A 121,494-nucleotide genomic window follows, 5' to 3' on the forward strand; every position below is an offset into this window, starting at 1 on the left:
AGGTCGATTATCTCGTCAATAGTTTTACATCCTCACCACGTATGACTTTGGATACTGTGGCTCCTCTGAAAAGGAAAGCTTCCAATCAGAAGTGCCTGACTCCGTGGTATAATTCACAAAGGCACAGCTTAAAGCAGATAACCCGAAAGCTGGAGAGGGAATGGCGTCTCACTAAATTAGAAGATGCTCATTTAGCCTGGAAAAAGAGTTTGTTGCTCTATAAAAAAAACCCTCCGTAAAGCTAGGACATCTTACTACTCATCATTAATTGAAGAAAATAAGAACAACTCCAGGTTTCTTTTCAGCACTGTAGCCAGGCTGACAAAGAGTCAGAGCTCTGTAGAGCCGAGTATTCCTTTCACTTTAACTAGTAGTGACTTCATGGATTTCTTTACAAATAAAATTTTAGACATTAGAGAAAAAATTATTCATAACCATCTCAAAGATTTACAGGGCTTCAAGGTGACTGTAATTTAACCGCTACTTAAAAAGCCATCACTTGACCCAGCTTTCTTAGCTAATTATAGGCCAATCTCCAACTTTCCTTTTCTCTCCAAAATTCTTGTTGTAAAACAGCTAACTGATCATCTACAGAGGAATGGTTTAGTTGAAGAGTTTCAGTGAAGAAACCTATTACCAGCTTATTTCCCCCAGGTTTCGGCATGTTCGTTTATCGAACAGGAATAACACTCAACAACGGAATAAGGAGTCCAATTATTAAATTTAATTAAGCCATTTCAAACAGTTTTACAGATTAATCTGGGTCAGGACTGCATGCCATGCGTATAAGTGTGACATGAAGTGCTGGCACATTCTTTTTCAGCTTACAGTTTCATATAGTAACAGCTTATCAATCTTCGTTGCATCATATACAAAACAAAATGTGGAAAACAGAGAATTTTAACAGCTGCTTCCTCAGATGACCTTGAAGTCTCCATTTCTATCATTGTGTAGTCTCCATCAGTGTGGTTCGTTGCACAGTCAGAACACAAAGTTCCTGATGACACGAAACATTATAAGCTTCTGTATTTTTAATCAGTTATGTTTATCTTCCAGTCTAAGACAAATTTCTCAGGCAAGTAAATGTACGTTAGATATACACTTTATTTACTTTGTTTATACTCCACTCTGCATTTAATCATTAATTATTATTTATCCCCGGCTCTCTTCCACAGCATGTCTTTTGTCCTGTCTCTCTCCCCTCAGCCCAACCGGTTGCAGCAGATGACCGCCCCTCCCTGAGCCTGGTTCTGCTGGAGGTTTCTTCCTGTTAAAAGGGAGTTTTTCCTTCCCACTGTCGCCAAATGCTGCTCATAGGGGGTCATTTTGATTGTTGGGTTTTCTCTGTATTATTGTAGGGTATTTACCCACAATACAAAGCGCCTTGAAGTGACTGTTGTGATTTGGTCAAAATATAAATACATTTTTTTTTACATGAAGGTTTTTATACCATAAGTTTACTGATCTAGTTCATTTGTTACGCTATCTGTAGTCCATGAACAAAATTGAGTCTAACACCTTTGCCTTAGATTGTCCAAGCAGTACCATTTATCTGCTCACCCCTCCGGAGTCAGAAGTCTGATGTAGTTCTGTTGTCACTCTGAAAGAAAACAGGAGCAGATTCATTGAGTATAATTTGTGCTCTCGATCTGCCCATTTTCACTCTTGATGGGAGAATGAAAGAAAAACATCTCCAGCTGAGTCAGGGCCAAATAAAGACTACTGCAAATCAGGAGACATGCCTACATATCTCTGCTTTCACTGAGAAATATGATTAAATACTTAGTTATTGATTGGACACATAATTACTAACACATGATGTGAATGTACCTTAAATTCATAGCTTTCTTGAATGAGAGTGTGAGTGAGGCCAATTACCTCACTCTTGCCTCCTACTAGAAAATAGAACTCCAACTTCCTGAAGAGAGTTCAGTTCACTTTCTCTTGTTCATTGTGTTTTTTTGTTTTTTTTAGCACTGGAGGACTCCTGTCTCTTCTTTTCTAGTGGGAGTTGTCCCCTTTGGAATTCGTCATTGAATCATTGCTATTCATGTGTTCTTGTGCATAAGCTAAGGTGTAAAAAAAAAACGTGTGGGTCATTACCACCAGGGTAAATGGTACATTCGGAACTGATGCAAATGAAGAATCACATGTAATAATCTGGGTCTGTGCAGGTTTCATGTGATGGAAAAACTTTAACAGATTTAGATACAGTTTTGAAAGAAAAAGGGGCAATCTTGGTTTCTGTTCAAGACAGGCTGAGTGAAAACAGTGCAACCTTAATATGGTGAATTTCTAAATAAATGCGTAAGTAGGAAAGAGGTCTAAAAAGCTGCTGAGGGTAGAAGAGTTTTTGGTATCAATCTGATGAATTGTTTAAACAACCCAAATGTTGGATTTTGTTAAAACCAGCTTTCTATTATGTTGTACCCTGTGACAGATATGGTGACCTGCCCAGTGCACCCCACTGGCAGCTGGCTGGTAGCCAGTTGGCTGTGCTAAAATGAATAAATATCTACCAGAACTGGTAAAGATTTGGCAAGAAAGTTTAAACAACTGGGCCACTATACTTCTTGGCTATACATCTATTGTTATTATCCAGCAGAGAAGACATCCTTCACTGGGATTTATCTGCTGGAAGTGAGAGGGCATCTCAAATGAACAAGGGGTCACTGAAAGAAACATGATTCCACAAAAGCAGCTGTGGTGGAGGAGTTTAAGCAGGCAGATGACGTCTGACATTAAGCTGAAGGTTTGTTCAAGGCAGTGTATGGTTGTCTGACCTAAAGTCACTCTGTGCATAGCTGACTGCTGTTAGACGTTAAAGATGTGACAACATGAAAGAATCTATGAAAACTGAAAATAAAATGCGTATAATGTCAGATTGCCTTTTGTGTCATGATTTAGGCAAAAAGTCATATTTTGATGTGAAACACTTTAAGAAGCTTTAAAGCCATTATGTGTTTGAGTTTTTGTTGGCTTGCAACAGAAAAATGCTTCCTGGAATTTGTGGGAGTTTCCCATCTGATGCTGAAAGACGTTCACATGTTAATGCAGCTTGTTGTTGTTGTGTGAATATTCCCATCAGTGATGGGTCACGGCAGTCACCAGACACAAAAAATAAAGCTACGGAAGCATGTAAGTCTCATTTCTCTGGAGTCGGGGCTGCTGCTGCTCAGTGTTGCCAAGTCTGCTTATTATAAACAAGGGCGTAGGAAGGAGTTTACTATTGCGGGGGGGGCATATTGGAAACCTGACAGATCTGTAAATACTCGGAGCAAAGCATAAAAACTGCTATTTGATCTTTTACTTTCTCCTTTTTCAAATGTTTCTTGGAAAAATAGTGTTGTGCCCACCTATATTATTGCATGTATAATTTACATATATATATGTTTTATAATCATAAGACGTGGACAAACCACCAAACAAAATGGCTTGAGTCTTTTATGAAGCATAATGACCATGTCATTCCAGGCTGTAGGGCTTACTTTATCAGCTGGCTGCACTGGTACTAGTACAAAGGAGTATTAGGGCCACATTGAGAAAAAAATAAATTGTGCATTTTGAGAATAAATTAAAAATTTTGAGAAAAAAGCCAAAATGTGCAGATTAAAGTCGCTTCAAATCAAACAACTAACACAATACGTCTGTTATTCCCTCCAGAATGTCTTGTATTATGAGTTAGTGAAACTATACTTTAGAATCAGTTTTAGTAACAAGGAAATGATTTCTCTTTTAGTACATAAACACGATGTAGTGACAAGTATGAGGACGTTAAAGAGAGAGTGCAGAAAGCTGCATCTGCTCAGAAGGAAAAACCACACAAACTGGCACTGGTTAGATCCAAGGATGGCTGCACCTTCATACAGTACAGAGGGGACATGCAGAACCACAAGACACAATAACACAGCTGATCAAGTTGTTTCTATGCAAGGCATTTTGTAGAGAGTATAGCAGCTGTGGCCAATATTTAACTTGAGATGATGACTTCGACGATTTTGACTTTTTTCTCAAAATGATTTTTTTTTCTCAATGTGGCCCTCACACTCCTTCATATACTAGCAAGCTAAATATTTCAGTAGCACAAAAGTTATTTATTAACGCACAGAAGTGCAAAGTTTGATGTGTTTTATTGGTCGAAAACATTTAATAATGGTCAAAAATGCATTTATGTAGGTTGACTGGCAACAGAACTGTTCTTTAATTAAACAAACGTTCTGACATGAAAGAATCCTCACAGATAATGCAATGAACAAATTATCCACTTTTTAAGTTAAAAAAAAGCTATTAAAATATGCCTATTCAGTTTGAAACTCTAATCTAATAAATCAAAATATCAACAAAAAATAATAATAACCAAAATAAATAAATAAAAGTGATACCTCTCACATTTAATAGACAAGCTGTGTGCCTCTTTACAGCCCTGCATTTAGCCAAACAGAAGCTTAAAAACACTGGCCTAAACAAAATGATTTTTCCGCCTCTCATTAGAAATTCAGTGCAAATTGACTTCTTGTCCAGTAAGTAAACTTTATCCAATGTATGAAAGTAAACTGACAAACAACCATATTCATGGTAACATTCCCGGTAGACCGTTTTACCTCATTCAGAGAGTTTCTGACTCCTGTCGCTGTCTCCGGCTCCCAAACACTCGGAGCCGTTCTGAGCAGTGTTGCCAGATCTTGCGACAGAAACAAGCAACCAGCTCTATGAAAACAAGCCCAAAAGAAGCCCAACTGGCAACCCACAACGCTTTCAAACAGTATAGCTCACTTCTTTGTTTTGTCTCGTGTTTTGGATCAGTAAAACCCATGGTTCTTAGCCTCATAGAAGAGAAAGGTGCACAGTTTTTTTTTGTGTCTGTGCTTCTCTGTATTAGCATGTTGAACTAAATCAGCATGGTGAGCACATATTTCACGCTTGCAAAATCTGGGGAATGCCTTTGGTACGTCTCCCATTAGGACCGCAGCTACTTTCAGAGGTGTATGTGGACACAATTTATTTATTTATTTATTTTTTTTTGGGGGGGGGGGGGGGGGGGGGGGGGGGGTGAAGGAGCACAGGGGTGCCTAATCAGCGCCGTTCCTCTGTTACTGATCATTTCATACGCACAGCTGTTAAATACAGAAAATGCCGACTAGAGAAATAATTTCGTCGCATCGTTTTGGCGCAGCCCTCTTGTGCGGCGCCCCTATGCATTGCATATAGTGCATATCCACTTTTAGCGCCACTGTCTCCCATCGGAGCTCGGATCCATTCTGTAAGAGCGCTCTCTTTCTGCCACTCTTTATTATATTTTTTCTATATTTCCCCCACTTACTGGAGCTCATTATTACGCTGCCTCCTCACTCTGGGCTGTTATGAGTGTTTGTTTGAGTGTACGCCCGGTCAACTTGTGCAGGAGCGATAAACAGGAAACGGGGGCTTAGAAGGGACAAACTACCTGCCACTCGTCTTTTGCTTTATTATAGGGCGCCGGCGAGATACCGAGACCTAATCAATGAGTTTCACTCGGAAAGAAAGTCAAGCCCAAATAAGCATTCCACGTTCAAAAATAAGCCCAAAAAACCGCAACCCGCGACTCGCGAGATTTGCAAGCAACTTTAGAAAAAAACAAGCCCAAAGTCGCTTATAATAAGCGGACTTGGCAACACTGGTTCAGAGGGGGGCGGGGGGAGCGCAGTGGCATGACGCTACATTGCGCCTTCAAAATAAAAGCACGCGAGTTAAAGATTTTTCTCCTCCGCGGTGTAATTTTTGGGTGGGACAAATGCGCCTGTCTCCAATATTGGGGGCGCCTCACAAGAGGGGAGCGCCAAAGCGATGCGGCGAAATTATTTTTCTAGTCGGCATTTTTATGTATTTAACAGCTGTGCATATTATGTGATCAATAACAGAGGCACGGCGCTGATTAGGCACCCCTGTGTTCCTTCACCTCCTGTCACCCCCCTTATACACACACACACATTTTATTTTTTTTGTTTTGTTTGTGATTGATGGAAAATAAAAGCCTGTAATAGAAGTCTTGTATTTTATAAGTCCATGAATAAGTGAGATCTGCACGCATGAACACAAAACACAATGAGACAAAACAAAGAAATGAGCTATACTGCGATTGAACAATACTGTTCAAAAGCGGGTAAGTTTTACACAATGTTGTGGGTTGCCAGTTGGGCTTATTTTGGGCTTGCTTTCATGGAGCTGGTTGCTTGTTTCTGTCGTGAGATCTGGCAACACTGTTGCTGCTGCCGGTGTTACGTCGAGCCGCGTTTCCCCATCAGATACGGTTTCCCCAGCGTCTCTGCGCCGCCCACCAGCGTCTCTGCGCCGCCCACGCGGCAAAAAACGCGCGTGCTTGTTCAGCGCTCGTAACCAGCGCACCGTGCTTGCGCCGCAAGAAAACTACGGACACCGTGAAAGCTCAAACAACGTGTTTCGGCGAAGTTGTCCCACTTTTTGCAAATGCGCTCCCATCAGATACGTGCGCTCTCTCTCTCTCTATGTTTAGATGTTTATCGATAGATAGATAGATAGATACTCCATATAGCCCATGCGGATAGCTCTATATAACCCAAAACTGGGTAAACACATCTTGATAGCCTAATAACAGCCATCAGAAACCGTTCCCCCTGTGTTAATCTGGGGGAACGCATCCTGAAGGCTCAGTGACAGCCCTCAGAAACCGTTCCCCCTGTGTTAAACTGGGGGAACGCATCCTGAAGGCTCAGTGACAGCCCTCAGAAACCGTTCCCCCTGTGTTAATCTGGGGGAACGTTTCCTGATGGCTGTCCCTGGGCCATCAGGACGCGTTCCCCGAGTTTAACACAGGGGGAACGGTATCTGATGGCTGTCCCTGGGCCATCAGGAAACGTTCCCCCAGATTAACACAGGAGGAACGGTTTCTGATGGCTGTCCCTGGGCCATCAGAATGTGTTCCCCCAGTTTAACACAGGGGGAACGGTTTCTGATGGCTGTTATTAGGCTATCAAGATGTGTTCACCCAGTTTTGGGTTATATAGAGCTATCCGCATGGGCTATATGGAGTATCTATCTATCTATCTATCGATAAACATCTAAACATAGAGAGAGAGAGAGCGCACGTATCTGATGGGAGCGCATTTGCAAAAAGTGGGACAACTTCGCCGAAACACGTTGTTTGAGCTTTCACGGTGTCCGTAGTTCTCTTGCGGCTCAAGCACGGCGGTGTGGTTACGAGCGCTGAACAAGCACGCGCGATTTTTGCCGCGTGGGCGGCGCAGAGACGCTGGGGAAACCGTATCTGATGGGGAAACGCGGCTCGACGTAACACCTGGCCCTAATTAAAACGCTCCTGACACAGGTGTGATCCTCCGCCCTGCCACAGGCTACTTCCAGCTCGCTTATTTACATGGTGCCATGATACAGAATTAAAGAAATCAGAGAGTTATTTTTAAACAAACGGTCCCCGTTAAAATGAAGGTACCAGAGGAGGAATCAATGAGTGACATTTTGAAACTGTTGACAGGCGAGTCTGCGCTGCCGGTTTACTGCAACATTGAGAAGTTCAAACGAGGCCGGGACAATTTATACTTTGTGGCCGAGGACTTCAGAGAAACTGTGAAAAAAAGAGAGTTAGTCAACGCCAAGGAACGAATGAGAGTGAGTATTCACCGGGGTGCGGCATATAAGCTCTAATAAATGTCGGCTGGCAAATTTTCTTTTAACAGCTTACCTAAAAGTGGAGAAAGTGTCTGCAAACTTCTCAGCTAACTGAGCTAGCTGGAGATTGTTATCCTAAAATGTAGATGGCTGTGAAAAACGTGTCAGCTTTGGGGTTACAGTTCACACAGAAGCTGCAAGACACCAGTAACACATTTTCTTCAGCCCTGAAGTTTTTGTTTTTTTTTATTAACAGTTTGGGTGTTAAGCACTTATATAAAACTGACCTTTTCATAAAATTCAGCATTTATGGCTGCAGCCTGGCATTAAGATGTCTGAAACAAGCTAGATTCCTGGACAAAGTTTTCCTCCATTGAAAGATAATGGCGTGGATGTTTGCATAAGATGATCGTTATTGTTGTTACACTGTCTTGTAATTTTATTTTATATTCTATTTTCTTTTTCTTTTTTAATTCTTTTATTCCTTTCCCTTCAAAAGGCTTCCCCTTTTGCCAGGCCACAGTTGTAAATAAGAATTTGTTCTTAATCTGTTCGCCTGGTTAAATAACGGTTAAAAAAAAAAAAAAAGCAGACTTAGGATAATATTTCAGGATTTCAGATTGGATTAGTCAGCTGTGTGTAAAACTGCATGCTTATTATGATCAAATAAGTATGAATGTAGGTGCTGTGATTCTTCTTTTTGCCATGTATACTGGGATTTGTTTCCACAAATCTTCATCTATTCACAGAAATGTAACAATAACTCGTGTTTCAAAACCCTGCAGATGTCTTACATAAAAGGTTTAATCAGTAACAAGCTCCGCTTCATGTAAAGCTTCAGCTTTGTTCTTGTTGCAGATCAGGAACTTGAATACCATGTTCTCTCGCTTGAAAAGGATGGTACCTCTGATGCGACCAGACCGAAAGCCCAGCAAAGTGGACACACTTAAAGCTGCAACAGAGTACATTCGATTGCTTCTTGCGGTTTTGCAGGAAACTGACAGTGTAAGTGCTCAGCGGGACTGTGAAAAGACCAGTTTTGTTTTCCAAAGGCAGCACTGCCATTTATTGCAAAATGTTGATTGGTGTAATTTTCTGTGTCCTAGGATGAAGGTAGTGGGACCGATTTCTTAAAGAATGCAATCACTTACAGTCAGACTGAAGGCCTTGGCAGTGACCTATGGAGGGTGGATGATGTAAGTGTTGTCTGATTTTTCAGTTTGTGTAAACTTGAGTGACATTGCTGAATCAACTTAATAGCTGAGCCACATTCAGAGTGTGCCGACATCACTGAGTAGAGCCTCACATACTGCCCTGAATCTGTAGTTCAGTTTTGCATTTAATAACTTAAACACATGCCAGTTGGGCTGAAATTAGGAAGGGAGCAGGAATTGTCTTACCATGAAACTGCCAGTCAGTTCATTACCTTTGAGCGTCTGAAAATTGGGGACTGTGTATATAATTAGCTGTAATTCCTAAACGGTTAATGCAATACTTATTTTTTATTTTTTTATTTTTAAACCCTTGAATTAAAGTTGAAAGTCTGTACTTCACATCACTGCTGTGGTGTAGGGTTTAATATTTTTCCCGAAAATGACATGAATCAAATCCCGGGAAATGACGAGCCATTTCCCGGGAATCCCGGGAAAAAGTTTATTTATTTTTTTATTTTAATTAGGCCTTCTGTAGCCTGTGTCGGCCTTAACCTATTCTGATATTGTAGAGGTAGCTTTCCAGCTATGTCCTGTTATGCCCAGTAGGGGGTAACGTCGGCTTGATTAACGCAATAAAACCTACATCTCGACATTCGAGTGCTCGAGCTATGCGGTGTTGTATCGTTCCTCAACACTCCCTTAACAAATATAATTCGAATATTCCTCCATTGTACATGGAATTATACCAAGCTATTTTACAATTGCTTGTGCAAAACAATACGGTTCATCTCCACAGCATTGATAAAGGCTCAGCCACCTGCGCTGTCGTGGCGACATCTGTTGCGCTATATCTCCACCAGTGGAACGCTGTAATAGTCATTGAAAAGTTAACTACCGTACTACACTATAATATGGCATAACACAGGGCCTTGAGTAATGCACTACGACTTGGTCATTGCCATTCTGGCAACAGCAAATTTATAACACCGTGTCTGAGGGTTAAAGTAGGTTCGCTGTGAATCGTCTTTTGAAAAACTGGCCAATCCTTATAGCCTAAAAAATATACATTTTACTCAACTCCATTTTAAAAGCAAAATATGTTAAAGCAATCTATTTCATGATAATTTCTTCACACATTAGGCCCGTATCCTAATTCATGATTGTTAGTAAGCGGCTGCAAACGAGGAAAAGAAACACTCGAAGTTAAACAGATATTTCTTTATTGTTCAGGGCAGGCATATTTTATAGGCTATATAATGCAATATAACAATATATAATAATATGAAATTATATAATACAAAATACCTTAGGGTAAACACATTGCCTACGATTTCAACAAATTAAAGAGGAAAAATGTACAACTATGTAATACCTCTATTAAAACGCTTGAGATGAAGCTGAAGCCTTAAACGGAGGCTGAACGTGCCTGAAATGAAGAGTAATGCTTTTCGCATTAAACGAACCCTTCTCTCAATATTTCCTTAAATTTAACATTCTGAAGCTTTCTTTTCTTTCTGAAAGTCAAATCAACGCGCGCGACTTTTTTCCCGGTTTCCCGTCTAACGTTTCCCGGGAAACGGGAAATGGTTCTGATCGCATTTCCCGGGAATCCCGGATCCCGGGATTAAACCCTACTGTGGTGGTCTACAAAGGTGAAACTGGACCTAACTGCATATTTCTCCACTGATTATGCATTACAGTAGAATAGATTATGTAAGTTGACCTTAATTGCATTTAAGCACTCTCTTGGTCTCTTTTATAACACGCTCTCTGAAGACATGCACCAGACTAACAAAGCTCTGCTGTCCAGTCTGTACCTTTTTTTTTTAATTTATTTATTTATTTATTTTTTATAATTAGCATTAATGTGGATTCATATTGCTCCATTGAGTGCTAACATTAATTTCCTCTTGGCATCACTCTTGCTAGTGAAAGTCACCTTGTTAACAGCTATTCTGGCAGGACCCCTGACATATGTCATTGTCTGTGAAGCTAAGTGGAACACATTCTAATCAAAAGCAGCTGCTGAAAAGGCAGGTTTTATGGTTAAAAAATGTCAACACTCCTTCCTGCTCTGAAATCTGTTATTAGTTCCAACAACTCAAAGTTGAGACTAAAAGGTCAAATCTTTTAAGAAATCAGCAGTCATGAGAGGCTATTGATGTATTGCTGGTGTGTAGAATGCACTAATCCAGCTTTTTCCAGTTCTGATACCTTGTCTTTGGAATAATAAATAAAACCCCAAAAAGCATATTCACATTATTTATTTGCATGTCTGCTTTCAGCTCAGTGCTGCATACTGCTGATATTAAGTTTCTCCTTTCAGTGTGACTGCAACTCCTTATTGCTTCCACACGCACACACACACACACACACACACACACACACACACACGTACAGCTGTGTTCAAAATAATAGCAGTCCAACATGACTAACCAGATCAATCAATATTTTTGGTAGAAATCATATTAATACATGGCAAATAATTTACCAGTAGGTGTAGTAGAGTCATAGAAAACCAACAGACCCAACATTCATGAGATGCATGCTCCTGAGTCTGTGTAATTGATAATTGAAAGGGGTGTGTTAAAAAAAAATAGCAGTATAGAGTCTAATCAGTGAGGGCATTCATTCTGTGAAAATACAGGTGTCAATCAGGTGGCCCTTATTTAAGGATGAAGCCAACACATGTTGTACATGCATTTCTCACTGAAAACCTGAGAAAACTGGGCCGTTCCAGACATTGTTCAAAATAACAGCGTTCTTTGATTAAAATGTTGATTGGAGAGAGGAAAAAACATATAAAGAAGTGCAGAAAACAACAGGCTGCTCGGTTAAAATGATCTCCAATGCTCTAAAATGTAAAGCAAAGCCAGAGAGACGTGGACGAAAACAGAAGACTACCATTTAAATGGATCGAAGAATACCCAGGATGGGAAAGACTCAGCCAGTGATCAGCTCCAGGGTGATCAGAGACAGTCTGATGTTACCTGTGAGTACTGTGACAATTAGAAGACGCCTGTGTGAGGCTAATCTGTCGGCAAGAAGCTCCCATAAAATCCCACTGTTTAAAAAAAAGAAAAGAAAAAGGCATGTGCTAAGAGGTGGCAGTTTGCCAAAGAGCACATCGACTGGCCTGTAGAGAAATGTAGAAACATTTTTTGGACTGATGAAAGAAAGATTGTTCTTTTTGGGTCCAAGGGCCCCAGACAGTTTGTCAGATGACCCCTAAACACTGAATTGAAGCCACAGTACACAGTGAAGCATGGTGCTGCAAGCATCATGATATGGGGATGTTTCTCTTACTGTGGTGTCGGGCCTATTTATCACATACCAGGGATCATGGTTCAGTTTGCATATATCAAAATCCTTGAACAGGGAATGTTGCCTTATGCTGAAGAGGAAATGCCCTTGAAATGGGTGTTTCAACAAGACAAAGACCCCAAACACACCAGTAAGCGAGTAGCATCTTGGTTCCAGACCAACAAAATTAAAGTCATGTAGTGGTCAGCCCAATCCCCGGACCTTAATCCAATAGAAAACTTGTGGGGTGACATCAAAAATGCTGTTTCTGACACAAAACCAAGAAATGCAGAGGAATTGTGGAAAGTTGTCAAATCAACCTGGGCTGGAATACCTGTTCACAGGTGCCAGAAGTTGGTCGACTCCATGCAACACAGATGTGAAGGAGTTCTCAGAAACAGTTGTTATACAACTAAATATTAGTTTAGTGATTCATAGGAATGCTAATTCCTAAAGATTTTTCAGTTCATAAAGTGAATATTTGAGTTTTTAAAGAAAAATGCAGAGACTATTTTTTTTTTGAACAGCCCAACATTAATTTTTCTTAATTTCCTGTAAAGTAATTGGAAAATTTATACATTTTTCTACATGTTTTGATTTAGAATATAATGTGCAGTGTCCCCAATACCTTGTAAATAAAAACTATTATAAGGATTCTGAGCTTTATTCATGTTTCTGGAGCCTATCCCAGCTGTCAAAGGACAAGAAGCAGGGTGCACCCTGTACAGATCTCCAGCCTGTCGCAGGGCTAACACAGAGACACAGCCATTCACATTTGCTCCTATGGGAAAATATAGAATCACTAATTAACCCAACCCCACTAACTGCATGTCTTTGGATGATGGGAGGAAACCGGAGTACCCACACAAACACGGGGGAGAACATGCAAGCGCCACACAGAAACCCCATGCCCTGGCCAAGGTGGATTCGAACTCAGGACCTTCTTGCTGTGAGGCAACAGTACTGTTAAACTGTCAGTCAGTACATTACCTTCTCTGAATACTGCAGCTTTGATCTTTTTAACATCGTAATCCCTTATTTGTAGGTACCTGGGGAAAAAAAGTCTTAGTGTTCCAGTCCAAATTCCTTTTGTAATTCTGCGAACCTTTTAAAGTGTGTCTGCTGCAAGTCAGTGTACAAACCACTGCAATACTACACCCTTACTCTTACTTCATATGTGGAGTACTTGCTTGACGTTTTCATTATTACTTTTCTATATAAATGTATTCCTTATCTCCTAATGATGTTGAAACTCTAGTAGATGGGGGAGAGATTTTATACCATTGATTCAGAAGTCTGTCACTACCTGGACTTTTTTATTTATTTATTTATTTATTTTTAAAGTAATTTTCCAAAAAATTTTTGTTTTGATCTTCTCCTATAGCAGGCAAATCCAGTGAATCGAGGAATTCCCTTATTTCAAGCTCTTATGCTGGGTGCTGAGAATACGGACTTTCATCTGTTCTGGTTGAAACGAGGTTCATCGTTAAAGGATCTCTGATTTTAAATATTGTATTAGAGGCTTTAGATGTCTTACTAAACATTTGGCCACCTTAGAGACTGATTCGTAATAGGTTTGTTTAGTGGATCTATTTTTTTTTTCTGTCTCATCACTCAATGTATTCTAGCTGCTGTCTTATAATTATTTAAAAAACTGTCTCATCCCTGCTTACTGTGCTGCACTTCCATCATTTTCAAATCAGTGGTCAATTTCTTTTTGTATTTTTCTCTTTTCCTTTTTTTGAAAAGCTGCCCTTGAAATAAACTTCCCTCTTGTAACAGCTTTAACTATATCCCACAAAATAGAATCTATTGCGTTATCTTTTTTCTGCTATGCACCCCACGAACATCGCCACAACAGTGGCATGACACAAGTGTTTCCGGACCGAGGGTTTTCATATCCTCTGGCATTCTGATCTCATTAGAGGGTAGCTACACCTATCTTAGGAAGGACATTTGGTCCTGCACCAGAAGATTTAGTTGTTCTGTGTCCAGTGTAACAAACAAAACAGTTTAACAGGTGAATAGATGGAATCAGAACATTGCTAGAACATTGATTTCTGTTTTATTTCTTTGTAAATATAGACCTTAATCAAGGTATCTCATAAATTCTTGTTTTTCATGAGCTCTTATTGCTGACGTTGTTGCTTCTCCGTGATCTCTCCTTGCACTGCCACTCCATTACCTCCCAGAACCAGGTCTCTGGCCTAGTCTCATTCATTTCAACAATGGCTGCATGAAGCTGCGTCTTTCCAGTTCTTCCCTCGCCTCTTTGGTGGTGTTATAGATTTGAGTTCTTCTTTCCCAGTGGATCTTCATCCTGGTGAAAGGAGTTTGAAACCAAACGCCTTTCCCTTCAGGATTCTTTTGACAGCATTGTCTTTTCTACAGCCTTGGCGTAGACATGGTTGAAGTGCAGCATTTTGTTTCCGAGTTGTATTTTCTTCCTCCAGATCTCCCTTAAAGCCTTCTTTTAAATGGTGAATTCCAAAAAGTTTGCATAATAAAGACAAGTATGGGGTCTGGAGGTTTGAGGTAGCGACCAGTATGCCCTTTGTATTTGAAGACTGAAGTTGGCCGGCAGGTTGAATTCACAGCTGAATAAATCTTGTATGAATTTAAGAGTTGAATCGCCGGGCGTCTTCTAATTCGTCTTGAATTGTGGCTTTAGGTCGGCCAGCTTTCATTTTTCTCACTGTATTAGCTTTCCCTCTTCACAGTACCACTGTAGTAGTAGTAATACCAATAATAATAATAAATTTAGATTTATATAGCGCCTTTCAAGAAACCAAAGGACACTGAATAAAGGACCCCCCCCCCCCAAAAAAAAAAAAAAAACCCTAGGAATTGAAGGCCTTTTTGAACAGGTGATTTTTCAACAGTTTCTTGAAAGTGGGGTATTGCGAAGCTGAGAAGGGAGAGTTCCAGAGAGTAGGGGCTGCCACACTGAAGTCTCTGTCCCCAGAGGTATGGAGATTGGTGCAAAGGACAACGAGTAGACCCGTGGCTGAGGACAGTAGTGTCTCAGGCTGTTTGTATAGGTGCAAGAGGTTGGACAAATATTGAGTGGCCAAAGCACTGAGGGATTTGTAAGTGAGAAGGATTTTGTACACCATGCGAGACTTTACTGGGAGCCAGTGTAGCTTGATAAGGCTGGGGGTTGCCAGACCTTAGTGCAGGTTAGAAGCCTGGCAGCTGAATTCTGGAAATGTTGGAGCCTGTACAGAGCTTTGCCGGAGATCCCGAACAAGACCCCATTGCAGTAGTAAAGCTGGGTGGGGACAAAGGCATGGATAAGGGTCTCTGATATAGAGTCAGTAAGTAAGGGCCGGAGTCTAGAGATGTTCATAAGGTGGAAAAAGGCTGTTTTAGTGACCAATTTGATATGATACTTGAATGAAAGTGTGGAGTCTTAAGATGACACCCAAGTCTTGAACATATGTGAAGGTGAGCTGGGGGAACCATCTATGTCAGTGAGTAGGTCTCTAAATTTCTGGAGTAGGGCTTTGGGGGCCACAACCAAGAGCTCTGTTTTATTACTGTTTAGCTAAGTAGATTAAGTGACATGCAGACAAACTGACAAGAGATTGAGGGGGGAGCTGAGAGGAGGGTTTGGTACTAAGAGTTCAGTGTCATCAGCGTAGGAATGAAAATGGAGACCATGGCGACAAATGATCTGATCAAGGGGGAGCATGTAGATGGGGAAGAGAAGGGGGTCCAAGCACAGAACCTTGAGGCACACCATGCTTAACTGGAGCGGGAGTCTCCCACTCTGACACACTGTGTACGGTTGGAGAGGTAGGACTAAAACCAAGAGAGTGCAGTGCCAGTGAGTCCAAGATGGTTGGATAGATGGGTAATAAGGATGGTATGAGAAATGGTGTCAAAAGCTGCAGAGGTCAAGAAGGATGTGGATGCTGATATGGCCAGAGTCAGCAGCAACAAGATCATTAGTTATTTCAATAAGTACAGTCTCAGTGCTGTGGTGTGCTCTGAAGCCAGATTGTAAAGGTGCATAGAAGTTATAGTTAGCCATATGTTGCTGCAGTTGGATGGCCACTGCTCTTTCCACGATTTTACTGAGAAAAGGAAGGTTAGAGAGAGCCCGATAATCAAGGTCATCAGGGTCAAGAGCTGGCTTCTTGAATTGGAGTCACTGAGACAGTTTCAAAGCTAGAGGGTACTACTCCTGATTCCAGAGAAGAGTTGATGATATTGGCTATAAGGGGGCATAAGTGCACCAATGCTGTCTGCATGGGGTTGAGAGTACAGGTGGAGGATTTAGCCAGAGATATCGCTTACAGCTCGATTTAATTTTAAATTTTTTTTTTTTTTAATAAAATAACATTTTGAGCGAGTTTTACACTTAAATATCAGGAACTCTGAAGCCTAGCAGCTTACCTGTCCATGGCATAACAGGAAGTCACTTTTCCCCAAAAATTCTTTTTATTCTTTTCATTACGTTAATGAAGTTAAGATCTTCTAGTGCATGTGCCTCTTATTTATTTTTATTTTTTAAGAATTAAAATTTCTGTTTCAAAGTGGAGTTTTTGAGTTTTAGTTGTGATTGTGTTTTCCTCTGTGGCAGTGATTTCTAAAGTGTGGGCCGAAGGTACTGCGGGGGGGGGGGGGGGGGGGGGGGGTGCAGTAATAACAAATTCAGTTTGAAATTACTCACAAGTATGCATAGTTACATATAAGTGTATTTATAGATATAAGAAGTGAAATAAAATTGGTAATAGGAGGTGGTTAGTTTATGATATTGCTCATTACTCTGACCTACGTTTACTGCTCTTATATTAAAATTTGTGTTCCAGTGGGTCACACATTAGCACTCTACATATGACTGGGTAGTATTAGCAATTTATAGCCAACAGCCTGTGTTGTTTTTTTTTTTTTTGTTTTGTTTTGGTTTTTCAATCAAACTTATTTTTAAGGAAGTGCATCACTTTGTCTTGTATTTGGATGAGAGTGAAGACATGCTTCTAGCCTGGAATATTTCACAGGCTGGTTTTCTGTTTAAGTGGGCTGCAGCAGTCTTTACTTTGGGAGCCACTGCTCTATGGCATGGTGCAGTGACCTTTTTATAGAGTAACTTTTCCATCCTTTTTTTTTTTTTTTTTCCTGCGTGTGTTGGTGGTTCTCATTAAATTGGTCTTGGATTAATATAGATGACCCTGTCACATTTTAGGGTGGCTGTAGCTCAGTAGGTAGAGCAGGTCACCTACTAATTGGAAGGTCAGTGGTTCAATTCCTGGCTACTGCAGGCTGCGTGCCAATGTATCCTTGGGCAAGATACTTAACCCCAAGTTGCTCTCCGACCGTTCCGTCGGAGTATGAATGTGAGAGAATGTTAGATGATTAAAGCACTTAGCTTAATTAATTAATCATGGAAGTGCTTGTATGAATGCGTGTGCATGGGGTAAATGTGAACGTGTTGTGTAAGCGCTTTGAGTGCTCATATCTGAGTAGAAAAGCGCTATATAAGAACTAGTCCATTTACCATTTTATATTTTGTAACTAGGCAATTTGCCCCCCAGAATGAACTTTTGATCTAACTTCTAACTGTATTTATTTTTCTCCTTGACAGTTGCTGAGCATGACAGAGGAGCACATAGATGATGGATTCACTTTACCCCCTGAACCGGTGGCAGAGGATGGAGATATGACCCGACTGGTGTTGCAACACTGTGTGATGCCAACATACCAGTTCATCATCCAAGTAGCACCTGATCAGCCTCTGGTAACTCATGAACCTATCAAAAGTTAAGCCAGAATATAGAAGCAGTGTGTAAAATAAACAAAATTAAAAAAACTAAGTATACCCTTACTGCTTCCACAGAAATTAAGAGGGTAAGTAGCAGCCAGGTGCTGCTAATCAAATACAATTGATTAATTGATCAACCACAAATGTGAGCATTGTTATAAATGCTTAAGTAAAACATTGCCAATCCTTCCCGGGGAGGATGTCGCAGCAAATTCACCCCAAGGTGAAACAGTGCAATAATCAGAGAGACTGCCAAAAAAAAAAAGTGCTCCATCTCAGACTCTACAGTTAGCATGTTAAATTTTAAAGTACATGACAGTACAACTATAAAAGACTGAACAAGGATAGCTTGTTGGAAATGGTTCTTTCTAAAAATTGTAGCACAGCTTAAGTTTGCAAAGTTACATCTGAACAACCCACATGATGTCTGGAACATCAGCTTGTCGTGTTGTGTAAATTGCAATTCTTAAACTGTGAACAGCACCATTCGTACACCATCTGGTATTGTTTACATAAATGCAAAGTCCACCACCTGTTGTCTTGCCAGTGTCACATGTCCTGTCTACAGAGAACAATGTTAGTTCCACAGCAAAGTCTAGATTATTGCAGTTTAGCCACGTTTTTGTGAGAAAAAGCAGGTCTTGGTACCTCTCTGTGATGCTATCCTCAGCTATAGTTCATCCAACATGTTAGTGAGGGAGCAAACAAGGAATATGGCTGGAAGTGAATGACAAAGAAAAGAGTTAAGGTTTTGCAATGGCCCAGTCACAGTCCAGAACTCAACCTGACTGAAATGCTCTGACAGGACCTTAACTCTTTCCTTCTTAAAAGCTACATTTGATGACCTCCCATGTACCCTTATTGATGAGCTGTAACACCTCAGTGTATTTATCAACAAAGATGTGATTTGATGACTATTAAATTGGTTCTGGGTTATTCAAATGCGAATGGTAGCCCCAGCATGATTAAGCATGTGCCACAGTCACTCACTGACAGATGGTGCAACCTTTCAGGCAGAAGACAGGCAACCTTTATGTGCAACAATAGGCAATCACACATTTAATTCCAGAAATGATCTGGCAGAAGCGTGCGTCAACTGACAATCAACACAAAGCTTCTGAGTAGTGCCAACATCTGAGAGATTCAAACAGTTCTCACAAGTGCCTCAGCATCTGATTGGATCATTTGTGTCAAGAGGTTTAGATCAGAGCTGCCCCCCCCCCCCCACACACACACACACACACTCTTATACATTATGCTGTACGCTCAGTTATTGTGAGATGTTGGTCTTCAGCATTTGCACATTTAAAAAGTGGATAAAAAAAGACTTCCTCATAGGAACCTAGCCTGTGTGTTCATGAAAAATTGACTGACTGAAGAAACATTGTAAGAACGTAGACGCTAACACTTTCCTCTTTCAACAGACATCTCAACCCTGCTGAGTGGTGTTTACACCAGCTGGCACGGACCGACTTTGGACACCTGCCAGGTTTGCTTTTCAAATACAAGACTATGAAATCAGTTTTTAGAAAAGCATTTTTAGATAGAATACAAATGATGAAATGGCAAAATGGCAGGATCAATTTTTAATCATACAGAATCTAATTGATCACTTCAGAACACATTTAACAATTGAGCTGGTTTTACCTTGAATTATAATTAGACAAATATATTATTCTTGCTGCATGAATTATCATAAAACATAGATTTTACCTGATTAGTCAGAAAGTATACAAATGTTGCCCCCATGTGGTTTGAATGAGCATCTATGAATATGTATGGGTGTGAATACCAATGAGCCCAGCACACTGATGGAGATGGTCCCCCGATTGATTATTGCGTCTTAAATTGAAATTTAGCCCCAGTGATTTTTCTGCTTCTATGGAATGCTTTCATATAGATGTATTTGTCCCTTGTTTTAATGATTACCACCACCACCCCCCCCCCCCCCCCCCCCCAAAAAAAATAAATAAATAAATAAATAAATTTATACACACACACAAAACTGCTCAAAAGTTTGGGCTCACTTGAAAATTCTCTTGTTTTCTATATGGAGACACACATGAAATTGGTCTGAATAGGAAATACAGCAAATGAGCAGGACATGCTAACATTGTCAGTTAGAAATAATTTTAATGGAAATGATGAATGTGTGCTTCAAACTTTGCCTTTACCAAAAAAAAAAAAATCACCTTTTGCTTCTCCCCTAATATGGATTTGCTTGATGTACCACATGATCACGCTGCTCTCACAACAGTTCATTAGGGTTCAGATTCAGAGACGGTGCTGGACACTCCAGAATTCTCTCTGCTTATTCTTTAAATTTTGCTGACACATTTTGGAGGTGTGTTTTTAGGACAAACTGTTGCATAATTACAGTAATTTAAAGTGCATTTGATCAGGCGTCTCAGCGGCAGAGGTGGCAAAAGTACTGACCTTCTATACTTAAGTAGAAGTACAATTACTTGTGTTAAAAAATACTTTGATAAAAGTCGAAGTACTGGTTCAACTTCTTTACTTAAGTAAAAGTAAAAAAAAAAAGTCCAGGGTCTGAAATTTACTCAAAGAAAGTAAAAGTAGTTCTTTGGAGGACGTTTCTACCAGCTATCTTTATGATGTTCTTGTGCAGTGTGTCGAAACTCTGACTAAACACCAAGTTAAACCACAGTCAATGAAGACGGAGTCGAAGCAAGTTTGACCATTTACTGTCGAATTCCTTCATTAACTTTTCGGTGAAAACTGCAAACAAACAGTACAAAATATTTGGCTTGAAAATATCCAACCACAAATAGCTCTATACATAGCCTTTAGCATAAAGTATATCCATATTAGTAGCATTAAGAAGCATGCACTAGGTCTGCCCATAACAAAAATAAAAATGTCTTCTAAATTCAACAATATACAAAAATATATATTCTCAACACTTAACAGAATGTATTTCAACTTACGGCATTGCCTCTTTAACATTTTCCCAAGTAGATGGCAACGGATAACCTTCAGAGCATGTATGCATGCCTGCCATGTCCAATGTGATCAACCAGGAAGAGAAAACCCCAAGTGACCTCCCGGATGTGATGTCATCCGGCGATCAGATTTCAAAATAAAATCACAAATCCCAGAAAAGACTACAAAACACATTCAAACATATTCTTTACTGAAATTAACCACAACAGTACTAACTTTATGTGAAAATAAAATGAGAAGCTGCATAAAGGCAGCACACTCCCCGCCTGGCCTCTGTGAGGCCACCCTGTATCAAGAACTATGAGAAAATCCAATCAGTCCATTTACCCTTCACAAGGCAGAAGTAGTATGACTTCTGTAACTGGTCTTAGAAATGTCTTAGTGGTACCTTGCTCAGTTATCTTCACATTGACCTTCCGTACACATCCATCCTTTCCAGGGTGTACCGCTGTGACTATACCCATAGGCCAATAGTTGCGGGCAATCTGCTTGTCCTTGAGAAGAACCAGATCTCCAACTATGAGGTTCCTTCGTGGTACTGTCCACTTTTGTCGTCGTTGCAAGGAGGGCAAATATTCTTGCCTCCACCGTGTCCAAAACTGATTTGCAAGAGCCTGCACTTGCCTCCATTGTTTTGTGTATAGGTCCTTGTCTGAGAAAACTCCAGGAGGAGGTGGAGCGCCTGATTTCTGCGTGAGGAGCATTGATGGTGACAGAATGAAAGGTTGTTGTGGATCTGTAGACACTGGAACAAGGGGACGTGCGTTTATGATGGCTGTGACTTCTGCCATCACAGTGCAAAGCACCTCATGGGTGAGGCGGGTCTTTTGCTGCAGGAACATGGCGTCAAGAATTCGCCTGGCAATACCAATCATGCGCTCCCATGGCCCTCCCATGTGTGAGGCATGCGGGGGGTTAAATTCCCATCTGCATCCTTGCTCCCCTAGGTATTTTTGCACTGACTTTTCCATGCCTAGCTCCGTGCAAGCTCCAATAAAATTGGTCCCACAATCAGATTTGAGCAACTTAGCAGGGCCTCTGAGTGCAAAGAAGCGTCTGAGGGCATTAATGCAGCTGGATGCATCCATTGACTCAATCACTTCAATGTGCACAGCTCTCGAGCTAAGACAGCTGAACATGATGGCCCACCGTTTTGTCTCTGCCTGTCCACCTCGTGTACGTCTGGTTGCAACGAACCAAGGCCCGAAAACGTCAAGTCCCACATATGTAAAAGGCGGGCAAGCTTCTAGACGTTCAGGTGGTAAGTCAGCCATATGCTGTACTTCTAGCTTCCCACGCAACTTCCGACATATTACACATTTGTAGAGAACTGAATTAATTAGCTTCTTGCCTCCCAAAATCCATAGTCCTGCTGCCCTCACTGCTCCTTCTGTTAGGTGACGACCTTGGTGTTTTACCTGCTCATGAAAATGTCGTACAAGAAGTAGGGAGATGTGATCCTCCTTGGGCAGAATTACCGGGTTCCTTTCCGCGGGTGTAAGGCAAGAGTGCTTCAGTCGGCCTCCAACACACAGAAGACCATTGTACAAGGTAGGGTTAAGTCTCTGCAAGGGGCTATTTAGTGGCACTGTCTTGTTTGTTTGAAGGGCTGACAGTTCTTTTGCGAAGGCTGCCCTTTGCGTTGCTTTGAATATGATGTCCTTTGCTTGGGCCACTTCCTCTACAGTGCGTGTTAAATGACACCTATGCCATCCTTTGGACCTGCAGTTGTGGTTTAAATGTTTGTGGACCTCGCTATGTGGATGAGAAATGCCACTCCTCTCACTAAGGAGGTGAAAAGTGGAAAAACGCTGGAAACGTTCTGAGGTAAGTATGGGTCCCTTCAGATGTGTGGTCAGACTTTGTACCTGTGGCCGAATTTCTGTGTCATACTCAGGTTCAACAAGCTCAAACTTCTCACTAGAGTTTGTGTATCCATAGACGGTTGGTACAGGAATGAAGGTCCAGTGAACCAAGAGCTTTGTGCAAGCTGGGATGCCGGTAAGGATCTTGAGGCATGGTCTGCAGGGTTCTCCTCTGTTCGTACAAAATTCCATTGCTCTGGTTTGGAAGAATGACGAATGCGCTGGACCCTGTTGTGCACATATGTGTAGAAGCGTTTTGTCTCATTACAAATGTAACCTAGCACCACCTTGCTGTCAGTGTAGAACTTGACATCATCCAACTTAAGATCCAGCTCCCCTTGGATGAGGTCTGCCATCTCTATCCCGAGAACTGCTGCACAGAGCTCAAGCCTTGGGATGGTAGGTTCCGACCGTGGTGCTAGCTTAGCCTTGCCCATGACAAGTCCCACTTCCACTTTCCCATCTTCCTGAACTGTTTTTATGTAAGCTGCAGCACCAATTGCCTTGGTTTGAAGCATCTGAAAACACACACAGTTCTGTGTGTACGGCTTTGGACAGTGAAGTTGACATACTATATGCCCGGGGGTACGTGAAGCTGCTTCAGATCTTGAAGGGAATCTCTCCAAGTTTCCCATTTTTTCCGCTTGTCCTCTGGGAGGGGTGCATCCCAATCAGCTGGTTCATTGGTGAGTTCTCTGAGCAGGGCCCGTCCCTGAATTGTGACAGGAGCCAGCAAGCCCAGCGGATCAAATACACTGTTGACAGTAGAGAGGACTCCACGTCGCGTGAATGGTTTTACAGCAGTCGATGCAGAGAATGTGAATGTGTCTGATATAATCTCCCAGAGCAGGCCTAAGCTGCGTTGTGTAGGTGTTATTTCTTTGTCTAAGTCCAGGTCCTTGATGATTGGAACACAGTCTTCTGGTGGGAAGGCTTCTGTGACTCCTTGGCAGTTTGACACAAACTTGTGCAAACGGAGGTTTGACTCAGCAAGTGAAGCCTGTGTACGCCAGAGAAGGTCAATTGCTTCTTCCGCGGATGGCAATGACATCAGACCATCATCCATGTAAAAGTGCCTTTCTACAAACCTCACTGTATCAGTTCCATACTTTTGGCCTCCTTCCCTTATGGCTCTTCGCAGTCCATAAATGGCTACGGCAGGGGATGGTGAATTACCAAACACATGGACTTTCATTCGATAATCGATGACTGGCTTGGTGAGGTCATTGTCCTGGTGCCATAAAAACCGAAGAAGAAAGTTGCGGTGGTTTTTCTTGCACCAAGAAACAATGGAACATCTGTTGGATGTCTGCCATGATTGCCACTCTCTCCTTTCGGAAGCGCAGGAGCACACTGAGGAGAGGATTGTTAAGGTCAGGTCCGGTCAGAAGCACGTCGTTGAGGGAGACACCAGAGAACTGGGCACTCGAATCAAAAACGACACGGATCTGATCAGGCTTTTGTGGATGGTACACCCCCAAAAGATGGTAGATACCAGCATTGTTCATCTTGCTTCAGTGGTGGGGCCACTTCTGCATGACCATTATCAAAGATCTTGCCATGAATATAATGTATTGGTCCTGCATTTTGGGATTCCTTTTAAAATTTCGCTTGTAGAGATGCAAACCGCTTGACTGCCTGCTCTCTGTTATTAGGTAAGAGTCGGCGTGGCTCTTTGAATGGCAGTGGGGCGACCCCAATTGTTGCCGTCATCTCTGTATACGTTTTCATCCATTATTTTTGAGAAGAGAAGGTCCTCCACTGATGGAGCAGGTTTGTTGTCATTGTTGGTTTGGTGAAAGATTGTCTGTCCCAACATTCCATCTGATGACACAGCAGGCTGACTACAGCCAATTTGTGTTTCCTTAACCTGCATGAAGCTTGTGCAAGGTTGAAAAATTGAATGGCGCCCGCCATCCAACACGTGGGTCTTGAATACATTAATTACAGGTTTATGAGCGTTCCCCAAGCACACTTCTCCAATCACCACCCATCCTAGATCAAGGCGTTGGGCGAAGGGGGCTTCATGTGGTCCGTTCACCTGCTGCCTGACCTTGTGTGCTCTGAGCACGTCCCTTCCTAGCAGTAGCAGTATTTCTGCCTCAGGGTCCAGTTCTGGGATGTATTTAGCAATGTGACGGAGATGAGGCTGGTGTACAACTGCACTTGGTGTAGGGATCTCAGCTCGATTGTTGGAATCTCAGGGCATTCGAGGAGTGGTGGAAGAGAGAAAACTTTGCCATCGAGGGACTCAATCAGGAACCCTTCTGCTTTCCTGCCGTATGTTTTCTATGATGCCAGAGCAATGTTCTGAGATGATATGAATAAAGCCTGCTTTGTAACTTGAACTGGTCAAAGAATTCTGGTCGTGCAAGCGAACGATTGCTCTGATCATCCAGAATTACATAGACCTTAATGGCCATATCCTTTAAACCTCCAGGGTAGACTTTTGCAAGGCAGATCTTAGAGCATGAACGACTCCACTGACCTAGGCCACAAACCTCCGTGCAATTAGTGTTAACATCAGCCACGTTCAAATTTTCTTCTCCCTCCCCGCCATACTCTTGTGATGGTGAAGGAGCCTTGACAGGTTCGAATGATGGGCCAGGATGCATGGCTGCATCATGTTTGCTGCTTTCACATTCTACACACTTAACAGGAGACTTGCAGTCCTTGGCAAGGTGTGATGTCGAAGCACAGCACTTGAAACATATTCCTTTCTCCTTGAGAAAGGCCTTCCTTTCTTCAAGAGGTTTCTTCCTGAATGTCCTGCATCGTTTCAATGGGTGTGGCTTGCAATGCAGCGGGCAGTTCTTGTTAGGGTCATTATCATTTGTGCAGATGTCTGTTTTGTGAACTGTGATGGGTTTGTTCCCACAAAAATATTTCACAGCTGGTTTACCTGATCTTGTCAGGGTTGTGTCACTTTGATGAGCGAAGCTTGGGTCATTTCGCTTCTTAGCTTCATAACAGATGAAATCACAGAAATAACTGAATGGAGGGAAACAGCCATTATTCTCCTCCTTGTACCAAGAACCACTGGAAACCCACTTCTCCTGAAGACCATAAGGAAGTTTGTCTACAATTGGTGCAATCCCACGAGACGTATCCAGATATGAGAGGCCAGTGAGGTATCCATCCTCCTTGGCGCCCTGTATCTCCATTAATAAATCTCCAAGTTCACGTAGTTTAACATGATCTTTGGGCTGAAATCTTTGGAAATTGGTCCATCCACTGAAACAACGACTGTTCAATAACTTCGGGGGCAGCATAGCATTCATGTAGCCTCTCCCATGCTTTATTCACTGCCAGGATGGCATTGTTGACATGCACTGAGCGTATGCGTCTCACGTGTTCTCCAGACTCTTTACCAAGCCATTTGGTCATAAGATCTAGTTCTTGGGTCGCTGTGAGTTGGACTTCAGCCACTGCATTGGTAAATGAGGACTGCCATGCACGGAAATTCTCAGGTTTGTCATCAAACTTGTACAGACCTGATGTAATGAGGTCTCGGCGTGCTAAATATTGTGCAAATGAGCTTGGGGGAGGTGGTGAGTTAACTGGTGGCACACGTTGAGGTGTGTGGTACAAGGCATGCGCATCTAGACAGGAGCTTGGCCTCTTGGCCTTTGACCTGAATCCTACTCTCAAGGAATCGGGTAGGTTTCGTGGTGGTGAATGATTCTCTTCAGCCTTGAAACTGTCGTTCGTCATTTGTTGTATTGTACCGACTGTTAGACGCCCTGACCTGAAGCTAGTCTGTGACTCTGCGCATACTAAAGGCTTGACAGGGGGAACCGGTGTACACTGCAGTGGTGACTGATTCTGGAGGTCAATCTGAGACTGAACATATTCGCTGGTTCGTTGTAATCTGGACTTATCTGACACAGACTTTCCATCTCCCACCATGACGTGCATTTTTGTAGCATCCTCAATACCTGTGCCTCCGCCATGGCTGCCTCTGCCTCTCGTTGTAGAGTAAGCACTTCCAACTGTGCATCTAACTTAGCTGTTTCCAACTGATCTTGGGCCTCTCTTGTGACCCTTTCTGTTTCTCTGGCGGCCCTTTTCTACTTTGAGTTTAGCCTCCTGATCAGCATATGTAGCTCTCACCTTGGCTGCTTCTGCCTTAGCTCTAGCACGGGCCCAAACTTGCTGTTGATGTGGTTGTCTTCCCACTCTTAGCACAGGATACTGACGACTTGTTGCTCGTTGCCATCTTGCTTGCTCCAAAACATCAAATTGTGCCCTTTTCACTATGATGTTCTTGTGCAGTGTGTCGAAACTCTGACTAAACACCAAGTTAAACCACAGTCAATGAAGACGGAGTCGAAGCAAGTTTGACCATTTACTACTGTCGAATTCCTTCATTAACTTTTCGGTGAAAACTGCAAACAAACAGTACAAATATTTGGCTTGAAATATCCAACCACAAATAGCTCTATACATAGCCTTTAGCATAAAGTATATCCATATTAGTAGCATTAGAAGCATGCACTAGGTCTGCCCATAACAAAAATAAAAATGTCTTCTAATTCAACAATATACAAAAATATATATTCTCAACACTTAACAGAATGTATTTCAACTTACGGCATTGCCTCTTTAACATTTTCCCAAGTAGATGGCAACGGATAACCTTCAGAGCATGTATGCATGCCTGCCATGTCCAATGTGATCAACCAGGAAGAGAAAACCCCAAGTGACCTCCCGGATGTGATGTCATCCGGCGATCAGATTTCAAAATAAAATCACAAATCCCAGAAAAGACTACAAAACACATTCAAACATATTCTTTACTGAAATTAACCACAACAGTACTAACTTTATGTGAAAATAAAATGAGAAGCTGCATAAAGGCAGCACAATCTTTCTGTAAAGCTACCTGAACCTCATTATATATTATTGTAATAATATAAAATACGTGAGAATACAAACGTTATTCCAATCTGAGGTTTACTGCTCTGTGTGGAAGAACTGAATTCACAAAGATGTAACCCAGTATTTCACAGCTATCTGAGCTGATCTCCATCCCCTACACTGACCGCATACAGGCTGTAGAAATGTTGGATTCAGTGAATGAATCTCAGCAGCTTTGATTCAAACTCATCTCTGCTGCACTGATGTAACCTGTAACTCTGACCATGAACACAGCCTCTGTGCAAACACAGAGCTTTAATGTAAATACAGTACAGCAAGGCTAACCTGTTATTACTTACTAAACTGCAATATTTTCGTGCAATCTTTGAATAACACACAGTCAGCATACTTCAGTTTGTTTTGCAGTCTTTACCTTTAAATCTAACCTCTCTTCTTCCTCTCCTGTCCTCTATCTTACATTTTTCTCCATCTCTGAGTGAAACTTCTCTCTCTTTGCTCTCCCTGGAAATACAGCAGCTCTTCTTTTAACTAGCAGACACACTGTGTGACAAACTGCACACACTTTGTGTGTTTGCTGATATTTGTTGAGCATTTAGAAATGTTGCATTTACCTGCCATACGTGACTCCCTTTATGCTCGCTCCTCTTCAGTAGCGCTAGGCTGCGCGCACAACTTAGGGACTTGGGTTGCTCGGTCTGGCCCACTCTAATTCCTGATTATAACGCTATAAATGATACATAAATTATATGGGTTTGCATATTTAATCCCTTTTTACGCGATAAGCCCCGGTGATGGAGGATATGCCAGTGCGATTGTCTCTTATGTTATTTCTCCATTAGGCTCAGATCGTTTGATGGAAAAGCAAACTTTTCTCAGATGTGTTAAACCTAATGTAACGAGCCTGTTTGAAAATGTTAAGAAGTAGAAAGTACAGATACTTGTGTAAAAATGTAGGGAGTAAAAGTAAAAAATAGTCAGAAAAATAAATACTCAAGTAAAGTACAGATACCTGAAAAATGTACTTAAGTACAGTAACAAAGTATTTGTAATTTGTTACTTCCCACCTCTGCTCAGTGGTGATGGGCTTGGCGTTAACCAGCTGTTCACGACAAGTACTAGCAGGTAACAGTGGTATCAGAGGCAATCGCTGCTGTTAAAGGATTAAGCACTCTTCTTGCGTCCTTTCATTTGTTCTGCTTCTCAAAAATGTTCTTCTGTTTAATCCAAAGACCTCCAACTTGGATTTATGTGTCCACAACACCTTCTTTCAGTCTTTGTGTCCAATGTCTGCGCGCTTTTGCCCATCTCAGTCTTTTCTTTTTAGTGGCCAGTCTGAGATGTGGCTTTTTCATGGCAATTCTGCCATCAGGTCCAGCAACCTCAAGTTTCCTCTTCACTGTTGATGCTGACACTGGTTGACGGGTAGCATTTAGTGCTACTGCAAGGCATCTTTATTTTAAGAATCAAGAATCAAGAATGCCTTTATTAGTCCCACAAATGGGGAAATTGCAGTTAACAGAACATCCATCCAAAACAAAAACATAACACAGACAGGGGGGGACAGATGTCTGAGGTCATGCAACCGTTTCTCAACGGCGCTACCTTTAGCAGAGAGACAGAAAGAGATACATTGGGATAGTTAGGTTCAAAAAAATCATCTCATACTGTGTGTTACTCCCGTCAGTCACCACGAGGACAAGTTCTTTATATACAGATGGTTTATTCCAAGCTCACCAACAGGATCACTCAGCGTTGCCATCGTGAGAACTAATAAAATAAAAATTGTATTTAGAAACCTCACAATTCCTAAACAGTAACCATTAATTCCTTTCTTACACATTCAGCAAACTTCAATCATTTAGACATCATGTAACATGCCTTATAATAACACTATGACCAATATAAACCCAGTACATGTTAGGTTTACAGACATAAAATGCCTGTTTCATCACATTTACATGGAAACTCAAATTAACAGACACCTTGAACGCACCTCATTGCCTGCTGTAACCAAACGGGAGAAATACGATCAACTTCGGAGTTGCACTTCACTCTTCTCAATGAGCGGATCAAAAATTGGACTTGACACATAACTTCACCATAACAACTGACATGAGTCCTTTATATACTTAAGTCCTGTATGAAGATGGCGAGGAGATGCAGAAACCCACGCCCCCATAGTCCTTGTTGCTTGTGTCACACTCTAAAAAGTCCGCACTGAATGTTACTTCCGCTCCACTGAGTTCTGGACCAAACGCATTACTTAAAGGAACATTACAAATATTTGTTACAGACATACAAAGAAGAGCATTGAATAAATTCTGTCAGTAACACTGTGTTCATAAAGAACACCTTACGAGGTTCCAAAAAACACCTCAGCAAAAAGCATATTGCACATATAAAGCCGGGATAGCAGTATGGTGGGTAGGGTCAGGGTCAGGAGGGGACGCAGACGGAGACGAGAGGGTGGGGGCATTGTGGAGCCCAGATGCCAGCTCCCAGGCAAACAGTTTGCTGATAGTGATGGAAGTTCATCAGCAGCCTTGGTACACCAGATCCAGCTTCACAAATCACAGAGAGGGCTGAGGGGGATAGCGGCCTTCACACATAGTTCTGGAGAGATATGATTGCCAGCCAAGGCCGGCTAGGGAGCCGAATTCTGATAATGCAGGTGTTGTTTTGGAACAGGCTGCTTGTTTTTTTCAACAGCCTTCAGTCTCACTGGGAAACCATTCAATAAATCCAATAATCCAAATTCATTAGTTACCCGTCCTCACTGAGCAGAACCGTACCTTATCTCCAGATCGAACCCCTCTCACCTGCTACTCCCCAAGTCTACGGCTCAGGTTCATCAGGCTTTGAGTCTGAGTCTGTACCATTCTGGTCAGCCCATCCACCTGGGTCGGCAGCCTCTGCAGATGTCGAACTGCCGTCCAGGTTTTCTTGATTTCACGGTAAATCAGGTATCCTCCAAGCCCAAACAGAAAAGATACCGCTACCAGATAGCCAAATATGTAAGCGTCTTCCACGTCTTCCACCTCGAGGGCCGAGAAGCACACAGGTCTCCACGAGCTCCAAGAGTCGATGACGTATCCAACCGGGTCTGTTCCACTCGGACACGCAGGCTCCCCTTTCCCAGATCTCATAGTGGAAAAAATTCGATCCATGGTCTTGAAGGCCCAGTTTGCCAAATCCATATTGCTCTCAATCTTATTCTTATTCGAACAGTGTGCAAGAGACGCTCTCACAGCAAGCAGCAAGCAGGAAAGATAGGGAGGGCAGGGAGAGAGATAGAATGCGACCGTCCCCGTCAGAGGCTGGAGCAAGAACTACACACACTCAGATATTTGTCTTCTTGTACAGTTGTGCATCAGAGCCTCATACTTTTTTTTCTGTTCTTGTTAGAGCCAGTTTGTGTTGCTCCCTGAAGGGAGTAGATGACAGCCTGGAAAGAGATTTTAAGTCTTCTCGCAGTTTCTCGCATTGGATGGCCTTTCTGTCTTAGCACAATAGACTGATGGGTCTCTAAAGAAAGTTTGTTCTTTCTGGCCATTCTGAGCCTGTAAACTGCATAGCTTCAGATACTAGAAGCTAACCTAAAGAATGCCATTCTCTCTTTTCTGCTTAATTAGTACGATGGTTTTCAGCTGTGCAACACAATTGCAAAGGGGTAGTCTACAAATTAACTTCAATCAGCAGCCATATCAGGAGATTGATGCAGTTGACTGACAGTTTCTGGTAACAGGCCTCTTTCAAAAATGTAGATCATTCTTTAAAAATCCTAGATGGATACTTTCTTGGTCTGCCAAGGGAAATTATTGTGTAACAGTAACAAAATAATACAGTCTACAGTAACTAAACATCAAAGTGAGAGTGCCAACCTTGCATATAGAAACAAAAATAGATAAAATATAAAAATGTAGATAAGGAAGAGTTATATTAAGGCTGATATTGTACGGGAGAGTAGTGCAAATTGCATTGATAAATATTATGTAATATATACACTATGAATCAAAATGTGTACACAAAGAATCTGGAAGACAGCAGGAGGAGGATATAATCCAAAATTTGAGTGCGGGATCGCATCTCCTGACAGGTGTGTTCACCTGTCACAGAAAGAAGAGTTATTATAGAGTTTTATGGTGAACAGTAGGAATGATTCCCTGAAGCGTTCTTTATGGCAGCGAGGTCGAGGGAGAAGAAGCTCTGCTGCCTCATTAGTGTAGAATGGAGTGGGTGGGTTGTCCGTAATGGAGAGCAGTTTGTTCAGTGACCTCCTGTCCCTCACTGACTCAAACACCTCCAAATTCTGACCTATGGTGGTTCCAGCCTTGCAAATCAGTTTGTTGATAATCTGATTACTTTTGTTTTAAAATTGATAAAATTGTTTGTGAATTTCATGGAAATGCATCTGTCTTCGGAAAATGAAGAAATTTGCAAATGATCTCGAACTTTTGAGTGGTAGGGTACATCGGATAAAATACACCAGTGTTTTGAAAAGTACCATTACACTGCCCTCTTGTGGCAGAATGTTTCACTGCCTAATTAGTCGTGTCTGTTTCACCTGTTTCCACTGTGGATTTGTAGGACGTTATTGGAAATGTGAATGCACACTCAGGAATCAGACACTTGTATTTGAATAGCTGATGGTTTCAAGATGACATTCTACCCAGAGCATTCTTCCTTTGCTCAGCACAGCAGCTGCTCCCAACCCGACTAACTCGTGCTTCTGCACATGGTATGAAACATCTCCATGAGTTATTCTCACAGCACTAAATTTCTTTAATCTTATTCACAACACTACAAGTATGTTACAACAGTTTGATGGTGCATTATACTGCTGCTCACATCAGTCTGTGTTTAATCACAGGAATCTACGAGATGGCTCGATTGCAATGTGGTAAAGCATTAAAACACAAAGCAGCAGTTTGTGCATCTCAACTGAGAGAACATTCTTTTGCTATATAGTGTCTTGTTCACATAGCAGTAATTTAAGGAAATATGGCCAAAGTAATCATACGAGATAAAACACTGATTAGCGCTCTCTTGAAGATTTGAAGGGAATTTTAAATGATGATGAAATACACTAAGATATTTGGGTCCATAGGTTTTTGGACCTGTGACTCGTGTTTTGGAATTTTGGATGTGCACAGTACACCACCACACCAGATTATAAATCTATCAAAATGTGACTACTGAAGTGCAGACTTTAACCTTTAATCCAGCAGTTTTAACAAAAGTAGCACATTAACTGTTTAGGAATTCGACATTTTTATATGCAGTCCTCCATTTTCAGAGGTTCAAAAGTAACTGGGCCATTGACTGACGAGCAGTTTCAAAGCCTGTTTTATGATTGAAAAACAGCATATCTGGAGTTGATTCCAAGTATTGTACTTTATAGTTTCTCACTAAAACTCTCAGTATATAGTAAAAACAAATATCTGCTAGTGACAGGCTCATTAGGCTTAAAAAAAAAAGAGAGCCGATCTATCAGAGAGAGCATAAACTTTAGGAGTGGCCAAATCAGCAGTCTGATTGGGTTGATTGATTATTTTTTTTACTGTAAAAAGAAGGATCACGCTGGCCAGCTCAGCAACACCAAAAGGCCTAAAAGACCACAGAAAACAACTAAAGTGGATGACAGAATTTTTTCCTTGGTTTACAGCAATCCTGGATTCACTCAAGAACAGGAACCACAGATTAGGCTTTGGCAGAGAACACCTAAAAACAAACAAACAAAAAAAAAAGCCTGCACAGATCTGAAAAAGATTTTTGTACAGATGAAACTAAAGTTTTGTACCACAATGATAGGAACAGAAAGTATGGATGATAGAGCTCAGCATACCACACCTGTAAAACATGGAGGAACAAGGCCAGTAGTGTTTATTACCCCGCTCCCGGGGTGGGGTGGGGGGTGGTATTGTTTTTGGTATGTTTCTGTTCAACAATATTACGGCAAAACTATGAGTCTGATTCATACAAAATTTGCAGAAAAGCTGGCTGGTGACATCACCTGATTAAATTTATGCCATGTATAAATTCTGTATAGTTCTGTTTTGTTGTGGGGTCTCTGTTTCTGTCTCCCTGTGTTCTGTTGTGCTGGTGCCTGTTATCCCTCTGTGTCTATATCCCCAAGTGTCAAGCCAGTGTGTACAATGTTAGGTTACTTCCTGTTTTATTTTGGTAGGTCTTTGGTCTGTGTGCTTTGGGTTTAGTTTTTGCTTCCTGTGTTTCCCTCCCAGCTGTTTCCCATTTGCCCATTACCTCCTGTGTATTTAAGTCCTGTGTTTTCTATGCCTGTTGTCGCGTCATTGGTTGTTCCCCGCTGTCTCTTATGTATGTCTAGTCGAGTTAGGTCAATTCGAGTGAAGTCTAGTCAAGTCAGTTTCCTGTCTCTCCCCCGTCAGGTGTATTCTGGGGAGAGCTCATGTTTATTTTTGTAAGATTGGGGTAAATTACACCCTTCCTGGAGTTCTTCATTTTGGGGTCCCCCTGCCTGCCTGCACAGCGGTGAACCCTGACAATTAGGCAGCTGCTTGAATACAACTTTGGCCATATCTCAGTTCATGTGTCGCAGTAAGAAGGACCTCACTATTATCCATGAACAACTAACATTCGATTGGGTTTGGATCAATGTTTGGAGAATGATGTGTTTGTAAGACGGACAATGTTCAAATCAGCAAAAACATCTGCCGGGGGTGAGTTTGTTGTGCCTGGCACCACTTGTTGTTGATGAGTCTGCTGATAGAAGCAGCAGGATGAATTGTGAAATGTACAGTGCTGTACTCTGCTCAGATTCAGCCAAATGTTGCAAAATTGATTGGACAGTGCTTCATGGCACAAATGGTTAATGACCCAAAAACCTACTGCGAAAGCAACCCAAGTTTCTCAAAGCAAAGAAATGTGACTTCTCGGCCAGTTCAGTCAGCTGATTTCAGTGCTTTTCATTTACTGAAGACAAAAAGGCAGAGACCCACAAACAAGCAGCAGCAGCTGCAGGTTTCTGCTGCAAATGCCCAGCAGAGCAACAGTAGAGAGGGGAAACAGCACTCGGTAATATCCCTGGTTTCTAGACTTCAGTAAGTCATTGCCTACAAAATAAGTTTCGTCCAAGAATTAAAAGCAATGCTCAGATTTAAAATTATGCAAATTTGTCCAATTACTTTTGATCTGCTGTTAAATGGGGATTTTTGTATATAAAAATTGATAACCAGTTAATAAAATACTTTTGAATTAAAACTGAAATTCAGGACTCAGATTGTTCAACTTTAAAATTCACTGTGGTGGTGTACAGAGGAAAAGACACTAAAAACTGTGACCAAACTCTTAACTGGTACTGTTTGTTAATCAAGAGATTTAAATAAAGGTCTTTTGTATTATAAAGGCCAGTAAGAGGGTTCTGTGGAGAGGTGATCCAGCTCTGTAGCACCTTTTATAAATAACTGTCCAAGAATGATCTTGTTTGGCAGCATTAACTACACTATCCTTCCATCTCCCATCACATCCTCCATAAGAGGAAGTGTGAGTGTAGGAAATGAGGCTTGTTTGTTTAATGAAAAGCACACACTGACTGCTTTATCTGCATGCAGCCCAAGCACACTAAGATGTGATACTCCTCTGAATGCAAACATCAGAAATCTTGTCTGTAGCCTGCAGACTGTATATATGCAGATATGCTTCAAGATTAGTAAACACTGTGATGACTGTAAGGAAACCAAGTTATTGATAAGCATTGTAATTCTTTTTTTTTTAGGGGCCTGTAGCTTTGAAGAAAAGAAGGATTGCGAAGAAGGCAGACTCTCATTTGTCTTATTTGATTTAACCTTTTGATTTATATTTTGTTGAAGTGAATATAAATGTTTCAATTTTAATTTTAGAGTGCATCTTTGGCAGCCTGTAAATGAAATGTTAAAAGGAGCTTCTGTTGTTGTAATTTCACTTATGGAATGAATTGTTTTCTGTGTAGGCCTGAAAGAAGCCTGTTTATTAATCTACAACACTTTCGTTGTAAGACATGTTATGTATTAACTTTGAAGAGCATTTTCTGTGAAGAAAGACTAGTGCCAACACATTTCTGACTCTAATGTTAATATAGATTTTCATGGGAAAAGGTTTAATTTTCATCACACTGCTGTCACCGGGTAATGTTTCTAAGATACAAACTGAAATATGACAATGCATGAGAAATATTAAAGTGACTGTGGTTGTTACAATATTATTTTTGGAAAATGCTGCAGTGAAAGAAGCAATCTAAATTACTAATTACTTTACAGGAAATTAAGCAAAATTAATGTTGGGCTGTGTCTGCATTTTTCTTTATAAACTCAAATATTCACTTTATGAACTGAAAAATCTTTAGGAATTAGCATTCCTATGAATCACTAAACTAATATTTAGTTGTATAACCACTGTTTCTGAGAACTCCTTCACATCTGTGTTGCATGGAGTCGACCAACTTCTGGCACCTGTGAACAGGTATTCCAGCCCAGGATGATTTGACAACTTTCCACAATTCCTCTGCATTTCGTGGTTTTGCGTCAGAAACAGCATTTTTGATGTCACCCCACAAGTTTTCTGTTAGCCCAAATCCCCAGACCTTAATCTAACTGCTCCACAACTTAAGTATTTTGATATATGCAAACTGAACCATGATCCCTGGTATGTGATAAATAGGCCAGACACCACAGTAAGAGAAACATCCCCATATCATGATGCTTGCACCACCATGCTTCACTGTGTACTGTGGCTTCAATTCAGTGTTTAGGGGTCATCTGACAAACTGTCTGGGGCCCTTGGACCCAAAAAGAACAATCTTACTTTCATCAGTCCACAAAATGTTTCTACATTTCTCTACAGGCCAGTCGATGTGCTCTTTGGCAAACTGCCACCTCTTAGCACATGCCTTTTTTTTTTTTTTAACAGTGAGATTTTATGGGAGCTTCTTGCCGGCAGATTAGCCTCACACAGGCGTCTTCTAATTGTCACAGTACTCACAGGTAACATCAGACTGTCTCTGATCACCCTGGAGCTGATCACTGGCTGAGTCTTTCCCATCCTGGGTATTCTTCGATCCATTTAAATGGTAGTCTTCTGTTTTCATCCACGTCTCTCTGGCTTTGCTTTCCATTTTAGAGCATTGGAGATCATTTTAGCCGAGCAGCCTGTTGTTTTCTGCACTACTTTATGTTTTCCCCTGTCCAACATTTTAATCAAAGAACGCTGTTATCTTGAACGGCCCATTTTTCTCAGGTTTTCAGTGAGAAATGCATGTACAACATGTGTTGGCTTCATCCTTAAATAAGGGCCACCTGATTGACACCTGTTTTTTCACAGAATGAATGCCCTCACTGATTGGACTCTATACTGCTATTTTTTTTTTTTTAACACGCCCCTTTCAATTAATTATTCAATTACACAGACTCAGGAGCATGCATCTCATGAATGTTGGGTCTGTTGGTTTTCTATGACTCTACTACACCTACTGGTAAATTATTTGCCATGTAGTAATATGATTTCTACCAAAAATATTGAATGATCTGGTTAGTCATGTTGGACTGCTATTATTTCGAACACAACTGTATGTGCAAAGCCCCCCTCAAAAAAGTGCACAAATAAAAGCATTTAATACTTGAATATAATCTGTACATCTTAAAAAGAATCAGCTCTCCAAACTGAAGATACAGTGAACTATAGTGTTGATACAAACAGATGATCAGTCTCAACCTCGACAGTGACTCAAGCCACAAGCAGGACACAACCAGCCTCTGCCACCCACCACTTATTTTCGTCGGCTTCCAACCTCCAGTAGCAATGTGCTGCCTCTAGCTGCTCATAACACCCACCTGCTGCCCCATGTGCGGCTTTCAGATTTTTGAAGAAAACCACACACACCTCCCTTTTTAACCTCTGAAGTACACAGTTTGAGCCTCAAACAGTCTCTTACAAAGACCTTTAAAACATATAACATCTGTCTGATGGCATAATGTTCACCCACACAGAACTGCAGACCACAGCCTCATCCAGCCACATCCCACTGAATGTTCTAAGGACCCTCGACAGCCTCTCCCTGCAACCTGCAGCTATCTCCTCCGCCTGCAGATTAAGGCAGACCACAAGATAAAATTGCCACCTACTGCCTCTTCTAGGCACTTTCAACCAGCACCATGAACCCACATAGCTGAAAAGTGATGCTACATTTGAACCAACCACACACCTACAGTCTCATCCAGCATCATGCACTTTCAATTTTTCTGTTAGTGCCAAATCTCCTCCAAACAAAATTTATATCTTTTTCTCTCCCGTGCAGCATAGCATGCCTGGTTTATAGGATAATTGAAGGACTGATCAAAAATCTCTGTAAAACCCTGAGGAATATTTGCCAATATCAATCTTAGCTGTAGTCTTTAATGGAAAGAAAGTCGAGTTTTTGAATATTTAATATGCCTTCAGCTACAGGCATGTATGTTAATGGGGGTAATGAAATTTAAAAAAAAAAAAAAAAAGGTTTGCCACACCACTGGAGGTCGTCCTTGTGAAAGAACAAAACAACACAAAGTTGATGTAGGATTTTTACACCATCTTATAGGCCAGGATCTCTCCATATTATTGACAGCTATATAAACATTCTTACTTTTTGTAAAAACTTTGAAATAGTCAATGAGCATTGTCCACGAACTTCTCTGATTAAACTCCATACAGAGAGAAGGGGAGGGGCCTGGGCCTCCCAAATGGTATTCTAATTGTGAGGCAGCAGTGCTAACTACTGCGCCACCGTGGTGCTAATTCAAGTCTAATCTGACAAAATCATTTCCAAATACCCCAAATCTGCATATTCCAGTTTCTCGGGTTCTTCCCTGTCCAGACAGGAGGTGGCGCCTGTTTGATGTGAAATATGTTCTTCACTTGAACTGGGCCCGAACAGCTAAACAAGGAGACAGCGTTTAAAAAAAAAAAATCCACCAGGACTGTGCGTCAGAAGGCTTTACAAGCACAATAACCCTTGCACTCAGGCAGGATTCCCGCTGTAGCGAACTGACTGGGAGTGTTTGGGGTGCTAGACTGTGCACAGGCGTGGCAGTGGGCTGGTCCTGGCGCACTGAGCGATGAAAAAAACACCAGGGGCCGTTGACTTGGTATCAGCCGAGGCCCTGAATCAGTCTGACAAAGGAGCCGGTGCACACAGATTTGCTGCAATTAACTCTTTTTTTCTAAGGACGGCTGTGGGTGTGCCGCACCCACTCAGCAGACACGCTCCTGAGGATGCGCTGAGGTGAGTAGCCCACACTGCTGATATTTACGTTAAGTTAACAACGGTGAAAAGACTGGGCGTAGTACAGGGTCCTCCCTGACGCGTGCGTGAGAAGTGTGTGCGCATTTCACTGATGTCTGACTGTGCTACTTCATGCTTAAGCTGTCGTGTTGTCGGACATACGGTGCGTCCCGCTCTCTTTCTGCAGACGAATACAAATAAAGAGGCCCACACTGAATGAAGCTTTCGCGCACATTCTCACCCTTTTAAACTGTTCTCTGCCGACAGAGGCTCGTGTGTGTGTGTGGGCTGTCCATTAACAGAGTGAGACTGCAAGTCTGTGATGGCAGCCCCTCTCACCGATTCCTGGCTGCTTTTATTTGTTGCTTTACCTACGGTAGATTTTCCCCGCTCTAACAGTGCTGGGACCGCGCCGGGGTTCATTATGCCGAATTTGATGGTTGGGTCTAAATGTGCCTTTGCTCGTTTGTCCCCGCTGAGGGGACTCGTGTAGTGTTGTACTGTCGTCGCTGCTCTCTGCCTTTTGCAGGAGGCCATTACTGGATCCTCCGCGCTGCTGGTGCTGATGCTGCAGTGCGTGCGGATGTTGCTAGGCAGCCATGCAGAGCGCGCGCCGTTTGTGGGTGGAAGAATGGAGGATGCTAAAGAGCTCATAAAACAGTTTTGTACGTTAATGTTGAAATGTAAGGCTGTAGATTTACATTCCTGTGTCCTGTGTTGTTCACGGGATCAATTGCTCCTGCCCCCCCCCCCCCCCCCCCTTCCCCATGTGACACATCTGTTTTTGGGTTTTTTTTTTTTTTTTATCTCCCCCCAGCACAATGGCAGGCCGTAACTGTGGGGTAGAGCACACAGTGGTCAGAGTAGTGATACTAGAGAAATGATATAGCTGTAGAAACAGGGATTACACATTGATTGTGGCCTTGTCTGAGACAAATCACAGCATTTATTGGATATCTTGCTTTGCATCCATCCATCTGATGCTTTTATGGTTATTGAACCAGTCTGCCTTAAAATCTTACAAAGCACAAAATAATCTGTCTCCAAACTGTATTTGGAGATTGTTTGAATTCAGAGGCAAAGGTATTTTTCTTAAAGCAGGGTCAGGTCTAAGAAAATAGCTGTGAAATAGTTGTGATGAGGATTTACGATTGTGTGTACATTTATAAAATGTTAAAAAGAAACATGTGGTAAACAAATATAAAGCTGAAGTATGATTATGATTATTTATGAAACATTAGATTTAGTTTTTTTTGTTTATTTATATGTTCTTGAAATCCAGATTTAGAAGGATAGCTATTTAGAATATGCTTTGTAAAAAAGAATAGAACAGAATAGAATGCCTTTATTGTCATTATACAGGATGTGCAATGAGATTGGATAGGAGGCAGAGGGAATTGGAGATTGGAAAAGGGTAGGTGTAATAAGTCAGTAACTTTTCTTTTTTCTGTTTAATTCAATCATTTGTTTTCAGCATGTATTTATGTGGGTATTCTGTGTTGGTGGTTGTTGTTTTTTTTTTTACTTAATAATTACCAAAATTGAAAAAAATCATCGATATTGGGGAATGGAGCCTATTTTGGGCTGATACTGGGCACAGGGGAATTTTGTTATTTGATTTAAACTAAAGCAGCTTAAAGAGAACCTGTCATGTTCAAGTCCAGCTTCATATTTTTATTCTTAGACTCGCTCAGAGTCGCTTTGCAAGATGCAGTTCAAAATAATCATTATTTAGCCTGTAACTCATTTTACTTCCCTTCCTCCTCCCTTTAGGATAACTTTCTTCTGATTGACTGCTGCCCGTAAACAGAAGGTTTAAACGACGAGTGGGTGAGGCTCACAGCCAGAGCTGTTTGCCTCAGATGACCAGATTTGGGATACCTGCCCTTTATGACATCATGCAGAGTCAAAAGTTTAAAAAAAAAAAAAAAAAAACTCAGACTGTTTAGAGCAGTCTGAAGGGATTATTTGCACATGTGCTAGCCTTGCAATTCTTGCATTATCACTCTACACAAGGAATATTCAGTAATAACTGTAGTTAATGAGAAAGAGCTCACTCCATTACTTGTGTCTGTCTTAAGCTGCTGGTTTCATTTGTGCTAAAGTGCTTTCTGTGTTGATATTGTTAGTTAGTCAAGTTAGAGCCAAATTTCCCATTAGAGGCTGTGGAGGCTTAACTGTCCTCCTGTAGAGAGTTTGCAAAACTTATTACACCGCTACATCAATCTTGCATTGATGCACTTTAAATTTAACGTGTGCTGCATTTCTGCAAGACACTCGTCTGTCCAATGTTTAAAATTAATGGGTCCATTTTAGTAATATAAATACACCATAATAATATAGTTTGGTGTGGGCTTACCTGCAGTGCTGTTCTGTTTTGTGATTGTAGACTGTAGATTATTATAGATTATTATTATGAGGACATTGCTATCCACTCTCACACAAACTAACTGTGACATATGAACAAGTTTACAGCCGATTATAAAAGAGGAATTAACAGCAGCTATGAAAGTCGAATACAGTGTGTGATGTAAAAACTCAGAGAACATCTATTATGATTCATAAGCGTTTTGGTTTGGATTTACTGAAAAGGTATTATTACATGGACCAAATGTGAGGGGGAGCCAAAGAAAATGGATCCAGCAGTTCTAATTGATTCGGTGCTGTCTGCTTCCGCGCTCCTCGCTGTGAATGCTCAGACACAACGACTTAAAACCGCTGCATGTTTTCTTTGGCTGCTTGAAATCTAACCCTCAAATGTGACTATAATGAGCCTCCGTGTCTTTAAAACAGAGAAGAATGTGTCGTTTCGTTTCTGGGATTTGATTTTAAGAATGAACATTAAATAAAAATCCTTAAAAAAGTGAAATGAGTATCAAATTTTTGAATGTTGGTTAGAAAGTAATAATTCAGCTGTAGATGAGGAGAGGGTGAAGTCTTCCTGAGGTTTTATGAAACAAAAGGGAGGTGATGATGCAGCATGGTCAGCCATCACAGGGAGACTAATGATAGGATGAGGAGGCAGTGATGGCAGGCCAGCAACCAGAAGTCCATGTCTCCCTCTTAGTCATTAGTATCCTCCCTGGAGAGAGCAGCTTTCTGTCTGGTGCCTGTCAGCAGCTGGGCCTCCTCTGCCCCTTGAGAGAGAGAAGCACACACACACGCACACACACCATCCTGTTAGAAAAATAGAGAGAGCTGCTGCTTAAAATAAGCGACACCCATACAAATGCATCTAAATGTTACATGTTAAAGTGTTAGTGAAAAGCGGGGGGCACAAGCATTACAGCCAGCCCATCTATCTGAATAGGAATCACTGTAGATTCAAGATAGTTGTGTAGTTTGCATATATTATAATGCTCGCGTGTGGGGGGCTTAATTCTTTATGGACTTGCTGATGTTTTTGCACAGCTGATGTTGGGATAAGTGCACAGTTTATTCAGAAACTCCATTAAAGGTTTAGTCATCTGCTGCAGTGAGAGTCAGTAATGCACATGGATCTGCTGCCACTTTTCTCTCATACCTTTGGAGGCCGGGAGTGCATCTCAGCTAAGGTTACACAAATAGCGGCGTTGCAGTAATGCACCTAATCAAGTAAGTAAGTAATGAAGTCAGTTAGTGAGTGGTAGCATTGGAGGGAGGGTGTGGTGTGTGCGTGGGACCTTATCTGCTCTTTGCAGCAGAGTGTGTCTGTGTGTGTGTTGGAGTGAGTGAGTGTGTTTCAGCGAGGGAGTGGTCAGCTCTTTTCTGAAGATCCTTACGGTAACTCCTTACTCTTTCTCCAATTACCGAGCTGCATCACATGCTAACTTCCTCTTAGTGGTTCTGCATGTGAGCTCTTACTGCTAATGCTGCATTTTCTATAGCTCTTGCCAGGGCCCCGAGGAATATAGCATCCTTAATGTGAGGGCAGGTTTTTCCTCTTAATGCTGCCATTTGAACACACAAGGACACCGAGGCTTAATGCGCAGGCCAGCTCGCTGTTTATTTATCTACTTGGAAGCAGGACACTGGAAGATACAGAGGTATTTAGAGCTGAATTGAATTGTACTTAAGTGATCGTGTTGAATGAAGAGACAGTTGTACTTTAATATTTGATCATGTCTGCTTGATCTCTTCAGAGTTTCTCTGGGCCGGTGTGAGTAGAGCTCTGACGTGCATACGTTTTGGAAGGTTTGTCTCTCATTTGCATATTTACTTAAATTTTTTTTTGGATAAGCTGTGACGGGGTGTCTTTTTAAGCTGAGAAGGATTATGGCTGCTGCTTTAGAACAATATGGATAGAATAATTGGAATAGGTTACGAAATTTAATTTCACAGACTTCTTGTGGTGTATTTGGAAGTGGTGTGAACAGGAAGTGATGGATTTAAATAAAAAATTTTTTAAAAAGCTGCACAACAGAGCGGCACTCATGCTGTAAGGAAGGACCAGACCATTTGCCAGAAGTTGGTACATTATGTAAAAAAAAAAAAAATCACAATGTTTTGATGTGACTTCTGACTGCTTTTAAGCTAAATTCAGGATGTTATGTTCATACTTCCAATCTTAACTTGAGTTTAAGAGTCCAAACTCTGAATAAGTCCTGGCTTCATGATACCTTAGTTTGAGTGTCTGAACGATTAGGTGAAACATAATGACTTTTGCAAGCATACCTATCCAGCCACGCCTGGTTGGAAAGTCTGGATGCTCAGTGGTCTGTCCCAGACTGCCGTTAGAATACTCTTAAATTTAATTACACTTAAGTGGAAAAGAACCCCACTAATTTCAAGCATAAATATTTTTGTATAAACTGTTGTGTTACCTTTTGATGTGATTTCACACCAGATGCTCTCAAACATTTATGGGGAGTGGGATCATTTACAGGGGAGGTAATCCTAACACTGATTTTAGCCCTAACATCAGATGATGATCTAACTAACAGACTAATAAGTAGATCCTGATATATTGCTACCAACATTTTTAAAGCCATAAATTAAAATTATGCTTCACGTGTCAGAAAACTGAGAAAAGTGCAGACAAGAGGCAGAATCCAAAAAACAGTCCAACATGTGGGAAAGCTTGAAATGCTGAGGTACTCTGTCAGGGATACAAGAGAAGCATGACTGTGTATATGCTGGGTGTGTAATAAGCTGATGGGAAAGAGGTGTGGCTGAAAATTGACAAGAAAACCGAGCAAAGGAATCGAGCAGAACTAGTAAAACAAAAAGCAGGTTTCACAATAAAACAGGAAATTATTAAACTGAGTCTGTAAAAGTTATTCTTTTGAAAACAGAAAGGATTTGGGGTAATGGTTTCACACTAACTTGTGATGGTTAAATTTAGGGTTATGATATTTGGCTGGCTGTGCATCAGTGTCAATAAGTGTCAACAATGATGGCTAAACAAATGTGTGTGTGTGTGTGCATGAATGTGCGTTTCTCTCTACACGCAGTGTGGTGCAGGCATCAGTCACCCAAAGGGAAACACTGGTGATAGCTTTTACCAAAATATGAGAACTTTTTATGCAAACATTTATGCTTAATTTATGGTACTGCAATTGTGCCTGTTTGTGGAGGTATTCTGAGGGGTTTTCAGCCACTGCAAACATGCTCCTACACAAAATCCTAACTGCATGTTGCTCAAAGTGGATGATGCTGTGCGTCGGTTGAACGCTGACTGGTTGACAGGTGGGCCAGAGCAGGGAGGCAGAGTTCAGCAGGAATGATGAGAAGTGAAAAAATATCAGAGATAAAAAAATAAATAAAAAAGACAATCTGAGAAGCACAGACACCTGGTTTCACTTCAGTTCTTGGTATGTTACAAACTTACTCTTCTCTCTGGCTTCCTGACAGACCAACAACAGCACAAACAAGAGTAGCCTACAGCCCGTTTGTGTGCACATATTTTTGACACTGCCCCCATCTGACAACAGATGCTCTCTGCAGGTACCGCTGCAGAATGATAATTTCCATGTTACTCAGGTCTGCAGCAATACTACGGCTGGTGCGTGCTTAAAAAGTGCGCTGCATAGAACCTTTGTAATGCTATTTGTTTACTGTATTTTTTTTCTTTACAGATCCATGCCTGGTTGTAAGACACCCACTGCAAAACAGTAAAAGATGAGCAAGTCTCCCACCCCAAAGGGCACCCCGGTGCAGCGCAGTCCCAGTGATGGAGTCCCCGAGGGCCTCCAGTCTCCCCAGCACTCCACCCCCAGCATTGGACCACAACAAAAGAAACGCATCTCCAGCCTCCTTCAGAGTCCGGTGAGACGGCTGCTTGTCTCTGCTTGTCTTTTCCCTCATTCTTTTTCTCTCTGTCCTCTCTGGGTGCGATTATCTCCTCACAGTAGAATAAATCTGTTCTCAAATGCCATTTGACAGCTCGGGTTACAGTCAGTGCTGGACCTCCATGCTGAGTGAATGATTGTGTGTGCTCCTGCATATGTGAGGGCAGCACTGCAGCTGTTGACTATGAAGTGATAGAAGGGATGGGATAAGGGTGACTCGTTAAATATTTTCACCCATCCTGACCCATGTAATGGAGAAGTGTTTGTTAATTGGTGTATGTGCTTAAAGCCCCTGTGAATTTGTTGCAGTTAGACCCTATTTTAAACTGTTCTAAATATAATCATTTATGATCTGTGTTTGCGCAGTCATTCAGAGAGGAGCTGGATGTGCTGATCCAGGAACAGATGAAGAAGGGTGGCAGCTCATCCAACCTATGGGCATTGAGGCAGCTGGCTGATTTCATGGCCTCACATGGCTCTCCGGCCTCCCTGCCCGTCTCCCCCTCAAGTATGTGTTCCAGAATATATATTAAATGGTAATCCATCCATCCATCCATCCATGAATACATACATACATTTTCTGCCGCTAACCCAGTTCAGGGTTGTGGGAGGGCTGGAGCCTATCCCAGCTCTGAGTGGCAGGGTACACCCTGGACAGGTTGCCAGTCTGTCTCAGGGCTAACACAAAGAGACAGATAACCATTCACACTCACATTCACACCTATGGCCAATTTAGAGTCACCAATTAACCTAACCTCACTAACTGCATGGCTTTGGACTGTGGGAGCAAACTGCAGTCCAAAGACACTGAATCTAATTATAAAAATGCCAGAATTCCACTGTTACTTTGCTAACCTCATGTACACAACATTAAAACCACTTCTGGGTGAAGTGAATGACATGGATTGCCGTGTTACAGCGACACTTGAGTGGTGGGATATATTAGGCTGCTCTTGTAGGGTAAACAGTGATTAGTACCTACCAAAAGAAGCCTGATGTGTGTGGAGAGTGAAAACCTTAATGGTAGTTATGACTGAAAGGCATCAACAAAGCATCCTGCTTGTATGAGGGAACACAGACGACTCAGAATGCTCATACGTACCGGTGTCCAGACTTAAAAGCACCTGAAATGAACCATTGGAAGAAGGTGACCTGGTCTGCTGAATCATATTTCTTTCATATCATGTGGTCACTGATCTTGGGAAGAGGTAGAAGCAGGATGCGCTGTGGGAAGCAGGTGGAGGCAGTGTGATGCTCTGGGCAATGTTTTGCTGGTAAAGCCTTGTCATTCATGTGGCTATTACTTTGCCATTTACATCTGACCTAAACACTGACAAACACCACTTCAAGGCAGCTGCATTCCTGATGATGACTGCCTTTTTCAGCTCGATAATGCAACAGTAGAAAAAATATATGCGTGTGGTTTGACTCTTTCCCCATAAAGACGCCCTCCCCTGTACCCTTAATGATGAGTGTTGACACCTCAGTAAAGGCTGGCTTAACGACCATTAGAACAGCTTCCAGATTTTTCCAAGGGTGACCTTAGTAAGCTGATCACCCTCACACACATCTGATGCACACCCAGTCACTTTGTTCTGGAAGCAGCTCTGAAATATGACAAAAACCACTCAGTTCAGAAAAGAGAAACAAGGACTGGCCCCAGTAGAAGTACAAGGGGGAAAGAGTTAAGGAGCATGACAAAGAGTTCAAAGTATTGACTTTGCATCTGAATTTCAGATTTTTGTGGGATTTTCTGGAAAAAGAAGGCCAAACCATGAAGGCCCCACCTCACAACTACTGAAACTTTGAAGGATTTACTGCTGACATTTTGATGTGGCTGAAGCGGTTTCGTTTTACTGGACACTTTTCAGAAAGAAATTTGCCAGACATAAAGGTGGAAGGTTACTGTTACTACCTGTTTACATTTAGACGGTAATTATTTTTCATTCTGAGCTACTTTGATTAACTATTAGCTCAGTATACTGTTGGATATTTAATCAAAATGGCATCAATACCACAGATATAAGCACCACAGTAGTATCTGCCAACAAATGTGTTACTGAAGAAAACATTCCCTCTCTATGACTTCTTACAGATCCAAGAGCAGAAAAAGCAGCCTGAAGCCTGAGCTTTCAGCTCACAGGGATTACTTGTACATACACTGACCTCATTATTAGAAACTTTGCCCGTGCTTAATATGAGCATCCACAATTGTAACAGAATATGCACTACCGCTCAGAAGTTTAGGCTCACTTGAAAATCCTCTTGTTTTCCATGGAAACACACATGAAATTAGTCTGAATAGGAAATATAGCAAATAAACAGCACATGCTGACAGTGTCAGAGATAGAAATAATTTTAATGGAAATAAAACGTTCTTCAAACTTTGCCTTCATCCAAAAAAAAAACAAAAAACCCAAAACCTTTTTAGTAGTCACAGCCTGGCAGACCTCAGGCATTCTAGCGGTCAGTTTCTCAAACTAATCTGATGCGTTTCCTGGAGCATCTCCCACAAGATTGGCTTGATGTACCACATGATCAAGCTGATCTCTCAACAGCTCAATAGGGTTCAAAGTCAGAGACAGTGCTGGCCACTCCATTACAGTCAGAAATCTGGCTGTCTGCTTATTCTTTAAATATTGCTGACACATTTTGGAGGTGTGTTTTTGGTCATCATCCTGTTGGATGAAACTGGCCCCAGTAAAGTCCTGTGTACAGGGTACAGCATGGTGTTGCAAAATCTTTGAAGGTAGTTCCTTCCATGCAAACAAATCTATTATTTTACCACCCCCAAAAAAACCCCTGACCGTCACGCGGCCTCCACATTTGTTCTGCGTCTAACAAATGTTCTTCTGTTTGATCCAAAGACCTCAAACTTGAACTAAGGGAGTAGATGATAGCATGGAAAGAGATTTTAAGTCTCCTTGCTGTTCCTCACGTTGGATGTCCTTCCTTTCTTAACACAACAACAGACTGATGGGTCTCTAAAGAAAGTTTGTTCTTTCTGGCCATTTTAAGCCTGTAAATAAACTGCTGATGCTTGAGTGCCATGTTCCCTTTTCTGCTCACTTATTAGTACAATGGTTTTCAGCTGTGCAGCATGATTTTGGTTGGGTATATGACAGAAAATAGGCAAAAGTATTATAGGTTGACTTTAAAGAAAAGGTCTAAACAAGATGTTATCTATCAACGTTGTGATGATGGTTTGTTGAAATGCTTACAGTTTCTGTGTGCAGACCATGAGCTTCACTGCACTCTGTCTGCTTTCCTCTCTTCCTCCCTCTTGCACAGACATGATGATGGTGACACCCATCAATGACCTGCATGGCTGGGAGCCCGGCAGCATGGTGAAAGGGGAGAGGTTGATGCGTTGCAAGCTGGCCAGCACCCATCGCCTGTTTGACCTCTTTGGCTGGGCCCAGATCAGCCGCACCTGTCTTACAGTTAGTTCTGCTGCCTTCTCACATTACATTCTTCACTTTATCTTATATATGTCTTTTAGAAGCATTAATAGAAGCATATGCTTGTACACAGCCTTCTGGTCAGCTCAACAGGCTCATTAACTGATGAAGTTGTAGATATACTTCTCATAAGTCACTGATTGATTTGACAGCAGCATTAATGCACTGTAGGCTAGTTTCAGATATGAATAGAGGAAAAGCAATTATCTCTAGAAGATATTATCTGTGTGATTAAGTGCAAGTGAAGGATGAAGGAAACAGGACATATGAACTTGCAGGATGACCACAGAGCAAAGTGGAATTTACCTGCTATGTGTGATGGAGATGATATAATTGCATTTCTGCATTTCTGTGCTGCAGTTTCTTCATTTTTGACCTGCCAATAAAAATCATAGACTGTATTCAAAGGATGGTTAGCTACTCCTTAACAGAGTCTTTTTTGTGAAGCCTAAAGCTGAGCACTTTTGCCATCTTCTTCTGCATGAGTTCTTCTGGACTCTTATGGGGACCATAAATTACAAAATAAAGTTAATTACAATAAAATTGTATTCAAAAAGACTTGAAAGTGGTGATTCAGATCACAATCGTATGAGTACTGAGATTTTTTTTGCAACCAGAGGAGTTGCCTCCTGGTGGCCATTAGAGAGGAAGCAGGTTATGTCCATCTTTTATATGCAGTTAATGTATAAGACACAATAGCGTAATGTTATATCGCTCTCCCCTTCTGACAGCTGCGTGTGAGTAAAGAACAGGAGCACTTCCTTGTGCTTCCAGATGGTCTGGCCTACAGTGAGGTGACTGGATCCAGTCTGGTGAGTCAGCAGCAACATGTGATTGGGTTCTTTTGGCACCATTGTTATTGATGCAATGCAACTTCTGATTTTAATTCATTTGTTATATAATTAATCATTGCTGCAGTGCTTGTCCAACTGATTTTCTTAATCATTTACTCTTTAAAATTACACTAAAATAGTGAGTGATGTGTGTAACACTTTCTCAGTCATGCAATTCACTCATCAAATAGTTTTGTGTGGAAAACCAACTAAAATATTTCTTAATGAATAAACATATACCTAGTCATTCTTAATGGCCGTAGATTTTCAGTAAATGCTCCTCGGAGACACTTTTCCTCCCTAATAAGATCATCAAATGTCATAATGTTAAAACACCAAAAAATACTATGGTAATAAAAATATGGTCATCCCGGAAATCTGGGAGATGTGAGATATTCGATTCTTGTAGGCTGCCTTTACAACAATCAGAAATCAAATTGAATAAAACTTCATTATCACAGAACAGTCTTTCATGTTAAACAAAACAAACCCAAAACAGGCACAGTTTAGATTGTATGTGAAGCCAGTGTGTTCCATCGATAGTGTGGTGAACAAACAGCTGCTCTTGGAGCTTCTGCTTCTACTGTGTGACAGGGTCTCTGACAGATTTGTACTGTGACAAACTCTGTGTCTTATCTGATAATGTCTTCTTCTTCACCTCCCCATCAGCTCTTTTCCTGTCTTATCTTGTCTGCTCTTTCTTCCTGTTCTGTCAGCTAAATCCAGTCAGCATTTGTCATCCAAAATCTGACAAAGTCAGAAGATAAAGTTTTTAAATGCAATCTTTAGATTATAAACATGTGTTGTCCATCCATCCATTCACTTATCCTTTTCAGGGTTGCGGCGGGGCTGGAGCCTTGTCCCAGCCTGTTGCAGGGCAAACACAGAAAACCATTCACACTCACATCCACGGGCAATTTAGAGTGACCAATTAACCTAACCCCAGTAAGTGCATATCTTTGGACTGTGGGAGAAAACCGGAGTACCCGGAGGAAACCCACGCAGACACGGGGAGAACGTGCAAACTCCACACAGAAAGAGAGGTCCGGGCCAAGGTGGAATCAAACCTGGACCTTCTAGATGTTATTGTAGCTGTGAGGCGGTAGTGCTAACCACCATGCCACTGTGCTGCCACATGTATTGTTTATACAGATAATATGCAGATTATCTGAACCTACCATTAAATATAAGTCTATACAAATCCAAACCATTTATGCATCACATCCCTACAGGGGGAAATGTGCTTTAGGAGCTGGCCAGGATTTGATTGATTTTTATGATTACTTAGTCAGCTCATCTGGAAAGGTGTGCCTTGTGACAAAAAGGCCAACTCTTTCACAGCAGCCTGAGCTTGTAGATGAGGCTGTGGCTCAGTCGTGACTCATCTGCTGATAAAGCCGCAAGAAAATAACTCTTCCTCCTCCTCCACTAAGCATTGATACCTCCACAGCCTCTATTTAAGCCTTGCCTTATTGAAGTAGTGCACATCATTCAGTCACCTAGAGCTGTATTTATGACATTTGTGGCCATTTGTGTTATATTTTGTTATTCCTGTTAAATAATGATCTTTAATAGGAAGCCTTACTGCTAAATGTGACTTTTGTTACAAACACATCTTGGTGGTGCTCTGCACTTTTACAGGTAAAGGTGAATATCCTGGGTGAAGTGGTGGAGAAGGGGAGCACCAGCCTAGGAGTGGACACTGAAAAGTTCAGCCTGCACTCTGCCATCTACTCGGCCAGGCCAGATGTTCGCTGTCTGTTTCACCTCCACACACCAGCTACAGCAGCAGTGAGTCAGCTTAAGGAGACATGTGGAGATACAAAACAGCAGGATTTTACTCTGTTCATCCCTTAACATCTTTTAAATCTATCATTTTAAATCAATGTATGCTTTGTATATGCAGCAATTCTAGTCATCTTGCTCTGAACTCTGGTAACACCCATGCATTGATTGATTTTTTTAAGCACACTGTGACTTGAGTCTGTTTCATAACCTTTAACCGTCTCTAGGTTTCAGCTATGAAGTGTGGCCTCCTGCCATTATCGCATGAGGCCCTGCTGGTTGGGGATGTGGCCTATTATGACTATAATGGTGTTATGGAGGAGGAGGAGGACAGAGTGGAGCTACAGAAGAGCTTAGGACCTACCTGTAAGGTGAGCAGACTAAATGAGACCACACTGAATGTAAAACCCACATATCTTTGCTCAGTTCAGCAGCTGTTGGCCCTCTGCCTCCCACATGGGTTTCAGAGTGAGTGGAGAGAAGACTTAAGGTGATGTGGCAGTAGACTGAATTAATTACTGGAGCTGGAGCTGCTCTCCCAGCTGAGGTGATTTTATTCCTGTAGTAATATTTGTATTTTATGATACCTTTCAGGTTCTGGTGCTGAGAAATCATGGCATTGTGGCTCTCGGGGAGTCAGTGGAGGAGGCCTTCTACACCATCTACCACATCCAGGCTGCCTGCCAGATTCAGGTAACACACACAAGCACACTGTACTGACAAGAAGCTGACACACTGAAGACAGAGTGCTTCTACTGAGAGTGTGGCTCTGTGTGAGTGGGAAAATGAAATACTGTAGCATGTGTAGGTAATGCAGATGAAATTCAGCCAGTAGCTCTGCACTGCAGTATAAAACACTACAGGTGTGTTGGCATGTGCCAAAGCGACTCTGCAGTAATCCTACAGGAGCAGCAGTGGCCTGAAGGGAAGCAGATATTGTATGTGACTATAAGGTCATCAGCCTGCTTTTCCTTGCTTGGTAAAAGGAGCTGATGTAAAAGGCTGCTGTGCTTGATTAAATGCAAACCACAGACTTTATAAAAAATGTTGGGTGTAGCCACCCTGGCGTCACTCACTGGTTTCTGTACTCCTTACCTTAATAGATCTGTTGTGTTCTGTTCTGTTGTGAGGAACACAAAACAAACCCAAGTTGTTTACATTGGCCTACAATAAGCTACACACAGTGTTGCTTGTATATTGGTACTTGCATGCAGACAAAATCCTAAGAAAGAATTTTCTTCCTCTGGTCTTGATTTTGGCCTCTGTTTTACCTTCCCTGCCTGCTGGATGTCTGTTTTTGTTAGCTGTGCAGGCAGTTGCCATAGCCAGCCGTCAAAGAGCCCACAAGGGCTCCTGAGGTGCATGCTTTGATGCGCTTGTGCTTTGCTTGGCACAGCAACAGTTCAGAGTTGCATGGTTGCATTTTTTTTTTAACCAGAGAGATTAATTTGATGTAGACTATATTGCCAAAAGTATTCACTCACTTATCCACTGAATTCAGGTGTTCCAATCACTTCCATGCTAAGGGGGACAGTGCACAGTGGTCACCATCTTTCTGCAGAGTTAATCGCTGCAGACCTCCAAACTTCATGTGAGCTTCAGATTAGCTCAAGAACAGTGCGTAGAGAGCTTCATGGAATGGGTTTCCATGGCTGAACAGCTGCATCCAAGCCTTACATCACCAAGTGCAAAGCAAAGCATCGGATTCAGTGTTGTAATGCACACCACCACTGGACTCTAGAGCAGTGGAGATGTGTTCTCTGGAGTGATGAATCACACTTCCCCATCTGGCGATCTGATGGATGAGTCTGGGTTTGGCGGTTGCCAGGAGACTGCATTGTGCCAAGTGTAAAGTTTGGTGGAGGGGGGGATTATAGTGTGGGGTTGTTTTTCAGGAGTTGGGCTCAGCTCCTTGGTTCCAGTGAAAGGAACTCTTAATGTTTTAGCATACCAAGACATTTTGGATAATTTCATGCTCCCAACTTTGTGGGAACAGTTTGGGGATGGCCCCTTCCCGTTCCAACATGACTGCACACCAGTGCACAAAGGAGGTCCATAAAGACATGGATGAGTGAGTTTGGTCTGGAAGAACTTGACTGGCCTGCACAGAGTCCTCAACCTGACAGAACACCTTTGGGATGAATTAGAGTGGAGACTGTAAGCCAGGTCTTCTCCTCCAACATCAGTGTCTGACCTCACAAATGCGCTTCTGGAAGGATGGTCAAAAATTCCCATAAACACTCCTAAACATTGTGGAAAGCCTTCCCATAAGAGTTGAAGCTGTTATAGCTGCAAAGGTTGGTCCAACATTGTATAGATTAAGAATGGAACGTCAATCAAGTTCATATACACGTGAAGGCAGATGAGCAAATATAGTTTTTTGCAATATAGTGTATGTGCATGTGTGGAGCAGAACTTTGCTAGAAACACAAATTGTTGCTCTTTTCTATGATATGAAGAGCTGCACAGACACTGCAGTGAAATCAAATCTGTGTGCCTTTTCTTTTTTTTTTTACCATCAGGTGTCAGCATTGTGTTGTGCTGGTGGAGAACAGAACCTTATTATGCTGGACCGTACCATCCACAAACCCACTCCAGCTGGCACTGTCGGCTGGGCTGGCTCCACCTTCGGACCTCTGCATAAGAGCCGCATTGGGGAGCACGAGTTTGAAGCCCTCATGAGAACTCTGGACAACCTGGTAAATAGGAATTACACTCAACAAAAACCTGTGTTTCATAATCAGCTCGGTGTGGCTGCAGCTTCTTTTACCCCTCCTCACATGTGGTATTACAAACTCATCTTGTTACAAAAAGCACAGAATATATTTTTATTGAACATTAGCATTTGCTGTAGGTGTAAATCCTGCCTGCATGTTGCTGTATATTATATTGTCTGTCTTGTATACTGCATTTGCCACTTTGCTGAGAAAATAAATATGAATCCAACAATCTACATGCAGTGATGTACACTGAAAAAGGATGTGCCAAGGTTTCTTAAAGAAAAAGACTAAAATGTGATATTCCTATTAGTATTAAGACCCTTCTGCACCTTTGGGCTTCTTCCTTATGCTGTTTTTCAGGGCTACCGCACTGGCTACGCCTACCGCTTCCCTGTACTTCTAGAACGATCGCGAACACGGAGGGAGGTGGAGGTACCAGCGACCGTCACGGCCTTCCACCAGTTTGATGACGATGGAGTCCACCCGGCACTGAGGCAGCACCCTTTCGCCCAGCGCCAGCAGCAGGAGAGGACCCGATGGCTCAACACCCCTAACACCTACCAGAAAGTCAGCCAGGAGCAAGCCAGTCCGGGACACCAGCGCACCACTGTGAGGCTTATTATAAGTTACTATAATAACTTAGCTTCATTGGCAATTAATAATTATAGACCTATTTCTAATCTCTCATTCCTCAGCAAAATTTTTGAAAAAAGTGTTTACAGAATACCAGTCAGGGTTCAGATCCAATCAGCACAGAAGCTGCTCTTACTAAAGTTATCAATGACCTGAAGAGTTTCAGTTTTAGTTCTACTTGATCTCACTGCTGCTTTTGACACTGTTGATCATGACATTTTAATTCAAAGGGTTCATGACTCAGTTGGCAGGTCAGGTTCTTGGTTGGCTCTGATCATATCTAAAGGGTAGAAGGTTTTATGTTTCAGTTAGCAGTTTTAGATCTTCAGAAATAAAAATTCAATCAAGGGTCTGTCCTTGTTCCATTACTCTTTAACCTTTACATGCTCCTGCTTGGTACTATCATAAAGGATCATAACATTTCTACCACTCTTATGCAGACACACAGTTGTACTTATCATTTTCCTCTGATGATCTAACCTCTGTTCACAAACTAATGAGCTGCATTGATGACATTAATTGCTGGATGTCTCAAAGCTTTTTAAAGCTGAATCGTTACAAGACAGAAACACTGTTGGTGCAAAAAGTAAGAGACAGAAAATGTTTTCATAACTATCAGGATTATCCAAATCATCAGCAGGACGACTTCAGTTCATTCAGAATGCAGGAGTCAGAGTCTTCACAGGTACATGGAAATTTGACCATTTCACCCCAGTACTGAGATCACTTCATTGGCTCCCAGTGCAATATAGAATTACATTTAAAATCCTTTTATTAGTTCACAAAGCTCTCAATGGTTTTGTCCACTAGTACATCTCTGACTTGCTCGCTGTTTACAAACCAGTCAGACTTCTCAGGTCATCAGGTGCAGATCTTTTAAATGCTCCTAGAATTAGATCCAAGTATGCTGAGGGTGCTTTCAGTTACTGCTGACCTGAGGTCAGTTACATCTGTGCAAACATTCAAAAACAGATTCAAAACCTTTTTGTTCTCATAGGCTCACACTTAACAGCTGACTTTGGTTTTCATTTTTTTGCTCTTTTCTCTGCCTTAAGGCCTTTTTATGTTTTTATCTTGGCTTTAAGCACATTGTGTTTACATATAATGAAATGTGCTATATATAAAACATTCATGTTCTCTACTAACTGTACAACACAACATGTGCTATAGCTCGTGGCCACTGCGATCGAAATACTGTGAAATGTTTCTTAGCTCATGTCGATTTTGGTGGATTGTGTCTGTTCGATTGTGGAGGGATAGAAAATAATTACCGAGCCCTGAATGTAGAGCGATGAGTAATAGTAGTTACTGGATATAACTTTAGTTCTGTGAGTATCTACATTGCCCTCTAAGAGGCGTCTCTGTTTGGTTAACCCCCTCGAGGCTTCACCTCAGCACAGTGAGAAAGATCTTTTTACTTATCCAATCAGAGGCCAGCAGCTACACACAGCAGTCCCATAATGCTTATTGATTCCCTTTAAGCAACAGGAAAGCCTGCTAGAGGGCAGGGCATGGAAGATGATCCACAGCAGAGGTGGACACAGGAACACATATCTTTTCCGATATACATCATATTACACAAGGGTATTTCTGCTTCCAAATTCAGGAGCTTTTTCCTGTGATTCGTATGGAGGCGATGCTTTTGTTGCTTTTTCCAGATATTTCAGAGGAAAGATGAAGCAGAGCTGCAATGATGAGTGCTTTAAAGATAAAAACAATATGAGAATGGCTGCCTTACATCAGAGGGAGGAGCTTGGCTGTGCATCTGTGGTTTCTTTCCTCCTCAGCACCTCCCGCAATGCTCGCTCTCTGCATTGCAGGGGGAAACCCACCAACTCATTTATGACTATGACAGTGCAGAGTTTGCCCTCTAGTGGCAAAATACCGTCCGTTTCATAGATTGGGTATAAATATTTTGAAAAAATAAATGCTTTTTTAAGCATGTGCCTTAAAAAAAAAAAAAAACAATATCATCAACAACATGTGAACAACGTGTGAAAACAGAATTAGGCAAACGGCGTCCTCACTCTCGGTAATCAGCTGCGCTGGTTTTTATTTATGTTTTGGTTTTCTTCGCCATAGTGGTTGAAGACAGAAGAGGTGACACAATCTGGCAGCACAGCCATCAAGATAGAGAACCCAAACCAGTTTGTGCCTCTTTTCACCAATCCTCAAGAGGTGATCGAGACACGAAACAAGGTAACGCCTTTTGTGTTTCCCACAGTTTCCGTGTTCCCTTCGGCATACTCACATGAAACCAAAATAGTTTACAGAGACACTTTTCTGTCCTCAGATTCGACAGCAGAATCGTCAGGACATGAAAACAGCGGGACCGCAGTCTCAAGTCCTCGCCAGTGTTATAACAGAAGATAGCCCTCCAGTAAATTTCAGTCTCTCTCTCTCTGAGTGCCAACATCTCACTTCTTTACAGGTCTTCCATTAAATCTTCAGAGTTAAAAGCTGTCATTTTGTGCTTCTGCTTGTACTTCAGTCCCCTGTCAGTCCACCCAAAGTCCCACCAGAGCCCGAACCTCCAAACCCCTTCAACCAGCTGACAGACCAGGAGTTGGAGGAGTACCGCAAGGAAGTGCAGAGGAAGCAGGATGGAGGGACCAATGGTACTGTTTAGCTTCTAGCACACAGCATGTCTAATAAGCTAACACTGATTGTCAAACTAATGTATCCTTAAAGCAATATTACTGTAGAATATCATTAAATAATAGAGGGACAAAAGTATGCAGACATAAACACCTGTAAGTGATGGCTGAAGGTCTCATTCCATATTAACCACAGGTGTTCATATAGTGCAACAACTGTTTGGGGAAGGCTGTTATGTGTTATAACATAACAGGAGCATAAGTGAGGTCGGCTGCTCGTAGCTCAAAATTATACATTTTTTGAAGATGGTTAACTCCAGCTGGTTAACTAGCTCAACCTGTAATCTAGCTGTTTAGCACATTAGCTTAGTTTTGAATTCAGCTCACGTTCACACACATTTATTACACATTAATGTTCACATATATAAAATACAGGACTGGAAATTTAGGAAAATAGAAAATGTTTCCTATGCAAAATATTAAACAGATGAGTGATTAAATGTGCTAAAACGTGAGATAAAGGGAACAGAGGAGTAAAATAAATGTCATTTTATTTGTATGTTTAAATTCAAGTGTAGCAATTCGTTTTCTATTACTTAAGCTTCCTAAATTGACCAAAAATCTTTTACTGTTATCACCATTAAAGGTGTCTGCGTACTTTTGGGAATATGGCGCAACAACAACAGCTGAATATGCTAATGCCTCACTTTCACCGTTAATGCCTTTCACACTTTACTCTAACCTCCTTATAGGTGTTGTGTGTAACATTTTAAAAAGCAAATGACCAGATTCACATAAGTTTGTATCAGTGGTTTTTAAAAGCTACTTTCAACTGCTCCCTCATTCCCAAGGGGTTCGCCACAGTGGGTAGCTCCACATTCAATCTGGCAGGTTCCTGACGTGACCCCAAACGTGCTACACACAGCACCTTTAAGCAAACTCACCTGTGACTGTGGTCTAACCTGTGTTCACTTCTCTTTGCCTTAACAAAACTAATTTCCTGCACAGCTGTACCCTCACTGTCCCTCACTGCTTTTGTTATTTTTGTTCATGTGTGTGTTTGTGTAAGTAGAGGAGGAAGTGGCAAATGATAAGGAGTCTTCCCCCACTACGTCCCCCACAAAAGGCCCTCCTCCCAGCCACCCTCCTCTTTCAGGTGAGGCTCGGCAGAGTGCTGACTATCTGCCTGGCTCGCCTTACACACTCTTTATCAGACTCGCAGCTTTGCTCCAGATCTTACATGTGTGACCGATGACGCGCTGCTTCTGTCCTCTCACGCTTCAAATACCAACTGACAGCTGTGTTCCTCCTCGTAAGCAGCAGATACTGACTCTGTGCACTGAAAGCACACATTTGAGCCACAAAATGTTTAGTTTTGTGTACATACACAAAGATTGCCTGTTGATTATTGTCTTTTAATGAGTGTGACAGACAGTTGGCTAATCCCCCAAAAAAAGTTCCATAATTTTTCTGTATGTTCACCAGCAGATGGCACTTTCTTACAAAAAAGTGGACCCACTGGGCTCCGTTCCAACTCAGTATTTTTAAGTCTTTTCTAGAATGGCTTTGTTTGATTGGTGTCGATTCAAAATAAACTTGCTTTAGCTTGTAAATGGGCCTCGGTGCAGCCCAGTTCATGCTCTGTCTGAAAAAATCTGTTTTAGCTCCCTCTCCTCTTGCTTTAAACCAGCTTTATGCTAATCAAACAGAAAGATTGAACAGCAGGTGTGAGCAAAGCTTCTGAGCTACAGTGGTGTGAAAAAGTGTTTGCCCCCTGCCTCATTTCCTGTTTTTTTGCATGTTTGCCACACTTAAGTGTTTCGGAACATCAAACCAATTTAAACAATAGTCAAGGACAACACAAGTAAACACAAAATGCAAGTTGTAAATCAAGGTGTTTATTAGTAAAGGTGAAAAAAAATCCAAACCATCATGGTCCTGTGTGAAAAAGTGATTGCCCCCTAAACCTAATAATTGGTTGGGCCACCCTTAGCAGCAACAACTGCAACCAAGCGTTTGCGATAACTTGCAATGAGGCTTTTACAGCGTTCTGGAGGAATTTTGGCCCACTCATCTTTGCAGAATTGTCCTAATTCAGTTACATTAGAGGGTTTTCGAGCATGAACGGCCTTTTTAAGGTCATAGCACAACATCTCAATAGGATTCAGGTCAGGACTTTGGCTAGACCACTCCAAAGTCTTCATTTTGTTTTTCTTCAGCCATTCAGTGGTGGACTTGCTGGTGTGTTTAGGATCATTGTCCTGCTGCAGAACCCGAGTACGTTTAAGCTTGAGTACACGAACAGATGGTCTGACACTCTCCCTCAGGATCTCTTGGTAGACAGCAGAATTCATAGTTCCATTTATCACAGCAAGTCTTCCAGGTCCTGGCGCAGCAAAACAGCCCCAGACCATCACACTACCACCACCATATTTTACTGTTGGTATAATGTTCTTTTTCTGAAATGCAGTGTTCCTTTTACGCCAGATGTAATGGGACACACACCTTCCAAAGAGTTCCACTTTTGTCTCATCGGTCCACAGAATGTTGTCCCAAAAGTCTTGGGGATCATCAAGATGCGTTTTGGAAAAATTGAGATGAGCTTTAATGTTCTTTTTGCTCAGCAGTGGTTTTCTTCTTGGAACTCTGCCATGCAGGCCATTTTTGCTCAGTCTTTTTCTGATGGTGGAGGCATGAACGCTGACCTTAACTGAGGCAAGTGAGGCCTGCAGTTCTTTGGATGTTGTTGTGGGGTCTTTTGTGACGTCTTGGATGAGTAGTTGCTGCATCCTTGGGGTAATTTTGGGCGGCCGGCCACTCCTGGGAAGGTTCACCACTGTTCCATGTCTTCGCCATTTGTGGATAATGGCTCTCACTGTGGTTTGCTGGATTCCCAAAGCTTTGGAAATGGCTTTATAACCCTTTCCAGACTGATAGATCTCAATTACTTTCTTTCTCAATTGCTCCTGAATTTCTTTGGATCTCGGCATGATGTGTAGCTTTCAAGGATCTTCTGGTGGACCTTACTGTGTCGGGCAGCTCCTATTTAAGTGATGTCTTGATTGGGAACAGGTGTGGCAATAATCAGGCCTAGGTGTGGCTAGGGAAATTGAACTCAGGTGTGAAAAACCACAGTTATAGTATGTTTTAACAAGGGGGGCAATCACTTTTTCACACAGGGCCATGATGGTTTGGATTTTATTTCACCTTTACTAATAAACACCTTCATTTACAACTTGCATTTTGTGTTTACTTGTGTTGTCCTTGACTGTTGTTTAAATTGGTTTGATGTTCCGAAACACTTAAGTGTGACAAACATGCAACAAAACAGGAAAAGAGGCAGGGGGCAAACACTTTTTCACACCACTGTATGTTCCTGAGATGACCATATTAGGAATATTAGCTCTCAGTGACATCATACAGAGCCACGAGCACAAAAAACTGACACAGAGGGTTTAGAGAAGCATTTGTGGCTCGCGGAGATTACTTCCTGAGCGCCTTGGCCATTTTTAATATAAGAATCCTGAGCATCCACTAATGTAATGGTATATATATTATGCAAGCTATCTCAGACCCAGAGATTTGGTTGAAATTCCTTCAAAAACAAAAATCAGGCATGTTTGCGACTATTTCGCATTTTGTCATGAGATTATTTTCCAGTGTTATGGACGTAGCTCACTTCTAACCATTTTTATTGAAACTACTGAAAACTGTTCAGTGCATTCAGTGCATTGGTCTCCTTGGTGGTCTTAGCCACCTTAAGGAGTAACACAGTCTGTCAGCTGTTGTTGATATGTGTAATGGTTCTCTGCCATAAAAGACATTTTGACTCCACATTCAAAAACACTGGTTCAGCTACGCATTACTACGAGCTCAGTTAGTTAAAGCAACAGTAAAGGCGCACTCAGCTGTGCCAGTGAGCCTGCATGGCTAAAAATGGCTAAAAGTGAATGTAGTGGAGACTTTGTAATGTCATTAGTAAAGTCAAAATGTCTGACTTGGTTCTAGTTTGATCTACATTTGTCACATTTCAGCCCTTTTGTAGTGACATCCGTTTGTTTCTGTACCTGTTGCACCTGCTGTACTCTCTCCTTCTGTGTCTGTCTGTCCTTTTCTGTGTCACTCCACACTCGTTCATAGGGCACACTTCTGGTGCTTTGGTCTTGTCTCACTAGTAAGTACAGAGAAACCATAGACAACCCATTAAGCAAGCATGTTCATCTGCAGCAGCAGCATGTCGCTTTGCAGCTCCACCCAACTTTACAGTGTTAATCTGACTGCTGAATATTCTTTGCTTTTGTTTTGTTTTGGTTTTTTTTAACCAACACTTGGAGCAGAAGAGACAAAGACCGACTCTCCGGCCATTCAGAATGGAGGCGAGGAGGAGAAGCAGACAACAGAGGAATTGGAGAAAGGGATGAAGGCTCTTTCAACCAATGACACCTCCTCTCCACCTGCCGCCCCGCCCGCCAAACTGCAGGGCGGCACCCCGGAGGGTTCACCCTCCAAGTCCCCGTCCAAGAAGAAAAAGAAGTTCAAGCCGCCGTCGTTCCTCAAAAAGAGCAAGAAGCAGAAGGAGAAAGCAGAGACCTGAGACGCGCGGAGACGCGCGCCAAACCTCGGTGAAATATTACAGTGAAATATTTCCTAGTGTGTGACAGAGTAGCAGGTGGAGTTAACCACATCAGATCTATTCAAAGAGCCATTTAGGATGTCATTCACAGACACGGTGTACTCAAATGACACTCACATTACTTTACTGTACCACTCACATATGATATATGTGGTGACTCATCTTAAGAAAGCTTAAAAAAAAACCACTGGTGATTATTTTCACATACTATTTGACCAAGGTGGGATACGACACGATATTTTGACGCACCTCTCATCACACACACAGTTTCTGTATTAATCACGTCTTATTTTTCACCTGCTGTGCTATCGCTCCATCACTCCACCCCACTGTACAGGCATTCAGACTTTTTCATTTCTACAACTGAGGTTACGACTGTGATCAGATTTTTTTTTTTTTTTTTTAAATCCACAATTTCGCAACACAGCGGAAAATTAAATCCCTAATGAGTTATGCACTCCATATCCATGTATAGGCACTACGACATGTAGATCGACATTCTTAGCACGACGCATTTGTTCATCACCACAGGCATCATCTAGTCACCATTTGGTTCTAAGTATCAGATAGATGTTGCAGGTATGCTATGTGAGCACAGGTGCAGTACATGTAGAAATATGCTGATAGCTACTGATTGTGCTCTGCTGAACGCTGGTTTGGTGTTGCAGCGGGGACGAACGAGGAAAAAGAAAGCGGAGAAAGTATAATGTCTCGCAACAAGCCGCCGCGAACGCTTTTATCAAAGCCAAAGGGATGACGCGTAAAGAATTTGTTGCTTGTCGATGCAGTCTGAAATCCAGTAACAGGAGGTACTAAACATTCCACTTTTGTCATTTTCTTTTTAAATGTGCAGAATACCTCTCAACAGTAACGACTTTCTGTTTGAACTAGTAGCTGACGCTGATGTGTGATGTTTGCTCATGGTCTTAATTTATTTTATATTAGGATGTATAAGTGAGTGTTGCAAGGTTACCATGTATCAGTCATTAAAGGTCAAGTTTGTTTTAAAAATCACCTGGGAATCTTGTTTTTGTCTGTTTCTTTCTCAGCTTGATTTTCTTTGGATCAGACGTTTCACCTCTCATCCAAAAGGCTTCTTCAGTGTTTTTTGGGGTTTTTTTTCAAGCTCCAGAGACTATGACCTGGATGACTGAGAACCTACACAGACGTTTCAAAAATATGATTGCCAAAGCATATTTACATGTTGGATTATGGACCTGAACTCAAAGCCAGCCAGATACTTAAGAGAACCTATAGACCTCTATTAGTTTAAAAGCTAATACGCATTATTCTTTTAAATGCTTCTTCTTCTGGCTGCTCCCTTTAAGAGTCACCACAGCGGCTCATCTGCCTCCATCTCACCTACTGCATGTCCTTCTTCACTACCTCATGAACCTCCTCTGAGGTCTTCCTCCTTTTCTCCTGCCTGGCAGCTCCATCTTCAACATCCATGGTCCAGTAAATCCACTATCCCTTCTCGGCACATGTCCAAACCGTCTCACCGTCTCAATCCATATATCCCATCTCAGTACTGTCTTGTAAACCTTCCCTTTCACTCTTGCTGCTATCCTCACCTTCTCCTTGGATCTTCACTGTTACACCTGTCTCCCTCCCATTCGCACACATGAATTGCTTCTACGGACTTTCATTCCTCTTCTCACAGTTCCTCTTCTCACAGTTCCTCTTCTCTCTACTCTCAGTACAGATCAGAATATCATCTGCAAACATCATAGTCCACTGAGAGTCCTGCCTGACCTAATTTTTCAACCTGTCTGTCACTACTGCTAACAAAAAGAGGCTCAGAGCTGATCCCTGTAATCCCACCCCCACCTTAAACCCATCTGTCAATCCTACTGCACACCTCACTGCTGTCTAATTGCAACAGCTCTTTCCCTTAGTGCCATGGTATGACTCATCAGCACAGTTACAGCTCTGCACATCACATATTTAAATGCTGTTTAATAAAATAACAGTCTATGTAGCTAGAAACACATTACTGCCAGGGCCAACAGCTGGTATTCATTATTACTGGAGCTGGATTATTTGGTCAAAATAGAGGCCTCAGAAGAGGACCATGCTCCAGGTCGGTAGGGGGCGCGCTTCTTCCTGAAGGTTACCGGAAACTTGCATCCCAAACACAAGAAACAAAAAAGAGCCTGGCTCAGAGTAGCATTTAGCGGCATCCGTGAACGACGTACAAACAACCTCCAGCTGATTTGTACAGAAATAGTTTTCCATTTTTTGTGAGTTTAGTATCTGATCTGTTCGGAGAATGGGCAGGAGCAGGAGCCGATCTCCTCCGAGACGAGGTAAGAAACTAAAGAAGCTGATTTTCTCCGTGAACGCCACCTCTTCGTTTACGCTGCGAGAAGTAATTTATCTGAATGTGCGCTTTTCTGCCTGATAATGACTTTATTCTCTACCTTAAAGGGTCTAGAAGCAAAGCGATATTATTAATGTGAAGTAACGGGGTCGTCGTGTGCCCCTGTGGTATCAGTAGAAGCTTCTGTAGAAGCTCACAGTACGATTCCCGAGCTGCGTTTACGTACCGTCCGCAGAATGTGGTTAAACACGCTTCAGGGGTCGCGCAAGACCAATTGCTCTCCAAATGAATACTTTGGTCTTTGCGTTTTGTGTACCAGTTCGTTACCCAGTTAAACTATATTCAGTTGTAGCTTTGATGAACCAGCTAAATCTCGTGTGATTTAGAATTGATTTGGGGTTTTAGATGGATAACCGAGTTTCACCTGGGATTGAGGTCGAAGAGTCAAACAAATCAATGTCACTTTCCTTAACCTTTGTGGAATCTGGTCAATAGGATTAAATGGAATGAAAAATCTGATTTTGCTGTATGTTCTTTTTTTTTTTATTTATTGTTATTCATTTATTTATTATTGCTGTATCTTCTGATGTTCTATCATTCAAGGCCTATATTTCCTCATACCTAACATGAGTTATGCAAAGACACAACTCAGCTCCTTGAGCATCTGATCAACAGCATTTGTGAAACTGCAGACAATACTGTCAACAATGAAGTCTGAGAGCTTAAGCTGGACAAATTACAGCGAGAGCCATCACTTTGTGTGGTTTTTTTTTTTTTTTTTTTTTTTTTTTTTTTTGTGCATGATCTGTTTTGAAATTACAGCCATTTTTATACGCAGTCCTGGCGATATCTGGCAACATTTAAGCAATACATATGCACAGTATTTGGACAAAATTATTGGCCCACACCTCTTACTCTCTGATTCCGGGTGTGTAAAATCAAGCACCTAGCTATGCAGAGTCTGCCTTTACAAACATTTGTGAAGGAACAGGTCGTGGCACTGTCATAGGATGGCACTGTTGCAACAAGTCAGTTAATGAAATTCCTTCCCTCCTACATATTCCCAGCTGTAAGTCAGCTGTAAGTGCTATTATTGCAAAGTGGAAGCATTAAGAAGCCACAGCAACTCGGGCACATAATGACAGATTGTGTAAAGTTACAGAGCGAGGTCGCAGAGTTCTGAGGTGCATAAAAGTCACCAACACTCCGCTGACTCAGGAGTTCCAAACCTCCTCTGGCATAAACATCAGCATGGCTGAGCAGCTCCTATAGGTGGCCCAGTGCTTTTGTCCATAAATAGCAAATGGATTGGTACTCATAGTGTCTTTCTACTCAATTTGAGCACTCAAAACACTTTCTACTGCACTTCTCTCAATTACACACACATTCATGCAGTTCTCTAATCTATACCTAATTACTTCTAACATTCACACACACACTCCAGTGGATGCATTGGGGCAACTCTGGGTTCAGTATCTTGCCCAAGGATGCATCGACACAACGGGTCCACCGACTTGATCCAGCTGAGCCACAGCCACCCCATACAGTGTGCCTGTCAGAGGCCAGTATTGCCTTGTGATATCAGCCAGCCGTTTTGATGCTCAGGCTCAAGCAAAGTCAGCTGCAGAACTAAGAGATCCAACTATGCTTTCAGTGAACTACTTAATTATTTAATGATTTCAATTTATTGGTCTCCTAGGGTGAACCTGCAGTATCTTAAATATGAAATGGTAAAAGATCATCCTTGATATTTTCTCTGTGTGTTTTTACTGGTTTGTTGCATGTAGGCTGTATCAACACTGTCACTGTGGAAAAATGACTTCCATCACCAAGGTTGGAATTGAAATTAAACACAGGAATGTAGTTTAGCAGTCACAAAATGGAAACAAAGCCTTAACCCTCTGTTCAGTCATATTTATTGACATTTATCACAGTGCAGTACACTGGATTGAGAAATATTAATGCAGAATATGCATGGCATCCTGGGTCCCTCTTGGGTGAGGTGTTCTGGACATGAAGAGGTTATATCTCTCGACTGGCCTGGGAACGCATCGGTGTTCCCCCGGATAAGCTGCAGGGGGTGGCTGGAGAGAGGGAGGTCTGGGTTTCTCTGCTCGAGCTACTGTCCCTGCAACCCAGCTCTGGATATGGAAGGATGAAAGGAAATAAGGAAGGAAGGAAGGAAAAGGGAGGGTGCCTCTGTTCATGCTGTGGGGGCCAGGCTGTTCTGTAGGATATGGTGGTTTCAACACCTTACTAAGACATTTTATGGTGTTTTATTTCTCCCCTCCTTTATATGTAAATTGTAGCATAGTCTAAAAACACTGCAGAGAAATTCAACACAGTACAGAAGAAAATGCCTTTCATCTTGACTTTCAGGAAGGCTGCTGCAGGGTGTAGATACTAGTTTGCTGTTTAAGATTCTTCAGTTAATGTCATGATCTCATTTCCTCCTCCTCCAGAGAGAAGACGTTCCCGCTCAACTTCTAGAGAGCGCGAGCGAAGGCGAAGGGAGCGGGATCGCTCTCGTTCTCGAGATCGGGAACGGGATCGCCGTAGGTCTCGCTCGCGGTCTCCTCACAGGAGGCGTTCAAGGTGAGTTTTCCAAGACCAAATAGCGTTTGTTTGTTGATCTATAAGTTTATTGTATTTTTGTTTTGTTTTGTTTTTTTAAGAGAAATGTTGTTTTCAAGAGTATCATATTTGCACCTCCATTACTAGTTTAGAGGTGTTCCACTTGCAGAAACGTGGTCAACTTTTGACATAATGAATATTGTCACTATATATCAGCTAAACACCAGTTCACGTTTCCAGTGAACTATCATAGCGAAGTCTCGCTGTGTACTTGTAGTACACTCCTGTATTTACACGATTCTTTAAATAAACCAAGAGCAACACAGCGTACTCAATTTGCTCTGATTAGATGTGATAACCCGTCCTGCAGCCATCGCTGTGCTCCTTCTGCAGGTCCCCTCCCCGACGTCATCGCTCCTCCTCCGTCTCTCCTTTGAGACAAAAGGACAGACGAGACGATGAGCGCAAAGACTCGAAGGAGAAGACGGCAAAGCCCATTCAGATCTCAGGTAACAGACATTATCTATACAGTCACACATTAAGCAGGATTCTTAGTTTGTCAGTGTTTCAGGCAGTTTCTAGCTGCAGTGATTAAATTCAGTATATATATCATTTTTCTTTCTTTCTTTGTTTTGTGTTTTTATAGCGGAGGACATGCAGGGCAAAACGGAAGAGGAGATTGAGATGATGAAACTTATGGGATTTGGTTCATTTGACAGCAGCAAGGTGAGAGTTGTCCTATGTGCTGTCCAGCCACAAGGGGGCGCAGTTTATTTCTAATAAAGTTCATGACGTGCTACTGATAAAAGACACACACAGGTTTGCATTCATTTCAGTGGTTAAAAAAAAACTTCCAAATGCACATCATCACTGATGTAATGCATCAGAGCAGCTGTGATCTATAAGGTAGCCTGCTCATGCATAAATAAAGGGGGCACTTTTCATGCTTTTTCCCCCCGGTACTGTGCAAAAGTCTTGAGCCAACCCTCATTTCTTTGAGAATCACTGAAGGAAATGATAAAGTGTGTGGGGCGCCAGCGACCTGGGAGAAAAGTCACGTGGAGCTAATGTTTAAAATTGAAATAATTTTCGCAGTGGAACAAAGAAATTCGCCTCAGTTACGTTCGTACAGCAACTAGCGACAAATCTAACGAGTTTTTCTGGTGACTTCTGAAGACAGCTGCGAAACCCAAAACCCCCGCCGTCCCCGTGTTTTGTGTACATGGAGCTCCTGTACCGCATCGCCAGTTGTTGGGATTTTCTGTTTTTTTAAGTGGGCCGTGGCACTGTTGACTTTGGGAACCACTTCTCTACAGCATGTGTAAAACACAGTGGAGGCTCTCAGGGTAGAAATTGGTAGAACGGTGAACACAGAAAAGTACTGTTGGATTTTGATCCACGATGCAATACCATCCAATCTAACTTTATTTATAAAGCGCTTTAAAATCACCCACAGGGTCCAAAGTGCTGTACAACAGAACAATAAAATACATAAAACAAGTAAATAAATACATAGAAATACCTAAGAGATGCATAATATATGTGAAGTACACAAAAGATTTAAACACAGCTCACAGACTCAGCATTTGGTGTTAAAAGCCAAAGAAAAGAGGCGAGTTCTTAAGTGATTTAAAATGAGCAAGTGATGAGGCCTGTCTCACATGCAGCGGCAGATCGTACCATCTAGAAAGCATCTGATTGGCAGCGGTTTCTTTTCTTAACGTGGCAGTGATCGCTAACACACTGCCAATGCAGTAAAAGCATGGATAGAAAACACACAGTGGAACACTGTCAGTAAGTATCAGAGCCCGGACCTCAACATTATCGGAGCAGTGTGGGATCATCGTGACAGAGAACAGAACAAAAGGCAACCAATGTCCAAAAAGTGCTCTGAATGTCCTTCAGGAAGCCTGGAGAACTGTTCCTGAAGAATGACAAGAAAGCTGCCTGAGGGAGTTCAGGCTGTGTTGACGAATATATGTAGTCACACCAAATACTGATGTTGAACCTCGTTGGACTTTACAAACTGTTCAAACCTTCTACCGTATTTGCATTTATGTTTGTATGTTTCAATAAATTGTTGCAAGTTTCCCGTTTTCCTTGCAAAATATAAAGAAATAAAGGGTGGCTCAAAGCGTTTGCACAGCACTGTAGCTAGCTAGAATGAAAAGTTGCTTAGCTGTTGAAATTGTTCAAAAATAGATTAACATTAGAAATGACTAGATCTCTACTGGAACAAAAAGAAACTGAAAAATAGTAACTGAACATAAAGAGAAGCAGCTACAAGATGTGGGTGAATAGTTGGATTAATAAGCTAATAGTTATTGGACAAACAGTTTACTCAGTTTGCTCAACCATAACTGGTATCTAATAAGCTGAATCACTAAGAGCAAACAGTGGGTTGAAAATAGTCCAGAGCCACTTCAAAATGAGTTCAAGTGAACATATTTGAACAGGAGAGGTGTTCTTGTTGATTAAGAGGTTGAGCTGATGGGGTATTGGGGTTATGCCATATTTATTTAAAACAAACATAAAGGTAGGGACCTCTGTTTTACGTTGATCAGACCTCCTCAGTACTGTGAAATGCATATTTTGAGAATTCCGACAACTATGGTAATTTTTTTTTCTTTTTTTTTTTCTCTGCTGTGTTTAAAACTCTTAACCTAATTGAGCTTTATCTGTTCCCTTTTCTGTTTATCTTAAGTTTTATCTTCAGGACAATCATCATGCATTAGTTTTGTGAGTGAAAGGAGCTGTAAAAGCTGAGCAGACAGCTGCACTTCATTGTTTTGTAATATGTCAGACAGTAACGTTGTTTTCACACACAGGGGAGGAAGACCGAAGGATCGTCTAATGCATTCGCCGTCAACGTGACCATGAAGAGAAAATACAGGTACGTCAGCAGAAAAAGGGAAGCAGCGTTTGTGGTTTGTGGGTTGTGCAGTGTGTCTACAGGGCGGTGCAGCCCTTTGGATAGTTCATCCTTTTGTTAGTGACGGATCTTTTTCAAGTCACTATTCGAGCCCCAGCTGTTAGTCATGTTGCTGAGTTACGTCAACTTTTTTGTCCCCCTCCCCTTCACAGTGAGCGCTCTCAGCATCTATCACTGTTAAAGTAGCCAATCACCTCCGCAGGTGTTTCTATGCAGAGATGCTAGCGCTCCCATTGGTGCTCGATGATGTCATCTGTGTGTGTTGGGAGGGAAACAGTGATATGTTTTCTTATATTTTTTTTTTTTTACAGGCAGTACATGAACAGAAAAGGCGGATTCAACAGACCACTGGACTTCATCGCTTGAAAGTATCACCAACTTATGTTATCCAAGAAGTTTACCTGTGCCTCTCCTTTATGAAAGTGGAGAGTGCTGTGCTGTTTCCTGTTGTATCCTACATGTGTTGTGTGACTTAACAAGCCTGTATATACCTTTTTATAAGTGAATACATACATGTAAATAGTAGTATCTGCAATAAGTACTCACAACTGGATGAGACTGAGCTTCACATTGTTGAGATGGATGATGATGATGGTTTATTTGAAATAAAAGCATTTTTAAAAAGGAACCCTCTGTCCTGATTATGAAAATATGTATATAGTAAAAATGCATGCACACTAATTAGATGTGCAAGAACTTGTGATGTCTAAATTCATCATTTTTCACATTTGTTTTTTTATTTGAAGATTGATTATGATCAGACTGGTTTTTCCAGTTTAAGTGTAGCACAATCTCATTTGGTGAGCTCTTGAGAAGTGTATCCTATTGGATTGTTTAAAATCCAGACCTACATAGAGGATTTAAGGAATTTTTGCCAGGTTGGTATTTGTTCAAGTCCAGGGTTTATTGTGCTCTAAAATGATTATCCCTCTCATTTTGAAGCAAGCTTTAAAGGTTTGACGCTATAATAGATCTGCTTTGCTGTCTGACCGAACCAGCCCACCTAAATAACCAATCTCCGCGCTTGTCCTTACTCTATCTTCCAATCATAACGTAGTATCCCTCCGGCCGATCCAATCTAGCGTCGAGCCTTTTAAAGCTGTTCGTCTCAGGAAGCAACGAGCTGGCTGGCACCTGCGCGCATGTGTTTTGTTACGGAGAAGTGAGAGACCAATAACAAGCGGTCATGTGAAGCAGACCAATCATGTATCACAAAATATATTAAAGGACACAATAGCAGCCAATCGCTGTCATACACCGAGAAACAGCATGGCAGAGGGGTGTGTTCTCGGTCAAAAGCGACAGTTGTCAGTTGAGCTCGTGCGCACTAGGAGCCAATAGCTGACAAGTTTATAGAAAAAAAACAACCAATTACAGTGTACGAGTGTGCAGCGCAGAAACAGTCTCCATTGTGGCTCTAGAGAGTGTATTTCGGCCGATATAAATTAGAACCAAAATGGCTGCTCAAGGGCAACAGCTGCAGTTAGCGCTGAACCCTCCCTAAGATCGACGGCTTAAACGCCCAATAGGAGCTTGAGTGATTACTTTCAGTACCCAATCGCATCTCAGCACCCCGAATCTTTGTACAGTACAGTAGAGAGCTGGCGTCCAGATCAACAAGCCACTATTTTGGAAGCTGTTTGACAAACAGTCACTGTTCTTCAGTTGATGTCAGTCGCTATCTGCGGTTCCAGCGAGACGACTCACGCATTAAACCGGCGCAAAACTAACCTGCCACATAGCCCCGAACCGATAAGGTTGGATGACATTCTCGGTTGAACTTTAAAACAGCTAGCTCCTTTTTTTATATTAATTTCACATCAGGCAGCTGTACAGGCTAGCGCTCTTTTTTCACTGACCGAAGCTTTCCAAATACAGCCAAGCTAGCAGTAACTTTCCATAGTCAATTTGACAGCTTGACTTGAGCGCTAACGTTAGTCAACGCTCTTCCCCCCCCCCGTCAAAATAGAGCAACTCGCGGATTATTTTTGTATGTCACGCAGCCTTTCGTTTTGTTTTTGTCAACAAACGGTCTTTTCTCGAAGAGTCACCTACAGAACTGACGACATTTAGCTGATAATTAGGCTGAAAGAGGAACAAAGTAAGCCCTTACTAGCCAGCTAACACCATATCCTTAATTTAACAGCCACTGAGGAAGTTTTGGCTTTTCAGATTGACCGGTGCTGCTTTCACGGCCTTTAACTTTTAAATCTCCGGATAGACACAGTGCAGGAGTAACCGTAACGATCTCGTTAAAAAAAAAAAAAAAGAAAGTGACAGAAGAGCAAGCTTCCTGAGTGTGAAAGAGAAGCAGGACCCTGAAGCAGTCTGTGCACAGCCGCGGAATTCCTGCTCGGATTTGTTAAATTATCAGTTATTGTTTAAAATGGCGGCGATCGGAATGGTGCAGATGTTGATCGAAGCAGCCGAGTACCTTGATCGCAGGGAACGAGGTAAAGTATAATTGCATTCTTTTCTAATGTCTTTTTCTCCCTCCTTTGAAATATAACAGTAACACCCCTCTGAACACCCCCCTCCGAATCACTCGAATTTATGCACATGTCGTTTGATGCTTTCCTGTTGCTTTCTATTTGCTTTCTATTTTTTTTTTATTATATCTAATAATCAGGCCATGAAATAAATTCATAAATGTCGGATTTCGTGCACCGATTCAGCAGGCTGCATCACCTCCCCCAAACAAGTGCTAATATAAATATGAGATGACAGGACGCACAACGCATACGTGCAAAGACAAGCGGGCATTTGCATTGGCGATAATGAAAGAATGAATGCATATGTGGCAGATGTGCAGGGAGACATTGTTTTCGTGGACGCCCCTCCTTTCCTTCTGTTGTGGTTTTGCTAGTAGGGTTTATTCCAGTTCAAGATGACATCATTGTCCAGGCTGAGGGGAGAAAAAGGCTGAAAGATACATGAAATTGATGCACTGCATGCCTGCAAAATAGCATAAGACATTGCTGCTGGATGCCAAAAGCTAAAGCTGAAATGTGTGCACATCATGCAGTCTCCCTTCTGTTCACTGTGGCTATATTTTGCATTGCAGGATATCGTGACATGTGACCACTGTGTTGTTTATTTGCTTGCAGAAGCTGAACATGGCTATGCCTCCATGCCACCATTCATCAGCAGTCGGGAGAGGGAAAGTTTGAAAAGGAAAAGCAAAAGCAAGAAAAACACAAGTAGCAGGTAAAGGTGTTTCTCCTTATCGTGGCCAGAATTTTAGATACCTGATTGTTTTTCTGCTCTGCAACAAGTCAAATCACATTCCCAATTTCAGGGGTCCCTCTCCTCTCCTCTCCTCTCCTCTCCTCTCTTCTCCTCTCCTCTCCTCGCCCAAATTTAAAATGGCAGAAAGTGCAGTGAGGTTAGAGATAGCAGCCATGTCTCTATTTGCATATTTTGTTACATTCACAGCAACATTGTTGAAACAGCAACTTTGTGTGCCTGGCCAAACATGGTCACGATCAAATATCAAAAAGCTTTAAATTTGGTTATGATTCAGACAACCAGATGGTACCTTGTTGTTTTGATATCAAATGGTGACCTGGTCAAACATTGATCATATTGCAAAGAAAAGACAGACAGGCTAGTGTTACCAAGTGCCAATGTTCTAATCTAAATAACATGCTTCTGCCTTTTATGGAGCATATCTACACAGGAATTATATTCCTGTCGCATCATGTGTCACATGGTGAGCTTATTTGTAGGAGGCTTTGGATTGTCACGGTGCACAGTGTAACAGTCAGCACTGATCTTCCACGATAAGCAATAAATACCTGTGGTGTGTATGTCTCAAACATGATGATTGGTTAGCTGCTGATCACTGTATCTGCATTTCAGTCATTCCTGTTCACTGTAAGATATTACGTGAATTGAAGAAAAGATTATTAATAACTATCATACCTGATTGGTCTTTAATACACCTAATATATTGATGACATAAGCATTTTTTACCTTTTTTTTTTCTGAGAGAACACCACCAACTGCGGTCAGTTTACTAATGGATGGTAGGTATTCTTATGCTCTTATTTTGAAGGTTCAGTCACTGCAGACCAAGTGGCCCTTCCTGTCTCATGTTAGTCTACTGGCTGGCTTGCAGGTTATATTACTGTTTTAATGGTCCTTGAGATCATGCTGCTTCAGAGAGTATCTCTCCTACAGTTGGACAGACTCCAACTCCACCATGTTGGGCCACAGCTAATGACTGTAGTTCTTCTGCTCTGGTTTTGCTTGGAGATTGAGAACCCTCTCTAAGCAGAACCTGCAGCACGTAGAGAACATGTTCTGCTCCTTGAGGTTGCAGAGTTGAGCAAGGACTAGTCTCACAAGCTGCATACTGAGTCGGTGGAGGTTGAGTCCGTGCATGGGATTAAAGATTCACTGGAGAAGCAGCTGATTATATTGCTCAGTTATTTATTTATCTCAAAGTATTTGCAGAAGAGAAAATTATGATAAATGGAATTGTATAATAATTAACTTAAGAAATGACTCATACATCCCCTTGCGCAAGCACATACGTGCAAGCTCAATTCACAGCTTGTTTGAATTGTATTTAGTGTATGCAGGCTGCGATCCCATTTCCATGTGCAAATTTTGCTAACCTGCTGGTGAAGTATTGGTGGAAAAGCTGCTACTAGTCGTATTACAGGATTGTGTTGACTGACATGTAACAGGGTGGGAAATATGCAAGAGGATAACTTATTTACCCAGAGCCCAAAATATCTGTTAGTGTCCACCTGTCAGTTCACCTTATATGTGGATGGGACCTTAGAGGTACTCCATGCAATTTCTGCATGCATCTACAGTTTGGCAGGTAATCTGTCAACAACTCTGACATGCTGCATGCATAGTCCACTTTAGGTATTTGACACCCAGTGGGTAACTGGCTGTGCTACTCACAGAGATGCGTACATATTAGTTATGTATACAATAATATAGTATCAAATGTAAGCATTTTAAGTCTAATGGCTAATTCACGCATAACATTGCAGAAAATGTCCTCTGATAATACAGTATATGTAGGTTAGGATTATATTTAGACATCCCGATGTGTTCTTTAAGTGTGTGACTGACAGAAGCGAACATCAACCTGACTTAAAGTCGATGACCCCGGCGTAAGGAAAAGCAGGTCAGTCAAGGTGACTGCAGAAGACATTTCAGTGAGGCAGGGGGTGGCGTGTCCTGGCTGCACTGGTCATCTCGGTGGACACTAGTCAATTTAGAGTCTCTAACCTGAATTCTGTAAATCAATCATATAAAGACAGATTTGTGTTGCCTCAGTACTCCACAGATCAATTTGCGCTGTGCTTGGACTGTGGTTTGTTGTCATGATCCTTTGTAGGAAGATCTTCCCTGTGTGTACAAAGTCTACACAAAAAAGGGACGTTTAAACTTCTGCAGGTGATTGTTTCAATAGAGGGGATGATAGCGGTCCATTAAAGGCTGTTGGAAACTGATCTCTGAGATAAACAGTGACATCTGGGGACCTGCTTCTAGCCTTCAGTAGACACAACATTGACATATTGCTGATCCCCATCTTTATCTGCAGCCTTTTCTTTCAGATGTTTAAAAAAACCAATAGATTAAAGGGAGCAACTGAGAGTACCACCAGCTGTTTGCACAGATGCAGTTAATTAATATACATATTTTAAAATGCTGGATGTTTATATTACGCAAGAAGCGGCAATAAAAAGTTTGGGTGTAGCAGAGTTACAGAGAAGTTTGATAATGCCAGTAAACATATTTCAGAGAATTGCTTTATCGGTTGAGCATGCATCAGGTGCATTGCCGTGAGGGTGCACTAGTCCACATTGTTCATCCTCCAGTGGCGTAAATGTTTTACTCTGCTAATGCAACATGTGGAGATGAGCATGTTGAGACTGTAAAATAAGTTTACACGTATATCCAGCTTTAATACTGCCAGTGTGCACAGAGACATGAAGTACTTATTGTGTAGGACCCATTGGACGTAGTAGGTCTTGTTTTAGTTTCTGGCCCATCGGACCCCTTTTCTGCATGGTATGCATTTCTTTAAGTGGCAGAGGTAATTTAAAGAAGTAAACAATAAAAAGATGGAAAACCAAATGTGCAGAGAAGGAAATGAATTTGGGACGCGATAAGGTGCATCTTGTCACTCAGCACATAAAATGAACAGTCTGACTGGATGGTGAAATTAATATTGAATTATAGCTAACTTTGCAGCCAAGCATTCAAGCATATTAAAAGAAAACAGTTTAGCCAACTTAGACGAGCAAGCGTCATGTCTGAACTATAGAGAGCTGACTGCTAGATGATGTGGTGAAGGTTATATTCTGCTTGGAGAGGATTTAAAGTAGTCAAACTGTACTTTTCTTCATTTGCCGTCTTATCTATACAGTTATGATGGTATATGTTCATATTAATATGGTCAAAGGTTCAAATAATAAGGTCTGATAATGCCAGTAATCCCAATAAGCCGATCGCTCAGGCTTCAGACTGCTTTAGATTCTCAGTTTCAGACAGTGTTTACGACTCTGGTTGTGAGCACAGAAGCTTCACCCACCTGCTGATCAATCCATCTCTTTGTGAGGGGCAGTCAGTGGGAAGAAGGTTTAGTTTAAAGGATTGTGGCGTTAAAGGAGAAGAGCTGAAAACAGCTCGTTTCACAGTTAATGAAGTCAGGGGCTGCACTAAGGCCTAGTATAAGATAAATATTATTTCTAACTGCTCTAAATGCTCAGTTTAGAACCATTTTTTTCCTATTCCTGGCTGGGTATGATGTCAGTAAGCGCAGGTATAATTAATATGCTTGTCTTGGGCTCTCAGGTCTTATTGTGATCTCAGAGGCCTCGCCCACTTACTGTGCAAACCTTCTCTTTATGCAGGGCAATCAGAAGAAAATTACCTTTAAAGGAAGGGGCAGGGGAACTAAAGCAGCTTCCCATTATGGGCCCATTACGAGATATGTGAAGATTATTTTGAACTGTGAATCACGCAAAGCTCCTCTGGTCCACAAATATATGAAGCTGAAAATCAGCAGCATAGGTCCTCTTTAAAGGGATTTCATGCTCATTAAATACAGACTGTGACAAATTTGCCACATGCTTCCAATTCTGTCATGTTTTTAAATACACAGGGTGTACAGTGTTGAAAAAACATGCTTCTCACTCAGATCATGTCCTAACATGCATAGATGGTGCTCATTTTTCAGATGTACCCAGTGAGGAAACACGGGACTAGCTTGGTATGCCAAGTAGCTGCTGCAGGTTTGTCCTCGTTTCCAGTGAAAACAAATCTTGTAGCTCACCAGCTTTTACTTTCCCATTTCCAGTTCTTCCTCCAGTTCAAGAATGTTAAGCTGTGAACATTTTTTTCAGCTATTACTCACTGCTATTTAAGGGCAGCAGAACTGCACGTTATTAATAAGGGTATCTGTGCAGCCTGTGAGATGATTTGATATAGTCTGATCCGACGTTGGCTCTCAGTGATTAATTGTACAGAATGAATTTACATCTCAGGGGAAGGTTTGATCTCTGCTAGAAAAGAGCTAATCAATTAATTGATGTTATAAGTTTTTATGTTGCTGATTTGGTGAAATGTAGGCAAGTGTATGTATGAATTTATATATAAGCCCCTCCAGTTTCTGTCGTTTTCCCTGAAGCGTTGCTGTGTGAGTAGTAGTAGTGGGGGGAGGGGACTTGCTATGTTTCTGGTGTGGATGTGTGCGTGTGTGTCAGTAGTAAGGACTCCACCCTCCCCCTCATCTCTCTCTTTTTCCCTCTCACATTTCTCTCTCTCTCTCCTCACCTCCTCCATCCTTCTGTCTTTCCTGCTCTGCTCTCACTTTTGGCAGTCAGTGGAGAACAGCAGCTCCTCCATTACAGACGAGGAGAAAGAGTCCTCCCCCCTCCTCACACACAAACACACACAATCGTACACTACGTGACTACAGCGCACTATGGAAATCACACAGGGAGCTTGGCATTATCGTCCTGCAGGCAAACGGTGCCTTTCAGTGGTCATCACTGTGTTGTTCAGGCTAATGCAGCTGAAGAAAACTGTGCACCGGTGAATCATTTTGCCGCAACTCTATGATCCACTATAACCTGACAGGTTATTTAACCTTCTGCATTAAGGACCTCCAAGTTGACAGTAGTTCATTTAGTAGCAAGACTGTGTGCAGGCACCACTGTAGAAAGATTTATAAACTGAAGGTCTGCGTCGTTTGTCAGGCTGTAACATGGGAGCTTATATTTAATGCCCTGACCAGTCTGTACCAAGCCAGGCTTTTTTTCTCCATTTTTGGCCACTGATTTGCAGCCAAAAAACAAATGTAGAGACTGATCCACAAGCCTGTCTGTCACAGGGCTCTATATAGTTCTGTGAAAACCAAGTACATCCCAAGATTTAGTATCTTGTAGACCCACCATTAGCAGCAATAACTTGAAGCAGTCGTTTTCTGTATGACTTTATCAGTCTCTCACATTGTTGTGGAGGAATTGTGGCCCACTCTTCTTGCACAGCGTTGCTTCACTTCATTGAGGTTTGCATACATTTGTTTATGCACGGTTCTGTTAAGGTTGCACCACAGCATTTCATTTGGGTTGAGATCTGCACTTTGTCTGGGTCAGTGCAGCACCTTGACTCTTTTCTTTTTCAGCCGCTTTGTTGTAGATCTGCTTCTGTGCTTGGGATCATTGTCCTGTTGCATGATCCAGTTTCACTGAAGCTTTAGCTGTCAGACTGATGGCCTCACATTGGACTCTAGAATACTTTGATATACAGAGGAGTTCATGGTCAACTCAATGACTGCAAGGGGCCCAGGTCCTGTGGCTGCAAAACAAACCCAAATCATTACCCCTCCACAATTGTGCATCGCAGTTGGTATGAGGTGTTTGCGCTAATTTGCTGTGTTTGGTTTTCAGCGAACATGGCACTGTGCATTGTGGCCAAACATCTCCACTTTGGTCTCGTCTGTCCAAAGGACATTGTTCCAGAAGTCTTGTGGTTTGTTCAGATGCTGCTTTGCAAACCTAAGCCATGCTGCCATGTTTTTTTTTTGTTTTTGTTTTTGTTTTTTTTCTTTGTTTTTTAGAGAGAGGAGTCTCTCTTCTGTCAGTCTTTCCAAGCTAGCCATACTTGTTCAGTCTTTTTCTAATTGTACTATCATGAACTTTAACATTTAGTATGCTAACTGAGGTCTGTAGAGTGTGAGATGGAGCTCTTGGGTTTTTTTACAGATTCTTTGAGCATTGCACAGTTTGACCTTGGAGTGAATTTGCTGGAATGTCCACTCCTGGGAAGGTTGTGGCACTGTATTAACACCTGAATGCTCCAGACCAGCAAACTACAAAAGCCTCTGTTTTTATAGAGGTGGTCACACTTGCGGATGATCAGTTAATCAGATGCATTTAACTTGCAGCACCTGGCTGCCACTTACCCCCTTAGTTCCTATGGAAACAGTAAGGGTGTATTCATGACATATGACTGTAGTAGCTATCGCAATAGTTGGGAGTGATCATAACATCTCCTGTTTAATATCGTGTACATTGTGGCGGCATGGGTGTGTTTGGTAAAGAAGCAAAGAGATGTGGGACTAGGGCACGAGGTGTCTCAGAGCCTGAAATCTAGCCTCAGTGAGTGGGATCACTTCCCTGTCAGCTCTGTTATGTCACCAGTGGATGTCTGCCCTGCACAGGAATGCACACTGGCTAGAGGGGGCCAAGTGACATAGAGAACACCCAAAGTGACTGGCGTAAAGACAGCCACAGACACAAATGCTGCAGTGACATGCTGTACACAATGAAAATGTGGTCTACCCTGAGCTTTATTCAGGAATTGGAACTCAGGTTAGGCTGAACAGCTACATTTACACATGTGGCAGCTACCTTGTGTGTGTGTGTGTGTGTGTGTGTGTGTGTGTGTGTGTGTGTGTGTGTGTGTGTGTGTGTGTGTGTGTGTGTGTGTGTGTGTGTGTGGGAAGGACAGTGCATTGGTTAGCAGAGCTGGAAAAATGCAGAGGCTATTTTGGGACTTAGCATGGGGGTGGATGAGGGGTTCAGGTGCAGGTTGAGGAGTGTTCAGGAATGCAGAGGGGATCTTGTCTTGTCCCCCCCATCCTTTCACTCACAGGTCAGACTGGCACATTTCTACCAAACACTACACTTGACCCCGTTTCTGCATCCACCTTTGTGTGTGTGTGTGTGTGTGTGTGTGTGTGTGTGTGTGTGTGTGTGTGTGTGTGTGTGAGAGAGAGAGTGAGAGAGAGAGATGGTTTAACACTGCAGTGGCAGTCACTCTATCTCTCATTTTACCTTCACTGTGTCCCCCCACCCTGCTCAGCTGCATGTATTATGAATAATCAGGCAATATGAAGGGATATAGTCCCATCTACTGCCTGCTGTTTCTGGTTACTGTTACTATGTTTACCGTTGGGCCTCCTCATCGCGTATCTGTGTACAAGTGCGGTCCTTAAAAAAGCTTCCACCGTGAAACAGGCCTCAGGCATAAGAACACCCGGCTTTTCTTCATTTTTTTTTTTTTTCCTTGAATCTTATTTTGTCAACCGCTCCTGAGCTGCTCACAGACTCCCACACAGCTTTCTCTCGTGCTCCCTCCTCTGCATGGATTGCAGCGCATGTGGAGAAGGGGAAGCCTCAGCCTTTTTAATCAGGCTTTTTTTATTATGTGTGATTTTTCATATTTGCTTTATCTTCACAGGTCTACGCACAATGAAATGGAAAAGAACAGGTATGTTTTAAAAAAAAATTCATATCTGTGTGTTTGTGCTGTTTTTCAATCCATGAAAATATCACTTCATGCCACCCAGTGCCCTCCCACCCTGTGGAAGTCTCCTTTAGATTATGGATTGCCAGTGGAAATTATTTTTTTCTCATATTGAATTAATGAGAAACACTATAAATTATGGGGGATGATTTTAGCCTGAACTTCAATGAAAAAGAGTGACTGATTATTCTTTTACTACTTGGGATAATCAGGCTGTAAGTGAACTGTCAAAAGAAAAAAGTGGTATGCTGAATTGGACAACTGCTTTTGTACAGTTTATTGTCAGTTAGACACTTGGACATTGGACATTTAAAAAGTCACAATCGGCTAGGAAAATGTAATAAGTGCATCCCTGGTCAAGTGATGTGATGGCCGACCCCCTTTCCTGAGCCCTGCTCCTGTTCATGAGTGGGTGCTCTAAAGAGTATATTGACAGACAAGTGAATCGGAGCCTCATCTTTTTATCTGGTGAATTATTGAGTGTCATTCAGTGGAATCCTCGGGGTTATCAGCGAAATGTTGGAAGCTGCACTGCAGACCCATGAGAAGCAGGCTCACGTCTGCATATGAATGGGCCTGACATGGGTCAAATGCACATTAAACAGACTCGCATCCCACGCCTCTCTGCTTTCTGAAGGTGGTTTAAGAAACCTACAGTTATGAACTAAGGCTCACTGCTCACCTGCTGCATGTGAGCACAGATTAAAGAGTCTCTAGATTACATCTTTAAAAAAAAAATCGTTGTCCGGCTTCTTGTGTAACCTGATTTCTTCTACGTATGTAAACTATTTTCTGAACTGCTGAACCGAAGAGCAGACAAACTGGCTGAGCGAGATGACAGTCCTGAACAAATCTTAGCTGTTTAGTGTGTTGCCACCATGGAACGAAAACGAAAGCATAGGTTTTATTTGTCTTGCCTTTTCGGCTTATGTAAGACATAAACTGGATAACCTGTGATAAGCAGAGCGAAGACGTGGCATCTTTAGACATGGTGGACATGTTATTATTTTGTACACTCATAACTAATTAACTATTAAAATAAGTGATTAAAGAGATGAGTAATAAAAATTAGCTTTATGGAGTGAACCAGGTGAAACCAGAGTGCAGGATCAGATGTTAGCATCAGAATCAGAGGAAAAACATTTACTGGAAAATAACTGATGGTTAAAATAATGGTTTTGGTTCATGCCTGTATAGGTCAGCGCTAACACAGCCACTGTTTTGTCAAAGTGCCCTCTTGACACTGATGAGATGATTGACAGGCTCATGGTTGTATCAGGTGGCTCACTGTGCTCTTTGGCTCCTGAGAGCAGCTGATCTTGTTTCAGTGCCACACAACTGCGTTGTCTTGACAACATTTTGGAGAGCATGCATTTATGATAATTAGGTTATGTAATGAAAACAAAAGTAAAAGTCATCTGATCAGTCCCTGTTGCTTTCTGTGTTGTTGAGCTCAATGAACAGGCTGAGCCTCCGGTGTGTGTTTGTGGACACACCTCACACCCAGCAGTAAGTCACAATTATGACCACCATAGAACCTTCTGAGCTGTTAACTAACCTGATGATGGAAAGTCGTCAGTGACAAATAGTAAATTAGTCACAGCGACCCACTACTAGCAAAGCCGCAGGAGTATAATGAGACCCACCTTCCTTCCATCAGTAGTGGCTTGGTTAAATCACTCACTGTTAGGAGGCAAGAGCCCTGAAAGGAGGGTGATTTACTGCTAGTCAGGCAAAGTGCACCAGCTGACCTAGTTGGAGAAACCATTTTGGGTCAAAAGGGTGACACAGCTGCAGCTGTTTGAATGTACCAAACTCTGCTTGCACATTCACCTTATTTTGGACCAAACACACAGATTCAGGTCAGCCATGTGTATTTAAACAGTACGCAAGTGTGAAACAAGGCCAGAGAAATGTAGGCTCTGGCCTGAGGCTGCAGCTCCTCACATACTGTATAGTTACCTATTGACACACTGACCAGAATAACCTGTCAGTGAAATAGCTGTGTGTTAGGACCACGCTATAGCGTTTCTCTGAATTGCCATGTGACCTGTGCTGTTTGAGTCTGCTTGCCGTCAGAGTTTAACAAACATTAGCCAGCTCTTATTATGTCAGAATAACACAGGCGAGAACATTTCCATGTTATGTAATGGCAGTCTACATGTCCTTTGGACTGAGTCAGCTGAGAAGCAGGCACTTGGCTTCAGCTGTTGAATGCTGCTTTGTATGTGCGTGCAAAGGCTTTGCTTGCCGATTGTGTGTTTATCTTTTTAAAGGGCAAGGGTTGAGAATGCATTTGTGTGCGTCCTCTGCCCACAGTTAAATCAGCCTCGCACCTCTCCATGTGCCCGATTTGAATAAACTCTTTCCGGCAGTGACGCTCACATTAGGATTACTTGCAGCAGACAAATGAACTGCTCCTTCAGCAGCACAGTCCAAAAAAAAAAAAAAGAAATTCTATGTTTTTTTTTTTTTTTGGTTTTTTCTTTTTAACTCACTCTCGGGAAGACTCTGACGTACACACGCCCACTCGGACAGGCAAACACAAGCACACAGACACGTATGCACTGTGACAAAGCTGGAGGTGTGTGTTGTGTAACAGCGGGGTCAAATGGTCACCAACACCCACCAGACCTTAGCGATTGCCAAGGCTGCCAGCTTAGAGGGGCTGAGAGGCATACAGGTGGAAACGGAAGATGTGAACTGTGCATAGGTGTGTGTGTGGGACAGGGGGAAAAGGTGTTAAAGGACAGGTGACATCATTAATCAATTGCAGATCTGAACATATGTTGCAGATGCTCTCAGGTTTTCTTTTTGTTTAGGCGGAGGGTTGGCTCGATGAAACATCCTGTCCAGCTACATTATGTAATAGTTGATAAACTGCTGACTTCCTGAAACATACAGGCGTTCTTTTCCAGTTTTCTCTTACGTATATTATTATATTCTTTGATCACAAAGGTCGCATTAAAGGGGAAAAGGTTCCTCATATTTGCTTTGATGCTAGGAACTTATCAGCTGGTATTAGTTTAGCACACGCTAATCTCCTCTTTGAACCAACAATACTCAATTTGTGGGCAGTGGATACAAAATAAAAATTCCATTCTGACTATAACAGTTACTGTCACAACCAGGGAGCATTCCCACTCTGTTATTTAATGATTTCACTTCCTGCTGAAACAGAAAGGTCTGTCTGCTGCTTGTGACCGCCTGGTGCCTACTTTGTAGCAAGTGGTTGCGGAACATACCACAACTGAGCTAGAAGAAAAGAGCAGTCCTCGCAGTAGTCTGGCAAACATTTGCCTGCACAGCAGTTCTAATTGGTCCTAATATTCTGGCCATGTCACTGAGTCTTGTCATGGTGACTGGTCATTGTGTTAGGATTTGTTTTGCTGTGTGTTTTAAAACAGCAGTTACACTTGTCTAAATGTCGGATTTCAGAATGTGTGCTAATATAATAAAATGTTGTTTATTAGATAGTAAAAAAACGATTTACCTAAATTGAAATATTTGGATAAAATCATTGGAAGTATCTCTGTGACCTTTTTGTTCTGTCATACCATAGCCTGTAAAATCTGAAAGACATAAAATTGTATTTTTGCACCAAAAAGGTGATCCCCAAAAAGCTGGAAACTTGGCATATCTCAGCATGGTGTGGAGTGTGTTCTTAAAAATTTTGAGGAAACTGGACAACAAAAGAAGAATGGTCATTTTTTTTAAGGCCTATCCACAGCAGATGAACAGTGTCTGAAAGACATGTCCTTAAGAAATAGGAAAAGATTCAATAAAGACCTGAGACAGGACTGAGGAGAGATGCTTGTGGCCCTTCAGTGGATCCATCAACTGTTCACTGAAGCCTCATCAGAAACGGTCTCAGTGGAAGCGTGGCTGTCAAGAAGCCGTTCTTAAGGAAAGGAATCAGGGAGAAAAGGCTGAAGTATGCCACGTTACACAAGAACTGGACTGAAAATCAGTGGGGAGCAGGTCTTATGGAGTGATGAATCCAAATTAGAATTTTTCGGTTCAACTGGCAGTGTGTATGGAGGAGGTCAGTTGAGAATGAATGTCCACAGCTATCTGTAAAACACAGTGGAGGCTCTGTCATGGTTTGGGCCTGCCATATAGCCAGTGGTGTTGTGGATCTTGTCAAAGTTGATGGAATTATGAACACAAAAGTACTGTCAGATTTTGATTGCTGGACACATGATGGAAAAACACAAAATATTTTTTCCACACTTGTATATTTTTGCATACCGGACCGATTTTGACTTCCAAACTAGTCGTGAAACCCAAACATCCAAATGAGATCTAAGTAAAAACTCAATTTCAACATGAGAGTGGAACTTCGTGAAGGTGGAAAACAAAACCACTTAAGATATTTCAACCTTTCAAAGTTCAGGTGAAGATGAATGTCAAGCAGTGATTTTCAAATGTCTGCAGTCTAGTTTCTTGTTTTGGTTTTATTTGGGTTTTCATCAGTGGAAGGTGTAGTAAGTGTTCATTTTGCTGCAGGTCCATAGTTGGTCCATGTGATGACAAATGAGAATTGAATCCATGGCCACAATAAGAAAATTATTTTTTTGAATGTTCACCTTGATTTTAGTTATTGTTTATTTGTTTATTTTGCAGTTTCAGAGTCCAGAATGAACTTGCATGTTTTTCTATCTTTGACAATAAAAATAAATGATGTTTAATAGCATCCTCGACCTTTATTTTTTTCTTTTCTCTTTAGACGGGCGCATCTACGACTGTGTCTAGAGCGCTTGAAATCCCTCGTTCCCTTGGGACCAGATGCTAACAGGCACACCACCCTCAGCCTGCTGATGAAGGCCAAAGATCACATCAAGGTGCATGAATGCGCGCACGCACCACTCACCTAATCAGTGTGAAGAGGGCAATTTGTTGACCGCTGCACAGTGTGTTAGTAATTGTGTGTTTCAGTGCCTGATAAGCTGCTGTGGACACGTACACAAAAACGGAGTAAGAACTGCTCATAAAATGTGTCGTTTTCTGTCCTTGTCCTTGCAGAGGTTGGAGGAGAGCGATAGGAAAGCTCAGCACACTTTGGAGCAGCTACAGCGGGAGCAGAGACACCTGAGGAGGCGTCTAGAGCAGCTGGGAGTGGAGAGGACCCGCATGGACAGTACCGGCTCCACTCAATCCTCTGACAAGTCCGACTCTGACCAGGGTGAGGCTGCACATAGGCAGAGCTGTGGCCACTTCAGAAAACTAAATTGCTTCCACATGTTTTTTTATTTATGTAGTTATTAAGATGTTTCATATGGGGAACCACAGGCCAATTTATCACATGTTTAACATCCTCCCACAAAGCAAACAATATAAAACAGTAAAGGAAATATATGGGAGGGAACTGCTGTGCAGAAAGCTCAGAACAAGCATTTGTTTTATCGTTCTTGTGTCAGGTCTTCATAGAGAGAAGTTTTTTGATCTTTATCAAAAACGCAAGTTTTTATTCATCCAAGTTCTTAAAGTTTATTCTTCAAACGTAACATATTAGTAAAACCTGACACATAACACATCTGAATTAAAAAAAAAAAAAAAAAAAAAGTAAAACAGACTTTTCATTATCAGTGTGTCATAGGACCACAGTTCTGCTTCAGTCAATCATGAAACAGTCATCCATAGTAGTGTACAATATGACCAGCCATAAAAAGCATTTTAGTAATTATTAGTGTTATTAAAGTTAGTTATCAAAATCAATTTCCAATGCCAGATCTTTGATATTTTGAAAAACACATGTGTAGCTATTAGCTAAACTCGTGATGTGATAATAAGCCACAATCTGGCACTGCAGCAATGGTTAATGTTGTTAGATAAATCTGTGGCTTTAATGTTTTGATGTTGATTCTCCTTTTCTGCTTGAACTTCCTCTCATTCAGTGTGTTGAGGGTTTTGACATATACACATTTTTGAACGTCCAAATGTAAAATTTCTGTCTAATTGAGCAGGGATACAGGAGCATAATGTAACGCTAATTGAATTCATTCATACAAGAAATATCCACTCAATTAAACAGACCCAGCATTAAGGTATTGCAAATATGGGAAAAGAGATCTCCTGCAGCAGGTGCAAAGCATGCTGGCTGTTCTGGTGCTAGCATTAACTTGTGCTAGAACTTGTTTGAGGCTTCTGAACAAGCCTCAGACAAACGTGAATAGATGAATGATATATTAGAAATGCTATTCAGCCCTTTAACGTTGTCTTGTTTGTCTTCCTTTGTCTTCCTTTGTCTTCCCTTGTCTTCCTTTGTTCAGAGGACCTGGATGTGGACGTAGAGGGGACGGACTACCTGCTGGGTGACCTGGAGTGGAGCACCAGCAGTGTGAGCGACTCAGGGGACGAGCGAGGCAGCCTGCGCAGCAGCTGTAGCGATGAGGGCTACTCCAGCGCCAGCCTGCAGCTCTTGCAGGACACTCAGGAGAAGGCTAAGCAGCTGGGCTGCAGCCTATAAACAGCACTGGTCACTGACCCAACACCCACTTCCTTCCCTCAGCCTCCTACCCAGAATTTCTCACCACTCCTTGGTCCTGCTCTGACCTTCCCTCCCCTTTCTGCTCTCCTTCCTCCCTCTTTACCAAGACTGACCAAGTCTGAGGCCTCTCCTCCAGCCGGGCCTCTGCGGACTTCCTGTCCGCACAGTGACTTCCATTCAGACTGCAACACCTCCGAGACATCCAGCCAATCATCAGCGGTCAGTCTTTAGGGTGTCTCCCGCTCTGCACCGATGAAACGAGCGGGACATTAAAGACACTCCACCCCCTCACCCCCACCCCCATCCGACAAAAACACAACTTTCAGCCAGAGAATGTTACCACACAATGTCCCACTGCCTCTTTTTCTATGCCTCAAGAGCCATGGGAAGCACTTCTGAGATTTCACCCAAACTTCACAAACATACATACATCGACATGTGCATACACACACTGCTCCATCTCTCCCAAAGGTGTGACACTGACATGATACGGGGCTCTTTCTTTTTCTTTTTTTCCCCTGCCCCGCCCACCGGTTGACCATGTGTGCATGGTAGTTTGCACTTAAAATTGCTTTTGTAAGCAAAACCGTATCATCTTTTTAAAAACACAGTCTCCTAACCCCCCCCCCCCCCCCCCCCCCCCCCCACACACACACACACACACACACACACACACTGCAGCTACAGCAGTAATGTTACCAGATGAACGGATTGTTTGAAAAACACGTCAGTTGGCAGACTTTGTGGACACTAAACTAGAGAATGTGTGTGTGTGATGTTAAACTGTCGACAGCAATATGTCCCTTAGTACCCCAGGCTTTGGCAGGCAGGCTCGAAACTGCCCTGTAATTTCATGTCCACGCCTGCCCTTTAGAGCAAAAAGTAACAGAAAAACCGACAAAAAAAAATTTGTGCAGCATGAGATTGTGACGGGGAGGGTTTTCGGGGGGGGGGGGGGGGGGGGGGGTCGATTGTTCTCTGCCTCTCTCTGATGACGGTGGCGTTTTTTACAGCATCCCTATCTCGTGTGCGTGTCACAGATACTTTGAACACCAGCTGAACACTGGTGCACTCTAGCGGGTGCTGGTACGTTTTTGTACACTACTAATTCACTGCCCCGTTCACCAGGTATTAAACAGGAAGGGAATCTACTGAGAGCACATTCCACTTATGTAGAGAAGACAGGCAGGTGGGGCTGAGAGCTTCATTTCTTTTATTTATTTATTTTTTGTTGTTTTAGCGAGTGGATGTTCCTGCCAATTATTTATGAAGAGAGCCCAGTTTGAGATGAAGCGCGTCACCCTGAAATACGAGCGGCTGGCTTTGACTTTTCAGCAGGAACACACACACACATACACAACCTTTGTCTGTGCTCACAGCTAAACTAAAGCAGATTTTCTCTCCCTCGCCTTGCCTTCAGAGCTATTTGTTTTAGCAGAAATATACACCTTTTAATGTAAATAGTTTACAGAAAGAACTGTCTATCTGCAGATGTATTTATTAGATAAATCTATAGATGAATATACAAAAACATATATTTAATTAGTTATAGCTTATGTTCTTCTCGTGAGGTTTATTGAGAGTTTCCTATATGTAGTTTGTTTGCACAGCCTAGTCAATCCATAAAATATTGAGAAATGTCTCTTTGTGCCTCGAGGCTTTAGTGTCTGTCTGAAATCAGCACGGTGCTCCTATGAAATTTTTTCTTTGTGGCTGATTCTAATTTTTAGCTGTTTTCAAAGCCCATAAAATAGGGATAATAGGACAAAAAACATTTGAGTAACTTTATATATATATATATATATATATATATATATATATATATATATATATATATATATATATATATAAATAATATGAATTAAAAAGTAGAAAAGTGAGAGGAGCAGGTGGCCAGGTCAAGCGCAGCGGCGTTGCCCGTTTGCCTCCCATCATCACCGTGCCTCAGACAAAATGGGTGCTCGGCCTTTTTTTTTTTTTTTTCCCTCCTCCTCTTCTTCGCGTGTGGTTCCCAATTATCACAGGCAGGGATAGGAGCGCAGATTTGCTGTTGTTTTTTCTTTTCTGAATGTACACATTACCAGCCCTGCAGTTGTAGCAGCACGGTGCTAAAAGAAGCTCCCTGCGTGTTGTGCATGCGCCACTTGCAAATCTCAGTTAAAGCATGACGATGGTACACCAAAAAAACAAAAAAAAACAAAAAAAAACAACAAAAAAGGAAAAAAGTCTTTGAGTGTGGAATGCTGCTTATTTTTGTCTAAGCTGTGCAGCCGCACTAACTGGGGGGGTTGGGGATGTATTGATATATTGTAGGTGTGAGTGGGCAGGTGTGTTCACTGAAATGCCATCTGTCGGTGCATGCGTGTACAGTATGCAAGCGTGTGTGTGTTTTTACTGCGTCACTGTCTTCAGAGAGATTTGTTTTGTTCTTTTTGGGTGGTAGAGGGTGGGCGGTTTAAAAAATTGTAAAGCTGTGTTTCCTGTTTATTTGAAAAAAACTTCACATATTAGGCTGAACATTGATTGTTTTTTTTTTTCTCCCCTCCCCATCCATCATCTGTTTTGTGTGTGTGTGTGTGTGTGTGTGTGTGTGTGTGTGTGTGTGTGTGTATGTGTATCCTGTATGCATGCCAAGCAGCCATGTGTGAGCAATACACCCTCCTCCACATGCTGTGTTGGCATACGTGGTTCAGGCTGTGTGTGTGTGTGTGTGTGTGTGTGTGTGTGTGTGTGTGTGTGTGTGTGTGTGTGTGTGTGTGTGTGTGTGTGTGTGTGGCAGGGCAGTGTACTGTGTATGTCAGTGATCAAAAATTTCACCCCCCCTTCCAATATAAAGACCCTGGTGCTCAGCATCTGCCTTAAGAAGCAGGTGTGGAATCTCTCAAAGAACAAGACTACAGTCAGACCAGTTGTTTAAGCTACAGCTTTCCACATCAGGGGAAAACTCATGTTCATGTGTATATTTGTGGGATTTTTTTTTTTTTTTGTGGGGGTGGGGGGTGTTTTGGTTTTTTTTGCACATTTTATCCCTGCATACAAAGTGGTTGAATTAATGCCATCATACAGACACACCTGAATGGCCTGACAGACATATATGGTGTTTATGATAGTGACATGTATCACAAAGGTCATTCCTTTCCATTGTGATGGTCTCAGGCGTGGTGCTTTCATCGCATTACACACAAAACACACAAGACAACACCCCGTCATGGCTCCATGAACATCGTCGTCACCTGCTGCCTTTCTTCTCAGAAAGGTCAAATGTCTGTTTGCTGAATAATAGCGTTAAGGTGAACGTTTTGTGCACTTACTTTTTAAAAAATTGGAAAATTTGGACACTGTCTTCTAAACAAATCTCTTCAAATGTAGGGAGAAAATCCCCTTTGACAATGAATTGTTGAGCAGCAATTTATATTTGCCAGTGATATTAAAATGAATTAAACATTTGAAACCCTTGTTTACCTACCTATCTCCTTGTTGTGGTCTTTGTGATTATTAAGTATATACTAAGAGGACAAATGGTGGCTTTCACAATGCATAGTTTTCATGTAGAGGTTGAGCAGACAGTAATGAGGAGCTTTCTGAAGAGGAAATAAAAAGAAAGCCTTCACAGGGGCTTGATCCTTGCCAGCCATCCATTGTTTCAGAGTAATCTGCTGGCCAAATCCCGTGTTTGTGTGATCACAGCCATCTGACTACTGCTCTATAACCAACACACAGAGCTAGAACAGGAAAAGAAAGAGGGGGATGGGTATCTTGAAAAGCCTCCTGCATCCCTTCATGCTGGATGCAATGCAAGCACCCTCCATCCTTTGCACCTACATACAATTGCAGTCCATACTTGTAGCGAATATTTGGACTTCTCGGGAAAGGTACAGGTAAATGTCCACCTGCACCTGTGCATTTTCTGCTGCAACTCTGCAAAAATGTCTGCTGTAGAAGTACCTGCACAGCAATCCTGTTAGCAAATACTCACCAGCCTCTTTGTTAGTTGCACCTGTTCAAATGCTCAGTAATGTGAATATCTAATCAACGCAGCTCAGTTTAGGCATGTATGTATGGTGAACATGGCGTGGTTGTTGGTACCAGACAGGCTGGTCAGAGTATTTCAGAATATATCCAGTGAGCAGCAGTTCTCAGTGCTGGCAGAGGTCAAGGGAGAATGGTCATACTGCTTGGAGCTGATGGGAAGGTGACAGCAGCTCAAATCCTCATTACAACCAAGGTATACAGAAGAGCATCTCTGAATGCGCAACATGTCGAAGCTTGAAGCAGATGGGCTACAGCAGCAGAAGACCACAGCAGGGGTCACTCCTGTCAGCTAAGAACAGGAACCCAAGGATACAATTCAAATGGGCTCACCAAAGTTGGACAACAGAAAACTGGAAAAACAGTACCTGGTCTTTCTGCTACAGCATTCAGATGGTAGGGTCAGAATTTAGTGTTAACAGCATGAAAGCGTAGATCCATCCTGCCTTGGATCACTGATCGATCTCAGTCAGAGTACCACTGGGATGTGGAGGAAAACTGTGATGTCATTGTGTCAGTATGTACCAAAATCAAATTAAGGCAGTTATGAAGGCAAAGGTGAGTCCAACCTATTACTAGCTGGGTGTACCTAATGAAGTGTCCATGTGAGTGTGTGTTATGCTGACACTGATCTCTGAGTGACAAGTCACATCTCAGCCAGGCATCCTAAACTTGATATGATGAATGTAATAGATTTGAATCGCACCTCGTGTCCTAACCCAGGACCAGGTCCCCTGGAACCCATTACTGGCTGCTATAACCCTGTTCCACAAAGCTGGGATGCTGTTTAACATGTAAACAGAATACACTTATTTTTGCAAATCACCTTACACAGTGTGCTCAGCTGAAAAATGTACAAAGACAACAAATCAAAGATTGAAGCAGAAATTTTCTTTTGAGAGATATATGCTCATTTGAAAAAATATGGGATGAGATGATTTTTCCTGAAAAAGATGCAATCTGGATGATAGCTTGGATGGTGCAGTATTGGAATCTCTGAAACCAAAAAATGAAATCAAAAATAATTCAACACTTCATTTTATTTACCTGAATAAATCAGCTGGATGACTGAACTTTGCTTCCAGAAAAATTGCTTTCACCCCATAAAAATGATGCAAAATTGTTTAGTCCGCCCGCATTCAGGCTGCCTTTATTGCACAGCTAATTTATTCTATCTAGGCACCCTGAGTCATGCCTTTTCCCCAAGAAAGCAAAATCAAATAATCAAAATCAAAAGAAAGAAAGAAAGAAATTTCTTTCAAAAGAAAGGTGAGCAGAGCACAGCGGGTCAAGGAACAGTGCTGCTATCAGTGTTTGTTAAACACAGTGAACCAATGTCAGATGTGACACCGTGTCTACCAAAATGACCCAGCACTACTTTAATTTCAGAAACAGCCAGAGTGCAGCAGCACATCCCTCTCCACATCAATGACACAAGGTGGGTGCATATAATGGTAACTAAAGGTTATTCCAAGCAGTCATTTATACTGATAACAGTTTCAACTGAAAGCTTATCAACACTGGTGTCAGGTAGCACTAAAGTTGATTCTGTGTTGGACCACTGAGGCTATGATGTGTGCGAGGCGTTTTGAGGGAGCCGGCGCTGTTCAGGCAGAGGAAATACAGTAATATTTTAAAAACCACAATGATGTATCTTCCTAATTAAAAAATGGAAAAGCTTGATTTTGCTAGTTCTAATGAAGCACGTGTATAACTAAATCATCCAGTGTATCTGCAAGACCATCAGACTGCCCTATATACTTTACTGCCAAAAGTACTCACTCACCCATCCAAATCACTGAATTCAGGTGTTCCAAATCACTTCTATGGCCTCAGGTGTGTAAACCAAGTAGATGTGATAGAGGATAAAGGAAGCGAAGAAAGCGTGGGAAGACAGATTCTGAAATTTGATTTATTTACATTTTTGTGGCCTTGATTCTCTGAACCATTACTTGGAATCAGGAAAGCTATTTTTTTTCTGCAAATAAAACATATTTCTAGGGAACTGTTTTTCACTAGGTGCAACTAATATCTTTATTATGCTGTATAGTACCCTAAGCATTTTCTTAATGTAAACTTTGTAAAATTAAGATTGGCATTTAAAGCTTTTTTTTTTTAATACCATGGCAATCACAAATACATAAATTAAAATGAAGAAAATAATGCACTATTAAGCTTGATACTCCAGGCAAAACTCATATATCCATAAAGTAACTATAGACCTAATTAATTGTTAAAAAAAAAAGTTTAAAAAAATGATTGTGTGGCTCAAGAAAGGAAGGGGAGCCACAGTTCTGTGCTTCAGCTCTGCTTGTTGGTAACTGAACTGTGTGTCCCAGCTGTCAAAGGCTTGACAGAGGCTCAGCACAGTTGAACGGTCAGGACAGTCTCCCTCTGCCTCACTACAACAGTGTGCACATACTGGAATCTATCTGTCTGTCTATCTAGCAAGCTAGCAAGCTATCTCAATGTACTGGAATTACTTACCTGCTGTGTGTATGTAGCAATAGTATTGACACAGCTGTTATATGTGTGTTTGTTAGTGGGTGTGTGTCAGGGTCAAAGGCCTACTGGCCCACCTGTTCACATCCTCATAAGTTCAGCAGCTTATCCAGGACCTGCACACCCAGCTTACTTGGACCACACATACACACCCGAGCATTGTAATCAAACAGCAAATGACGTGTGCCATGGAAACACAACAACAGAAAACCTCGTGAACAAATGAGTGGTGACTTAAGGGATTTCCTCATTTATGGGTGACAAGTCACTAATGGAGTGTACATAACGAGTTGCTCCACCCCACTCACTCTGCCCACAGACACGGTGGCTGCCTGATGATGCTCATTAAGTGTATGTTTACTGTTATCAGCCACGTCTGATAAACTGTAAGACATGCTTTGCCAAGATTTCTAAAGGTTTTAAAGACAAAAGGCCCAGCAGCTATACTGAAAGTTAATACACTTTATTTTGTACTTAACTAATATCCCTGAATATAGGTTTTTTTTTAGTTGCTTTGGCACATGGAAAAATGCATTTTGTCGAACATGCAGCAAAACAGTGTAGTTAACCTTCAGGAGACTGTAACTCGAACCTTTGAATCATGCATCAGTTTATTTGTTTTTATATCAATGAATAAGTCACAGTCACTGAAATGAAAAAGATGAAAAGTACCTTTGAGACTGCGTGAGATGGGATGGCTAAAATGTTTAGATACGTCATCAAAATGACAGCGAACGTTGGAAGTGCGTTCCTCATCTTCTAATTTCCTGACAGTTTTGCCATACTCGTTTCTCCAGCATTGAATACCCACTGAGCCAGTCTGTTATTCTACTGAGGATGACTGACTACTATTGTGAAAGAGAATCCTCATCAGAAGCTCATTTCATGAGCACAAGGTTTTACATTCTACTCTGTAAAGAGAGTATGTAAAGAGTACTTACATGTAGGCTAAAAAACAATATTTAGCCTGCAATGGTCGCATGGCACAGTGCAGTTCAATGACGTACAGTAAAGAAATACATTGCACTGCACAAAAAGTGTTAACACCAAAAAAACATGTTCAGTGGAAACAAGACAAAGGCATGCTCTGTGCAGCAGTAACAGATCTCATTGTACATCCTGTATAATGACAATAAAGGCATTCCATTTCATTCCAAATTACTGCTGGGTATCACCGGACATCCTGTCACTGCTGCCTGTTTGACTGTTTTCCTGACAGTCTTGTCATACTTGTTTTGAATGAATACTTAGTGTACCAGTCTATTATTCTTCTTATCACTGATGTCACACTTATGTTCACTTTTGCAATGTAACAATGTTGTGTAATCCGCCTTTCTATATTCCATTGTCCTTACTTCTCTTCCTCTTGAAGTAAAATGTTTATCTGTGTTCACTGGTTATTGTACGACTATAAAAACATCTCACAATGTGAAGTTATGATTTAATCCCCTGGGCTCTGCAGAGTTGGGTAATTTGAAAATGGCAACTTACTCTGTGGAACAATTCCAACCTTTTGGAGATTAAAATCATTACACAGAGAAGAAATATGATCTAGATTGACCACAAAGTCACATAAGACCTATGCCGCTCCAAACTGTAGCCATTTATCTGTGTTATTTTGACAACTACAGCAGTCAGTTGAAGAATCACCAGTTTTCACACAATACTGTGCACAATAAATACTGACGAGATGGAAAATATAAAGGTCTATCACCTTTATAAAGAAGGAAAAAACATCACCTTCAACATTTCTTTTTCCTTATGTTTGTGTGGTCACAGCTGGAATCAAAGAAAACCTTTACGCTTTTATTTTGAAAAACCTGCTTCTGAAATGCAACAGTGGGATCCTGACTGTGTATTGTTGTTAGGTTTCAGCCACATGTAACTTTTACAAGGTTACAGGCTTCAGGCTGCTGCAACATATCTACGACATAAAACTCACTTCCTATACATCCTAACCAATTTCCCCTCAATTTGGGTCTCCTTCCAGACCTTAGCAAAGTGGTGACACATACAAATAACCTGTACTTACATACAGTTGTTTAAACTAATGATCCTGGAATCTGCAGTTGTGTAGAAGTGGTGCCGTTAAGCATCTGGAATGACCTTCTCAAAGACCTGACCACAACCCTACTGAAAATTTGTGGACTATGCTTAAAAGCAGGTCCATGCCAGGAAACCAACCAATTTAAACAATCTCTACCAATTCTGCCAAGAAGAGTGTTCAAATATCGAGCCAGAATTATACCAGAATCTTGCTGATGGTGACCAACAGCACCTGGTTGAGGTGCAACTTGCTAAGGGACCTTTAACCAAGTATAAGTGGGGGTGTATGCATACCTTTGACCATGTGTAGATGAAAGAAAATCCAAAATCATTTCAATTTCACCCGGTTCTTGCTTTTTAAAGTCATTAAAGATGTATGCTGTACAGTCATTCCACCCTGGAAAAAGAACAATTCAAAGAAGTCATTAAAAGCCCAAAGTTACCATGACATTCATGCCCATGATGAGTGGATGTAAACTTCTGACCACAACTGTAAATGATGCATCATAACCTATAACAATAACAGTATACAACAATAGAAAAAATGTAGCCTTGTTTAGCTTCATTCTGTATTGTATCATGCTGCTGATCTTCTTACAGGTCATTTGGGTGTTTTTTTCAGTGTTTGTTGGTGAGTTTTCCTCCTCGTTACCTGCTGGCATCTGTCTTTGTTTTGGTTTTGTGTGAACACCAACATGGTGGTGACTACCCAGAATGCATTGTGATTCCAAAGCTCTGTAGTCCTGTCTTACTCTTAGTCTTTATCATGGTGTCTGTTAAGCCTTGCTTATACTTTCCACATCCCTGTCTCTGCTAAGGTCTGCTTGGGTCAAAGTGATGTAGTTGTGCATCATCAGACAGTAAGCACGAGGGTCCGTCTGTAAACGGACAAGCAGGTTCTTTGTGACTGTGCCAGCTTGTTGACAAGAATTTACTTTAGAAGGCACCAACTATGCACACCCACCAGGCGGCTGATTTCAAAGAAGTTTAACAGGAATGACTTCTTGTCTGTTTCCGCAACAGAGTATATTTAAGGCTTTATGTTCCCCATGTCTGGTCCCTGTGCACAGCCCTGTGGTATTTCTTGTCTGTCATGTTTTTGGATTATTGTTTGCTACCTTTATGGAACATACATTAAAGTCTGACTTTTTCTTAAGTCTGCCTCCTGCATTTGGGTCCTAACCTCTATACTCCATATACACTATAATGCCAAAATTATTTGCTTGTCTGCCTTCACACACATATAAACTTGAGTGACATCTCATTCTTAATCCACAGGGTTTAATATGATGTCGGCCCACCCTTTGCAGCTATAACAGCTTCAACTCTTCTGGCAAGCCTTTCCACAAGGTTTAGGAGTGTTTATGGGAATTTTTGACTAGTCTTCCAGAAGCACATTTGTGAGGTCAGACACTGATGTGGGACAAGAAGGCCTGGCTTCACTCTAATTCATCCCAAAGGTGTTGTGTTGAGTTGAGGTCAGGACTCCTGAAAAACAACCCCACACCCTAATCACCCCTCCACCAAACTTTACACTTGGCACAATGCAGTCAGACAAGTACTGTTCTTCTGGCAACCGCCAAACACAGACTCGTCCATCGGATTGCCAGACGAAGAAATGTGATTAGTCACTCCAGAGAACACGTCTCCACTGCTCTAGAGTCCAGTGGCAGCGTGCTTTACACCACTGCATCCAACGCTTTGCATTGCGCTTGGTGATGTAAGGCATGGCTGCAGCTGCTCAGCCATGGAAACTCATTCCTTGAAACTCTCCGCACTGTTCTTGAGCTAATCTGAAGTGAACATGAAGTTTGAAGGTCTGTAGTGATTGACTCTGCAGAAAGCTGATGACCTCAGTGCACTATGACCCTCAGCATCCACTGACCCCACTCTGTGATTTTATGTGGCCTATCACTTCGTGGTTGAGTTGCTGTCATTCCCAATTCCACTTCCACTTTGTTATAATACCACTAACAGTTGACTGTGAAATATTTAGTAGTAGGAAATTTCACAACTGGACTTATACAGATGGCATCCTATCACGGAACCACGCTGGAATTCACTGAGCTCCTGAGAGCGACCCATTCTTTCACAAATGTTTGTAGAAGCAGTCTGCATGCTTAGGTGCTTGGTTTTATACACCTGTGGCCATGGAAGTGATTGGAACACCTGAATTCAGTGATTTGATGGGTGAGTGAATACTTTTAGCACTATAGTGTAATTTAACATGTGTTTCCAAACCAGTTTGTAATACTTCTTTTCAGGATGTCAGTGCCTCAAAAATGAGACTTCTTCAGTTCATGTTGCAGTTCTGTTGTTTGAAATTAAAGCTAGCATTTAGCATAACATGCTACTAATTACCATGTTTAGCAAGCCCATTTCACTGCAGCAGAAAAGGTTTATTCATACTGTGAACATTAACACTAGGCCTGTATTTTAATCAAACCTATGGATAATATTGCTGAAATGTATTTAATAGCAAACATGTAATCATTCAAACTGTCCCCCTTCATAGTATCATGTCACGTAGGCCTCTCTACATTCACTACCTGGTGAGAGAATTTCTGTGCAAACTGGACAAATGTATTGAAGCATCAGAGGATTTCATCCCCCAAACAGAAATTCTGCAGTAGCCAGATACAGCATGGCTCTGTGGCTGGGTGACAAGAACTCTGCACGATCATCTTCCATCATAACTGACAGCGTAGGTTGAGGTAAGGAGGTTTCAGTGAGTGTACATGTGTGGTTTGCATGTGTCTGTGTGTGTATGCAAACAGATGGAGGCGATCGTCTGCATGCGGGAAACAGGGATCTCACCGGACCAGAGCGCAGAGTGCACATCAGACAAGATCAGTGCATCCAAGATAGAACAAAGGCAAGGGAGCTGAGTGGCCTGTACGTGACATGTAGTAAAGCTCTTCACAGAAAGCCTTGCTTAGTGTCTCTGAGTAACACCTGGCATATCAAAGCGCCAAGGGGAAAGGAGTTTCAAAGGAGCAGGGCTGGCAGAGAGTGTTTTGTGCCCAGGCCTCCATGGAGATGTGTGTTTTCTGAGTTATTAGATGCCATTATACAGTATGCATGAGGAAAACAACACCACTGAATGATTAAGTGCTAAAATAGCCTGTAATGTAAATAGCAATTGTTCTGTTTGCCATGTTTCAAAGTTGCAATGTAATAATGAAGGAGCTACATCTAATATTCAATTATATATGTGCCTAAGCCACGTGTATAAGTGTTAACAGTGTTCACACTGTTTATGAGTCAATTATGAGACCACAGTGACGATAGAGTGACTTTGCTGGCAGCAACCGTAGTTGGACTGTAGAGTAGCTGGCTGGTGAAAGGTAAGTCATAATGCTGGTGTCCTGCCAGGGTAGGTGTCGGCATTAGACAAAGAAAATAATATTCAGTTCCTCTCTAAAACTACAAAAAGTTTTAAACATCTTGAGATTATCAGTTCAGTTGTGCACATTTATAATCACTGTGACCGAGACTGGAATGGCTGTAGTTTCTTATCTGGTTTAGTCATGTAAAAAAAACCCCACCTCCATAACCCTCCATTCAGCCTGCTTTTGGGCTGAATTTGTTTGACATTTTGGCAGTTGTTTGAAAGCTTTTATCCTTTACAGCGCCATGATTTATTCCAGATCATTTGGAAATCCTTCCCTTGCCAGAATCATCTGCATAGGCATCTGCTGCCTTTTTTTTTTTTTCTCAAGGCCTGAGGAAACTCTTTAGATCTTACTGTGCTGATGCCAGTCTCTCAAAAAGAAAACAGCAGCCATAACATATACAACCCACAGGCCAAAAGCAGTCTGCTAAATACTTTATTCCAGCCCGCTGAAGAGGAAGTGTAAAAAATTACAGAGAAGATAGCAAGTGGATCATGCTGTGAGACATGGTTTTCCCACTTAAATCACTGTCACTTTTTACAGTCCTCTGACAGCTGACCCAGATGTCCTGATTCTAATTTTAGGGATATAAATGTGTGTGATTACATTTCCCCTGTGAGTTGTCTGTTGTTTTAAATATATTTAAATTCTGAAAACAAAATTTGTCATTTCTACTTGTTTGTTCTTTGAGTATGCCAAAGATTCAAAGAGAATCAAATATAATCTTGTTCAAATTGCCATCAGTTTCAATGAGTTTTTTTTTTTTCACAACTATACTGTAGCACTGTTTAGAAAACTTTTCTGAATGATGATATTGGTACTTGTGGAAAATTCTTCCCCTCATTTCTTTATACTTCATTACAAAACTGGGAAAAATGAAGCCATTGCCAATCAGACTCTTTCCAGATGGCACTGTATGGTGGATCAAAATTTCATGGTACTTTTCTGCATTTATAATTCCATCAATTATGACAAGATCTCCAACACCCCTGTCTGAAATGCAGCTCCAAACCACGACAGAGCCTCCACCGTGTTCTACAGAAGGCTGTAGACACTCACTGTTGTACCTCTTTTCTGACCTCCTCCGTACATGCTGACGGAGATTTGAAACAAATTTGGATTCATCACTCCATCAGACCTGTTGCCACTGATTTTCAGTCCAGTTCTTGTGTAATGTGGCATACCTCAGCCTTTTCTCCCTGTTTCCCTTCCTTAAGAATGGCTTCATGACAGCCACCCTTCCACTGAGACCATTTCTGATGAGGCGTCACTGAACAGTAGATGAATTAGCTGAACATCTCTCAGGTCTTGTGTCAGGTGTTTGCTGGATTTTTTGCTTTTCCTTAAGGACATGACTTTCAGTTACTGTTCGTCTGCTGTAGATATCTTTTTAGGCCTGCAGTGTCTTCTTTTGCCCTCTGCTTCTCCAGTTTCCTTATTTTTTAGTGACAGACTGCACTCCATGCAGAGTTGTGCCAAGTTTGATGCTAATAAGGCTTTGGAAATCACCTTGTTGGTGCAAAAGTCTTATTTTATGTCTGTCAAACTGTATTGTCTTTGGCATTTTTCATAGATTCAATTAAACAAAACCCAGCTGGTGGTAACAAAGAACTGGTTCTTTGCTAAGATTATGTGTAGACACAACATTGGTTCATGTCTTGAATTAGGTGCCTTTTTATGCTTGAACGGCTCCTTGGAAGCAAAATATTTTAAAAAAGTATTTATATTCTGTTAGCTCTGTATATGTCAAATTTGTTCATTATAGTGTAAAACCATGTATTACTGTGTGGTGTATAGCCTACGGGTGAAGTTTTAAGCCTCGAGAACTGTTTCACTACATGATATGCTCTTGAAATTGAGTATTAATATGATTAGATAAATGTTGTTTACAGTCATGAAAACACAGCGACAGTATGAGCTCTTCAATCTTTAATCAGGCATTTATTCCTCACCATCCTCTGTGCTAACCTATCCATCACTTTATTAAAATGCTAATAGCCAGTAAGCCGTTTCCCAGTTGGGATACTGAACATTTTTCCCACATTACTGTTACGCAAATATTACCCAATTGTGATTTTTCTAATAAGCTATTAATGTTATAACACTGTGGCTTATTTTCAACCAGCCAACTACAGTGCACAAATGATGTTGCTAAGAAACCTGACTGTGGGACTTATAATGGCAGATATTTTGATTGGTCAAAGCATGGACAGCACAAGTATAACTAATAAAATGAATGGTGGCTTGGTTACATTAACTGCCCCAGTAAAGCAACACCAGCATGCATAATAAATCAGGGTAAGTAAAATGGAATGCAGTCATTATTAACATGAGCTGTTTCCTACTGAAACTTGCCAGAAAGATTTATTACCTGGCATCTCTCCATGTGTGCTTGTTTTCTTTTTAAACTTAACATGACATATTTTTTATTATCCCTTCAACCTCTCACTTGGTCCACCATTTGCTACAAACCCTGAAAGCCTGATTTCTGTTTCTGCTGGAAGAACAGTGCCCTCTTTCTGTAATTTTACTGTAAAACACCCCTGTGCATTACATTTCCAGTAAAAATCCAACTGGTGGCACTGACTGCATGCAGAGAAGAACATAGGGACTGAAGGCTCAAAGCTAACCACTGGTCTTCTTTGGGGTCTCAGTGCACGTTTTACCTGCATGCTCAGCTGAAAGTTTATGAAGCTGCAGTAAATGCAGACAGTTAGCAAATAAGGATTATGATGCTTTCAGCAACTTACTTAAATAGAGCTAGTGTCTGCCATCTTACCGGTAACTACAAAAGGCTACAAGGAGGCTGAGCGAGACGCACAAACACATGATTCAGATATTTGTGTGTACCTGTTATTTCCTGCTGAGTCACTAGTACCCTCCATCAATAGGTCCTTTTGTTACCACTGATGGTCACAATGTAGGGATAACCAAGGACACACACACACACACACACACACACACACACACACACACACACACACACACACACACACACACACACACACACACACACACACACACACACACACACACAATATGTATAAAGAACTCTTTCTAATGCTTATGAATCTTTATACCCCAGCTTTACACCCTGCCTTTGGAGCCGCACCAGCATATCACAGCCTTCTGTTAAAGACCCCGGGCATCCAGACCTCCAAAGCATGATCCACATTACAACTGCAGTCAGGAGCATGAGGGGGTTAAAGCATACTGTAATAAGGAGGTTTTTGTTTCCATGTGCTCAGCATCAGTTCAAGTTGTGAGACAGGAGTGTAATGCTGGTGCTTTGTTGCCCTCTAGTGATTACGGAGTCTCTCTGTCTGTGTTCATGCATTAATCAAACTAAAATGCAAAAGTCATGTGAACTATGTTGTCTGTATTCTGATTCTTTTTAATGAAATTACTTCTATATTTTTAAGCTACATGTATTTGTGCAAAGGCTGCACAAATACAGACAGGGTCAGTATTTCAGTCCATCTGCATCTTTGCTCCACTTCTACCCATAGGTTCAGAAACTCAGACTCATTAGATGAAGAGCTGGTTCCAGACTCCTGAGCAGGGGTATAACTGGGATATGACACCTTCTTTAAAATATATGACCCCCCCCCCCCCCCCCCCCCCCCCCCCCCGCCCCAATGTTCTTCAAAACCTGTCTGTGAAGCCTCACGTGGACTCTGCAGAATTTTAAGTTGATGGATATAAATGCACAGCATTGCTTCATTGCTTTGTTTGATAGTGTTTTGAAGAGTTGCACACTTTGAACCTTGCCAACATGGTTCCTGATGCAACTAAGATCTCATGTTTACAACTATTCAGTCCCAAAGAAGGTATATCATTAAATATATATCATTAAAGTTCCTTTAATGATATATATATATATATATATATATATATATATATATATATATATAACATGGTTTAATGAATTGTAACTTAAGTCAAGGCATCCCAAAACAAAAAACAAAACAAAAACAAAACAAAACAAAAGAAAGAGCAAACAAACTGGAAAGTAGTTAAAGGTGATTTAAGATGACCTGGCGCTGTCTGTGTTGCACATTTTCCCTGTTTGGGCTGTATTCCAGACGGGCAGCTTGAACAACAGCACTGGAAGCGCCTCCTATGGTGTTTGGAGAGGTGTTGACGCTGCAGTCCGACGGGTGGGTGTCCTGTACTTTGCAGGGGCGTGGTCCTTCGCATGCCTCCAGCCAGGATCAGGACCAAGGCCAACGACTGCTCAGCGCGGCATTGGAACGCCACATAGAATTTTTCTTCTGTCTGTAATATCAGAATCTCAATAGCTCAGGATAAGCACACACGTTTTGACTACTGATATGATAATAAAACACTAAACGATTAACTTGCCATTTGGGGAATTCGTTTTAGCTAAGAAAAATATACTTCCTACAAGTGTTCTAAAGCTTTTACATCCCAGGCTGTATGAGACTGCGATGGGAGTGAGCAAGCAATAGGCCACGAGTCTCATCCAGTATTCCGACTTTGCGGAGGTCGGGGGAGGATGAGGGGCGGCTGATGCAGACTGCAGCACCAAAACACATTCTGGCTGGGCAAAGCTCTATACATCGATCCCATTTCCTATTCTGCTGCAACAGCACAGGAGAAAACTGCAGTGACAGAGGACAGTATGGATAGGGTAACAGGAGACAGTTCCGTGGCATGATGAATGTGATGGAGTTATTCATATTACACCTGTGTTTTTATTATGATGCGGTTTATTTGCACGTCATCAAGTCCAAACAAGAGATAGTAACTTAAAGAAAAGTGAGATTTTATAACTCTCAGTTCACCCATCGATAATAAACCCCCTGCAAAACCTGGTCATCATTTAGAGTTATTTTGTTAAGCCGGAGCTACAGAGCAGAAAGGAGGAGATGCATGAGTGACTTCGTGTCTCCCTAGAGGGTGGAGGCTTTCTGCAAAACCTTGCAGGTTTCCCCTCATCTTCTGTTGTTGCTGCGTCAAATGATGCGCCGGCGCCTTCCCTATAAAAGCATCTGTCCTGGCCAGACATCACTCGCATCTCACTTTCTCTCTCTCTCACACACGCTCTCATCCTGTCACACTCCTGAACTCCACACACACTTTCCCGAGCAGAACAAAGGCACCGGCCCAGTTCAACTTAGGTAAAGGAAAGATGAGTTACTCCAGCGAGATTTACAGCAGCTCCTATCGGAAGATTTTCGGAGATGCCCCCCGGTCCGGTCGCATTGGCCTGACTAGCAGCAGCCCGTCTCGCCTGCACTCTGCGGGATACCGCAGCAGCCACCGCACCTATGGTTCCCCCTCCGTGAGCTCCTCTACCACCTACCGCAGGACAGCGGCCCCCGGCCGCGTCTTCTCCTCCATGCCGGACTCCGCGATGGACCTGACCCAGTCCACTGCGGTCACCAACGAGCTCAAGATCATCCGCACCAACGAGAAGGAACAGCTGCAGGGCCTCAACGACCGCTTCGTGTCCTTCATTGAGAAAGTGCACAACCTAGAGCAGCAAAATAAAATCCTGGAGGCCGAGGTTACGCTGCTGCGCCAGCGTAACAGTGAGCCCTCGCGCCTGCACGAGCTGTACGAACAGGAGATCCGCGAGCTGCGAGCTCGCGTGGAGGAGCTGACTCACGAGAAGAGCCAGATGCACCTAGACTGCGTGCAGATGAACGACACGCTGGAGCGCATGAAGGAAAAGTTCGAGGAAGAGAGCAGGTTGCGGGAGGAGGCGGAGAACGCCCTGAAGGGCTACCGGAAGGACGTGGACGACGCAACCCTGGCGCGCCTGGAGTTGGAAAAGAAAGTGGAGTCGCTGCTGGATGAGATCGCTTTCCTCAGGAAAGTTCATGAGGAGGAGCTGCAGGAGCTTCAGGAGTCACTGCAGGCCACACAGGTACACATCCCAACAGGGTCTGACGGCCTGCCCATTTACTTGCAAGGATTGCACCCGCGAATACTTAACTGGTCAGAAATATTATTAGCCACTAGTTTTAATAAACCCATAGACTATTACCAGAAACACTTTCATATCATATTTGATATTTGATATCATATTTCAGGTGGTCTTCAGTTTGTGTTTAACAATTTAATAAATCAGCATATTAAACTTGCTACAATCACTGACTTTACAGTGACCATATGAAACTAAACGGAGGCTTCTGTCTAGTGGCTACAATAAACTATAACACCCCCAATGCACAACGGAACATTTAATCAAAAGTTGTTGATTTTTACAAAATACTTCAAACAGTACTCCGCTATCCCAAACAGGTTCACTACCGCTCGCCATTTGGCTTTTGGCAGCTGTTTACACAGGCCAGTTCTTCTCGGCAGTTCAGGAATCCAGTAACCTGCAGACGTGTTCGAATTTTAAAGTCTTTTCTGCGTAGTTACGACGTGCTGAACAGTGCGCACTGGAAAATTAATGGCACTGCAGTTCCGTTTCAGCACCATGCGCTGTTCCCCCTCCCCCTTACATCAGGGGAGTCTCGAGCGTCCCTGCGTCCCTCGCGCGCCTTCACTCCCGCCCCGTGCAGCTTAAAACTGTTTAAAGCATCAATTTTTCCTTCAAGTCGTCGATGCCGTTTTGTGTAGATTACTGAGAAAACGGAGTCGACCGCGGGAACATTACATCAGTGTCAGAACACCGGAGCAACTCCTTTGCGCAAAGGTCTATTATAAAGTTAATGTAAACTCCTGTTAGACCCGCCATTAAGTTGCTGCTATTTCCTTGGATAATGGCAACGTTTTTATTATAGGAGGGGAGGAGGGAAGGTGCAGAGGGGGAGAAAATGCGGAGAAATTGCGCAGGGGTGTGGCCGTCCCAGGGGCAGCAGGCGGGACAAACACTAGCGCTTGTTTTATGCACACATTAATGTTATAAACTGTTTCAGAGGGCAGTACAACAATATAAATGCTTCCCCACGTTGAGCAAAGAGGGTCGAGTGTAGCTTCAGCTCAGGCGCGCATTTCATTTGAAAAATCATAATATCGATTCTTGTTGCTACTCTGAGTTTTCACAAGCATATAATTTATGTCCTGTTGCAGACAAAGTAAGTTAGACTTTGCGCGAAACTTTATGTGAAATAACTTCATTTGCAATCCTGAGCACGTTATTTTAATCATTTATTGCTAGGTTTGTTTGCTAGGTAGATTCCTCCAGGGATGCTCCTTTTCCCTGCAGGGAATTGTAGTGCCATGAAAACTATTGACAGCACAGTTTCTGCAGCAGAGAAGTCTGAGTCAGCCCTGCAGTCCACCATCTCAGCTCATCGGCACACTGCTCACCTTAAACGTTTATGTTACATCACCAAAGGAAAGTCTAGTTCGACTGCAGCACAGGCGTGCTTCAAATGCATGAATAGTATTCACTGTTCAAAAGAAATTCACAAAGAGGCGCTGATATTTTCATCAGGTCAGTCAGTTCATTAGCTACAAATAACCCAGAGTTGAAATGGTTTTGGTTGCCATCCGTGATGACAGTTAGTGGCTTCAGCTGTGGGTTGTTACAGTCACTACTTTTCAAAGAACAAATCCACTGAGTATTAAAGGCACAAACCTTTCCAGCATGAAGCAGAGATTAACCCTTTAACAATCCTGGATTTTTTTGGCAAATTGTTTTGGGCCCGGCTACGGGCCCTAGGATTTTTAAAGGTTTAAAGTGACTTTATTGTAGTTGTTCTGTTGAAAAATGATTGTTCCATAATAAACCATCATAGGGTTTATTGGAATCAAAATTAACTTATAATGTCCAAGCAATGAGCTAAAGCAGTTTTCTAAATGTATGTACTGTTTATATTGTGCATTCCTTAAATAGAAGGATGACTGATTTCTATAATTTTGCCACATTTTATTTAGGGATGTAACATTAACATATCAACTCATACTAATTACAGGCACTTATTAAAAAATTGTTTTGACTTTCTATGTTTCTGTATAAAGGTGTCAGTGGAAATGGATGTAAGCAAACCAGACCTGGCTGCAGCCCTGAAGGACATCCGGGCTCAGTATGAGAGCCTGTCAGCTAGGAACCAGGTCCAGGCAGAGGAATGGTACCGCTCCAAGTTTGCCAGTGTGACTGAGGCTGCTGCCCGCAACCAGGACGCCATCAAGCACTCCAAGGAGGAGCTGAGTGAATACCGCAGACAGGTGCAGGCCCGCACCCTGGAGATTGAGGCCCTCAGGGGCCACAATGAAGCTCTGGAGAGGCAGATTGCAGAGATGGAAGATCGCCATAACAATGAAATTGGAGAGATGCAGGTATATAAATACTTTTTTTAATACCTGTATTTAGCAACTTGTTGGAAACCTCAAAAGGACTTGACCCGATGATTTACAATCAAAAACAAAAAGTAGTGAACAGCTAAAACAATGCAAATCTTTAAAAATTTATAATAAAAGCCACAGTTCACATAAGGCTAAAAGCTGGCTAATGTGTGTGTGTATTTGGGCATGCAGGATACCATTCAGCAGCTGGAGGCTGCCCTGCGTAGCACCAAAGGAGAAATGTCTCGTCATCTGCGTGAATACCAGGACCTACTGAACGTTAAGATGGCGCTGGATATTGAGATTGCCGCCTACAGGTCTGTAGCATTACAAGCGACACAGCAGTGATCATTCTGGGAGATTGAACTAAGCTGAAAACATTGTACCATAATAAAAGCACAGTATGTTGAAAACCTAGGAAAAACAGTGGTTGGAGACAAACAAAATTGCTGAGACCATGTGAAATGAACTTGTGAGCTCATTGCCTTTCTAAGAGTTGCTTCAAAGACTAAGACCAGGTCTGCAACCACTCACATCCAGTTGGTGTCTTCAAGGTGACGTTGGTGCATCAAATCGGAGTCCGCTATCAGTTTGCGATTTTAGTCAGTTGCAAATGGTCGAGTTGGCAATTACATGCAGTGATTTTGTGATAATACAGCAATAAACTGACAATTCCCAAACCTTTTGCCATCCATGTACACACATATTCACATTAAACAGAAATTGACATTAACTACTTACATTCAGAGTCCAGCCAGAACCTCATAGATTTGAAACAAAAGAAATCCTTCCACAAATAGCGATGTAGTTGCTGCAGCATGGCGATTTAGTTGCAAAATGACATATGCCCTTGGCAACTTTGTTTCTATATATGTATATAACAGAATACAACCAGTTGGCAATCAGTTGAGTCGAGTCCTCTATTGCAAAGAGACGAATCTTAGACTGACTCAGATTGCCAACACTTTGCAGTCAATCTGTCTGGATTCATAAATTATATGATAATTATATGCAAAACTTCACCTATCTGTCTGAGAGAGTGATTGCAACCAGTCCCTGTCAGACTGTGATTGTTTGGAGACAGGTTGCCTCCCACTAGGTGATCTGTGGAATAACCTATTGAAAGCGATTGATTGAAAGCAGCCACCCAGAGGTTGAAGGAGTGGCACTTTCAAAATGCGACACAGCAGCCACACTGGATCTTTAGCTATGATTCTTTCTTAGCCAAATTTTCTTTAAATTCTGCAGAACATGATCATTGTAGCAACTGGTGTTCATGCCCAACATTGCCAGATACTGATAGGATGGAAATCATCTTGCAACAAACTTGCATATTGATCTGCTTGGAAAGCTATACAATCATAGCGTGCAATTAAACTTCAGTGCAGCAAGTTCAAATCAAACCCTAGTGGTCACTTGTCATGAGCATCAGCCATCAGTGGCTCCTTGTCTGTCAACAAAACTGATAAGGGATCAGCATCACAGTCTGTTTAAAAGAGAAACATAAATATGATCTCTGGGTGTTGCTTTGTCTTTCTCCTCTCATGTTGGACTGAGGGCACACTGGGTGTTAGACTGACTCACTGTACCAGCTTGAGGTACAAAGAGGTATCATATGAGGCTGTTGGCAGCTGGTTGGCAAACTAATTTCAGTAGATATTTCTGCAACATAATCCATAAATGTCTTTGAAATGTCATCATAGCTGTTAATTTGTCACATTCTATTCATATTGTTTTGTCAGTTGTTGTGTGCTTAGTCTTACATATGGCACCTTTAATGTCAGAGGTTTGGAGGGAAACTGAATCTTACACTGTATCTTCATCATTTAAGTGAGTCATACAATGGAAAGTGTTTATTATTGGATTTTACATTTTGCTTCTGAGGAAACAGTGGATGAAAAATTCCACTTTGTTTATATAACACATGTACTGAGGGAAACTAACAGTGGAAAGTAGTGGTGTCTTGTGGTGTAGGTATCATTTGCATACATTTCAGGCCCCTCTTCTGTGGAACCAGCTCACAGTTTGGAGTCAGGAGACAGACACCCTCTCTATTTTTAAGCTTAGACTTAAAACTCCTTTTTGATCAAGCTTATAGTTAGGGCTGGATCAGGTGACCCTGAACCCTCCCTTAGTTATGCTTCAATAGGCCTAGGCCCCCGAGGCGTTCCCATGATACACTGAGTGTTTCTTCTTCATTCACTCCTTTTTACTCTGTTTATAAACCACTCTGCATTTAATCATTAGTTATTATAAATCTCTGGCTCTCTTCCACAGCACGTCTTTTGTCCTGTCACTCTCCCCTCACCCCTAGCTGGTAGTGGCATATGGCTGCCCCTCCCTGAGCCTGGTTCATTCAGGCAGTTTCTTCCTGTTAAAAGGGAATTTTCCCTTCCCACTGTCGCCAAGTGCTTGCTCGTAGGGTGTTGTCTGATTGTTGGGGGTTTTCGCTGTATTACTGTATGGTCCGAATCTGAAATGACTGTTGTTTTGAATTGGTACTATATAAATAAAATTGAATTGAAATGGAATTAAATTGTAGCATTAACACATTGCATGCAACAGCAGGATGCCAGTTTAATGCAGGGCCCTTTGCTGCATGTTGCAAGAGAAGAAACACTTCCTCAACTGCATTCCTGCTTTTACAAAGAAAAATCACTCACTTCCAGCTGATACAAGATAGATGATGGGAAACCTTATCTAGCTCAGCAAATATGATCATTGCGATCACTGCATGTGCACCAAAACAGACAGCAGAGGTACTACCAATGATATCACAGTTACATTAGATCCCTTGAGATGGATGCACTGAGGTTCTAAAAGTAACACATCCAGTGTAGGAGGTGCCATCACCCTTTGTCCTCTGTTTTTCCATCTGCACAGGAAGCTGCTGGAAGGCGAGGAGTGCCGTCTCAGCTCGGTCGGCGGCGCCATGGTCCAGTCTGGCTACCCGGGCTTTTCTTACATGTCCGCCCGCAGCTACACTCTAGGCGCCTACAGGAAGTTTGGAGCCAAGCCTGAAGAGGAGGAGCAAGAGGAGGCGGAAGAAGAGGAAAAGGAAGAGGAAGAGGAGGGAGAGGAGGAGGGTGAGGAGGGAGAAGAAGGCGAGGAGGGAGAGGAGGAGGGTGAGGAGGGAGAAGAAGGTGAGGAGGGAGAGGGTGAGGAGGAGGAAGAGGAGGAGGAGGAGGTGGAGGAGAAGCCAAAAGAGAAGGAGGAGAAGAAGAAGGAGAGTCCCACTGGGAAGAACAGCAAGAGCTAAATTGCTTGTATCATTACTGTCGTCGTCATCAATAACGCATTCCACAATCAGTCACCAATGGATTTGTTCATGTTCACATCATCTCACACACACACATCTGCACACTCCAGATGCCTCACACCTTCTGTGTTTTTCTGTCTCTGTTTGCTCTGTAAGTGATTAGTTCAGTCTTTATTAGATGGAGAAAGAGCTTTAGAAAGGACTAGCTAGTACTACAGTGGCAAAAGAGTTCAAATCACTTCTGTAATCTGCTGAGGCACTCTTTATGTCGCAGAAGTGCAGAGAAAAGCGCAGAAAGCTAGCACGATGCCACCAAGTTTCACAAGTTTGAAAAGGGAAGATTCCCTCCCTGAACGAGCAACAACAAACGTGCCATCAGTGATTAATATTCACAGTAAGAGCAATCAAAATCTGTCAGCACACAGACTCTGAAGATAAACGCACAGATCCTGGAGCATGTGAAAGAGCCGGTCCAACTTTACGGTGCTATTTGATTTTTACATATAAAAGTTGGTGATTCCTGTAAGCTAAAGATTTTATCGTAGAACGAAGCATCACCAGCTCATTCCTGAATGTCAGCCTGTTAAGCAGGAAAGCTTCTGTCCCAGATGGAAGTCCCAACCCCGCATTTCACACAGCAGGCGAATGCTTCCTCTCCCTTTCAGTAGTCTCTGCTTAGTTCTTCATTTCACCCCCCCACCCCTTTTTTTTTAAACTGCAGCATCATATCACAGCAATACTGGCAACCCTGGAGCTCAGAAAAAAAATGTAAATGCAAACATATTGGAAGAGTGGGTGGTTTGTTCAGTTGTTGGAAAGGGTGATTGCAAGAGTCACTGGGTATGAAAATGTAGAGTTTAAATTGCTGCTGTATATATTTTGGGAATATAAAAATGTCCCCCTCCCTTTGATTGAATCATTTGTCATATACTTGATCTCACACATCAGCCTGTTTTCTTTCCCCCCTCACATAAACACGGTGGTGCTTTGGTTTCATGTAGCTGAAACGGGAAACAAGGTGAAGGTGAGCGTAGCTGCTAGTAGGAGGCAGGTGTTGGTGACACGGACGGTCCTCAGCAAAGACTGTAAGTGTCTGTTTGGATGGATGCTGCTGAGTTCATGGTTAAATGTATACAGAGTCACATAAAAGGGCTATTTTCCCCACAACCCCTCACCTTGTTTTTAAATCACAGTTCTTCATCAGGTCTCTCCCTTGCTTTTAGTTTTTCTGACAAATGAATCAACCAACGGGTTTGAATGCATGGCCTGATTCTCAGAGCTTGAATTTCTGCTGGATGAGTAGATTTGTTGCTTGTTGTGTGTTCAATTAAAAAAAATTGCCTTAACCATCAATGAAAGTCAAAATAAAACATATTTCACCTGCATCTCACTTGTTTCTGGGGAAGTAGAGGAGTGCTGACACTTTCCAGACCATTCTGCTTTACAACTGTGACCGTGCTTGCTGCTCTCTCATGCAGTGATATTCCTCTCAAAGCCAAATAAAGACCTTTATTAACCAAACATTTAAATACATCTGTGTCTTCATTTAATTCATTAAAAACTAATAACACAAACACTTGTGCAGCTCTGAAGTTAACATATTTTTTTTTACATACTTTTAGAATAAGGGTGGTCGTAACAAACAATGACTTTCAGATTCATTATGAATTGTACAAACTGTGTTTTTTTTTTTTTTTGCTTTATATACTGTCCATTTATGTTTGCCGATTTCAACAAATCACTGCACCTATTTCCCATTTTACGAACCAAATATATTTTTTAAACGAGTGGTAGCTTAAGCCTTTTGCACAGTACTGTAATTTCTTCAAGTACTCTTCAGGAACAGTTCTCCAGGCTTCCTGAAGGACATTCAAAGCTCTTCTTTGGATGTTGGCTGCCTTTTGTTCCATTCTCTGTCAAGAAGATCCCACACTGCTTCAATAATGTTGAGGTCCCAGTTCTGGGGAGGCCAGTCCATGACTGAGAGTGTTTCCATTGTGCATTTTCCTATGCAGGTATGCTTTTGCTGCATTGGCAGTGTGTTTGGCATCATTGTCATGCTCAAAATTGAGACCGCTTTAAAAATTGCTTGAAAGTCTGGCTGCAATCTAAAGAAATGCAAAATGCTCAAGACTGAACTACTCAAGACAGTACTGAAAAGAAACCACATTTCCTCACACTGAATACTGAATTAATGCTATTTAAATGAAACCATTTATTACTCTTCCTCGTGGTGAGTGAATGAATGCTCCCTTTCTATGTTCCCTTAGTGTTTCAGTTTTGAGTATTTAGTTTTGAATTACTGTGTTTGTTGTATTCCCTCAGTGTGCCTGCCTTCCTGTGTTGTGTCAAGTCTGCATTTCCCATGTTTAGAGACTTCCTTTATTATTTTGAGTTTCGTGCCTTGTGTGCGTTGTATTCTGTATTGCTTCCCTTTGGCGTGTTAGTTAGATTCTGTTCACCTGTGTCTTGTTTTTCTAATTACTTTGTGTGCGTATTTAAGTCCTCTGTTTTCCACAGTTCTTTGTCATGTCCTCCCTCTGAGCTGTGTGCCCCATGTGTTCTGTAGTTACCCTCTCTGCTTTTCAGATTAGGCTTAAAACTTTCCTTTATGATAAAGCTAATAGTTAGGGCTGCATCAGGTGACCCTGAACCCTCCCTTCTATGCTATAGGCTCTCCCTGCAGCGGGATGCCATGGACACTTCTTCTCCACTCACCTCTTTTCACTCTCCACACATTTCCCACTGCAGCATGTCATTAACTCTTTGCCTTCTTTTTTCCTTATAGTCTGTGTTTTGTCCCATCTTCCTACACTTTATATTTTTCTTTTTTTCTTCCCATCACCACCCAGCTGATCACGGCAGATGACTGCCCCTCTCTGAGCCTCTCTGAGCCTGGTTGTGCAGAAGGCTTCTTCCTTTTAAAAGGGAGTTTTCCCTTTCCACTGTCCTGAAGTGCTTGCTCACAGGGATTTGTTTGATTGTTGTTGTTTTTTCACAGTAATGGAGGGTCTTTACCTTAAAGTATGAAGTGCCTTAAGGCAGCTGTTGTGCTTTGGTACTATATTAATAAACCTGAATCGAATTGAATTGATGAACATCAGCAAGATAACTTGATAATCACCTCAAAGGTCTTCCTGCTTTACACTGAGCAGAGCATCACTTCTTCTAACTTGCAGGTAAACACAACCTGAGCAACTCACAATGCAACAAAAATCAGACTCTTAGGTGCAGATAACTTAATTTACAAAACAACTAATCAACATTAATCAAAATGCAATAAAATAATTAGTTTCATTAACTTGAAAGGGAGAAACTCTCACACGTGTCAAAATACCTAAATAAATGCAAACTAATGGATCTGTTGAATTACTTTGAGCATCTGAATTTACCGTATGAAACACACAGAAGAAGAAAAAAGAAAGAAAGAAAGAGTGAACTGAATTTTCCTTCATATTTGTTCAGTGCTAAACATTGATTCAGAGTGATTTGTAGCAGTTTGTATTTAAAATGTAAATGAAGAATAAAATTATGTGTGGAGTTTATATATATATATCAGTGTTGGACTGATAAAGCTGACAGTGACAAATAATGCAGCTGAAAAGGTCACTGAAAGTAATTAAATATGATAATTCAAGTCACTGCAGGAAAAGATGATCAATCCTTGCCCTAACAAAATAAAAGCCTGTGTTTGATAATGACAGAATCTCCTTTAAACATTCATACTCATGTATAAAACAGGCTAAACATCCCTTTGGGATCACAAGAGATGGAGATCCGTTTTAATGATCTCAGTCACTTGCTTCCTCTCCTCTCTCTGACAACCATAGAGGAGCCACAGGGAAAAAGGAGGAAGGCCCACATTTCTTTCTCAAAAAGTCTAAAAAGCTGTCACACTGTTTTTCAAAAAGTATTGTTGCTAGTTTGCTAACTAAGATCTTGTTTTTTTTCAACCTGAAAATGAGCCGGCAGCACGGTGGCGCGGTGGTTAGCACTGCTGCCTCACAGTTAGAACACCATCTGGAAGGCCTGGGTTCGATTACATCTTGGCCTGGGACTCTCTCCCTCTTTGTGTGGAGTTTGCATGTTCTGGTACTCTGGTTTCCTCCCACAGTCCAAAGACATATACTTACTGAGGTTGCCCATAGGTATGAGTGTGAATGGTTGTCGACACTGTGACAGGCTGGCAACCTGTGACAGGCTTAGCCCTATGTCAGCTGGGATAGGCTCCAGCCCCCCTCCACGATAAGCGAATGGATGGATGGAAAATGAGCCCTAAAAAAAATCATCCCAAAACATTATAATACGTGTGACATTAAAGGTGTAGGAAGATTTGAAGTCATGCTGAAATATGCCAGGAGGCTTATGAAATAATCCATCACTGAAGAAAACAGGTGGCATATAAAAGTTAAAGCAATACAGAAAGCCAGAGAGCCCCGCTGGATCATATTCCAGGCTATGCTGAACAGTTACCATACTTTGTGTGACATTTCCATCATATATTGATGCAAAAATACACAAATTGTGTATATGTTGGATGCTCAAATTTCCTGGGAGATCCTACAGACCCTGTGCTTAATGTTTTCCCCCAAATCTCAAACCAAACCCAACAGTCACGCTTTCTGCACATTTACTTCAGCTAAAATCTTAGCTTATTTCAGTCTGTGCATTTAAAGTGACATGTTTGCTGCGTCTTACGCTCAAGCTGACACGTCAGCTGCTTATGTTCCAGCTGACAAGGTCAGCGCTTTCATTGACAGCTGGATGTTGGTCCAAAATGCTGCAGCGAGAGCACTGACAGGGACTAGAAAGAGAGAGCGTATTGCTCCCATATTGGCTTCTCTTCATTGGCTCTCTGTTATATGCAGAATTTAATTTTCAGTCCTTCTTCTCACTTACAAAAGCTTGAATCCAGACCCCATTTTTTCTTAAAGACCTCATAGTACCATATCACCCCAATAGAGCACTAAGCTCTCAGACTGCTGGCTTACTTGTGGTTCCTAGGGTATTTAAAAGCAGAATGGGAGGCAGAGCCTTCAGCTTTCAGGCCCCTCTTCTGTGGAACCAGCTCCCAGCTTGGATTTGGGAGACAGACACCCTCTCTATTTTCAAGATTAAGCTTAAAACTTTCTTTTTTGATCAAGGTTATAGTTAGGGCTGGATCAGGCGACCCTGAACCGTCCTTTAGTTATGCTGCAATAGACTCAGTCTGCTAGAGGACTTCATGAACACCTCTTCACTTATTCTGTGATAGGCATAGGCTGCTGGGGCATTCCCATGATAGGCTGTTTATTATTCACCTACCTCTTTTCACTCTCTTTATACCCCACTCTGCATTTAGTCATTGATTGTTATTAATCTCTGGTTCAGTTGTTAGGAAAAAACTTTGTTCTTGTCTACTTACAATTATATGACTGCCTCCCTCCTTGCCCTTCAGACTTCCGTCTATAAACAGGGAAACGCTACAAAAATTGCCCTGGTACTGATCTATTGGCTCATTTCAGATTCTGCCTGCACCCAGAGGTAAAAGATGGACAGCAGCTGCTGATACCGACCAGCCCACCAGCACAGCTGTCAGCAGAAAGACCTTCATCACAGCCTGAGACAGTTTGTTTCCCGGCTCACAGGTTGTAGTCTTCTGTGGGAATATGTGCGTGTCTGAGAAAAGAAGGGAGGAGCAGCAAGTGGCAAAAACATTATCAGCACTAAGAGACAATCGATAAATCTGCCAGAAACGTGGGGAAAAGAGCAAATACAAATGATTTTCACTAAAGCAGTGGGTCAGATGAAAAAGAGCATGTACTGGCGTCAGAAAAGCAATATGATACAGCTTGCTTGGGATCGATTTGCCTCTGAGACAGATCACCATGTTACTGCATTGACACTGTCTGTGTATTGAGTTATTCTCTGTTGGCATATTCCTTATCACAAAGCAGACTGTTGACTGAGTAGCTGTGTGCAAATACCACCATTTCTATTAGGTATCTTACTTCTAACAGGGTCATTTCCAGGGGGGAAAAAAATCCCTGAGGGTCTCTGACCTGACCCCCTCAGAATCAGTTTCTTCTGATTCTACTGATTTTATGATAGAATGACCCAAAAAGATGATACTTGACTCAAACTATGGTGCTTCATTATCAGTATATAATGTCTGACAGTTGATATTTTAGAAAGAGATGATTGGTGACATTTTTTTGCATATACTCATACTGCTTAAACAGGAAACTACACCCAGCAACTGTTAACTTAGCTTAAAGCCCTGTAAGAGGAGGAGAACAACCAGACAGTCTGATACAGAAAACATGCAGTTTCCACGTTTCCCAAAATGGTGAACTTTGTCTTTAAATGATACATCATTCAAGTGACTGTGGTGTGCAAATTGTTGTCCGCACCTTGCATCAGGTGAAGCGTGACCTGTAAAAAGCTATTATGTACAGCTTGTCTTGCTGCTCAAGCTTTCCTTTCTGCATTCTGAACTCAGCTCCTCAGCGACAAGAGGAGCATTATGACTCAGCACAGACCTCTGTGGTGGGGAGTAAGACAGAGAGCGTGTCAGAGGGCAGATTTATCAAAAATTCAAGAGTTTGATCAATCCCCTGGCGGCTCTGCAGGCCTGTGGTCCATCAGACTGATGCTCCAGCCGTCCTTCATTTGGCCATGCTGCTGCTGTGTGCGTGCTGAGCTCTGCTGTCAGCAGATTCTGTTGTTTGCGGAGGTGCATACATAATTGAACTGCGCTCCTCCTCCTCCTCCACTGCCCTCCTGAGACCCCTTCTGAGAAAAGGTGTAAATACTCAGCGTTACGCAGTCCACCTTCTCTGGTCTTTTTGCTGGGACTCTGCAAGAATGTAATTACATTTCCTCTTTTAAGTGAGTTAAATAGAGAGATACTGGCAAACACACTCCTCAGCGTCCTTGACACTGCAAGTGTTGACATTCTGAGTGGACATTTGGTTGGTGGTGGTAGTGGTGGGGGTGGGGGTCAGAAAAAGTGTGTCTCAGCTTTCAGTTTCACAAGACATGGAGTCAGAACATAAACTGTTTTCTGTCAGCTGAAGGATCACTCTTTCAGTCACTGTTTCCCTCTGTCTCGTCCTCCCTCTCTGTCTCCCATCACCCCCCCCCTTCTCCTTTTCCATCTATGTGCCCCCCCCCCCCTCTCATTGCTATATATAGACTTCTGCATTGCAGATGTCCCAGAGCCCTGCAGTTCTGGAGGAGCTGCTGAAAAGTCCCAGCCAAAATTTGGGCTGCCTGACACAGAGAGGCCAGGCAAGCAGAAACAGCAGACTGACTGTGCAGCACAGGATGGGACAGTCGTACCATGACAGGAGTGAACACAGTAACATGGCACATGTGCAGTCAATGTCCAGAGCACCATGCTGCTGCAAGGATAAAGCCCCTTCCAACCCCTCACTCGCCCACCCACCCTTCAAATTACCGCAGTCCTAATCTTTGGGTGGGCGGGTGTGTGAATGTAATGCTTTCCTGAACCATTTTCCTTCTGGTATTGATTTAAAAGAATTTCTAGGTCACAGCTTAATTTAAAAAGAAAAAGGATACATAGTGAATTATTACACCTTCAAAAACAGTACGAGATATAATAAATAATTGCAGTTAATTATTTGGATGCCACTTGGGGACAAATATCTAAACAATACAAAAATCAATAGTGTGTCTGGTAAAGTAGTGTGCCAAATATGTTGATATGACCATGCAACAGACAGGGTCCTATGTGGTGAACAGCAACAGATAGACGATGAAGTGAAGCAAGGCACTTACTGAGGAACCAAATGCCATGAAATGAATGTAGAGTTAATGATCAAGCAGCGATCCTGATCAAGCACCATGTAGCAAAATGTTAGAAAATGTTGGCACAGTTTTTTTATTCATGAAGAAGAATCAGTCAGATTACAGGGACAACATGCAGGTTAGGCATCACCGGTGCAGCATGTTATGCATCTCCTAGTGATGACTAAATATGACTGACAACTTGTGCCAAACGGAAAAAAAAAAACTTTTTAAATTGATTTTTCTCTTTCTGTTTGGTTTTAAAGGAAGTTATTTGTACAGAGCCTGTCAGAAACAAGACAGTTCAAGTCATAAAACACTAGGGCAAGATTTAAAAGCGACACAAGCTAATATAGGAAGACCCACAAAAAGAAGATTTATGAGATTTCAACTAAATTAGAAGATAAAAATAAGCCAGATGTGCCTCCAGGCGAGACATGGCTGAAGCAAATGAACAGATGCTTCAGTTCCTAATCTGTAATTTTGAATTCTTTGAACATCACTTGCACAAACACATTTAATCTCTTACACCTGATTATGTAAAGACCTGCTGAGCTGCTCATTCAATCCTGCGGTCTCTACAATAGAAATGTATGCAAAAATCAGTGAAGGTCATGCAAATTAGTACAGCACTGGTACCCTCTGATATATTCTAGTAATAAACAATAAGGATTAGTGTCAGGTAGACTGCTGTCTGAGTGATGTGTTCAAATGCAAACTGCCTCTACCTGATGATCCTGAATAATCCTGCTCTGAATCACAGCTCTGCTTATGCCATTCATCACCTGCAGCAAAGAAAGTGAACACTCCACAGTATAATGCCACATCCTATTGAACTGTTGTATTTGGGCTGCGCCGCTCATTTCACTTTTGCTGCAACAGTGGTAAGCCATTAAGTATTTATAAGTGTTGGCTGCTGTCAGGCTGCACACAAACACACACACACACACACACACACACACACACACACACACACACACACACACACACACACACACACACACACACACACACACACACACACACACTTCCAGCGAGCGTTTGCTGCCACTTGGTGTTAAAGGCGCAAATTACAGAAAATTTGAACAAGATGGAAACTCGTATGTTCCATCTCGGTCCTCTGAAGACGATATCATCTCTGTTCTGTTTGTTTGTTTGACTAAAATTAGACCACATTGACGAGGCACACAGCGTATGTTAAAATTTCGTTTTTCCATTCATCCATCCATGTCTGGACATTAAAAAAAAAATGTTGGTTAAGCCAATGAAAAAGTGATACACTGATTAAAAAAACCTGCTTTAATAACTTTAGAAAATTCTAATATTTACATGGGATTATGATGCAGATTTTAATTTATTTACTGTCATTTTCTTTTATTGTTAAACGTACTTCACTTTATCCAATGCTGAGAGGAACATGTTAGTATAATTCCATTACTGGCAGTAACATGTACTACTACTACTTTATTTATAAAGCACTTTAAAACTTTAACATGTAACACAAATAGTGAAATTCAAATCACTTCTCATGACCTTTGCATGACCTTTGCACTATGAATAGAAGTGAAGGTATTACATATCAGGTCACAATAAAATAAATCTTAGCAAGTCTTAACATTAGATAGAAATAACCCCAGATGAACAGCAAAACATGTGATATTACACTGTTATTATTTATTTCAGTCTTCCCAGGGGTGGACGTCTAAGAAAATTCACCTCAAGGTCAGACTGTGCAATGCTGAATGCATCTGAACAACCCACAAGACTTCTGGAACAATGTCCTTTAGACAGCGCCACGTTTGGTGAAAACCAAACACTCTGAACTCCTCTGTATACCAAAGTATTATAGAGTCAAATGTGAATCCACCTGCCTGACCGTGAATGCTTGGGTAAAATTGGGTCACACAGGAGGACAATGATCCCAAACACAGCAGCAAATCTACAACAGAATGGCCGAAAAAGAAAACGTCAATGTGCTGCAATGACCCAGTCAAAGATCAGATCTCAACCCAAGTGAAATGTTGTGGTGAGACCTTAAGAGAGCTGTGCATAAATAATGAGCTGTGGAACTCAATGAACTGAAGCAACATTGTAAAGAAGACTGGACCAAAATTCCCACACAACAGCATGACAGACTGATAAAGGTGGCGCTACAAGCTAATGAGTAATGTGTGTACTTTTCCACTGTTTTGGGAATTTTTCGTTAAATAAATAATAACAAGAGATAACATGTCATGTGCTGTTATTTATCATTTCTAAGACCTGAGGGGTAAACTGTGAAGGAAAAATCTGGCGCTTCTAGACGATTTTACACCAAAAGTCAGAACATAACCTGGTCCGGACTAGGTTATGTGTTCAGCTTAAGTTGTGATTTAGCCAGATAAAAAGAGAACTACATTTATAACAGTGAAAACTCTGACTTTAAGCTCAATATAACTTGTTAATTCATTAATTTGGTTTCCTAGTACACCCTGCTGTTAAAGACAAGGTTATTTTTATTATGTCCTGATATGTAAAACCTTATAACACAAACAGGATGCCCTTTCTTTTTACCACAACTGAATTGTTTGCTGCATGGGTGCACTTTAAAAAAAAAAAAAAAAAAAAAGCATTAGATGGCATTACAAGTAAAACATCCTTGAGAACTTCTAAACAAGATTTATTCATGTAAAATAAAATACTTGATTTTGTATTAGTAATATCACTGATTCAACCTTCAATTCAACCTCACATTTAGAGCCGCTAGATTATTATTATGTAATAAATGTAAACTTTTAAAAGGCTTCATATGAATGTTCAGCCTGGTTTAAGATTGTTCCTGTTGTTATTTACGTTTGTAGGATATATATGGTTTATGTTCTGTGGATCAAGTTAGCCAGAATCCAACTAAACATTAGGTATAATTTCAGAATAAAAGCACATATTTGCAACTCGGAGCAGCTGAAAAGACACATTTCCAAATAAGTCTTTAAAAAAAATGAACAGGAAACAAATGATGTATTATACAAGTCAAATTGTCAAAAAGGGCTTAATTAAAATGAGACGACTGATTTAACTAGTTGTTAATTTAAAAAAAAACTAGGTGTGACTTATTTACTAACTGAGGTGAAAATAAAAACTAGAATCTAGAAGAAACAGCCATATTTGATGTCAGCGTATAATGGAACAAAATGAAATCATGTGATATCAGTATTTGCCTGTGTATGGCTATAGATTTGCCTGTCTATGGCTATAGACAACTGTGTACTTGCTCATCAAATCAGATAAGCGGCTAATCTGATCTAATCTTAAGAGTACAGCTGGGACAGAAGTAATCATGATTCAAATA

General features: G+C 41.8%; 5 protein-coding genes across 14 annotated transcripts; all 5 read left to right on the forward strand.

Annotated features, from left to right (window-relative positions):
• Window positions 1-7,193: 7,193 nt before the first annotated feature.
• Window positions 7,194-35,694, forward strand: figla (folliculogenesis specific bHLH transcription factor). 3 transcript variants are annotated; one of them, XM_030737758.1, is made up of 7 exons: window positions 7,194-7,339; window positions 7,505-7,638; window positions 8,497-8,643; window positions 8,745-8,834; window positions 17,686-17,838; window positions 19,287-19,351; window positions 35,326-35,691. In XM_030737758.1, the coding sequence occupies exons 2-6, from the start codon at window positions 7,633-7,635 to the stop codon at window positions 19,302-19,304; spliced, it is 414 nt and encodes a 137-aa protein (XP_030593618.1). In that variant the 5' UTR covers window positions 7,194-7,339; window positions 7,505-7,632; the 3' UTR covers window positions 19,305-19,351; window positions 35,326-35,691. The 3 variants fall into 3 exon arrangements, with proteins under 3 accessions (XP_030593618.1, XP_030593617.1, XP_030593616.1); XM_030737757.1 differs by lacking the exons at window positions 7,194-7,339; window positions 35,326-35,691 and adding an exon at window positions 32,160-32,290 and having other exon boundaries at window positions 7,365-7,638; XM_030737756.1 differs by lacking the exon at window positions 7,194-7,339 and having other exon boundaries at window positions 7,366-7,638; window positions 35,326-35,694.
• A 2,918-nt stretch (window positions 35,695-38,612) lies between these two features.
• On the forward strand, window positions 38,613-62,786 carry add2 (adducin 2 (beta)). 5 transcript variants are annotated; one of them, XM_030737174.1, is made up of 16 exons: window positions 38,613-38,841; window positions 42,963-43,014; window positions 44,898-45,087; window positions 45,477-45,618; window positions 48,402-48,553; window positions 49,303-49,383; window positions 51,046-51,195; window positions 51,417-51,560; window positions 51,784-51,882; window positions 53,712-53,888; window positions 54,270-54,518; window positions 56,625-56,741; window positions 56,836-56,922; window positions 57,034-57,160; window positions 58,212-58,295; window positions 61,477-62,786. In XM_030737174.1, the coding sequence occupies exons 3-16, from the start codon at window positions 44,941-44,943 to the stop codon at window positions 61,731-61,733; spliced, it is 2,013 nt and encodes a 670-aa protein (XP_030593034.1). In that variant the 5' UTR covers window positions 38,613-38,841; window positions 42,963-43,014; window positions 44,898-44,940; the 3' UTR covers window positions 61,734-62,786. The 5 variants fall into 5 exon arrangements, with proteins under 5 accessions (XP_030593034.1, XP_030593032.1, XP_030593036.1 ...); XM_030737173.1 differs by lacking the exon at window positions 38,613-38,841 and adding an exon at window positions 42,640-42,866; XM_030737172.1 differs by lacking the exon at window positions 42,963-43,014.
• Window positions 62,787-63,901: 1,115 nt separating this feature from the next.
• snrnp27 (small nuclear ribonucleoprotein 27 (U4/U6.U5)) lies at window positions 63,902-70,229 on the forward strand. Its single transcript, XM_030737177.1, has 6 exons — window positions 63,902-64,081; window positions 66,558-66,690; window positions 67,063-67,178; window positions 67,316-67,395; window positions 69,498-69,562; window positions 69,913-70,229. Exons 1-6 carry the CDS (start codon window positions 64,045-64,047, stop codon window positions 69,965-69,967), a joined length of 486 nt encoding a protein of 161 aa, XP_030593037.1. The 5' UTR covers window positions 63,902-64,044; the 3' UTR covers window positions 69,968-70,229.
• Window positions 70,230-71,087: 858 nt separating this feature from the next.
• mxd1 (MAX dimerization protein 1) lies at window positions 71,088-87,496 on the forward strand. Of its 2 annotated transcripts, XM_030737811.1 has the most exons (6): window positions 71,089-72,054; window positions 72,709-72,808; window positions 80,321-80,350; window positions 85,116-85,230; window positions 85,412-85,571; window positions 86,659-87,496. In XM_030737811.1, exons 1-6 carry the CDS (start codon window positions 71,988-71,990, stop codon window positions 86,853-86,855), a joined length of 669 nt encoding a protein of 222 aa, XP_030593671.1. In that variant the 5' UTR covers window positions 71,089-71,987; the 3' UTR covers window positions 86,856-87,496. The 2 variants fall into 2 exon arrangements, with proteins under 2 accessions (XP_030593672.1, XP_030593671.1); XM_030737812.1 differs by lacking the exon at window positions 80,321-80,350 and having other exon boundaries at window positions 71,088-72,054.
• A 16,401-nt stretch (window positions 87,497-103,897) lies between these two features.
• neff1 (neuronal intermediate filament family member 1) lies at window positions 103,898-111,896 on the forward strand. Of its 3 annotated transcripts, none has more exons than XM_030737242.1 (5): window positions 103,898-104,744; window positions 106,793-107,110; window positions 107,309-107,433; window positions 110,000-110,141; window positions 110,235-111,896. In XM_030737242.1, the coding sequence occupies exons 1-5, from the start codon at window positions 104,004-104,006 to the stop codon at window positions 110,373-110,375; spliced, it is 1,467 nt and encodes a 488-aa protein (XP_030593102.1). In that variant the 5' UTR covers window positions 103,898-104,003; the 3' UTR covers window positions 110,376-111,896. The 3 variants fall into 3 exon arrangements, with proteins under 3 accessions (XP_030593102.1, XP_030593103.1, XP_030593101.1); XM_030737243.1 differs by having other exon boundaries at window positions 110,000-110,138; window positions 110,298-111,896; XM_030737241.1 differs by having other exon boundaries at window positions 110,000-111,896.
• The last annotated feature ends 9,598 nt before the right edge of the window (window positions 111,897-121,494 follow it).

This window comes from Archocentrus centrarchus, chromosome 9 (assembly GCF_007364275.1).
Source record: "Archocentrus centrarchus isolate MPI-CPG fArcCen1 chromosome 9, fArcCen1, whole genome shotgun sequence".
NCBI classification, from domain to species: Eukaryota; Metazoa; Chordata; class Actinopteri; order Cichliformes; family Cichlidae; genus Archocentrus; species Archocentrus centrarchus.

What these genes read in the sequence shown, in the direction of transcription:
- snrnp27 (XM_030737177.1), top strand. Translation starts at nt 64,045, where the DNA reads ATGGGCAGGAGCAGGAGCCGATCTCCTCCGAGACGAG. An exon ending in CCTCACAGGAGGCGTTCAAG is followed by an intron (nt 66,691 to 67,062) that starts GTGAGTTTTCCA and finishes CTCCTTCTGCAG; the next exon opens with GTCCCCTCCCCGACGTCATC. An exon ending in ACCATGAAGAGAAAATACAG is followed by an intron (nt 69,563 to 69,912) that starts GTACGTCAGCAG and finishes TTTTTTTTACAG; the next exon opens with GCAGTACATGAACAGAAAAG.
- neff1 (XM_030737241.1), top strand. Translation starts at nt 104,004, where the DNA reads ATGAGTTACTCCAGCGAGATTTACAGCAGCTCCTATCGGAAGATTTTC. An exon ending in AGTCACTGCAGGCCACACAG is followed by an intron (nt 104,745 to 106,792) that starts GTACACATCCCA and finishes TTCTGTATAAAG; the next exon opens with GTGTCAGTGGAAATGGATGT. An exon ending in ATGAAATTGGAGAGATGCAG is followed by an intron (nt 107,111 to 107,308) that starts GTATATAAATAC and finishes TTGGGCATGCAG; the next exon opens with GATACCATTCAGCAGCTGGA.
- add2 (XM_030737174.1), top strand. Translation starts at nt 44,941, where the DNA reads ATGAGCAAGTCTCCCACCCCAAAGGGCACCCCGGTGCAGCGCAGTCCC. An exon ending in ACACACCAGCTACAGCAGCA is followed by an intron (nt 51,196 to 51,416) that starts GTGAGTCAGCTT and finishes AACCGTCTCTAG; the next exon opens with GTTTCAGCTATGAAGTGTGG. An exon ending in CGGGACACCAGCGCACCACT is followed by an intron (nt 54,519 to 56,624) that starts GTGAGGCTTATT and finishes TCTTCGCCATAG; the next exon opens with TGGTTGAAGACAGAAGAGGT.
- figla (XM_030737757.1), top strand. Translation starts at nt 7,453, where the DNA reads ATGAAGGTACCAGAGGAGGAATCAATGAGTGACATTTTGAAACTGTTG. An exon ending in ACGCCAAGGAACGAATGAGA is followed by an intron (nt 7,639 to 8,496) that starts GTGAGTATTCAC and finishes TTCTTGTTGCAG; the next exon opens with ATCAGGAACTTGAATACCAT. An exon ending in ACCTATGGAGGGTGGATGAT is followed by an intron (nt 8,835 to 17,685) that starts GTAAGTGTTGTC and finishes TCTCCTTGACAG; the next exon opens with TTGCTGAGCATGACAGAGGA.
- mxd1 (XM_030737811.1), top strand. Translation starts at nt 71,988, where the DNA reads ATGGCGGCGATCGGAATGGTGCAGATGTTGATCGAAGCAGCCGAGTAC. An exon ending in CCTTGATCGCAGGGAACGAG is followed by an intron (nt 72,055 to 72,708) that starts GTAAAGTATAAT and finishes ATTTGCTTGCAG; the next exon opens with AAGCTGAACATGGCTATGCC. An exon ending in AAGAAAAACACAAGTAGCAG is followed by an intron (nt 72,809 to 80,320) that starts GTAAAGGTGTTT and finishes TTATCTTCACAG; the next exon opens with GTCTACGCACAATGAAATGG.